At 45.4% G+C, this 144,179-nt stretch overlaps 1 protein-coding gene and 2 non-coding genes across 5 annotated transcripts; all 3 read right to left on the reverse strand.

Annotated features, from left to right (window-relative positions):
• Positions 1-41,102: 41,102 nt before the first annotated feature.
• Positions 41,103-100,854, reverse strand: LOC146859836 (zinc finger MYM-type protein 1-like). 3 transcript variants are annotated; one of them, XR_014978728.1, is made up of 5 exons: positions 100,708-100,854; positions 84,747-84,799; positions 83,749-83,814; positions 74,900-75,047; positions 41,103-41,499 (listed from the first exon to the last, which is right to left on the reverse strand). XR_014978728.1 is itself a non-coding variant. In XM_085643577.1 (5 exons), exon 5 carries the CDS (start codon positions 71,207-71,209, stop codon positions 68,723-68,725), a length of 2,487 nt encoding a protein of 828 aa, XP_085499703.1. In that variant the 5' UTR covers positions 71,210-71,219; positions 74,900-75,000; positions 83,749-83,814; positions 84,747-84,799; positions 100,708-100,852; the 3' UTR covers positions 68,550-68,722. The 3 variants fall into 3 exon arrangements, 2 of the variants coding, with proteins under 2 accessions (XP_085499703.1, XP_085499702.1); XM_085643577.1 differs by lacking the exon at positions 41,103-41,499 and adding an exon at positions 68,550-71,219 and having other exon boundaries at positions 74,900-75,000; positions 100,708-100,852; XM_085643576.1 differs by lacking the exon at positions 41,103-41,499 and adding an exon at positions 68,550-71,219 and having other exon boundaries at positions 100,708-100,852.
• Positions 84,551-84,622, reverse strand: LOC146859837 (small nucleolar RNA SNORD2). The gene has a single exon (XR_014979345.1). It is a non-coding gene; the product is annotated as a small nucleolar RNA SNORD2 (small nucleolar RNA).
• Positions 86,239-86,310, reverse strand: LOC146859838 (small nucleolar RNA SNORD2). Its single transcript, XR_014979346.1, has one exon. It is a non-coding gene; the product is annotated as a small nucleolar RNA SNORD2 (small nucleolar RNA).
• Positions 100,855-144,179: the final 43,325 nt, after the last annotated feature.

Genomic DNA, 144,179 nt, shown 5'->3' on the forward strand with positions numbered 1-144,179 from the left:
GCGAGCGCAAGTCTGATTGGTTGTTAGATGTCGGTAAACATTTGAATCGGTCGAAACCAGGATGTGTCGGCCGCCATTTTGTCTCTCGCAGTCTGAGGGGGTGAAAAAAAAAGGAAGAGAACGTGAAAAGGGGGCAGAGTGGACAGTTCCTGACCCCCTAGCCTTGGTCAGGGGGTCACAGAAGGACCCCCAAGGGAGAAAAAACATTTTTTTTTTTTGAAAAATCGTGAGGTGCGTGCACTGCGCGCGCACTGCGAACCACGAAGTGCACCGTGCGCGCAGGGTGCGCGCACCTTGCGATTTAAAAAAAAAAATTAATACATAACTTAGCTTTTAAAAAAACGTACAAATTCACTGAAAAAAACCATAGGTTTCACACACGTTATAGTTACAAATTAGCATTTAAAAAACCTTGCAAATTCACTTAAAAAAACCATAGGTTTCACACATGTTATAGTTAGCTGGATATTTCACTCGTAAAAAACCTATGAAATTCCCCCGTTATAGTTACTGTAGGCAACTATAACTCACGCGACCGCAATCCTCTGCTGATGACGTCAGATATTACATCACTGATGACATATGTGTCTTTATGAAAAATAAATATTTGTAATATATGTATATCTAAAGATTAATGGAAGAAGACAAGGGTAAATAAGTGTCTAAATACAGTGATGTAATATCTGACGTCATCAGCAGAGGATTGCGGTCGCGTGAGTTATAGTTGCCTACAGTAACTATAATGGGGGAATTTCATAGGTTTTTTACGAGAGAAATGTCCAGCTAACTATAACATGTGTGAAACCTATGGTTTTTTAAGTGAATTATATATATATATATACACACACATAAAAATGTGCTTTTTATAGTAGTAAATTTAAAGTTTAAACATTATTCTTAATAACTGTGTTACAATATTCATGTATATATATATATATACACATTTATATATATATTTATGTATATATATAAAAAAATAAAATATTCATATATTATATATATATATATATACACATAACTATGTAGATATATAAACATACTAACACACACATACACTCCATATAAATAGGTGTGTGTTTATATACGTATATATTTATATATAGTATTAAATAAGAGTGAGATTTATTTAATTAACATTACATTTATAGTACATATTGAAATATTTAGGATTTGCTTTAAACTATATATATTAAGAAATAATATTTATATGTTGTTTAACTATTTTAGTGTGAAAAGGTTTTTCTCCCATATTTTTGTACTTACCATTATAACGATAAGGACACAATATATTTGTAAATAATATTTTTGATAAAATATTTGTGTTACATGATATTGTTGAGTTTAATATGAGTCAGTGATCTCAACTATTTTTATTAGTCTAATTTGTAATGAATATTTAGGAAAGTGAATTTTAGAAAGTAAAGTTTTCCCTGCTGAAGTTCCTGAAGGTAAATTTGCATTTGCTGTCCCACCTCTGACAGCCAATAATTACAGTGAAATTCAGTTCCGTTTAAAAGAATACTTTCATTTACCTAACTGGGTAGTTTCTGTGCTACATGGTCACGAGGAAATGAGGGACAATTTAAACACGCAGTGCCTTGTTGAAACATTTTCTGCATTTGAAGCAGTTTTATTTGCAGTCTTTTTCTGCAATTAATTGACAAACGATGTTGGGAGCATTGACGCCATTCTTCTTTGAAATTACTTTAAAGCACCTCGGCCCGTCATTTTGACTGGCTTAAACTTAGACCTATGAGACATAATTATACATGCGCTGTGTTTATATAAGGAATTTAACTAAGCCTAACAGCTGACAATATCTGTACATTGGCGCCGGATGTAGTTTTCATATTTGTTAATGAAACTCTGTATACCTTGCTTTTGTGCACTTGTCAAAACCAGTGTATCTTATTAGCCTTATTTTCCGATTACACAGTCTGCTCTCTATGTCCATGGCAAGCCTGATGGAGGGAGGAGGGCTATACATTTCAAAAACATTCATGGCGCCAATTAGATTGACAAAGCCTGCTGGGCAGGCGAAACGCGTCTCTTTTTATGCAGGGGCTGTGGGAGACCTGAACTTAATAAAGAAGCCTTATTTCTACACACCTTGAGTACGTGCCTCTTCGTTCCGGAGTAGGATTGTTTACTTTGTATATATATATATATACACATTTATATATATATTTATGTATATATATAAAAAAATAAAATATTCATATATTATATATATATATATATATATACACATAACTATGTAGATATATAAACATACTAACACACACATACACTCCATATAAATAGGTGTGTGTTTATATACGTATATATTTATATATAGTATTATATAAGAGTGAGATTTATTTAATTAACATTACATTTATAGTACATATTGAAATATTTAGGATTTGCTTTAAACTATATATATTAAGAAATAATATTTATATGTTGTTTAACTATTTTAGTGTGAAAAGGTTTTTCTCCCATATTTTTGTACTTACCATTATAACGATAAGGACACGATATATTTGTAAATAATATTTTTGATAAAATATTTGTGTTACATGATATTGTTGAGTTTAATATGAGTCAGTGATCTCAACTATTTTTATTAGTCTAATTTGTAATGAATATTTAGGAAAGTGAATTTTAGAAAGTAAAGTTTTCCCTGCTGAAGTTCCTGAAGGTAAATTTGCATTTGCTGTCCCACCTCTGACAGCCAATAATTAAGAGGTGTGAAGAACTCCTGGAGCAGAGAACAAAGGCTGGGGTGTTGGTAGGCATTGTTTTTACAGTATGAGCAGTGAGTTTGGGCACCAGAACTAAATTAACTTCAAAGAGGCCTCCCCTGTCACGGGCAAATGTTAGCTGACACCTGAGCAGGACCCTTCCTTTGTCCCACTAGACATCTGTCTCTGGGATTTTACATATAACACCTGGGGGTGCACTTTATAGGAAGGGAAACAAGTCCCCAAAAAAATTCCTGTATATGCGCTGTCTGGATAATGGAAAATCCCGTTTTGTTCTACCAGACTTCTGTCTCTGGGTTTATTAGTGTTAAATATGGGAGGACACTAGAATTACCGTAGTACATCCCCCCTCACACACACACACCCCTCAGAGCCCACGTTTATTGTGGCCAAAGATTTCTACCATCTTAAAAAATCCCATAGTGGGTAGGTTTGGCCCCAGGGAACACTTTCCTCATTGGTTGGGATGTGGCTCAATGGTTAGAGCGGTAGACCCTGATGCAGAGTTCTGGCCCGAGACCAGTGTTCAAATCCCGCCTCGGCGGATCTTGGGCTTAATTTCCTCGGACCTGTTAATTCTCGCCTCGGTGCCTATTCTAATCATGGGTCCCACGCTGCAACTCTGGGCAATAGCTTGCTTAACCTCCACAACGGCCCCAACAGCGCTAGGATGCCTGGCCTCACCTTGGGGGTGCCCAGGAGTAGGCACTTCACAGGGAAAGACCAGGAAGGGTTCCACAGCGGTATGTGTACAGCGCCTTGATACCCCCTTGGGGGTGATACGTGCGCTATATAAGCACTACTACATTTACATTTACACACTACCTCGTGACAGGCATAAATGTGGATTTCCAGTCACCTATTTTAAAACACTCCTTCACCTGAGGAAGATCTGCTTGACCTGAGAAGAGGACTAAACCTGCTGTCTGCAACGGAGAAGAGCCCTGAGGGACAGAACCTCCTCTCTCTCGTACTAAAGACAAAGTAGTGGACTCCAAGGGTTATAAGGATGACCTCCTGTTAAAGCTACAGGGACAAAACACTCTACAAGAGGCCTTTTCCTGCAACTTCCCAACTGACCAGTGGCAACTGGACCTGGGATGGCCTCTGCCTGACACATGTGATTCTCTAAGTGCTTCCCCTTAGCTCCCTTGGGCTTTAGGAGTGTACTCCTTTGGTGGGTTGTAAATAATAGGATAAGTCAGAAGGTAAAATCTTTGATCACGATGAACCTAGTGGCTGTATCTGAGCTATGCAACACTGTGGTCAGCATCAAATTGCACCTTGGTCCCGGTATACCTCGACCATTAACTATTTAACATTTTATACTTCTTTGCGCTATACCTGCTTAAACTAAACAAACTCATTTCTCCAGTTCAGCTTATTAGATTTTTGTCATTTTTGTAGCATTTTGTCTGTTATATGTTACTCTATTTTTCTAATTTGTTTTGGGATTTTTATTGTTGTGCATTTCAACTATATTACTGTTTTGGTACAGCATAGATAATTTACACATTGCCCTAAGTTAAGTCTGTCTGCCCTGTACCATAGTTACGAGGGTGTTTAGCTCAGGTTAATTTAGTGACTTTTAGGGTTCACCCTGACAAGGATTCTGATTGTTCCTTGAGTTGGGTAGTCGCCCACCCCAAATAATATTCCAGTTTCTTGTATTGTTGTTCAGTGGTGGGATGAAGGACTTGTGTTTTGCAGTAACACTCAGTGATTTAACTTAAAATCAAAAATCCCTTTTTAAAGTGTCATCAGAAATCGACTTAGTATTTTTTTAATTCTCCTTACATTTTTAATTGATCACTTTTGATTCTTCCTAAATTCTCTCCTTCTCTCAACTTTTTGCACGTGTGACTTTTGAAAGAACGGAAGACGATCTGAATAGCCTGGAGAGCCTCAGCAAGGCAGATCGGAGGAGCATGTGCAAAGCAAGGTGGCTAAAGCTGGTGGAGGTATCAAAGAAGGAAGAGTACAAGATTGCCATTAGAGCCTAGGAGTAAGTATGCATTCTGAAGCCCATCCCACAGAAACAAGTGGGAGAGGAAGAAGAGAGGGGGGGAGGAAGGAAACTAAAGGGACTCTGTAGAGGCTCCAGAGCCAGAGGAGGTCACCTGCAATGTCTGGAGCAGGGAGCAGTGTGTCCTTTCCCAGCTTGACCCAACCAGAGATGGAGGACATCTGGATTGAGCAGGCTTTGAATTTGCAGTTAACTACCCTTGGCTTGGAGGAAAAGGAGCTTGCTATGGCTGTGAAGGAGAAAAATCTGGATATGGCTGTGGAGAAAAAAACCTGACTGCTGAGGAAAAGAAGGCAGCAGCATTGACTCTGGAGAAGAAGAAATTAACCCTGGCCTTTGTGAGAAAAAGGCCTTATTGACCCACAAGAGGTGTCAGCACATGATGGACTTGAGGTCCTGGAGGGCCTCTGGGTCCACTGTGGATTGTGGCAGTCACAACAAAGGGGGATATTCTCATGAACGTGTGATATACATCGCAAAATTAGTTTACCGCAACTCTTCACATCGCAGTCTATCGCGGGAAAATAAATCGGTGTCAACGTGGTATTCTCAAGCCGGAGGTACCATGCGATAGGCTCACGACAACGCGTCAAATGTCTGCAATAAAGTCAATGCGACGCCGCTTAAATGCGAAGCACTAACATCAAATAAGCTCTGTTGAGGCCAATCGCGATACAAAAATCCACGAAAAACAGCCACAGGCATGCAATTCCCACGCGTCATGCTAGAAAATGCACTATAAAAGCAACAATAAAAAGGGAGGAAAAAAGAAACTGCGTAGCACCATGGATACACCCGGACCGAGTGCAGAGGCCAACGCGAACCCCACAAGCCTCACAGACCACCAGCAAGGATCATCAGGGTTGGGGAAGGGCTAGGAGAAGAGGAAGACGGGGTGCAATCGCAGGAAAACCAGATCAGCGTCACGGAGGTGATAGAACACTACCATCAACTGAACGCCAATTTAACAAACGTGAATGTAGTCGGAGTGTTGAGGAGGTCAATGGAAGAGGCCAAGAGGCGCTGGCATTATGTGAAAAGCAAAACCAAGCACAAACCGCTGCCAACAGGAAGGCAACAATGGCGACAGGAGGTGGGAATCCTGCGACCAAGAAGGAGCTGGAGGAAATGGAGGCCACAGTCATTAGTGTGGAGACTGTGCAAGGAACCGGGAGTACAGACACAGCTCGATAGGACCTAACACAACATCAACAGGATGAGCAACAACCAGGGACTGAGAGGACGGGGGAGATGGCCACAATTGCACACATGCACAACGATGTGTAGCACACTGCACACCCACAAGGACCCTGGATCATGTCCCTGATCCCCGTGGCACACTGCAGCACCACACATAGCAAGAACATCACATCCCACGTCAATGTGGTACAAATTTCAACACCAACACTGCAGAATAAAGGACACAACTGGGTCCTCCCATGCGCAGAAACAGGCCAACCATATCTAACATAGCAGGAAACTGTGAGTCTGAAATGTACATGTACAAGCTCACATCCGTCATCTAGTCCAAATGTCCACTGTCCCGCTTCAAATATTCAGCGCCTCCCAAATAATCGCAATGTACATTGTCATACAGTCTGTATGTAAACAAGAACAATGTTATGTTATGTTATGTTACAGTGATTTATAACGCGCACGGCTACTCAAGAGTGTCCCGGCGTGAAGAGCCAGTAGTGGAAACAGTAAGGAACTGGGGGAAATTATTATTATGCAAACAGCAGGGATTTTAGTCTTTTCTTGAACATGGAGGGGTCGTGAATGCTGAGCAGTTCACGGGGGAGAAAATTCCAAGCTTTGGCCTCTTTGAAGGATAGAGAGCTGCCGCCAACTCTTATCCGTCAAAAGCGGGGGATCGAAGCTAGGCACTGTGAAGCGGAACGCAGATCCTTCGTGGAGTATAAAAACTAAACCGCTTCCTCAGATAGAGGGGCCCTAGACCATAATGGGCTGAGTGGGCCATCGTGAGGGCCTTAAATTTCACTCTTTGTGCCACTGGTAGCCAGTGCAGACCTTGCCAAATATGTTTGACGCTGGACCTGCCCAGGATACCCATCATAACTCTGGCTGCAGTGTTCTGTATTACATGGAGTTTCTTAAGCTGGTAAGCCCATATAAAGTGCATTGGCATAGTCAAGGCGGCTAAGGATCAGAGCGCAAACATACATGTCAACACAATGTCAACATGCATCTCCCCTTCACATTGCAGAGAGACAAACAACACCTCCAGCAGAGCAGACCAGACAACTCATCAGTGATGCTGGACAGGACCACCACACCTCCGACACCGGCGCCCTACAACAGCTCATGGACATCTTAGGCAACCCACCCCCAGGAGCAGGGCAGGCAAGGAACATAGAGGAGACCCCAGCCCCTGCACAGACCACACAGCAGGAAGCAACCGCCACCACAGCTGGCTCCCAACACCCCACCGGGGCATACATCGCATTCCAATGCCAGGTGTCAGAATTCCAAAAGGAGGTAGTCGAACAGGTGCGAGTGGGGTCTGTGCTCATGGAAGCCGAACTGGACCACATACGTGGGTGTCTAAGTCCCATCAGGGAACACCTACACCCCACACTGCGACTGAGACACAAGCATTTGCACATGTCCTGTAATGAACCACGCCCAGAGCCCAGGAATCATTATTCACACACCCACACCGGACCTCCGTACGACGGCCCAGTACACTCCTCTTACGTATTGAGTGGGTGACGAAAAAGCTACATGTCCAGGGTCTCACCCGCTGCCAGCAGGAACATGGTTGCATCCACTGTACACAGCACAATGTAATGTTGTAGGGGCCGGAGCCTTCATGCATACATCATGACCACACGGACACACGCAGATAGTTTGTGGGACTGGCTATGGGCACGTGCGCCCGGCCCCTTTATTGGCAGGTTCACATGTACAGTGACGCCTGTGCTGGATGGGGGTGGGGTGAGTGTAAGCCAGCCCGCAAGGAGTGGTTGGTGATGGCAACTACTACAACAAGAAAACACTAGCATTACAGAGACAACTGTGGAGCATCATGGTGGTAGCTGGAGCAAGTACAGAGGTCACCTAATGAGCAAACAGAAGTGTCTATGAGCTGTGGTGCACTGAGTTATTGGCACCTGTAGTGCTGAGCAGGGTATCAGGCAGATGATGGTAGCCATGGCAGATGTGAGCAACTCTGATAGTCTGGCAGTAATACAGTTCCGGCTCTGGCAGTTGGCCTTTCGAGGCGGTCCTGGCGGTGGTGGCGTGTGCCTCCTGCGGTGATGCGACGTCCGGGCAGCTCATGACTTGATTTGATGTGTGAGCCCTGGTGGTCCGCAGTTGAGGCCGGAGGCAGCAGACAGCGCAGGGCCACATACACATGGAGTGGATGATTCACAGTCCATCAAACCAGAGGCCATCCAATATTCAATCATACAGGGCCCATGACTTGAACTGCACAGAGTTAGTGGCTCCGGATGCACTGCGGCCGGCACAGGCACACTGCCACTGGACAGTGACTTGCGGTGCAGTGAGACTGAGCCACCCGAGTTGAGCGGGTCCTAATCGATGTCCGAGGTCAATGTGGCAGAGGGTTGGGTGAGACAGTGGAAGGCGTCCTCCAGGGCTTGATGCAGAGGGTAGAAGCCATCCGGAAGCAGCAAATGGAGGAGTGGAATGCTACTGCCTCTTTCTCGCCACAAAGTCAGTATCATCGACATGATGACGACGACACTCCCCAGTCCATAGACTCAGTTGCCACCAAACTTCAACCAGAAAGTGTCCATGGGTGTCGGGGATCAGACTTAGTGGCACAGGAGCTGGAAAGGGATGCAGTCTGCGATGAGGCCTGTACCATGATATCAAATCTGCCATAAATAAAACAAGACTGAGTCCTGGAAGTGTGACCTACTCGACCGCAGTGTATGCCCGAGGCAGCGGTCAGTGCGGGCCAACCACTGTTCAGCGAGCTCCTCCTGGAACTCTAACACACAACGTTGAAATTACATGTTGGAGTGACTTGTGGTTGACGGAGGTCAAAGCACCAGAGCTGAGCGGGTGTTCAGTGATGATGACGTGTCCTGCCTGGTACAGACTGGATTGGATTGCTGTGAGGACTGCTGGACCGTAGGCAGAAGGCATGGTCTTCAAGGGACCACAGACACGTGTGGTTGGGATGCTACGAAGGGAGTATAGTGATTTAAACTCTGCATTAATGTGTGTGCTCGGATATTGTATAATCAAGACTCAGTCCCAAATGTGTGACCTACTCGACCGCAGTGTAGGCCGAAGGCAGCGGTCACCAGTGGCCCACAAACACGTGTCGTAGGCACGCGATGCACACAGTTAGTGACACCAGGGCAGTTGTCGATAGTGTTCGATCACCTCCGTAACGATGATCCCTTTTCCCTCCAGACTGAAACGCATCATCCTCTTACACTTCTCTTTGCATGCAATGATATGTACTCTGCCATTGAAAAATCAAGACTCAGTTCCAAATGTATGACCTACTAGTCTGCTGTGTATGCTTGTGGAGTACGTCAACGAGAAAGGAGTACTGCAGGCCTGTGTCGCCGAGGCCGTGATGGTCTGAGGAGGCTGCCAGGGTTGCGGGCCTTGGGCTTGGAGCTTGCACCGGCATGTGGTAGGCCCTCTTCAACACACGCCCATGTCGGCGGGTGTGCACTTAGGCCTGGGTGCACAGGGCTGGGCAGGACAGGTTTGGGGATCAGCGGCCCGGGGTGCAGCAGGCACACAGGATGGCACACCGCTCACGGCGACGGCCTCATGGCGGGGTGAGGGGCACCACCCTGGCAGAGACATTGAGCATTCCGGAAGAGAACCGCGCCCAGAGCTAAGTGCTTTTTATTCACACCCCTACGCTGGCCTGGCATATGACGGGCAGCCTACTCTGCTCACGCTCACAGAGGGAGACGTAACAAGCTACTTTTCCTGGATCTTCCCCACTGGCTGGGGTGACATGGTAGCGTCCACTGTCCACTACATTCCAAACACCAGCGGTGTATGTCGACATGGATATGTATGAGGTCTGCATACTGCAGTCTGGCCTTCACATCCACGCCACACTTGTTATTGTGAACATCCTCATTCATCGGTCACTTGCCTCCTTCGCACATGTCTGGTCCCCCACCTCTTCCCACAAGCTGCTATCATGTGGCTGAGGTGCCATGCTGTTGATGGCTTATGTGCATGGCAGGCCCAGGTTGCCACAGTAAGTACTGCTGTCGTGTCTGGTGGGTGGGCATGTTGTTTGGCATGTTGTATGTGAGTTTGTGATATGTGCATTCCCAGTGTTGCGAGTTGCATGATTGTGGTGTGTGCATTTGGTACTTGCCAACGAGCAGTGCATTTCCATAGGTGCCAGCCTGGAAGCACTGGTTGATGATAGACTGTCGGAAGATGTGGTGGTTTGCGTCGACGTTGGTGGCGATTCCCCGGTGGTCCACTGTTGCCTGCACATTGATGGAATGCGTGTGCTTTCTGTTGCGGTAACTGTGTGCAGTGTCGGCAGGGGGGCACATGTAGGACATGTGTGCAGTCAATTGCCCCCAACATGTGGGGGAAGCCAGCTTGGTCTTCAGCTGTTCCTGCGCAGTGTGGGGGACGGATAGGTAGTGTGGTATCAGGCTAATGATAGCTAGGGGTGGGCGGAATTTGCGTAGTCGCAAAACTCAGCGAAATGGTAAAAATCTCCGCAAATACGCAGAAATTTCGCAGACACGCGGAATTGCTTGTTAGCGATGCTTTTTTCCTGTTCTCGATCGCTGTTTGCGTGCTCAGGAGAAATATCTCGCGAACACGCATTTTGAGTACGCGAACAAGCAAAAAATTCCGCGAAGATGCGGAACGCAGAATTTTGGGCAATTCCGCGTTCTCCGCGGATGCGAAATTACCCAAAATCTGCAAATTCCGCGAGCGGAACGGAATTTACGTCCCAGGCCTAATGATAGCATCCAAGACAGTTGTGGGGATAGGTAGAGTCCCGGCATTGTTATTTACCGACGACACTCTTTTAATTTCAAAATCACCCCAAGGATTGCAGCAACTTTTAAACGATTTTCTAAAGTTTTGTAAAGAAAGAGGCCTTAGCCTAAATGAGACCAAGACCACATTTATGATCTTTGATAAAGGCAAAAATGTAGCAAAGACCAGACCAATGTGGGCGGGTAGCACCAAACTGGAGAAGGTCGAAGCTTTTGACTACTTGGGGATCCGTCTCACCCCTTCAATTAGATGGACCCCACAGGTAGAAAAAGCAAAACTCCAACTAATTCAGCAATGTGTCCACATAACTAAGATACACAGGAGGACAGTATCCAGGCAAATAGCCCCCGCTCTCCACATTTACAATACTAAGGTTTTGGGCGGTGTACTTTATGGGGCGGAACTATGGGGTGCTAGTTCTTTGGCCTCTCTGTTCACAGTTGAAAATCGATTTTTAAGATCGGTTGTAGATCTCCCTGCCAGTTCCCCTTTGATCCCTTTTTACTTTGACATAGCCCACAAACAACTAAAGCATAAAGTAATTGACAAAATATTATCATTCTGGTTTAGACTATGGACAACAGCCGAGCTGGATCCCTATCGGGATGCCCTAAGGGATCTCTTAAGATTTCCTCAGGCAGCATCTATAAGGTGGTTTTCCCACTTGCGTGATCTATTAGGGAAACTGGGGATGGACAGCTTTTGGTCTAGCCCAGGAATCATGAGCAGTATCTCGGGAGACAAGCTGAAAAAGATGTACTGTGAAAAAATAGAACAATTGGAAATAACAGAACAAGCCACAGGTTTAACTAAAGCTTTTTTAACTTATAAACATGTTCCATGTTTTGAAATGGCATTAGATGAAATCACTCCTCCGTTGGCCCGCAAGCTCTTTTTGCAGTTTAGATATAAGACCCTACCAACTAACTCTTTCTGTTCGAGATGGTGCACGTATCCTCCTGTAGTTGACTTATGTCCTGCGTGTAAATCCTCATCAGAATCTATTGTTCATTTATTATTTTTTTGTCCCCATTATTTACTATTGAGAAAAAAATGGATAATACCACTATGTAGAGCTGTTGGTCCGGGCCATTATCTTGAAATCCTGAGGCTGCTGTCTACGGATACCCGTAGACTGATAGTCTTCGGTATCTCTTATTTTCTGTATGCTGTGTGGGTTAGGCGGAGGAAGTTATTACTCTGATTCTTGCCTTTTCATCTATGAATTGTATAATGAATTGCTGCAATGTTTACTGATAATCCTTTCTTAATGATTTTATCATATGCTTTTATTATCTTTTAAATGGAACCTGTGCTGTGATGTACTTTTTTGAATCTCTGAGATTGTAATAAATTTATGATGATGAGTTGTGGGGAACTTGGATTGGGCTAGCTGTGAGACTCCTTCGACTCTGGCAGTTGTTGGTTGGAAGGTACCAGGGGCCAACAAGTGCAGCACGGCCGGCAGCTTTGTCTGGGGTGGGATGTTGGTTGTCCGCTGTGTTGGTACCTTCAGCCTGTGGGTAATGGTTGTCAGCATGCATAGGATGGTTGTCCTTTTGAGCCTGTAGTGGGCAATGACATTGTCTGGTGTTAGGTCTGTGAGGCTGGTTCGTTTTCTGAAGGTCACTGTCTTTGTCTGTGCTGCCTCAGGGTAGGTGCAGGAGGGGGCGGTGGGGGTCGGTGGGGCTGGGGAGGGTGCTTGGGGTGGTGGCAGTGGATGTTGTGACCCTGTTGTGGCTCCGAGCTGCATGATCAGTGGCTCCATGGCATCTGTTGGTCTTCAGGTGTGGCTGTGGGCTGGGCTCCCTTTTCTGGTACAGATTGTAGTCCGACTTTACACCAAGTCAGAGCAGGTGTTAAATTCCTGCTGCTAACACGCCTTATCGCATGTTTTGTGTTCTTATCGCAGATCTGGCTGGTTGTTGAGAATGTTGAGGTGTGGTGTTGTTGTGGCTTTTTGCTCGGGAACGCCTACTCTGCATTTCATTAGCGATAGTTGCCGGGGTAATCCGTGGTGATGTTTTTTGAGGATGCTGTCACCGGAAAACTGGTGATATCGGCTGTTTGCAGCGTGTGAATGGGGCGATAATTTTATTGCGACTTTGGCTGCACTAAAGTGCTGATAACTCAGCGATAGATCCTTGAGAATATGCCCCAAAGTGTCTAGGAGAGTTAAGAGTCCACATGGGAAACAGCCTAAACCACATAGTCTGTACTACGCGTGGCTGAACCCCGCAGGCAAACCACGGACGTCTAAACAACGCATATGCCTTTACCTGGCATATGCGTGGTTCAGAGGTCCGTGGTAGTTAGCCCTCTAGTCTGCGAGTCTGAAGTGAACTCGGCGGAGGGTTGTAAGTGAGCTGGTGAGTACCTTTGTTTTTAGGGTAGGTCATTGGTAGTTATGTGAGCTCAGGTTGGGTCAGTGTAGTTTTCTGGGCTGGGTGTGGGTCATAGGTAGTTTTCTGGGCTTTGTTTTTAGGGCGGGGGCTGGGGGGGGTCGTGGGTAGTTTTCTGGGCTGGGGATGGGGTAGATTTGTGGGCTGTGGGTGGGTCGCGTAGTTTTTGGGCTGGGCGCTGGGCCAAGATGTTTTTCTTGGTTTTATTTTTAGGATGGAGGGCTGGGGGTGTTGGGGTAGTTTTGTGGGCTGGGTCTGGGGTAGTTTTCAGGGCTGGGTCGGGGGTAGTTTAGGGCTCGAAGGCGGGGGGCTGGGATGTTTTTTGAATATGGGGTCAAGGTTTTAGCGTTTAGGACATGGGGTTAGTTTTCTGGGCTGGTTGTGGGTCGGGGCTTAGTTTTCTGGGCTTTGTTTTTAGGGTGGGGGCTGGGGGGTGGGGGTAGTTTTCTGGGATTGTGGTGAGTAGGGTAGTTTTCTGGGCTGGTGGGTGGGTTGGGGGAAGTTTAGGGCTCAGGGCGGGGGGCTGGGGTGTTTTTAAAATATGGAGTCAAAGATTTAGGGCTCAGGGTAGGGGGTTTTAGGGCTCAGGGTGGGGGGGGTTAGGGCTCAGGGTGGGGTTTTAGGCCTCAGGACACAGGGGGGCTGGGATGTTTTTTGTGCTGGAGTGGGGGTTGTTTTTAGGGCTGGGGTACACTTTTAGAATTTAGGGCAGGGTGTTGGGCTATTTTTAGGGCTGGGGTCGGGGTAGGACTCGGGGCAGGTCACTGGGTTTTAGGACTCAGGGCAGGTGTTAGGGCATAATCTTAACCATGCATATGATTTTATCAATTATGCAATTACATCTAAATTTGTTATAAAGGCATGCGTGGGTAAAACACGGTCGTTATTAAGACCGCGTTGTTAAGGTAGGCGTGCTTAGGGAATTTGTGGATCTGACATACAACCGTCCACATCTCCAAAGACCCAGCACCTATTTATGTGGTGGGGGATGACATAAATAAGTGGTTTGCAAGATATGAGGTGGCCCTACATATGCACAGTCCCAGAGGGAGATTGGGGGGGCTTGTCGTCTGGAAGCACATGCATACTGCAGGGAAGGATACTTTATTGGCCCTTGGAGTAGCTGTCCAGAAGAAATATGCACCCATGAAGGAATCCCTAATCACATAGTTGGGTCTGATTCCTGAGAAGTATCTACTGAGGTTCAGAGATAGCCTGAAGCAGGCACATCAGTAAAGGGTATATGTTGTGGATTCTACCAGTAAGGTACTGAATGGATGGGTGAAGGTCAGCAAAGTAAATGATTATGATGGATTATACACTTTGGTAATGAAAAGACACATTTTAAGAAATGGCTTTACTAACTTGTGCCAACACCTGATAGACACTAGGCTCACTGTGCACACCCATCTTGGCAAAAAGGCTGACCTCTAGGTCAATACCAGAGTGTCAAAGCAGGTACCTGGGCAGAACCACAAGAAAGGTGTACCGGGTCCCCACCAGCAAAAGGAGGGGGAACAAAGAAAAACAAAAAGAGTTCTCTAAAGGACCCCAAAAGTGTTTCTAAGGAAATCCAATTCTTCTTCTGACTATAGGAGGGAATGGTTCAGTGTGAAGAAACACCTGGGGCCTTACCAGCCCATGTGCTATCACCTTCTCAGTCAGAGCACTAAATGGGAGATACGATCTGTCCCAAGAAGCAGCAGTCCCCCACCTCGGTATGCCCGCACCAGGTATTTCCTGTGTAGAGCTAGGTGAGAAGATAGTCCCAGTTTGCTTTGGGAATAATGCAGATATTACCCTAAAGTGCTTGGGTGGATAAGAGAAGATACCCAAAGCTCACGTGCCTGATACCACTTAAAGTGCATGCAGTGGCTTACCATCACAGGCAGGGAATGGAGGCTCGGAGAGACACAGGAGCCTGGATGATTACTGTGAGGTGTCATCTGGTATGTTCAGTGAAGGTGGTCCCTGATGTATTCCACCAGGAGGTGACAGCTGAAGGGGATGTAAGCCACCACTCGTGGCTTTGGTTCCCCTGTAGTGGGGTGAGGTCTTCCGTTCTCAGAGAATAGCTGTGAGCCAAGCTATGCCTGCAGACTGTCTACTAGGGAATGTCCTGAAGTATAGCATCTGGAAGGAGGTGGAGCTCAGATTCTCATCTTGAAATGTTGGGATTCCCTATGTGGGTACTCATGTCCACAATGTCCAAGGCAGCCAGCCAGGGGAGACAGAAGTATATGTACACTGAAAAGTGCTTGCCAGAAAGAGAAAGGCCATGGGGCATGGGAAACAATACCCAGACATTCCCACTGTCCACGAGGAGGCTGACCCTTGGTGCAGGGCCGATACCTACAAGGGAAGATTTGTCTGTTCAGGGAGAACTAACTGATTTAGGTGGATGGCAAACTACAGGAGGATCATGATATTCCCTTGATAGGGTAGCCACCGACTTATATTGATCACACTGAGGACTAAGTGGGATGAGTTGTGTTGGTCCTGTGTGACGCATCTCCCTAGATGTGTCACGTTGTAAATTGGCCGCATTGTTTACGTCGCTGCTGCGTCATAAAAGTGACACAACGGTGGCGCAAAAGTGTTACAAGGGGCTTGTAAATATGCCCCTTAGTGTCTTACCTTTGATTTCTATGCGCGAAAGGTGGGAAGCTAAATAGGAGGGTGAAACTGTCTCGAAGACTGCAGACAGATCTACTATAATAAGGGGCGCGTCCTCCCCACGGATCTCTACCACAGATCCTGTACTGACGCTACTAGCATCGACTCCATGCAAAGTCCACTGCCAAACCTGGTTTGGAAGGGATCAAGCAGCTCATGAGTATCACGGTCATTTATTGAGATTTTTCTAGTATCTTGGCAGTTGTAGGCAGCAGTGAAATAGGGCGATTGTTTATAAACGTCAAGATTAGGTTTACTGAGCAGAGGAATCACTATCGCTTCCTTCCACTGCTTGCTCTGACTCAATCACAGAGTTTGGCATAGGAGTCCGATGGCTGGCTTCACTATCTGGTGCCGGGTGTAGGATCTTAGACGGGCAGGTTTGAAGCGGGTTTCTAACTTGATATTACAAGTAAGAACCTCAACTTGAGATGTAGAAAGAAGAGGGTATGAAGGCAAGATGGAGTCGTTAGATTACCTTCAAAGAAGCTAAGAGTGGAGAGTAATGGGAACCAATCCTATCGCTGCATCTTCCAAGTAGTTCCAACAGACCTCGCATATTGTGATAAGGTATGATCGTGCTTTCTGTGGGAAGTCTTCTATCTCATGACGGTCTTGTTTTGATCAACCCACAGCCATCTCATGACTTGCAAATATCTACTGATTGTCCATGTACCTTTGTCTGTAGTATAGGCGGGTTGTAGCTTGGTGGGGGGGGGGGGGGGGGTTGGGTGTTACTTCCCCTCCCCCCCCTATAAATGCATTTTCTGGTGAATATTTGGGTACAAGTGCCTCTCAGTCGGGTATGGTGAGGTGTCTGTTGGATTTCACATGGTATTTTTGCATCAACACACTGATAAAGCACACACACTCTCTCTCATCTCTGTTTTAAAATCCATACCATTTTTAGATTATTTTACAAAATATTGTTTCTCTCACTCACTACTCCTACCAGTACACACACCTCTCCCTTTCCACTGCCTCTTAACCCCCTCTCATGCGCTCTGCTTGACGTATAATGTACTTTAATATAGGCCAGCGTGATTGTCAGGAAATTTGAAGCTCACCCCCCACCCCATTTTATTGACCAAGCTACGCCCCTGAGTGTAGGGAGGAGGTTGTTGGGTGCAGCACAAATCTCTTAAAATATATTAAACCCTGTCCACGAGGATTTCTCATCTCGCTCGTTGGCCAGCCTGTTTCTGAGTTTACTGGAACCCATCAAGGTCTCAAGCCTTCCCCAGGACTGAGGGAACTGTCATGGTCATGTCTCCATCATAAAGCTGCTAGATAAGGACATTTTGCTTTCCAAGCCCCTGTTGCAGAAGTTACACTCGAGAATCTGTCGATATATGTAATCGGTGATCAGGATTCAATCAAAGGCACATCTGGTCTGTGGTTTTGTAAACAATGTCGCTCCAGTCCTGAGGTTCTTCTTCGTCATGACTAACTTCACGGTAGAGGTATTGAAATCCCTGCAGCAGATGCCTAAAGTTAGATACTTGTTGATGTTTGCTGTTGCATCACAGCATTTATGGCAAGATGTCCTGTTAGGCTCGAGGAATGAAGCTGCCGGCCTGCTGATATCGAAAATATCTTTAACTGCGAGGGTTTGATCTGCCCTACGGGGGCCAGGATATATTGTCTGCCTGCATACATCGTCTTATTTTTATTCAGCTGTGTAAAATGTAGTTATTCATCATGCAAATAAAGAGAAATCTTTTACAAGTGGTAAGATGGCTCAGTGAGTTAAATGCTTCATATATGGCAACTCTTGAGCCCTGTAGGTCAAACAGGGAACCTCCAATTGAGAAATAGTGCTTCCTTTTAGAGGGCTTAGCAACAGAAGTTGCCCATCAAATCTGGAGTTTTAAGAGAGAGAGAGTGTGTGTGTCATGTTTAAAACTCAATAAACGTGTGTGTTCTTAAAACAGGCAGTTGCCTGAAAACACATCCACAAGGAATGGGAAATTCCCTTGTGCAGAAAGAAAAGGGAACCTTCGTCTTCTCATCCGTGATACACAAACACTCATTATCTCCTTCGGAAGGCGGTTTTGAAGTCAAGCAAGGATTCTTAAGGGGAGTGTTTGATCCTTATCCAACCCCTGCAGTTCAATCACTTGGTATGATCCAGGTATTGGCAAAGGAATGCAAAGAAAGGAGCCAAACTGAAGTCAATTCAGTTCAGACTTGGCTGATGAACCGCAGGTCTGCCTGGGTCTGGGGGGAGGGGGCTGCGAAGGGGGACACTGAAGCTCCTACAGCTGCTAGAGGAAGATGCAGAGTACCGACGTAACGTTAATGCAATTAAACATAGTTTGAAAATACTCAGGCGATGCAACCGAAGAAGCCAGCCTCTTCTTACTGAAACGCTTACATTTCACTTTTGATCCACAAATTACCAATTGATTTGGGAAAACGTAAAGAAGAAAATTGTTTTATTCTCTAGTAAGAGAATTATGATAGTTTGAGCTGGTTTTTGTTATTTTAAATTCCTTTTATCAAATCAATATTTTGTATCAAATTGATTTTAATTGTTTTTTCAAAATCAGTTTGATTTTTTTTAATGATGTTCTTTTTCACCCAATTTTGATTTTTTAATTGCTCTTCTAAACAATCATTTTCTAACAAAAAAAACTAGATTCGTCTCTTCTATATTATAGCAGATATGTTTAAATAAAATTTGCCCACTGTGATCAATATTGTGAAATCCAGTGATGCACAATAGTAGTGTACATGGGTTCATAGCGCACTGCAGCATATTCGATCTCAGTGATCCAGTCACCCAGAGTTAATACCTAATTATCGTATCGTGGTTGAATTACGTGCAGTAAATTCTGTACTCAGAGGTGTATGAGACAACCTACTCATTCACTCATTCATCCACCTGCTCCTATTTCCAATGCATTCTATTGATTTCATATTGTTTATTCTGTTGCACGTGTGTAGAGCAGTAGAAGTCGAAAGGAAAGTTGCACAACATTGGCTTCAGAGACATAAAAATTATCCAGGGACAGGTGAAGAAGTAACAGGGGCCCAGTGTGTCTAGCCTCTTACAGACCAAGGGACTAAAGAATACAATTGATACTGACAGATGTCACATGCATCCAGCAAGCAAATGTGTTCATGGAAATGTTTAAATTAATGTTAAACAGCGGGAAGTCTTCTGGGAAGGATTCCATTTCATTTATTTTCAGTTCAACTAGAGAAGGGACCCGACATATGCTGAACAGTCTTAGCCCCACCCCAAAAGGAGCCCCCATCATTGTGCCTGCACACTCACATCCTACTCTTTGTATCGGTGAGAGAGTGGGGCCCTGTCTGCAGGTGAGTGGGTGGGTTTTCCACAATGTGTCTCCTGTTCCCTCTTACAGTGGCACAAGCACAGTGACATCAGGGGTCAGTGAAACTGTGGAGGTGGGAATTACCACATGGTTTTCTCATGGAAGCAGGATATCTTGGCGGCATTTTCCTCCCTCCCCAATGTCCAGGTGACAAGCAAGAGGGAAAGAAAAGCCCTTGCAGCACTTTCTTTTCCCAAGGTTCTCCACATAAAACAGAAGGCCTTTGGAGGGACAAAGGTAAGGGCAAGCATTGAAAGTGCAATAGGTCTCGCTTTTGATTAAGTCAAAGCCAATTGCTTTGCTAATGGTATTGTATTGCAAACCAAATGGCTTTAACTTAATCAAAGGCGAGACCTATTGCATTTTAATGCTCGTTATAATGTGCTGCAGCCACTTGTAGGGCGACCAGGTGTCCCGGAATTGCTGTTTTTGTCACCAGATGTCCAGGCACATTTGGTAAACAGATTACATACCCCGGTTTTCAGAAAAGATCGTCAGAAGGGAGGCAAGTGTTCAAAGCAGAATTGGTTCTCAGCATATAGCAGAAATAGATGTAAATAACACATACGATACTGTGTGTATAAGTTGAATTTAGTTTCCCTGAATGCTTCACTTTCTGTGTTTTGTGTGTGGAGCGCTTTCATTTAAGTCATTCTGTGATAATTTGTCGATGCAGAATTGTAGCCTAGCAGTGGAATGTCCCGATTTTAGTATTCAAAATCTGGTCACCCCCTGAGATACATAAGAAGATGGTACATCTCTGTTGATATCAGGTGCTGAGTGACGGCAGACATAATATACAAGAGAAAGGAACGCTGAAGCAGAAGCCCTTGTGTGCTGCGAAATATTTGAATACGTCACATTGTATACAGTTTACGTTTACTAGCGGTGCACTTTTCGTAAAAATGACCCATATCAAAAAATACAATTCTCCAGTTCTCTGCTTGAAACTTGTACACAAAGCCATAGATCTAGACAAAAGGCAGGAAAGTTACTGGTAGGACATCGGTTCAGGCAGACAATTTGTGTCAAAATCAGTTTGACTGCATAATTGGGAGAGGAACAAAATTGCAAAATACAAGAAATATAGTAAAAAGAATTACACCAGATTTCACATGCAAGCAAAACGTTCACCGGGTCTTAACATCTACAATCAAGTAGAATCAAAGTGTAGCCATGAGAGCATGTATGCAGGAATAATGATGGCATTGATAAGTTTAGAGTAGGAGACCTACTCCAATACTTGGGTATGAATGTGTAACTATGGAAACCCTATGAGATTTACAATGTTGCATAAAAAAACACATAAAGAACAGGTCTGGGCGCCATACTATGTGTTGCAGCAGGGAAATGGCAAAATTACTTACTTTCCCTGTTTGTGCAACCTACCATGACTAATCAACACCTACTCAGGAGTAGTAGCATGATATTCAGTGAGAAAAACATGCAAACAAGTGAGACTAACCTTTCTGAGCTCATAAAGCACCCACCTTCAATGCGTGCTTTTGCCTGAATTTCTTATGTGCAAACCATGTAGTACTATGGCATGGCCATGGACCAGTGCGATGTGCAGTTCAACCCCCAAAGTAGTGAAACAAGGACCCACCAGGTGTCCTAAACATTCTACCTGGGTTGATAACCTTAAATGTGGTGACCATCAGCTCACATGCAGTGTCTAAACAGGAGACTTAGTGCTAGTGCCTCCTCTTCTGCACCACGCTCTTGTTGCAGATGGGCTACGGCATGGGAAGCCCTAGGAAATCGGTCCTCCACAGTCTCCGACTTGGCTTGGCCTTACAGCCCTTTCAGGTGTAAGGTCAGTGTGTAGAAGGAGAGGAGGCGGTTGAGGTATTCGGGCCCGGTGTTGTGCAGGGCTTTGTAGGCGTGCGTAAGGAGCGTGAAGGTGATTCTTTTGTTGATCGTGAGCTAGTTGAGGTCTCTCAGGTGACCGAAGATGTGGTACCACTGGGGGATGACCAGGATAAGTCTCGTGGGGCTTTCTGGATGCAATGGAATCTCTCTTGGAGTTTATGGATTGTGCTGGTGTAGAGTGCGTTGTCGTAGTCGAGCTTGCTGCTGACGAGCGCCTGGTCGACAGTATGCCTGGACTCAGTAGGAATCCATTTGAAGTTCTTTCAGAGTAGGCAGAGCATGTGGAAGCAGGAGGGTGATACAGCGTTGATTTGGTGGTTCATAGAGGTCGAGGATGATGCTGAGGTTATGTGTGGTTGGTGGGTGTGGGAGGGGTTCTGAGTGCTGCTGGTCACCGGGAGTCGTCCGAAGGGGCGGGGTGGAGCCCTAGGATGAGGAATTTGGTTTTGTTAGAGTTGAGTTTTAGGCAGCTGTCCTTCATCCAGGTGGCTACTGCCTTCACCTCGTCGTGGATGTTGCTCTGAGCAGTTGTGGGTTTGTCGGTGAGGGAGAGGAACAGCTGTGTGTTGTCGGTGTAGGAGACAATGTTGAGTCCGTGGTCTCTGCTGCGCTGCGAGCAGTGTTATGTAGATGTTGAAGAGGGTGGGGCTCAGGGAGGTGCCTTGAGGTACTCGGCAGCTGATCTCTGTAGCATTTGAGGAGAATGGTGGAAGACTGACTCTTTGGGTTCGGTCAGTGAGGAGGGAGTTGATCCACTTTTGCGCTTCGCTGTGGATGCTGATGTCATGGAGCCTTGTGCAGAGGGTGCTCTGGGAGATGGTGTCGAGGCAGTATAGAAGTCCAGAAGGATGAGGGCTGAGGTTTCGCCTCAGTTGAGTAGAGTGCGGATGTCATCAGTTGCGACAACGAGTGCAGTCTCGATGCTGTGGTTGCTTCTCAACCTAGATTGGGAGGGGTCCAGGGTGTGGTTTGTTTCAATAAAATCTGCAGTTGGGTGTTGATAGCCTTCTCGATGACGTTGACTGGGAAGGTGAGTAGTGAGATGGGTCCGTAGCTCTTGGGGTCCGTTGGGTCGGCCGAGGGGTTCTTCAACAGGGGGTTGATCTCTGCGGGTTTCCAGTCTTCAGAGAATGTGGCGGATTCGATGAAGCAGTTGATGGCGTGGCAGACTTCATGGGTGTGACATGGAGACATGGAGGCACCTGCTTCGTTGAAAATGTGTAGGTGCAGGGGTTCGAGGGCGCTCGAGAATGGATGGTTTTCATGATTCTTAAGGTGTTATCAGCGGTGAGGTTGGTCCAGTTGAGCAGTGTCAGCTGGTATCTGGAGCCTTAGGGTGCTGTGATTGTGGCTGGATTCTGGATTGCAAAGGGTTGTTTATACGTGTTATTATTTAGTTCCCAGTGGTATAAATTGAGGTAAGCATGCTTCTTTCTTGCACAAATTGGAGATGATGATTTCCATTCACTTGTGAAGTGGTAGTATAACTTGGTTGTGTTATTCTCTTGCATTACAAGTCTATAATTGCTTTCACTTCACTTATACACCTAGGAGTTGCTTAAATACAGAACTTTTCTGAGAAGGTTTTGCTTTGCTAACTGGAACAGGAGCGGCCTCTCCATTTGAGCAGAGAAGAGTAGCCCTACAAGCCCTGGGGCTGAAAATAAAATGGTAATTAAGTTTATTTATTGCCATTTGATTTTTCATCAACCAGTCTCGAACTAAGTGTCAGGGCTGGGCGGGGCCACTGCTGCCAAGTGGCGGCAGCAGGGAGCAGAGCACTTTAAAATGTGCATGTCTTATTGACCGGCCGTCTTGGGACGGCCAGACATGCGCTTTTCAAAGTTCTCTAACCTAGCTGTCTAAAACAGCTAGGTTAGAGAAAGCACAGGCCTCCAGTGCTCCTAGGAGCACTGGACGAGCCTGCTCTATCCAATCCTGGCACTGCTTTCATGCTGTGAGAGCAGCGCCAAGATTGGGTAGTGCAGTTTCCTGCATCAGCAGCTTCTAGAAGAAACCCAAGGGAGGAGGAAGTCGCGCTGCAAGAAATGTAGGTACGTTTCTTTCATGTATTTTATTTTTTTGTTGTGCTACCCCCCCACCTCGGTGCATGACTTCCACCACTGAACTGGAACACTGTCAATTACTTGCTTACGATTTGTTCCGATGCATCACTTATGAGGTTTTCGTAAAAGGTGAGAGGAATTAAACTTTCGCCACAAATTGAATAACTATAACTCAACTCATCCAATACGTAGTGAGTTAGCTGAGCACAACATAACACAATTCAACTCAACGCAAATTAACATCTCAGCTCACCACAACCACCTTCAATCATCTCACTACAATGCAGAACAATTCAGAACAAACTCAGCTAACTATAACATAACAGAACTCATTTCACCACAACAGAACATACAACTGACCACCACATGGCATAGCTCAACTCACCACTACATAGCATAATCCTACATATCACAATATCACATGACATAACTAACTACCTCATGACACACCTCAACTCACCACAACATAACATAATATGTTATGTAACGTTGATTTGTATAGCTCACTAATCACCCGAGAGGGTATCCAGGCGCTTAGACAAGGTGTGTGGTCCCAAGGTGCTTATATAAAAGGCCGGGTCTTCAGCTTCTAACGGAACTCAAGAAGTGAGGAGGAAGCTCTGGTGTGTTGAGGGAGGTTGTTCCATGTCTTGGGTGTGATGCAGGAGAATGAGTAACCTCCAGATTTGCTTTAGCAGAGGTGGGGAGTGTGTGTGAGTGAGAGTGAAGCAGAGCATATGTGTCTGTGGGTTGGTGAAAGTGTATGCGGCTGGTCAGGAATTTTGGAAATATGTTGTGTAGGGCTCTGTATATGTGGATGAGAAGTTTGAATTGGCTGCACCTGTGAATGGGGAGCTGCTGAAGCTTCCTGAGGTGCAATTTGATGTGGGCGCAGCCTGGATGGTCAAGTATGAGTCTTTCGGCTGCGTTCTGGAAGGTCTTATTTCTTATAAGAGAGTACTGCCTATAAGAACATAACATAACACAACGATCCACCACATGACATAACCAAACTCAACACATGAAAACTTAACAACATGCACTATTAAAAACAAAAAATTACCATTGCCTTTCATAAAACATACGCTTCTTGACCGTCCCCTCTAGAAACTTCGTATCTACCTTAGTTGTGGCGTGACATCACAATTTTTTGATTTTTGGATAATTATAATGGCTTTCTGTAATGTAATAATTTTAGTGCAATGTCTGTTATGGCTATTTTGGAATAGCTAAGTTTGGCAATTAAAGGTTTGGCACTTTCTTCACTGTGGTTGAAGTTGGAGTGGGAATAGTCCATTTGAACTCCCCAAAAGACCAACACTTTTCCAAATGTAGTCAAGTGTGGAGTAAGAATAGTAAGGGCCTTATTATGACTTTGGTGGTCCTACAGCGGACGGTGCAGTGCATCCTATGCTGTAGGACTGCCAAAGCTGTGGTGTTGCCGCCCGGCAGATTAAGAGTTGAATCCTGCTCTGGTGGATGGTGCTGCAGCGGTCTAAGGCGGCGCTCTGTCAGGGTTATTGAGGAGCCTGACCTGCAGGCTGCCTTCCTCAGAGCACCGACTGCACCTTCCTGCACGGTGCACTGCAACAACCCAAAGTCCAACACTTTCTCCAATGTAGTTACATTTAGCGTGTGAACAGTAATTCTGAGCCTGTAAGTGTACAACGCTTTCCACAATGTGTTTACATTTGGAATGGGAATAGTAAAAATGAAATCCTCCATGCCCAATACTTTTGCCAGTGTGGTTAAGCTCAGAGTGGGATTAGTAAGTCTAACCCCTCCAAAGTCAAACACTTTCCCCAGAGTAGTAAAGTATGAACTTGAAATAAAATGTTTGAACTCTGTAAATCTGAACTCCTACACAATGCTCATTTCCCTAATGTGGTAAAGTTTGCGGTGGGAGTAGTAAATTAGACATTTACCATGGTAGAACATTTGTAATGTCCATATTTGACTGAACAGTGGAAGGCACAAATGTTACAAAGTGTTGCATTGCGTACAGCTAGTAAATTGCCATTGACAGTATAAATTATGCAATTGTGTCGTTATTGAGGGTGGGTATGCTACGGAGATGGCCTGTTGCTTGTCCAGGAACGTTTGGTATAATATTTTTAATTATTGTCCCTGTTGGTTCTTGAGATTTCATACTGGCCTCTTTTAGGTCCCGTAAAATATTTGTGACTTTTATTTCAGTGATTTTAGAGGGATGGTTAAGTTCTCAAATGCTTTCAATAATTTCATTTTCCGTATTAGCCCAGCCAAATAATGCATCTGAATAATATTTGGAGCATTTCCTGTGAATTTTATCATTGGTGGCACTCTCATTATTACAAGTATATCCTGTATGATTTAATAACAGCTTACCCGATTTAATGCATTTTGCTGTTTCTGCCATTTTATTAATGGGTTTTGAAGTATGAAAAATATATTTATTTTTTTAAAGACAAATACATGATACAGTATTTATTTTTTACTATTTTTACATTGGTGGTGCACATTATTGTTAAGAATTATATTTTTACTTGGTTTTCTTTGTAGGTTTTGCTTTGCGGCCTGTTTGGTGTTATGGTTGGATTTGTTTTCTTTTGCTGTAGATTGTTGAGAGAAAGGGAGTTAGAAGTTAAATAGCTTTATTTTTTAATATAAAATTTAGTTAGATTTTATATTTTAATGTATATTTTAACATGTTAAAGCATTCTTTTTACTTTTATTTGTAGTGTTGTACTTTGGTAACAATACTAACTTTTGAGATAGTCTTTTTTGTATTTAGTATTTTTATATTTTTCGTAGAGGATGCACCTGTGTTTTGGAGAATTGTAGCACAGTTTTAATTATTTGTTTTCTCAGCATACTCTTGTTTATTTATTACTTTTGTGATCTTTAATTTTTATGTTAAACTTACTTTGTTTGTAGTATTTAGTGGCTCCTTGAAGTGTTCAAGTCTTCTTTTGTAGATTTGCAATCTAGCAGAGTGGCTGGACTTCAGGAAACATTTTATTGTGCATGTTTGTGGCATTACTATACTGCATTTGTAATTGGAACCGTTTTTTTATTTGTTAGTTGTTTTTCAGCTTAATTTAATAGGTTGCTTCGAAACTAGTTTGGATTTTCCTTTAAGCTCCATTTAGGACAGACGCTAATTAGTGTTTTTGTTATATATATTTAAAGTGTATACATTTTATGTTGACTTCTATTTTCTATTTATATAATTTCACATATTTAATGAAGTATTGCTTTACTTGTTTTTTAGAATCTAATAATTTCTAGTTTTCGATATTTTGGTTTTCATGACTTTCTTTTTCTCAATTTTAATGTTTAGGTAATATTTGTTATCAGTGTCTATTGTTCAGTTTCTGGGACTTTACAAGAACTTCACCGATTAGCAGTGAAGGAGAGAGTTAGATTCAAGGCCCTCTGTCTCGCCCACAAGGAACTGCCCCAGACTACTTTAAAAAAACCTCGCAAGGTATGATCCGAGCAGGTCACTAAGATCGACCAATTTCAGAACAATCAATGTAAGGAAAATCAGGAGATCCAACTGGTAGGTGGTGGGGCAGAAGCTACATTTACACCACAGCCCATCTCTGGAACAACCAACCAGAACAACTGAGAAGGTAATACAATTTTCTGACTTTCAGGAAATTGTCTCAAACTTGGCTGTTTTCCGGTCCTTAAACTGAGAGGCAAGACCGTCTGCAGGATTACATTAGTCAGTAGGTTACTCTAGTGCTTTACAAACATATCAATTTGTTTATTTTTGTTTCTGATATTGCTTTAGAGTTCAGATATTTTTTCACAATATTTTCGTCATTGATATTTGTGTCTTGATATATAACCACAATATTTATGTTTTTGATTTTTTAGCCCCTTCGATGCTCATGACGGAACGGTTCCGTCATGAGCATCGGTTGAGCTGTGCTCATGACGGAACCGCTCCGTCATGAGCACAGCCCCTGGGGGAAGCGCTGGCGCTCCCCCCCTGGGGCATCAATCGTGCCCCCACAGAGGGGGATGGCAGCGGAAGAGTTTCCGCTGCCACCCCCGAGCCCCCCCACGCTTCCTGATGATGTCAGCGCGCACAGCGTGCGCCGGCGTCATCAGGAAGCGTTGGACGCGCTGGAATTCATTTCTTCCAGCGAGTCCAACGGGAAGGGTAAGTGTTTTGGTGCTGTGTTGCGGGGGGGGCGGAATTCCAGGGCCTTGAGGCATCGGGGGAGAGGAAAGAGTATTTCCTCTCCCCTGATGTCTCAATGCTGGGCATTCCTGTCCCACGATCGCGCACAGCGTCGCGATCGTGGGATAGGAATGCCCCCACTAGACCCCCGGGATGTTGTTTTTGGCCATTTTGGAAGCGACCCCTTGGGCAAGGGTCGCTTCCCTGGGGGAGAATTTGTGGAAGACTTTTCTGCCCCCCCTGGGGGCAGATCGGTCCACTTTCGGTCCGTTTCTGCCCCCAGGGGGGGCAGAAAAGCCCACTAGACACCAGGGAATTTCGTAATATTGTTATGGGAAGCGACCCCTTGGGCAAGGGTCGCTTCCCTGGGGGATAATTACTCCACAGACTTTTCTGGCCCCAGGGGGGGGGCAGAAAACCCCTTTGTGTCGCTTCCAGGGGGCAATTTTTATAATATGTATTTGGCCCACCCGCCCTGGGACAGAGTAGCCTTTTTTTTCCCTTCTGTTTTTTCCCTGCTGTTTTCTGCCCCACCTGGAACATAACCCGATTGACCATTTGGGTAGTAATATAGAATGTTGTAATGTTTATTGTTTTATTTTCTGTGAATCGCAATAGTAATGTTTTTTTTTTTTTTACTGTTTTGTTCTAGGTGAAGGCTTTTGCTCTTTTCAGTTTGCCGTGTTGTTTCTGGCGGTTCTGCTGTTTGTGTAGTTTGGTAAGAGACTCTTTTTTGTACAATGTAAATGTGTTTGATTTCTCTGCATGAATTTTTTTTGCAAATGGTGTAATAATAGCAGTATGTTTGTTTTTTGAGTGTCAAAAACTTTTTGCATTGGTGCTCGATGTGTATTTTGTTGTCTTGTGAGTAATTTGTTTTTGTTTTCTTCTTTCTAGTTTGATATCGTTAGTTTTTGCTGTGTCACTGCTGAGTTGGTTTCTGGTGAGTGCAGCTGTCTCTTGTAATTGGATTGTATAGTTTTTGAGTACATTGATCTTTGTGATAAAGGTACACATTTCTTTACTTACTTGGTTTGCACATTGTTGGTTGTTGTTGACTTGATTGTGCAGTCTTCTATCTTAGTAAGTATAATGGCTAGCCGCAGGATGACTGCTCAGCAGGTTGTTGGTTTGCTGTTTGAGTCTTTCTCTGATATTGGTTCAGACACTGACTCTGCATCTGAGGGAGAGGAGGCAGGGGACGATTCTGGCAGTGAGTTGTCTCTCCGTATGGGGTCATCGGATGATGAAGATACTCTTAGTGCGGATGAAGTGCCTGTGTTAGAGGAGGAGACTGATGTGCCGATAGTGCGGCAAGAGGCATCTGGGCTGCAGCCTGGGGCTGCAAGGCTTCCCATTGGTGTAGTGCGGCAAGAGGCATCTGGGTTGCAGGCTGGGGCTGCAAGGCTTCCCGTTGGTGTAGTGCGGCAAGAGGCTTCTGGGCTGCAGGCTGGGGCTGCAAGGCTTCCCTTTGAAAGTGATGACCTCTGGGTTGCCCCTGGCATGGTGCAGCCGGCATTGCCAGAGTTTACTGGTGTTCCAGGGTCTAGAGTGAATACTGAAAACTTTTTGCCGGTCAATTTTTTTCAGTTGTTTATGGACGATGTGTTTTTTGCAGAGATTGTTGAGCAGACTAATTTGTATGCCGAACAGTTTTTGAGGGACAACTGTGCCAGTCTTAAGCCACACTCTAGAGCTACCCGGTGGACTCCCACAAATGTTGAAGAGATGAAGAAGTTCTTGGGTTTAACTTTTTTTGATGGGCTTGCTAAGGAAGCCATCAATGTCTTCATATTGGTCTAGCAGTCCCTTGATGGCAACGTCTATTTTTCCGGCAGTCATGAGTCGTGACAGGTATTTGCTACTGCTTCGGATGATGCATTTTGTTGATAATGGTTTAGCGTTGCCACGAGATCACCCTGACTGTGACCGTCTTTTTAAGATTAGGCCTGTCCTTGATCACTTTGTTGATCGATTTCCTGAGATCTATGCTCCTGGGAAACAAATTGCAGTGGATGAGTCTTTGGTGTTGTTCAAGGGCCGCTTTGTTTTTAGGCAATACATTCCTAGTAAGAGGGCACGCTATGGAATAAAGCTGTATATGCTGTGTGACAGTAGGACTGGATATGTCTCTAATTTCAGGGTGTACACCGGTAAGGAATCTAGGTTTAACCTCCCTGGTTGTCCGTCCACTTTTGGAGTGACTGAGAAAATTGTTTGGGAACTTGGAAGAAGATTTTTTAACAAAGGCCACCATTTATATGTAGATAACTTCTACACTGGTGTGCGGTTGTTCAGGGAATTGGCCAAAGTGGACACTCTTGCTTGTGGCACAATCCGCTCTAACCGTAAAGGTTTCCCGAAAGAACTTGTTTGTCAAAAGCTTGTGCGGGGACAGTGCAGTGCGTTGCGTTGCCAGGAGCTTCTTGCTGTGAAGTTTACAGACAGGAGAGATGTCTACATGCTGACTACCATCCATGATGAAAGCACTGCACCTGTGACTGTTTGGGGTCAGGTCGCTGAAGCGCGCAAACCTGTGTGCATTTGAGACTATAATAGGCACATGGGTGGTGTTGACAGAGTAGATCAGAGGCTGGAACCTTACACTGCTCTTCGTAAGGCTTACATTTGGTACAAGAAGTTGGCTATCCATCTTTTCCACATGGCAATGTTTAATGCTTTTGTTGTGTTCCAGGATTCTTGCCCTGAGTCAAAGATGACTTTTGCTAAGTTTCAGGAGTCTGTAATAGGCAGCCTTGTTGTAGTGGAACAGGCAAGTGTTCCTAGAGTTGGACTGGTGGAGGATGTTGCTAGATTGAAAGAACGCCACTTTCCAGATCACATTCCTCCCACACCCGCAAAAGATTTTCCCAGTAGGAGATGTAGAGTCTGTTGGCAAAAAGGTTTGCGGAAGGAGAGTCGTATGTACTGCCCCGACTGTCCTTCTCATCCTGCACTGTGTCTCTCTGCTTGTTTTAGAGCGTACCACACACGAAATAATTTTTGGGAGGATTCTTGAGTGGTAAAGTGAACTGCCTGGTCTGTATTCTTTGGATAATTTGATTCTGTTTCAAGGTTGGTGTTAGTGCAATGTATTTAGTTGCTGATTTTCTGGTAATAGATTTGTATCTATTTGCAATTTGTTTGTGTTTTTATTTTTATCTAAAAAAAATCCTAAATGTGATGGCGGTGTGTGTAGGCTTGCGCTTAGCTGTTGGTGTGTGTGGACTGGCACTTGGTTGGTGGTGTGCGTGGAATGGTGCTTGGCTGGCGGTGTGCATGGACTGGCGGTGTGCGTGGACTGGTGCGTGGCTGGTGGTGTGCGTGGACTGGAGCTTGGCTGGCAGTGTGCGTGGAATGGTGCTTGGCAGGCGGTGTGCGTGGACTGGTACTTGGCTGGCGGTGTGCGTGGACTGGTGGTGTGTGCGGACTGGTGCTTGGCTGGTGGTGTCCGTGGACTGGCGCTTGGCTAGCGGTGTGCGTGGACTGGTGTTTGGCTAGCGGTGTGTGTGGACTGGTGCTCTGCTGGCTGTGTGTGAGTAGTGACTTTCTGCTGGTCACTACACACACTGCTAGCTGAGTGCCACTCCACGCAATCCATCAGCCTGTGTAGTTGCTGTGTCTGGATTGTGGGCGTGTGAAAGTGATGGGCCCTTGAATGGCGCTGTGTGCTGGTGTGAGTTTTGTTATGTGATGGGCCCGCGGCTGGCGTTGTGAATGGTTTTGTATGTCTCACACGTATGAAAGGTGTATGAATGGCCTGTAAAGAGGTTGGTGCCTTGTCGTGGCTTTACAGCTCACGAGCTGTGAGTCAATGGTTCAGTTTCTCGCCCTTTCAATTATTACCAGTGCATTTCATTTCTGTGAAATCACTTGCTAATACAATTGTATCTACTGAACCATCACTCACCCTCGTGCCAAATCCAACCAGTATGTGTGTGTGCTTGCGGATTAGATGGCTGTGCAGTAATATTTGTCTTTCTGAAGCAGGGTGTACCTTGTCCCTTTTTGGTGAATTTTGTAATGTGTTGCTTTTGTGCCTGGTGGTGCGAATGGTCTTGTTTGTATCACGTATGAAAGGTGTGTGAATGGCCTGTAAAGTGGTTGGTGCCTTGACGTGGCTTTACAGCTCACGAGCTGCGAGTCATTGGTTTGGTTTTTTGTGAATTTAATTATTGACAGTGCATTTCATTTTTGTGAAATCTCTTGTTAATAAAATTTAATACACTGAACCATAACTCGCCCTCGTGCAAAATCCAACCAGTATGTGTGTGTGTTTGAGGAATAGATGGTTGTGCAGGAATCTTTGTCTTTAGTTTCTCTGCCAAGTTACACTTTCCATGCAAGAATAACCCACCAACTGTAGATATTGTCGGAAACCCATGGGAGTTCATGGTGATGTCTCTATTGTGAATTACAAAAAAATTTTTATCCCCAATGTCCTGCAAACCTCAAAATGTCTGCCACATTTTCTTTGCAATATTATTCCAAAATTCTCACGCTGTAGGAACAATAGATAATCTGGTTTTGCAAGGGGGGTCACTTTGGTTTTTGGCCCGGTGCTCGGCGGCCATCTAGGGAAACCTACCAAACCCACACATTTCTGAAAACTAGACACCTGGCAGCTTCCAAGGAAGTATGGCTTGCGTGGATCCCCCAACGTTTCCTTACCCAGAATCCCCTGCAAACCTCAATTTTTGCTGAAAAAATCACTTTTTTCACACATTTTGGGGTGAGAAAGTAGTGGCATCACCGGGCTCACACAAATTTACCACCACCCAGCGTTCCCCCAGGTCTCCCGGTAAAAATGGTGCCTCACTTGTGTGGGAGGCCCAAGTACCCGCGGCAGGCAAGGGCCCAAAACGTAGTGAGGCGACATCAAAATGGCCTATGGCAAAACCACCTGGTTTTGCAAGGGGGGTCACTTTGGTTTTTGGCCCGGTGCTCGGCGGCCATCTAGGGAAACCTACCAAACCCACGCATTTCTGAAAACTAGACACCCGGCGGCTTCCAGGGAGGTATGGCTTGCGTGGATCCCCCAACGTTTCCTTACCCAGAATCCCCTGCAAACCTCAATTTTTGCTGAAAAAATCACTTTTTTCACACATTTTGGGGTGGGAAAGTAGTGGCATCACCGGGCTCACACAAATTTACCACCACCCAGCGTTCCCCCAGGTCTCCCGGTAAAAATGGTGCCTCACTTGTGTGGGAGGCCCAAGTACCCGCGGCAGGCAAGGGCCCAAAACGTAGTGAGGCGACATCAACATTGCCTATCCCAAATGTCCCATCACTACGTTTTGGGCCCTTGCCTGCCGCGGGTACTTGGGCCTCCCACACAAGTGAGGCACCATTTTTACCGGGAGACCTGGGGGAACGCTGGGTGGTGGTAAATTTGTGTGAGCCCAGTGATGCCACTACTTTCCCACCCCAAAATGTGTGAAAAAAGTGATTTTTTTCAGCAAAAATTGAGGTTTGCAGGGGATTCTGGGTAAGGAAACGTTGGGGGATCCACGCAAGCCATACCTCCCTGGAAGCCGCCGGGTGTCTAGTTTTCAGAAATGCGCGGGTTTGGTAGGTTTCCCTAGATGGCCGCCGAGCACCGGGCCAAAAACCAAAGTGACCCCCCTTGCAAAACCAGGTGGTTTTGCCATAGGCCATTTTGATGTCGCCTCACTACGTTTTGGGCCCTTGCCTGCCGCGGGTACTTGGGCCTCCCACACAAGTGAGGCACCATTTTTACCGGTAGACCTGGGGGAACGCTGGGTGGTGGTAAATTTGTGTGAGCCCGGTGATGCCACTACTTTCCCACCCCAAAATGTGTGAAAAAAGTGATTTTTTCAGCAAAAATTGAGGTTTGCAGGGGATTCTGGGTAAGGAAACGTTGGGGGATCCACGCAAGCCATACCTCCCTGGAAGCCGCCGGCTGTCTAGTTTTCACAAATGTATAGGTTTGCTAGGTTTCGCTAAGTGCCGGCAGGGCTAGGGTTCAAAAACTACAGCTAGTCACTTTGCCAAAAAAGGGTCATTTTTCACTGCAAAATTGAGGTGTGACCACGTTGTGTTTTGCGCCGTTTCCTGTTGCGGGCACTAGGCCGACCCACACAAGTGAGGTACCATTTTTCTCGTAGGACTTTGGGGCACGCGGGGTGGGTGGAAATTTGTGGATCCACGCAGATTCCAGAACTTTCCATCCCAGAAATGTGGGGAAAATGTGTTTTTTTTGTCATTTTTTTACGTTTGCAAGGGATTCTGGGTAACAGACCATGGTGGGAGGCAGTCAAGTCACCCCATCCTGGATTCCCCTGGGTGTCTAGTTTTCAAAAATGTATAGGTTTGCTAGGTTTCCCTAGGTGCCGGCAGGGCTAGGGTTCAAAAACTACAGCTAGTCACTTTGCCAAAAAAGGGTCATTTTTCACTGCAAAATTGAGGTGTGACCACGTTGCGTTTTGCGCCGTTTCCTATCGCGGGCACTAGGCCGACCCGCACAAGTGAGGTACCATTTTTCTCGTAGGACTTTGGGGAACGCGGGGTGGGTGGAAATTTGTGGATCCACGCAGATTCCAGAACTTTCCATCCCAGAAATGTGGGGAAAATGTGTTTTTTTTGTCATTTTTTTACGTTTGCAAGGGATTCTGGGTAACAGACCATGGTGGGAGGCAGTCAAGTCACCCCATCCTGGATTCCCCTGGGTGTCTAGTTTTCAAAAATGTATAGGTTTGCTAGGTTTCCCTAGGTTCTGGCAGGGCTAGGGTTCAAAAACTACAGCTAGTCACTTTGCCAAAAAGAGGTCATTTTTCACTGCAAAATTGAGGTGTGACCACGTTGCGTTTTGCGCCGTTTCCTGTCGCGGGCACTAGGCCGACCCGCACAAGTGAGGTACCATTTTTCTCGTAGGACTTTGGGGAACGCGGGGTGGGTGGAAATTTGTGGATCCACGCAGATTCCAGAACTTTCCATCCCAGAAATGTGGGGAAAATGTGTTTTTTTGTTATTTTTTTACGTTTGCAAGGGATTCTGGGTAACAGACCATGGTGGGAGGCAGTCAAGTCACTCCATCCTGGATTCCCCTGGGTGTCTAATTTTCAAAAATGTATAGGTTTGCTAGGTTTCCCTAGGTGCCGGCAGGGCTAGGGTTCAAAAACTACAGCTAGTCACTTTGCCAAAAAAGGGTCATTTTTCACTGCAAAATTGAGGTGTGACCACGTTGCGTTTTGCGCCATTTCCTGTCGCGGGCACTAGGCCGACCCGCACAAGTGAGGTACCATTTTTCTCGTAGGACTTTGGGGAACGCGGGGTGGGTGGAAATTTGTGGATCCACACAGATTCCAGAACTTTCCATCCCAGAAATGTGGGGAAAATGTGTTTTTTTTGTCATTTTTTTACGTTTGCAAGGGATTCTGGGTAACAGACCATGGTGGGAGGCAGTCAAGTCACCCCATCCTGGATTCCCCTGGGTGTCTACTTTTCAAAAATGTATAGGTTTGCTAGGTTTCCCTAGGTGCTGGCAGGGCTAGGGTTCAAAAACTACAGCTAGACTCTTCGCAAAAAAGGGGTCATTTTTCACTGCAAAATTGAGGTGTGACCACGTTGCGTTTTGCGCCGTTTCCTGCCGCGGGCACTAGGCCGACCTGCACAAGTGAGGTACCATTTTTCTCGTAGGACTTTGGGGAACGCGGGGTGGGTGGAAATTTGTGGATCCACGCAGATTCCAGAACTTTCCATCCCAGAAATGTGGGGAAAATGTGTTTTTTTTGTCATTGTTTTACGTTTACAAGGGATTCTGGGTAACAGACCATGGTGGGAGGCAGTCAAGTCACTCCATCCTGGATTCCCCTGGGTGTCTAGTTTTCAAAAATGTATAGGTTTGCTAGGTTTCCCTAGGTGCCGGCAGGGCTAGGGTTCAAAAACTACAGCTAGACTCTTTGCAAAAAAAGTGTTAATTTTCAGTGTGAAAATGTGGTGTGTTCAGCTTAGGTTTTGAGCCACTTCCTGTCGTGGGCACTATGCCTACCCACACAAGTGAGGTACCATTTTTATCGGGAGACTTAGGGTAGTTCAGATTTGTATAGCAACTGTTATTACCTATTGATTTTGGATGCATTTCTCCCTTCCAAATGAAAGACATTGTGTAAAAAAAAAGTCATTTTGAAAAATGACCAATAATTGTCATGCAAGTATGAGTATTCCCAATTTCGAAAATGTGCAAATATGCACTGTTTCTAAACTCTGTAGTTTGTTCCCATTTCAGAAATACATAGGTGTCTTTCATACCGATTTTTCCATGTATACATTTTCCCACAATAATTGCTATAGACCCGGAACAAAAAAAAAAACCATTACAAAATGCTGCTCAGTTTTTTACTCTGGGTTCGTTGGCCTCTTGGTGAACCTACAAGTCCTATATATCCCCACAACTAGGAAGATCCAGTGGATGTAACGGTACATTGCTTTCTAAGAGATGTGATAATTAGAAGAAGTTACAGGTGAAAACGTTGACTCAAAAGGCTGCTTTTTTCAACTAATTTTTAATGTTTCCTATATTTAACTGTTAGTTTCTATAAAGAAACCTTGATGGATCTACACAAATGACCCCTTGCTGAATTCAGAATTTTGTCTACTTTTCAAAATTTATAGCTTTCCAGGGTCCATTATTGTTTCTGTACCCATTTCTACCATTAACTGGAAGGAGGTTGAAAGCACAAAAAATAGCAAAAAGAGGGTATGTCCCAGAAAAATGCCAAAACTGTGTAAAAAATGTTGGTTTTCTGACAAAATTCTGTCATTCCCTAAAAGCTGGAGAAATGGTGATTTCAGCCCCACAAACCCTTTTTTGATACCATTTGCAGAGAAAAACCCAGAAGCTTTCATTTACAGCCCGTTTTTCCCATTTTTCACAAAAAAAAACAAAATGTTGCTGTATTTTGACTAATTTCTGGGAACCCTCTAGGAGAATCCACAAACCCTGGGTACCTTTAGAATCCCCATGATGTTGGAAGAAAAGGACGCAAATTTGGCGTGGATACCTAATGTGGTCAAAAAGTTACAGGGGCCTAAGCGCGCACTACCCCAAATAGCCCAAAAAAGGCTTAGCACAGGAGGGGAAAAGGCCTAGCAGCGAAGGGGTTAAATGAAATTTCTGTATGTTGGTACTGTTTTTTGCGATACAGTATCATACAACCATACCAAGCTGGTCGGGATAACCTTGCTGAACTTGAGAAGCAAGTAGACTCAGTTTGTAGGTATCAGTGCGTAAAGGACGGCTATGGGGAAAATATATCATTTAGTACCTGTAACATAAACATTATGTTAAAATATAAATAACACTCTGGACATCTGATAGATTTTCAACAGCTTAATTAAGGCATAAAATTATAGAATGCTAATTTCATTTATGCATCGCTGAGTTCTTTTTCAGAAATTACGGATCTAAAGCTATATTATTCAGGTGCAGTGACAACCATGTGCTTTTTATTCATTTAAGTGTTTGCTCCTCCGATGGTCCGCTTGGTGCATAGCAGGTAATGGAGAACATGCAGCGCAGTCTGTTTGGGTGAACAGATTCAGAGCCTAATTTGTATGAGAAGCAAGAGCAGGGGCCCAAAGAATTTCTAAGAGGTCTCGCTCCAGCACTGCAGAGTACTTGCGTTACCCAATACCATGGCAGTCTAGTCTTGATTAGACCACATGCCACTTTCTTCCACCATAATAAACCTCCTTTCTCTTTATCTCACCTTTGTAGGTTTTATCCAACCTTGATTCCCCCCTTCGCGACTGGCACCCACATTTCTCTCTTATCTCATTTTCTCCCTTTTCTGCCTTTCTCTCTGGTGCTCTGGGCAGTGATGTAGCAAGGGTGCACTGTGCTTTACTGAAACCAAGGAACATGGCGCCCATAACCTTGCTTGAGATAAACAAGCACCCATAACTTGGGTGATCTGCACCTGCTGCACTACTGATCACAATTGAATTGATTCAAGACGAACTGAATTCATTCTCAATAACCAAAGGTGCAAGCAAAACGAGAAATGGGACTGATTGGAGCAAACATCACGTGACAATGGGTGCAGTGTGGAGTTTGGGATTTTTGATAACTTGCCCCTTCATACTCAAGGAGGTGCAGACAAGCACACATCTTCAGTTTAAAGTGTCTAACAGTATTTATTTTGAACAATTAAGCTCCCTTTTGAAAATTACCTAGTGGGATTCAATTTATATTTACTGTAGAGTTTAGTATTATGTGTCTGTGTGTTGCTGTTTACTATATCTGTGATGTTTCCTACCCCTTTGCGGCTTTTCCTAGTTTTTGCCCCTCTTACTTACCTTTTTTAACATGTACATAAATCCTAATAAACATTTGAGTACTAAAGACCAATCCAGGTCATGTTGTACGTAGCAAACACAGCTGGGAAGCCACCCCACTAAGGTGTTTTCCCCTTGCGTTTCCTTCGATAGACGATAGGTGTCGCTGCCTCGAACAGCTACAAAATGGCTGCCCATGAAAGTGGCGGTTGTCGGTGCGCCTTGGTGTGGTGTAACATCTTCCACTTATATAAATATAGGTTCTGGTGTGATCATCAATGGCGTTGCTGTGTGCTGTGTGATTGGGCTCGGGGGTTTCTGTTTACGGTGCATGATGAAACGCATTTGAGATGTATCTTTTGTATTCATTATATTGTTTTGAAAAAAAGTTGAACTGTTGAGAGCAGCAAAAGAAAAAAAATCACATCCTGCAGTAACACAACACGAATAGGCGCACTGGAGTAGTCTCCAGGGAGTAGCTGTGTTTACTGTTCCCTAAATTATAGGGTCTCTGCTGAGCAGCTCCTCGTCGCCTGGGGACAGAGGGCCCTTGCAATGAGCAGGGCAGAGCCCCTCTGCAGGCATCATTTACGAATGAGGGCCTGCGTGGGTGGTTTGTCAATGAATGTAATAAGTGGGATATTTAATGCCTGAGAGGGGCAGGTGGTAGGTGGGTGAAAACTGAAAGGAATTCCCCACCACCTGACTGCAGCTTTGTATTCTGCCCACCTTGGGGGAGGGTGGAAGGAAGGTGCACGCAGATAATCTCCAGATGACAGAAAACAACTGAGTGCAGTGTTTGAAGTGGGAAAGAATTCACCACACCTTGCTTTCGCTTTTCCTCTCAGAGGAGACAAGAGGTTTCTGGGGAGCGTACATTGGTAAGCCTTACAAAACCCAAGCAGGCTAGAGCCATTTTAATCACTGTATAATTAGATCCAACAAGCATAAGTCGTTCACTACAAACACTTTGACCTGATACGAGCTACCCTGGTTAGTAATCTTTATTAGCCATTAGAATAAGGATAGTAGCTAGAAAGTCCCTGTGTGAGGCCCTTGAGGAACAATGGGGGTGCTAAGGGGGTTACTCTGTAATGGAAGTTTAAAATGAGCTGTTTTCAACACAACCATTCTTAAAATCCCAACCTTGAATAATTAATAGTGCAGTAGAAGATGTAAGATATATTTGTGGTTTTGTTTTAAAAAACACACACATAATCCTGAACCCATGTGTAGATCTCTTGAGGCTCCAGGAAAAAAGGGGAAGGATGGTTTTCTTAGCACAACAAATGTCCACTTGTGTCAACAGTTTTCCCAGAAACAGTTTTTTTTGCCATGTGCTTGGGGTGAGCCTGCGTTTGAGTCATGCAGTCCTAAGGGGCCATGCTACTATATGATTTAAACATTGGCAGTCAGTGTCGCCAGGAATTACTGTACCCCGCGGTAACAGTAGCTCTGGATATGGTATTAAAAATGAGTTATTTCGGAACAACTTGTATTATGTACACTATCTCTTCTACTTTGACACAGTCCCTATGAAGAGAGAAACAGCTATTGACAGCTCACAAATACTCAACCATCCTCCATTTTTTGGGCCCCCTTTCGTTTCTTTTCCAGTTCCAGTTCGAAAAGGCAAATCCTTTTTTAACACAACCATTATCTTAGATAACTAATGCACAGTGTACCCACAAGCTGAAAAACGTAATTTAGATCTTACTGCAATTAAAACAAGCATTGGCAAAGCCAATTTGGCTTAGGTAAGGGGGTGCAATGATGACTCTTATTGTACTTTTGGATGCATGTAGTTAAAAAGACTTAGTTTACCAGTTCTGCCTTCCCTTGTGGCAGAGTCGTGTGGTATTGGTTCATGCTCCTTTGTAGACAACACAACTTGCAAGTGAACATACATTAGCAAAAATATGATTTGAGTTTAGCACCTGAAATAAATGACATTAACCAGTTTGACAATTTACAGTGCTTGCCCACAGTGAGCTGTAATATTCCACTTTTAAGATGTCTGTTTTCACAGCCCAGTGCAGCGTACATGTCAGATCTCATGCTGTTGTTTGTTTGGGTGTATCATTCAGCCTCCACTCGAGGGCTTGCAGTGAACTACATAAAGTACTAATTTACTACTAGAGCCCTCCCTGTCCACTGCTGACGGCACAGGGCTTAATTTGTAAAAATAAAACAAGTGCCGTGGTTCAAAGTTTTCCTCAGAAGCCTCCGGCTGATGCTATCAAATGTTGGGGAGCCAAATTCCAAGATTGCGTAGACTTGATTGCACCTCATACTTCTTTCATCCATCACCACATTCCCTCCCCCTTCATCTCACTCTTTAAGATTCTCTTGGATCCCTGATTTCTTTCTTTGTCACTTTTTTTATACCTTTGTTTCCTCCTTTTGTGTTTTTCTCTCTCTTGTATCAAAGTACGATCAAGTAACATAGGTTCGGTTCCTAAAAATGAGTGCTGGTGGGCTCCATCTGTAGCCAACGGTCCAAAGTAAGAACTTCCTGGTTCAAAGTAAGAACTTCCTGGTTTAAAGTAAGAACTTCCTGATTCAAAGTAAAAACTTCCTAGTTCAAAGTAAAAACTTCCTGGCTCCTTCTTGCGTTTCTCGTTCTAATGTGCTAACTCGACATATGTTAACACATTAAACCCATACCTATTGGCTTTGCCAATGCTTGTGATTGCAACCCTGTGTATTTAGCCTAACCAAAATTCAGCTTGTCATTCTTAACAGCACAAGATCAGAACGTCTTACACACGCCCGGTCCATCTCTAACATCCACTTATAAATTAGAAATGTTTATGGGTGTCCCTGTTCGTGCAGTGAATGGGGTTTCACTACTATTCACGCCTGCTGAGCACCTTGGCTCAAAGTTGCTTAAATAATAAATTCACAATATTTGTGTTTCTATCCCAATGTGAAGGAAGTCGCGAAATGTTAAAAGGGAGAGCAGTGAAACATATCCAAGCACTGAGAAGGCTGATGCAGAGCTGTGTAAAAGCACAGCCGGGAGGCCTGCCTGGCCCTACAGCTAATTAAGACGGAACACTGATAACTTAATTACACCGCTACGGCATCAGAGCTGAACAAAGAATTAAGTTAGAAGCATGGAGTTAAAATAGCCCTACAATTGTTGAACAAGGCTGTTTGATCGTACACTTATAAGGGCGATGCATACTGGCCCTTGCCTTTAGAAGGCGCTAAACATTTATGGCTGCGCTGAAAGGCAGCGCATGCGCAGCGAAAGACGTGTGCCTCTCCGGAGGCCTGGGAGGGGGCGGGGAGTTTCGTGATCTGATAGGCTTAGTTTGTGCGCTGTGTATTCTGGGACTGAAGTTTGGTTCACAAAAAGGAGTATGGTTGGGCAATGAATACAAAATTTTCTAGCTATCGCGACAAGAATTTTAGATTCTATTAAGGACACGGAGGCGAGGATTATGCTTTCTCTATTTCTTTACTGAACTCAGCAGCCAATGAGAAATAATCTACAATGAGTAAAAAACATCACACCCCATGAGGCTTTGAACCACGCCTCCTCGTAACCACCAATGGCAATCAGTCAAAGTATACAAAACAGAGAGACACTTCCTCGTCTTCCTCTTTCTTTGCAAAAAACAGTCTATAAGTCCGAACGAAAAAACAGCACAGGAACTTCAGCTCTCAACGGAGAGAAAAAACAGTCTTTAGCATTCTCAACAGAGAATATAGTCACCCAGTCCATAGAACACCATCTTCTCAAAGGGGAATCCACCTCCCATCGGAGCAAAGCTGCAGGTCTTGACAAAGCCCTTCCGCAGATCCGAGAGCCACTCCTCGCCCCCGGGAAAAAACATCTCCAGTCGGAGCACCCCTTCAATTCTTGTTAGAATCATTTCCTGGAAAAAGAAATAAGATTGAAAAAGGGGGAAATCCACAATCTAGTTCTTTAAGGGTGGGCAATAATCTGTTATGCATATAATAGCCATACAACTAAACATTAGTTACTACAGTCCCAACGGGTGGGATAATCCTCGCCTCCGTGTCCTTAATAGAATCTAAAATTCTTGTCGCGATAGCTAGAAAATGTTGTATTCTATGGCAGGACCGGAGGCTTCTGATTATGCTGGTTCAAAGCTCATCAATAACAACAGAAGAAACATGAGATATAGGCTTGTAATAAAACATTTTGAACATAGAATCTGTAGACCAATCAGCCGCTCTCAGGATATCCTCCAACCGAGAGCCCAACAAATACACTTTAGAGGCCATGGCTCCCCTAGTGGAATGAGCACCATAAACAGTGACATCAATGCCCGCTTCAGACATCACCCATCTAACCCACCTGGCCAAGGTGGCCGCTGATACAGGCTTATAAGGTTTTTGAATAGCAATTAACAACTGCCCCAAAGGATCAGATCTGTGGGCAAGCGTGCGTTCCTCATAAGTTTTCAAACAATGCAAAACACATAACTTATTTTTGTGAGGGAAAGCAGGATACTCTACCGAACGTGACATTGTCTTTGTCCGCCTCGTGATGACAAAAGAGATGCCCTATGGAGAAAACATTCTGCCCGCCAGATCCAGAGCTCGCACATCCGAGACTCGGCGGCAGGAAATCAGACATAATAGCATAGTGAGTTTGGCCGATAATTGTTTTAATGAAAGTTCTGGATTGTCCGGCCAAGATTCCAATAAAGAGAGTACCGTAGAAACATCCCATAGGGTCGAATACCTGGGTCTAGGGGGATTGGCCACTCTAATCCCTTTAAGAAGCTTACACACTAGGGGATGCATCCCCACCGGCTTACCGTCAATAGAATCATGACCGGCCGAGATCGCTGATCTGAAATTATTAACTGACCTGTAAGCCAACCCCGATTCCGCGCACTCCGACAGGAAATTCAAAATCTCCGTCACATCTGATCCCACGGGATCCACCTTCCATTGAAGGCACCAACCCACCCATCGTTTCCATGAAGCCGAATACCGTTTCCGGGTGGATGGAGCCCAAGCCTGTCGCATAAAGCCGGCAGCCGTCTGTGAAAGGCCTGCAATGCTCTTGTGTCTCCTGAGAGCGTCCACACCATGAGAGGAAGTTGGTTCTGCAGGATCAGCGGGTGGCACTCCCCCACTGGGTCCTGGAGAATTGTCGGGAAAATCGGGAGCTGAAATGGAAGATCCACAGACAACTCCAATAGTGTGGGAAACCACGACTGAGTCTTCCACAACGGCGTCACCAACACTACTGAAGCCGCCTGGCGACGGACAAAGGCCGCCACTCTCGGGATCAGGGCAAACGGAGGAAAGGCATAGTTCCTCTGCTGGCCCCAATGCTGAAGGAACGCGTCCGTTCCCAATGCCAGCGGGACCGGTCTCCAGCTGAAGAACAACGGAATCTGGGCGTTGAGGCGGGAGGCAAAAAGGTCTATTGTGCAGGGACCTCGCATACTCATGATCTCCGCAAACAGCGGGGGATGAAGCTTCCAGTCGCTGTAATCGCGCAGGAACCTGGAGTTCCAGTCCGCCACCTGGTTGAGCTTGCCCGGGAGATATTCCGCTATGACCGTGATCCTGTGATTGAGGCAGAAATGCCAGAACTCCTTGACGATGTTGACCAACATCTGGGACCTCGTCCCCCCTAACCGATTGATATATCTCACTGCTGACACATTGTCCATCCGGAGAAGGATGCAACAATTGCTCTTCAGGGGAGATATCGATCGTATCGCAAACGAACCCGCTAACAACTCGAGGCAGTTGATGTGCAGCCTTAACTCGTCGGCAGACCACCGTCCGCCTGTGGCAAAGTCTCCACACCGAGCACCCCAGCCCCATCGGCTGGCGTCGGATTCTATAATGACATCCGGAGCGGCGCCAAAAATCGCCTGTCCGTTCCAGGCCGACATGTGCTCCAGCCACCACTGAAGCTCCTCTCGAGCGTCTAGAGATAAGGGAACGAGGTGATCGTAGTGAAACCTCCTCTGGAGGTACTGTATCTTGAGCCGCTGAAGGGCCCGATAGTGTAGGGGACCCGGGAAAATGGCCTGAATGGAAGAGGCCAATAGGCCCACGATCCTTGCCAAAACTCGCAAGGAAATCATTTCTTTGGACAAGACGGATTTGATCTCCCGCTTGATAGACCTGATCTTGGGCAGAGGGAGAAGAAGTTGAGCAGAGACCGAATTTATTTGAAAGCCCAAGAATTCCATCTGTTGGTTCGGAACCATCATGGACTTCGAGTGATTGATGACGAACCCCAGATCCTGTAAAAGGGACACTGTCCACCCTAAGTGTGTGAGCAGTAGATCCCGGTTTTGGGCTAGGAGCAGCATGTCGTCGAGGTAGACAATCATGCGCACTCCCCATTCTCGCAGCCGAGAGACCACCGGTTTCAGGAGTTTCGTGAAAACCCACGGGGCCGACGATAGCCCGAAGGGAAGGGAAAGGTACCGGCACCATTGTCCCTTCCATTGAAACTGAAGGAATTTCTGATGAGAGGGACAACTGGGAACCGTAAGGTAAGCATCCTTCAAGTCCAACCGGACCATCCAATCCTTTTCCAGCAATAGGTCTCTGAGGAGATGGATGCCCACCATCTTGAAGTGCCGGTAGACTACAAAGGGATTGAAATCTCTGAGGTTCAACACTAACCTCTGACCTCCTCCCTTCTTTTGCACCAAAAAGACGTTGCTGCAAAACCCTCCGGGAACGAAAGGTCCTACGGCAATGGCCTGCTTGTCCAAAAGCTCTTGCAGTTCGGAGTCTATAAAATTCTGTTCTAGAAGGGAAAAATGGAGAGGTCGCGGAGGACACAGTTGACCTGGTGGGTCCAGCAGCTCTATCTGGTAACCCTGAACTGTCTGCAAAATCCAAACATCTGTGGTGAGGTGAGCCCAATTCACAACAAAATGTAACAATCTTCCCCCCAGGGGAATCGCAGGGTACACAGGACTTACCAGAAGACTGGGACTCAAAGTTTTTGTGGCCGCGGTTGACACCTCGATTGAAGCGGCCCCTGTATCCACGTGATCCGGATGGATAGAAACCAGCCTGCTCAGGCTCTTGGGTATAGCCTCGGCGTCTGGGCGCGAAACCTCGCTGAGGACTGGGGTTGGAGTAGCGGCCGGTCGAGCGTCCTCTACCACGCCCGGCCCTACCAGAGACCTGGTGAAAAACTTTCTTCAAGGATGATTGAGACTTGTTGAGAGAGGCAAAAGTGTTCACAAATTTAGCAATGTCCTTCACGAATTTGTCACCAAAAAGTTGACCCTCTGCCAATGGACCCGGCTCCGCCGTGACCAATTCCACCAGTTGTGGATCGATCCTTAAAAGGACCGACTTGCGCCGTTCGGAAGCCAAGGCGCAATTGGCATTGCCTAGCATACATATCGCTCTCTGAGCCCATCCTGCTAGCACCTCAGGGTGGATGGCCGCCCCCGAACCTTATCTTGACACGCCCGAAGGGCGCGATCGATTCCCTTCTTGGGGTCTTTCTTATATTTTTTAAGGAAAGTGGTCATGGAGGAGTCAATGTTCGGAGTAATAGCTACTTTATGGGGTAAGTCGGGACGCGGGCATTCAGACCTTAGGCGTGCCCTCACCTCTTTGTCAAAACTCTTCCTTAAATGAGTCTGCATGTAGTCAGCCACCGCCGATGGTGGGAGCCAGTCCGCAGAGCGAGGATGGACAATATCCGACGGATCGAAAAGGAAGGGAGAGGGTTGGGCCGGGGGAGAGGAAGAGTGTTTGCGCTTTTTTGTTCGTTTACGAGGCCGAGACTCCCTTGAAGAGTCTGTGTCAGTATCAGGACCGGAGGTGGTGTCTTTGACAGGGATGGGAGAGGGAGGCTTAGGCGGGAGGGCCGGGGCGTCAGCCAGGACCTGCTCGTTAGACTTGTAGAGTTTGGAATACGAGTGGGCGTGCGGCCAAGTAATACCAAAGGGCTCGGAAGGAGTGGGGGGGGGGGGAGGTATCGGAGCAGGACCAGTGCCAGCCGGGGAAGGGTTCGGGGCGACCAAACGATCCAACCTCTGAGCAATAGGCAACAAGGCGGAGGAGAGCGCCTTGTCTATCTTGGCCTCCAATTTTTTATCAATTAAATCCTCCATGGAATCGTCATAGTAATAATCGTCATCACCCTGGTCGTCACACGCAGCCACCTCCTCTTGGTAGAACTCACAGTCTGCCATGCCTCAGGTGAATATCTTGTATTCAATCACAAAATCCCCAGAGGGAAGCTCAGTAAGCCAACCCCAACCTCCACAGGTTAGGGTGTCAGGTGGGAACAATGCCGGAGCAAAAGGGAGCCCAGGAGTACAAACAATCCCAACAGGGGTTAGAAAAGTAGAGCTGCACCACTCAGAAGTAATGAGGGGGGACTGCCCCTCCAACCTGGGTGAGCCCAAAGTTCCAAAAATTACTTGTAAGGCCACCCGGCCAATATTGAAGGCACTAGTGGCCACACCACAGCCAAAAGACAAGCGCTGCACTAAAAATGCTAATTTACTGCACCGGCCCGTACTCCGCTCCCGTTTTGCCCGCTGCGTCAATCCCCCAATTCAGCCCGGGGCAGGGCGTCTTTACCGGCACAGTTAAAGGAGGCGCCAAGTCAGCGAGCGTGCGTGCTCCCGAGGCGCACGCCGGAAGCCGTTCTGGCCTCGGCGTGTGACTCGCTCCCAAGAGGGGTGGGCCAAATCCCTCCGATCGCTCACCGCGATCCAAATGCAGCGCGGGGACAAGGGCGAGAACAAAGGAACACTAAGTACACAGCGCAACACGCGCTGAACCCTACCGGAGAAAAAACCGACACAAATATCACCAACGCGCGCAGCGTGCAGTGCGCGACCGAAGCGACTAGCGGACACTTCGCTTCGAGAGCAAGCCTTCGCCAAGCATACAGGTACAAACCTGAAAACAGGAGCAATATGTGACGATTAAACAACAAAACAAATACCTGACAAAGCGGCACAGAGTCAAAGAATACAAAAGAGAGAGACACTTATCTTGACTGCGGAGCAGCAAAGAAAGAGGAAGACAAGGAAGTGTCTCTCTGTTTTGTATACTTTGCCTGATTGCCATTGGTGGTTACGAGGAGGCGTGGTTCAAAGCCTCATGGGTTGTGATGTTTTTTACTCATTGTAGTTTATTTCTCATTGGCTGCTGAGTTCAGTAAAGAAATAGAGAAAGCATAATCAGAAGCCTCCGGTCCTGCCATAGAATCCGACGATAATCTGGGAAGGGATGGGATAGACCAGAGGCAGAATCGTGAATGTCTTATAAAAGGATAGATAATATAATTGTTTTACATTAAAATTAGGGCTCCGGGTTTTGTGGTATTTATTTTTTTAACCTCTCTGGTTGTATTTATCCATATTTATTTTTGGCGCTTCTTTTTGGTATTTATCCATATTTATTTTGTATTTTAAGAATAAATTAAGTAAGAACTTGTATATTTTCACATTTATTTAACTGATAAATATGTCTGTATGCTTAGATGGCTGTGGATTTTAACACATTAAATAGACAAATATAATAAAACAAATCACCTATATGAAATTGTAGAATAATTCAACAAAGATATGTTGAGATCTGCATTGATTTAAGGAAATCTTATCCAGCTCTTTTGCTCCCTATGCCGTCCATCTACTCAGCTGTTTGCCTGGAATTCATAAACGAAAACATGGAGAGTCACTCAAAACATGCTCAATTTTATGTATTCTTCTGCTTTTAAAAATAAATTCAGAAAGGGAACATATTGCGTTCTGTCTATATTTAGCTGTAAAAATCATAAAAAAGGGAAAACTGGGAGCCTTAATTATAATACGATTTTGAACCATGTGTGGACTACACTGGTGATGTCACAGTCCCGTCTCTCCACATGGTCACTGGGACGAGAATGCAGGGTTTGATTATGAAAATGCAATAGATTTAAGGAAAGCAGAAATGCATGTTGACCATAATTAATGTGCTTTGAAAAATATTAGAAGAATATTCAGCTTAGGGTCCCTGATGCCCATCTTCCAATGTCATCTGTCACTTGGGTCATTTCACTGATATAATTTCCAGACCCAGGTGGCAAGCTATGCCATGCTCCATTTATTTATAGATTCTTATATAACACACTAGTCCTTTTGAATCAGCGCTCTCTACATGGAACGTAAGACCACAAACTTCAACTCACATCGACCTGGGTGGAAGAAAAACAATTCAACAAGAGCAAACATATCGCAGAGGTAGTTTGGTTGGCCCCAGAATAGTCCTATGATTAGACAAGAAGCTGAGAAAGAAGAACGTGAGGATAAATCAGGATTGAAGTAAGAACTAAGAATAGGAATGACGGGAATTAAGGACAGGAAAAATTGTAAGTCATTAGTGAAAGAGTGACGTAGCTGAATCAATGTTATTGAAGGTGAAAGTAAAACAGAAATGTGAAAGTTGAGGCAACTCAAAGAGAAGAAGTTAAGTGCAGATAATGTCATGTTTTAGTGAATGGGGATCATTAGCTTCAAAGAGGAAAGTTTTTAGTCTTTTGCGAAAAATGAGTATTGATTCCGACTGTTGATGGTTCACTGGAGACAAGTTAATAAGTCATGTAGAAACTCTCGTAGTGAATTGAGTGGACCCACTTCAAATGTTAAATTTCTTATTTCTGAGTGTGAAATTCTGTAGGCATCCTGATGACCATTACTGGGATGCCATCATTGGGAGTCAAAATGTTGCAAATTCACTTTGAAATCTCATTTTTAGGGTCTGCATCCACACTATTGAAGGGTGGCTTTCTAGGTTTCTCAAAACCAACTTCTCAGCACACCATTATGGCCCTAACATGTACACTATCGCCAAATTAATGTTAACTTTTCTTCCTAGTTAAATCATGGGCACAGATAAAATGCTGACATCTTTCTCCTTGTTCTCCTCAAGCCCCATCTGCTAAACAGACCACCCGAAATAGAGTGGGAATCACCTTTAAAACCAAGGTATCTATCTATCTATCTATCTATCTATCTATCTATCTATCTATCTATCTATCTGGATAGTTGTAGAGAGCGGATTACACTTTGAGTAAAAGTGTCATATACTGGAATACCTTTCAGAAAAGATTGGTAAAACCGAAGCGTGAAAACAACCCAGACAGACGCCATGTCAAATAGCCAGGTTTTGAGTTGATAATTAGTGTAAGTTAAAATCGGTTATTAGAGGTAATGTGGCGTGCGTTTCACCATTTTGTCACAATTACTCTGAAACATTTGGCTTTCTGAAATATGGGGACTGTCGGAAGATAATTATTGGTAGTAGACAGCTGCAGAGAAGAAAGGTACGCAGTAAATTCAGATGCAAGGCTAGAAGGCTGCGAGGTGTAACAGATCTTATGTATCAAGCAGAAAGCTTTGAAAATAATACCCTCGGTCAGGGGCAGCCAGTAGAGTACCTTAAAGGAACTGGACAGAGTCAAATTTTCTTAGGCTAAAGATCAAGTGTGCTGCAGTATTCTGGATGGGTTGAAGTCTGTTCAGGTTTTTCTGGCATATCCAGGAAGACTACATTGCAGTAGTCAATCCTGGAATAACTGGGTTGATCACTACACATTTGAAGTGGAATAGATTTGGTGACAGAGGACACCTAATGCAAGGCTAACTCTTGGTTGTCGAGAATACCCAGGTTTTTTTTACTAATGATAGTGGCTCATGGCAGCGGCCCATGGTAGTTGAACTTAAAATCTCCTCAAACAAATTGGCTGGATTCTAGGTTATTAGAATTTCTGTCTTAAAGAAAAGACTCATTTTGAGATAGTTATGATTAGGGCTCACAGTTATCTGTTTTTAAAGATTTGTACAGATAAATAAAGACCACAAATATTATGTTTTCTATCTGCATTTATTTTTAGAAGAGGAAAAATACAGAAAATCGAGTTTCTTGTGATTGACTCTCCATGCTATCCTTCATGAATTCCAGGCCAACAGCTAAACAGGTAGAAAGTATGGGGAGTTAAAAAACAGGATGAGAATTCCTTAAATACAGGCATTAGTTAACATATATTTGTATATAATGATATATTTACCAGTAGTGTAGTGTTGTTTTGTTTGGCAGCTTAATTTGCTAAAACTCGACTTACATCAAGGTATGAGTGCACATTTATCAGTTAAATAAATATGGAAACATACGACTCTTTATTCTCGCCGATTGCATGCTGTGTGAAGTGTAGGTCTATTTGGAACATGGAAGTGCAAAAGGGCCTCACCAAGAGATTATGCCAGAGCTAATTAGGGTGCTGGATGGAGAGTCAAGACTGTATGCGGGCCCCTAGAGTGGTGCGTGCTTCATGCATGCCAGGGTGCACCTTGAAAATGAAAGGTGCGCAGTGCGTGAGTGAGATTGTTGTGACCAGTTTGTATGGGGCTTCTCCAATCGGTGTTACTGCGACTCTTGATGAACAGCAGCTTGTAAGTTGCGGACTTTTGTCTCCGTTACTTGGGTTGTTCTTAAGATCCTTGCTGCTTCTCCATGAGCATTGCCATGAGCATTGCCGATTCTTGTGCGATTCTTGTGAAGGCCATTGGTTCTGTGATGGTGAAAATAAGCGTTATGACCTCTATGCATGTTCTCACGCCAATTTGCAAAAGCAGAGTTCTTAGATATAGTCGCCTTTGTCCCAGCACAACTGGGCAGCAGCAAATGATGTGCTGGGCTGATTCTGTGTGATATTGACACAAGCGGCATCCCTTATTTCCAGGCAATCTGTGTTTCCAATGGGTCCTGTAGGCCCAAATTGGCAGTCTGAGGAGCCTAGTTCTCATTAAATTCTGTAGGGCTGTCCTCCCCAGCCTTGCTTTCAGATATGGTTGACTTACTGTAGTTTCATGTAAGTAGGCGAGGCCCTAAGCAACAGGGATGTGCCGGATTCGTTCGAGGACCTGTAACCTTGAGATGTGTTTGCCCTGTGTTTTTTTAACAGGCTTGTCAGGCTGACCATTGTAGGAGGTGTGTCGATTATAGTCTCTGAGGGCCAGCCCAGTGTCTCATTTGCCTTAGAGAGGGACCTAGCCCAGTGGCTGTTGTTGTCCTGGAAAACTGTTTTTAATGCTTCCCTGAGTGTGTCAGGACCCCCCTTGGACACCCTGTAGGGCAGTTTAATGATATCTTTTCAGGTCTCGCCTGAGCCAGCGTGCATGCGCTGTTCTGCGAGGCATTTTGTATGGGCTTTTAAATTTCAAACACACACTCGTGCATGTGCTTGGAATTTATCACTAGCTATTGGGCTTTGCGTGCTGTCTTTCTAAGAAAGACAGCACGCAATTGGCCCAAGGGGGGTGCATGTCCCGCCTTCTCTGTTCTGTGGCCTAGGGTCTGCAGGAGCCAGCATGAGCGCCATATGTTTCCAATTATCGTCAGTCGCGTACTTGGAAACAGATGGGCAAATGCGTCACTTTCACTTTAGCGCACACCACTTCCGGGCTCATTTAAACTGCCAGCCCTGCACCTTGAGGCTGGCGAGGATAAGGGGCGACTTGCACAATTTATTATCGAGAACAAATGCTGGTTGCTCGTCTCCACTGCTTCAGAGACTGCTGCGTCCATCTGCTGCACGCGGCTCATTAGCGGCCAATCAATTCCACGAAGGAGCTATGGATGAGTCAGAAGAGTTCGCGCGTGCCAAGCCTCTGATGCCATCTTACCTAATGCACCCCTCCTTCAACATCAAGTCGGCTAATGGCACATATTTTGCAGCTCCTGCAGTATGGTCCGTCGGCCTTGCTTTGTGTGTGTTTCTGCGGCCCAGACGGAATCTGCAATGTCATGCATGGCTTCACCATCCTGTGGTTGGGTCTAGAGAAGCACCTCGGAAAAATCTAACTTTAAAATTCATGGCGCTGACCAGAGATGGAGCCAGTGTGGCTTATGATGACGTTTATCATAAGCAAACAATGCCACACTACTTTATAACCATGGCCAGTGTCTGTTTTAGTCATGGGAGATTAAAATATCTGTTTTTCTCACAACTTTGTCAGTGTCACCACGGGTCACATGTCCTTTGGCAATGCAGCTAGTATTTAAATTGTAGAATTAAAATCACAGGGTCACTGAATAAAGTGCATCCAAAGACATGGTCCTCTAAAACATCACACGCCATTATCAGCATACTAATGGCTCCACTTCCTTACTTATTTTACTTATTTTTCCCCACTACTCCCTTACTCCTCTTTAGTGATCTACTTCATTGATGGTCTGTTTTTAAAACTCCCTATGACTTCACATCTCGCACCTTATCTGATATTTCCTCTCCTTCCTCTTCACTTTTGCCATCAGCTTATCTTTCTTCTGCCTTATTTTTTAAAACATTCACGGCCTTGCTGATGCAGTCTTCTCTTCTGAAGCTTTGAGTTCCCTCTAGAGCTATATGTTCTGGTTCTCAAATCGGTATTGCCCAGACATCTCACCCTCCCCTCATACCTGCTGATCCAAAAAGCACTTTTGAAGTTCTCCACCACACTTCCCACCACACTTCCCATTTTTCATGTTTAACCAAATAACCCTTTTCTTTCCGTAGCTTTTCCAGGCACCTTTACATCTGTCTGAATTTTTGTTGCATTTGGTTGTAGCATTTATCTTGCTCATTTACTTCATGCCATTTATTGCTCTTTGTTGGGATCATTTTACGCTCTTTTGGAGTGTCCCAATACTCCCCCCCTCCCCCCCCCCAGGTTGTGTCGTGTTCACAAACATTACAAATGTTCTTTGTGAAACAGGGTCCACAGAGCTTAAAATGGCTGCCAGCAGGGCCGGACTGGGAACCACAACCGGTCCTGGCAAAGGGCTCGGCCGCCCCCTCCCCCCCCCCCGGGGGGTGGGGGTACCGCCGAGCTCTTTGCCAGGGCCGGTTTTCGGCAGATTATGTTACAGGGCCGAATCGGGCCTGTAACAAAAACGGCCCCCAGGGGCCCAAGACCGGCCCCCACCCGTGCGGCGCACCTGGGGATTGCCCAGTGCCTGCTACGGCCAGTCCAGCCCTGGCTGCCAGAGCAACAATCATCAGCTCTAACTTGATAGCCAATCAGAAGAGCAGCTGAGATTCAGACTCTGGATCCATAAAATGGTTGGCAGACAGAAACGTCAAAATATAGTTATTTCCTTTTAACAATAGTTTTATTTTTTGAAGTGGAAGTTTCAGACACTCAACATGAATTTTCACCAAATTGAAAAGGCTCACAGAATAAATTTTCCTTTTTTTCCATGCTAAATTTGGTGTGATTTGTTCAGCAGTTTTTAATGCAGTTGTGTCTAAATTTTCTCAGAAGGAATTTAAATGGCAAATGCATTTTTTAAGGCCAAACGTTTTTGCACGTACACTTTATGGAAACATTTGGTGCAAATTTTTCAAATGGCCTGAAGTTCTAAGCGATCCATAAATTGTTTTACTCTGTGAACAGGCCAGCTTAATCATGACCACAGCGTGGCCCTGGGAGCTTGGAGGTTTAAGTGTATGTGTAGAGGATGTACATTTAAATTTGAGGTACTACAGTGAATATTTTTTGCGTCAGCTGAGCTCTTCTGTTGTGGGAACAGCTGGAACGATGGAGGGCCAGTTTGCGGATTATCCGGTAATCCCTCTGCAGCTGTTTCATCTGTGCTGTGATGCATTTAGCAGTTCGGACTGGCAGGGAGTTGTCATGTGGGCTAGTTGACATTTCAGTAATTTTTAGGTCTCGCCTATGCAGCGCGCAAGCGCTGCTTTTGGAGTGACCTCTTGCAATCACTCCGTACTTTCTTGGAAACTCGTGTAAGTAGTGCACTGTTTCCAATGAGTACTTGTGCATGTACAGCGTTTACCTTGCGGGAGCGAGTAGCGGCGCCATCTGTTTGCAATTATCACGCCTGCCACTGCTCGCTCCCGCAAGGTAAACGCTGTACATGGACTTCCGGCCGCGCTTATCGTCTACAGGCATCCAGTATCCAGTTACTAATGACTTTACAGCTTTCGTAGCTTTTTTTCCTCACTCCTCCCTTGGAATATCTTTATAGCCAGTGAACCAATCTTCTGACTTGTTCACAGCAGCACGTGCATTATCCCCTTCCTTTGTCAAATTGTACCATTGATATCAAAAGCTTTGACATGCAGCATCCCGTTTGGTTTAAAAGATGCTGCTGGCGCAGCTTTCTGCTCCCTGGCAGAAGATGGCCGTAGAGAACCTGGAAGGCAGAGAGGTGCTTTTTAAATTTCAATTGTTAAGGTGTGTTACTGCCGCACCCCGCCCAGTCTCCAGCAGCATTTGCGGCGGTGGCATGGGAACTGTCCGCTTTTGGCTTGCTTCACTCGTCACTGAAAGGGAAACAAGTGCCCAACTCCGACGTCGGTAATGACAAAAGTTCCCCGTAAATGATTCCTGTCACGTAAACTTGGCACTTGGGCAATGTACGTGTTATGGGGTGCCTCTGCTTCAACACCAAGTTGAAGCTTACTTGTTTCAGGTTGCACACCCGTCAGAAGTACCTATAAAGTCAAGATCAATACAATAAACAATGAGCTATTTTTCTATGTCAGCGTTTTAAAGTTGATAACAGAAAAGTTTTAAGTAGTATACGTTTTCTCCTATGTTACGTTACACAATTTAAACTGCCCTCTTGAGCAATATGTCCTGCATTCACGCACGTTTCAGTGAAACTGTCAGCGTTTTTTCTGTAACACGAATCGGTTTAAAAGTAAACGTTGGATGTGCTTTTCAGTGTCTGGGCTACTACTACCCATTATAGGATAAAGTGCTGGTTATAACTGGCAGCAGTTTACATAAGGAGTGTACAATTTAAGGGATAATTTATAGAGGGGTACTTGCTTTTTCTCCCCCCCCCCCCCCAAACGCATAGAAAGCAATTTTCAATTTGAATAAATCCAGCTCGTAGTAAAACGAGTTGCGAAGACTGCTTGCTGACAAGGATATGGTGGATGAACACGATCACACTATCGGAATGAAATCGTGCTTTTATTATTACCTTTTGCAAGCCCTCCGGGCAGGCAAGGGTGAAGCAAATCGCGTACAAATGTCCCGGCCGTCCCACTTAAGGACCCTTCCTTATAGTTCTAAGCTGGTCCTTAACGCAAGGTATTTTCATCTGGTATGCTGACCAGGCTTCACGTTTACTGACATGGCTTCTGGTGTTAGGCAAAACTACTTATCGCTGTACACACTGGCAGAGGTAACCTCACATTCAAACACTTAGAACATTCCACTTCAGTCAGGGTCCTCGCTAACAACGAGAGGAATATTTGCCATTTCAAAAGGTTACCAGACCTGAAAGAGGTCACTTAAAACACCATACTGACCTCCAGTCTCAACTCTAATACGGAAGCAGCATATTCTGGAACAGAAACGATGCCCCTCCACAGATGCATGATCTAAAAGGCACTGTGTTGAAACCAACCAGGTTATTATTCCAAAATTGCTTGGGGTCCAATGCGGATAGAGGTACATTATGTTAATAAACAGGTGGAGATGGACATCACAAGCTAATATTCAGAGCTCTGGACTCATGCCATATGAGACCCATCTCCTAGTGAAATGAAGGAAACCAATTCAACTCACACTAGCTTGTATCATACCCTATTTATGTTGGGTGTCTTTTTTATCAAAAATCCAAACATTCGGATACCAAGGAATTATGAGTGTAATACTTTTGTCTTTTACATATTGCCAATCAGTACAACTAGAGCTAATGGGAAAACTGATCAAACTGAATAAGTGTGCGAGGGATTAGATATAAAATCTGGGGATTTCAGCCAACACTGCAGACGAGCAACAAGTTAACAACCAAGTATATTCTTCAGGCCTTAATCGCAAACACTATTACAATCCTTTGGAATCAAACTGATCCAGCTTGTGAGTGTTAGGCCCTATTACCCAAACCTTTCCTTGAGCGTGCTTACCTATGACCTGCCATCATAAAACAACTTCACTGACCTTCAAACGACCCTTGCTGTGCACCAAGCTTCCCCTAATCCATACGGCAAACTCGATTTGATAGAGTACAACAGTGGATTAAAATCATAGGCTTCTCTTTAAAACTTTACAAAACCTCCAAGGAAAAAGATAGACGAATAAATAAAGTCTACTCAGTGATAACTTATGACATACTCACCAAATTATTGCACAGAACATGCTTTTGACAACGAGCCAGTACTCGTGTTTTGTGCTTGAGAAAGGCTAGGTGCGTTATGCCTTTACATTGTTGGCAAAAAAAGCATTGGCATAGCCAATAGGTCTCGCTTTTTGGACTTTAGAAGTATTTAGTTATGCAGCATAATATCCTTGGTGCAACAACATCAACTGTTGCATGGCTAAAAACTTATAAGGTCCCAAAGGTGAGACCTATTGGCTATGGCAATGCTTGTTTACATTTGATGTCTATCGTTGAAATGTTAAACTCCAACAGAATCAGTGTGCGCCTAGTTGAGTAGGGAAGATTAAATACCTTTTGGTAGGCCGTTATGTGTAGTCGCTCCTGTTTTTCAGTGAGTTGCCCGGAAAGAGGAGGTGGCCGTTACTCAGTGTAGGAAACAGTTTTGCTTGCATGACCCGTCGGATACCCTTTACAGAATGGCACTGGAGCTCGTGATTTAATTTGCATAGCCCGTAAGGGACCTTGTCCGCCTTCGCTTTGAGTGCCTTGGCCAGCGAGTTCGGTTTACCATTGTCTATGAATTGTATTCCAAAGTAACTGTATTTGTTGTTAGTGGTGATCCTTAGCGGTCCAAGGTGCCATTCCAACAGGTACTTTTTAGGTTTGTGACCAAAGACCAGGACCTTTGATTTTGTGGCATTGGAGCAGAGTTTATTTTTCATATTGTACAGATGTAATTCCTCTAGTGCCGTTTTCATGCCAATTCTGGTGTGATCAAGTGATACCAGGTCATCCGTGTATTGCATGATGGGGAGTTTAAGATGGTCTAATTTGGGCGGAAAGATGTTGACTTTCAATAGCGCCTCGCCCAAGTCCACAGTGTATAGGTTAAACAAAGTGGGAGAGATCTCACAACCCTGTTTTAGCCCTTTGTTTGTATAGATCTTGGCCGTCATGTGAGTCTGCGTGAGCTTGGTACGAACCCATGTGCCCGTTTGGAGCGTCATAATAGCCACCAAAAGCTTCCTCCGAATACCACACTTTTCAAGCTTTGCTCAAAGAATGTTGCGATCGATTCCGTCAAAGGCTGCACTGTAAACGACAAAGCAGGCATAGAGCGGTGGGGAGGTGACCTTTGTGGCTCGTGTTGCCAGGTATGACAGGGCAATGGCATTGTCTAGCGTGGATGAATTGGACCGAAATGGTGTCTGGTATTGGGGTATAATATGATTTTTGTTTATCCAGACCTCTAGAACTTTCAGGAGCACTTTTGCAAACGCTTTCCCATCAATATCCAACAAGAATACTCTTAACGATCTGCACAGATATACATTTATTTACAATAAACCAATCACTTCTAACAAATTATAATAACCATATTGGTGATATGTCTCCCAGTGTCTTTCGACCGTGTGTCTGCCCCATGTGCCTTTGTTGGGGGATAGGAGTTAATCTAACTTGAAAGTCCTGGCGAATATATATATTATGTGCCGTGGGGTCACGCGGGGAGGGGGGATCCCACCCAGTACGAGGGGCTTTAACCCAGCCATGGTTCCCTCTCTACTCTCACTTTAATTCTGCTCGTCAGTTGATCTCGTTGACCCAGAACTAACTTCCTGTTGGTCTAGTGCCTCCTCCTCTCTTTCTTCTACTTCCGGTTCATGCCTTGTCTACCACTCTCTCGGGACCTCTGTCCAGAGCTCGCTCAGTGGGCATCTTCGGATCCCCCTTGCAGCTTCCTGAAGCAATGCTCTCTGTTCTGCTTTAGCCCAAGTGTCAACACTATTTTCCCACGTTTCTATTCATGGAGTCGTGTGATTTCCAGTGTTAGGCTATTAGTCTCCTCGCTAGGACAATGCAAGCTCAATAAATCTGTTACCTATCTTTTAGGCCTTCGGTCCAGGAAACACGCCCAGTAAGCCAATCTCTATTGTGTTTGCGAGAGTACGCACCAGAATTTTCTTAATCACATCTAGTACCTTTGTGGAAATCGGCAGAAATCTCGGTTAGCATGAGCTGATGCCATTTTGTTTTGGCATCCACTTTAGTTAGCCATGTGCTCGCCATGTGCTCTTTCCGTCTTCACTATCGCCGGCTTTGCTATTCTGCCTGAGTCATCAACTATAGTTAACTCCTTCAGTACTGAGCCAGACCACTCCGCATACTCAGAAAGGCATGTAGCTGCTAGAATGCACCTGTTCAGAGTATATCTGTCAGGCTATTCCAACTGATGTAAGCAGTTTAGTTTCCCCTCCCACTCTGTTGGCTAAGTGATTTCTATATGTCCATATATGTGAATAGCTATTCTTGTGTATACTTGTACCGCCTCTTTTTGAGTCTCCATGCTTACACTGTAACAAAAAGGTGTACAAAAGCACCCTGGTTTCTGTACTCCGTGTACTGCCTGAGGGTTCTGTATAGATGTAGTCCCACTCATGAGTGATAATAAACTATTGTTTTGATATTACAGCTTCTGTGCCAATCTCTATTTTGTTGGTCTGAGGACTAAAGGGCAAAGAAGGGCGAACCCTTGCACTGGTGGGCCCCTGAAAAGGCTCACTTCCACAAATTGGTGCCCGCCACGTGGAAAACAACGGAGACGCGGCCGCCCGACGGAGTGGTCTTGACAGAGGTTTGGAATCTCGCTAAGGACATACGCTGCACGAGGAGACCCTTGTCTTTGCAGACCAAAGTACTTTTTTCCTGATTTGAACCTCCAGGTGGTGACTGGTCCCTGACTGAGAGCCCTTTGGTGTTCGTCTTACAGTGACCATTAGGTCGAATTCAGAACTTGGCAGTTGGAGGCTGGAGACTTTTGTTTGGTAAGGTCACTACAGCGGCACTCTTGATTTCTGGTTTGGTTGGCCAAGATTCTGGTTTGGTTTGGGTAATATGTATGTTGCAACATGCATAGGTAGGCAATGAGGAGATTTTTCTCTAAGTTATGGATTTTGGAACGGTACTGTATTTGTGATTAGTACCATTTTGTTATAATATTATATTTACTATAATATTTCTGGCATGCCTGTTTCTAGCACGCTTCGCAAGATGTGTTGCTTTCTTGGAGGTACCAAAATGGATTTACAACGAAGTCAGCCGGCTCCCCCTGAAGGGACGCCGAATAGGTACATGTATGTTAAACACCGTATTTCTTCCAGAATGTATAGTGCATTGTAGAATAAATACACAAAAAAGAATCCTGATTTACAATGGCCACTGAATGGGTCATTTGATCTTAGAAAGATTCAGTATGTGGAACAATGTGTGTTCAAGCATAAAAGCAGACAAAATATGTTTGTGTACGTATGGTGAGAAAGAAGTGCAAAAATATCTATATGACAGCACTGGAACTGAAAAATAAAGAGATGAAAGAAATAAAAGAGAAAGAGGATAGGGAGCGTCATCTGGAGGTAAATGGCCAATACCCTGTCCGGCACCCCCGCCTCCATATACTTTTCCCTCTGCCCCTGAGGACGATTTAGATATCGGTACATCTTTCTCAGGTCAGAAAGGGACAGATGCAGAAGGTAGATGGCAGACTCGCTCTCTGTTGTCTGCAGAGCGTACGGTCGCTCTTACATCCACTGCTCGTAAAGCAGCTCGAGGTACCACCTCTGCTCCAGACCTTATAGCGATGGTTCAGCAATGGCCAGAATCTGAGCAGTTATATTTTGCAGAGTCATTTACAGGGGAAGTAATACTTAGTTTTAGGAAATATTCCGATGATCTAGAGCCTGCTGAAATAAATTCTGATCATAAACAATTGAATGATAGTCTTTTTCTCCCTTCCCAGTTGGCCGATTTAATTAGACGAGTGGTTAAACTACGAACTGATGCATTCCGTTTAAGAGAGGAGAAAAAGACAGCTGGTACAGTTCCAACTGAACAAACAGTTCAGACGCCCATGTCACATGATGAAGATCCAGGGACAGATAAGGAAACCAGTATTTCTGTAGTTCATGGGAAACCAATGCGCGAAGATGCGCCTTTCTTTGTTCCTCATAGGGGTGCGGGTACAACTGACAATAAAGATTCAACTGATGCGAAGGGATATTTTGTTTATAATTGGGTTTATACTCCTTGGAGTAGAGCGGATGTCATGGCTCTTAAACCTGCTTTACCTGACCCGCGGAAAAATCCGGCTGCTTTTTATGAGGAAGTTGAAGGAGCTATTAGTTCTTGCACTATGACTTTGCCTGATATTGACATATTTTTTGGGCTTACCTTACCCCCTGATATGTGGAGATTGATTCGGAAAGTAGAGGCTCGGACAGCTTTCGGAGAAAATTGGGTTGAATTAGAGAGACAAGACGCAGCACGAGAACCTGCACAGATATTAGACCTCCCAAAGGCTATAATAACTAAGTTGAAAACTCTTATACCTCCTAAAAATATAGATTGGACTATGTTAGCGTCTTGTAAGCAGAAAGTGGCAGAATCAGTTTCTGTTTTCTTTAAATGTTTTGAGGAGACATTCCATGACTTTAGTGGGAAGTCATTGACAGATGACACGGGCAAGCACCTGTTAGTTGACAAATTTGTCGCAAACATGTTGTCAGGAATAGCTAGTTGCCTAAACGCCAGCGAGAGTTCATGGACTACGTCTTCCCCAGTCTTTCTTTTGACTATGGCTCAGCCTTTTGAAGGGCAGGAATTGGAAACAAAGGGCAATGAGGATAAAAAGGCTAAAGACTTAAAGACGAAGGTTATGTTAGCTCAGGTTTATGGTCCATCTTATAGAGGTGGTGGTAGAGGCGGACGTGCGATGTATCGTCCTGATGCACCCCCTTTCCCGCGAACAACTTTGTCTTCTGATCAGTGTGCTTATTGTAATGAGCTGGGACATTGGCGTTTTGAGTGCCCTCTTTTGCATGGACAGCAGTATCAGCGTGGGAGAGGACATATGAGAAGCCGCCCAGGGAACTTAGGAAATAGGGGAGGTTTGGATGATCGTACTAGGTTTGAGGCAGTTGAGCATACTCAAAATTCCTCTAATACTTTTGACAGGCAAAATCAATATCAAATGTCCGATTATCCGACCAAGGATTTGAAGGGCTCTAATTATGCATAGGAATGCCTAGGATGGGGTAACGAACCAGTTGAAGTCTCAGTAGATCAGAAGGGTCCATATGTCGATGCAAACGTCTTGTGTTCTACTGATCAGTTTTTGGTTGAAACAGGAGCTACTCGTAGGCCCTGTCTAAACAATTGGTTCCTAGGCCTCTCCTGTCTGGCTTAACAATAACATCGATAGGATTCGAAGGGACACCTTCCCTTAGCCCACTGTCACAGCCACTTGCATTTCATGTTGATAAATTCACTGCTGCATGTCCTTTTCTGCTTTCCCCTAACACGCCGGACAACATTGTGGGTCTCGATATGCTGAAACATTTTCATGCTACCATGCGTTGTTCCCCAGAAGGTGCGCGTGTTATTTTGAATGATAACTATCCTATGGTTGAGAAGTCTTGTCCCATTAGAGAATATATTGCTTTGGCGTCACTACCTAGTACCTTGTGGGCTACATCAGATACCGATGTGGGACAAATGGTTATCCCGCCAGTCCATATTCAAGTAAAGGAGGGCGCTTCATTGCCTCGACTGCCTCAATAAAAAATATCTTGAGAAGGTGAAGTGACACTAATACATATTGTTCAAGATCTGATTAAAGTAGGGGTTGTGGAAGAATTACCTTACAATATTTGCAATAGTCCTATCCTTCCCAACTTGAAAAAAGACGCTGATACTAAAATATACAGGTTTAACATTGACTTATGAGAGGTTAATAAGATTGTAGTGCCCCAAAACCCAGTAGTCTCCGACATCACGATACTTCTTACTATGGTTCCTCCGACTGCAACTACATTCAGTGTGATCGACTTGAAGAATGCTTTCTTCTCGATACCTATTCATCCTGACAGCCGTTATTTGTTCGGCTTCACTTTGAATAATCGTTCCTTTAGATTTTGTAGAGCTCCACAGGGGTATACAGAGAGTTCAAGCATCTATAGCCGGGCATTGAAAAGACAGCTTGATTCTTTTCTTGTACCGAAAGGGGTGGCTCTCATACAATATGTTGATGATATCTTGTTGGCTGCTGATACCACTGAACAGTGTGAAGAGGGAATATTGTCATTGGTATCATTCCTTGCATATCATCATAAACTCTCTTGGAAGAAATTGCAATATTGTAGACAGCAGGTTACCTATTTAGGTCATCTCCTGTCTAAGGAGGGATGTGCACTCACATCAGACTGCATCCAAGCCATTTTAGACACACCAGTGCCCCGTGCTCAGAAGGATGTTCGTGCACTGATTGGTCTTACTTCCTTTTGTAGGCAGTGGATTCCTAGTTTTTCTTACATTGTCAAACCCTTGTTGGCCCTTTTGACTAAAGACACTCCAATGCCCCTCCCATGGACTACTGAATGTCAGGATGCTTTCCAGCAGGTACGTCAAGCTCTTTGTTCTGCACCAGTATTAGGAACACCAGACTAAACTAAGCCCTTCACACTTTATGTACACGAGAGGGACGGTTGCACTCTCTCAGTTTTAGTACAGACACACGGTGATGAGCAGAGTCCTTGTGCATATTTCTCAGTTGTCCTTGATGCAGCGCTGCCTGGGTGTTTGAGCGGTGGCGGCATCAGCTGTGTCCATACGTCAAAGTGAGGGAATAGTCTTATTTATCACACAGATTGCTTGTGTTAGTGCCTCATTCAGTTGATGCCCTGTTGAACCAGACGAAAACGCAGCATTTAACTATTGCTCGCTTGACAGGATATGAACTGACACTCTTGGCCTCTCATATCACACTGAAAAATTGTTCGACTTTAAATCCGGCTACACTATTGCCATTCCCAGCTACTCCGTCTCAGTCACAAGAGTCTCATGATTGTATATTCCTTACTGAGGAACAGACAAAGGGTTGGGTTGACCTACAAGATGTGCCTCTTTCTGAAGTTGATGGGGAATTGTGGGTTGACGGGTCTTGCTTGAAGTTGCCCGATGGCACGATATCAGCTGCTTATGCAATTACGACACTTCAGACGGTTGTCAAGACAGCTGGCATCCCACAGAAGTCAGCTCAGGCAGCTGAGTTGATAGCACTGACGAGGGCATGTGAGCTTAGCACAGACCTGCCTGTTAACATCTACACCGATAGCCGATATGCCCTTGGAGTGGCTCACTATTTTGGGCTACTCTGAAAGGAAAGAGGCTTCCTTACATCACACGGGACACAAATAGTGCAAGGAGAATTAGTACATAATCCCCTTACTGCCTTGACATACCCTATGAAAGTGTAGTGCGCATAAGAAAGTGACTGATAAAATAGGACAGGGCAATGCCTTCGCGGATCACACAGCTCGTGACACTGCAATGCAGCGAAGTACTACATCCATGTACGTGGTTAAGTCACAGGCTGAACGTTGGCATGATGCCAGGCAAGAAGTGCTGGACTTGCAGCGATCTGCCTCTGCTGATGAACTGCATAAATGGTCCAAGGAGGGAACAATGGATGATGAGGGCTGTTGGAGAAATAAAGACATGACCAGGTGGAAACTACCCACAGCCTATTTACACTTCATGATTCATATGGCACATGGGCCGGCACATGTTGGCGCATCCTCCATAGCGAAGTTGCTGACGCAAGTTTGGGATCATCCAGAGATTGCCGGCACGGCTAAAAAGATAGTCCATTCTTGTCTGAATTGTCTCCAGTATAATCCTGGAAAGGGAACACAAACTCCAACAGGAGGGTTTGCAATACCAACAGCACCTTTTGAGGTTCTGCAAATGGATTATATCCAGCTAGAACGCTGTAATAACTTGAAGTATGTTCTAGTAGTGTTCTGTGCGTTTAGTAAATAGATAGAGGCATACGCTACGAAAGATAATACAGCTCTTACTATAGCTTAGGTGCTTTTAAAGGAGTTTTTACACAGATTTGACATTTGTCGAGTTTTGTGGAGTGACAACGGACCCAATTTCATTGGGCAAGTTTTTGAGTACCTTATGAAAGGATTGGGAACTAAGCAGAAGTTCCATGCTGCTTTCCACCCACAGTCAGCAGGGCTAGTGGAATGATACAATTCTACCCTCAAGCTTAAGTTGTCTAAAATACAGGCTTCCACATATTTGAAATGGCCTGATGCACTGCCCTTGGCTTTGCTATCCATCAGATCGGTGCCACATACACGATCTGGCCTCACACCGTATGAGGTGGCCAAAGAATATTTGGGGGATTTCTAAGCCACGCCCTATACATGATGTACCTTGTGTATTGATGAGTAACTACCTGTCTGTCTCAGTTAACTGACAGCTTGTCTTCTATTTATCATCAGGTTCGAGAAGCTCTTCCTGACAAGTCAAAGGGTGAGGGCCATAATCTGCAGCCAGGTGACTTTGTCGTGACAAAGTCCTTCCAGAGAGCTAATTCCCTATCCCCGATGTGGCGCAGCCCCGAGCAGGTGTTCTTGGCGACCAGAACTGCAGTCCGAGTGACCAATCGGAAGAACTGGGTCCAATCCACCCACTGCAAGAAGGTACCGTCCACCTTGGTGGAACCTGCTGCGCTGAAGGACTATCGGGACATCCTGGATTCAGAGAGAGACCAAGCTACGTCACCTGAACAACCTGAGGAAGTCTTCCCAGACCACATGATCCCTGGTGCATCTCGATATCAGCTGCGACCCACGGAAAAGTTTGTTGCCGAAAGAGACTGGTTGTTTACTATGTGCGATCCTACTGTCATGCTGCTTATGCATACAATGTGGCCCGATGCTTTGTTCCCTTTGTATTTCGGCTGGTATACCCACCAGACACAACGTCAAGAATGTGAACGCCCAATATGTATTAGACCAAGAAGTTAGCGATATGATGAAAATTGATGTGCAAGATGTTTTCCTTGTTCCTTCAAAATCAAGAGATGTCTTCAGCTAATGCTAAAAGGATCGTCTGTGGAAATCGGCAGAAATCTCTGTTAGCATGAGCTGAAGCAATTTTGTTTTGGCATCCATTTTAATTAGCCATGTGCTCCCCATGTGCTCTTTCCGTCTTCACTGTCGCCTGCTTTGCTATTCTGCCTGAGTCATCAACTATAGTTAACTCCTTCAGTACTGAGCCAGAGCACTGCGCATGCTCAGAAAGGCCTGTAGCTGTTAGAATGCACCTGTTCAGAGTATAACTGTCAGGCTATTCCAACTGATGTAAGCAGTTTAGTTTACCCTCCCACTCTGTTGGCTAAGTGATTTCTATATGTCCATATATGTGAATAGCTATTCTTGTGTATACTTGTACCGCCTCTTTTTGAGTCTCCATGCTTACACTGAAACAAAAGGTGTACAAAAGCACCCTGGTTTCTGTAATCCGTGTACTGCCTGAGGGTTCTGTATAGATGTAGTCCCACTCATGAGTGATAATAAACTATTGTTTTGATATTACAGCTTCCGTGCCAATCTCTATTTTGTTGGTCTGAGGACTAAAGGACAAAGAAGGGCGAACCCTTGCACTGGTGGGCCCCTGAAAAGGCTCACTGTCACACCTTCTTCCAGAATTCTCTCAAATTCATGCATTCCCAGGTCATATGTGCAACCCCACATCCGCTACTCCGCATCTAGGGTAACACCGTGTCGCGTCGCCTCTTGTGATATTCAGTCTGTGGGGCGTCAGGATACCATGTGCATATAATTAAATTGTATCGCTTTAAAGTTAGAATTCCTGGATACTCGTCTGGGGTTTCTAACACCCTACTCCATTCTTTGTCCGTTAGTACTCTCCCAATAACCTCATCCCATTTCTTACGAGTACGGTCCAGTGGTTTCTTTACTATGTCTAATGGGGACCTATATAACCATTTAATCAAGTGTCTAGCTGCACCCAACATCAAGATTGTCTAAAGCACTCCGTGCATTTGCGGCTCCTGAAAGTTTTTGTGCCATAAGTCCCCAAATTTCTTAGTCAGAGAATGGTACATCAGAAATTGCCCATGTGGGAGATTAGTTTGAGACATAAGGTCATCTATGGGTATTAATGCCCCTAAATGAAAGCAATCTCCCACCGTGGTTATCCCTACTGTTGTCTATTCTGTGAGCTGAAGTCACGTGACTAAGGTGACAGGTCTCCATATGGGATCCCCACTAGTGGTATCTCAGGAGCATAGGGATGGTCCATGTTTATGTGTCAGTGACATCTCTTCCAAAAATATAGTGTCACTTGTAAAAGCACGTTGGATTTGGGAACGATAGCCGCTTGGTGCAACAGCTTGGCCTCCAGCTAATTTGGGATGTTTCTCCATCCATCTTTCAGCAATTCGAGATTTCTACCCTCCACCCACTGGGCTAGCCATTGCAGTTGGGACGATAAATAGTACAACTCGAAGTCTGGTGCACCTAATCCCCCTCCTCTGGTGCTGGTTGCAATATCTCCAAGGATAATTTGTTCCACCCTCCATCCCATATTGGTTCACCGAGTGTCTGGTTTAGCTCTGCGAACCACGTAGGCGTGACTGTCACAGGAAAGTTCACAAAGTTGTATAATAGTCTAGGACGCATGATCATTTTTCAGAGAGCTATACGAGCCATCAAAGGTAAGTTAAGGGCACGCCAAAACTGCACACAGGTTTTTAAGGACCTTAAAACCAGGTACAGATTGCCCACCCTCAGGTCTGCTAACATATGATATATTTGACCACTGTGGTATTTAAAGGAGCGAGGGGACTAAGTCAGGCCCACGGGGAGATCCGCTGGGAGCGTACCCTCACTATTTAATGGGAAGGCATATGTCTTGGTTTTGTTAAGCATAAGTCCCGCCAGTTTTGCATAAGTGTCCATTATATTTATTGCCTGTTCTGATATTCCCTCTTCATATTTCATTCAATTTCCTCTCTAATATCTCTCACCTTTTAAAAGTAAAAACAGCCACTGAGTCAGCTAAAAACAGCATCAGTATCACTCCCTTGGATTCCTTGACCTCTGAGACCAGGTCATGAACAATTTGCAATAAGGATTTCACACACGACGAGGCTGATTTTCCTTAGAGGAGTGCTATCTACTCTCGGCTTCCCTGCCGAGATGATTGTGCTTGTGCTTGTGCAGCTGGTGTAGATATGTTGTTTTAGCTTCATCATCATAAGATTTCTTGCAGCAGTGATCCAACTGGCATCAAATGACTTTTTCTCTGCCTTACTTGTGGGGTAAACAATTTCATTTTTATCTTTTAGCATTTTACTTTCTTTCGGTACTGGATCAACAAAAGAAGGACTCATAACTCCTTTACTGTGCTCTATGCACATTGAGCAGGATTGGATGGGACATTGACGGGGCAGGTTGCTTTTTACTTTTGCTCTCAAGGTAAAGTCAAGATGGAAGCTTTGGAGTTTGCTCTAGGATCTGAACCACTGCTTCCAAGGTGCAAGGGTTCAAGTGTGTGCTCTGGAGTTAACATATCCATGCATAAAGATTAGGATGAGGTGTTGATCTGACCATGTTAGAGCAGTGGCGTAGCTAGAGCTTGTGGCGCCCGGGGCTATCCCTCAGATTGGTGGGGGAAGGCATGCACTTCAAAGAGGTCCGAGAGACACGTAGTATCGCCGCTAATAGTTACCTTGATCATGCAACTTACATGCACATACATGACACGGTCCAAGGCTACACAGTTGAATACAGCGGTGACTGGCAGTACAAAAGAGAACACACAGACTGCATGATCTATCTGGGTACTCAGAAAAACCGCATGTGACATCCATCAGAGAGCTGCGTGAACAATTACCTGGTAATCCCCTCAACACAATGCAAACATGCACATACATGACACTGTTCATGTAACCTTCATCTACAGCTGACATTAAATGACCATACATCATGGTCGCCCTCATTAAAGCAGTGGGGACCTGCACAAACGTGATGTGCTCTGTGGACCCAAAACTAACTTAACAGTGTCGAAGCCTGTGATTCTTTATCTTTCAAAAACTGCAAATTAATTATTCACAGGGAATGCCTCACTGTGTGCCCTTAAAACTAGACGCAGCACAAAGGGGTCAGTCAGCTCCACCTTGCCAACACAGACCGGATACAAAGCCCACTCTGGTGGCCCAAAGGCAACAACCAGGGGTCGATCCCTGTCATTACTTCCAAGCAGCAGCAACCAACTCCCTGGGAATGAAAAGACATGTGCTCTTGGTACCCAAAACCAGCTTGTAATAGTGCATCTCTCCTTCACAGCAGCCTGAGCACACACATGATGCACAGCCTGCCTGGGGGCCCAAAGCTAAAATACAGGGAGGGGCGACACATTATGATCACTATCCTTAAACACAGTTGTGGGGGCCATGGGAACTTGTTCAACTCTATCCAAGACCCGGGACAAACTGTTCCGGCGCTGCGGCACTCCTTGAATATTCAGAAGAAACAAGAAATATTAAATTATTCTGCAATTTTGTTTTCACGTTACTTTCATGGTAACCAACAGTGTTAAAAGTCTACAAGAACAGTAAAATCATAATAATGTGTCAAGTACGGAATGGCAAGGCTTGCACACTGCCGGGTGGGGTTTACCTTCAGCCCCCTGCTGGTGTGTGAAGGGAGGGGAGTGGAGGGTCCATTGACCGGTTAACTGCGGAGGATTAGGACAGTCAATCAGATCTTTATCAATAACCTGTCGTTCGGTGCCAAAGACCGCTCTGGCCTCTTCCCAGATGAGAGGCCTGGGGTCCCGCATGCCCACCTCAGAATCTGTACCCCAAACATGGCGGGAGGGCCCACTGCACAAGAAGGGTGGGGGGGGGGGGGGGAGGAAGACAGACATGAATTCATTATAGTAAATTCACTGAAAACAACACTAAGGTTAATATGACTTTATTATTAGGTCTTTTAATAATATAAAAAAAATATTGTTTTAGTTAGCAGCCCCTCTTAATACACACCAAAAATACAACAAAAATTCTAAATGATGTATAGGAAAGTAAATGAAAACACTATGTTTATTTTTCAAGTAAAACTTAAATCCAACATTCTAAAATTTTATTTTTCTTGCTTTTCTATTGGCAAAATCATCAATGACATCGTCGAAGTCTACTTCATCACTCAGTTGCTGTTCTATAGACAGTATGGCAAGATTTCTTAAACGTAAGGCACTCATTGTAGATCTTAGGTAATTCCTAATCAATTTTAATTTAGAAAAACTCCTCTCACAACCAGTAACACCTACAGCAATTGTGAGGAAAATTCGCAGTAGTATTACAATATTTGGAACGGAGTTCTCAAGACTGTATTTTAGAATAAACTGCAAAAGTTCAAGGGGACTGTCCTTCCAGGTCTCTGTTTCGTGTTGCGTAGCAGCAACAGAAATAAAACTCTGAAGTCTTTTTCTCTCAACGAGGAACTCTTCCTCATTAATGTCATCATGATAATGATTTAGCTGACATTCGTATTTATCATTCAAAAGATTCGATGGAGTAAGGAAAGCATATTTTTCAGCAAGAACATGAAGTTGTAGAAATCTTGTGGTGATTTCTTGGATCACTCTGTCCAGTGAAGAAAACATTTCTCTCCTCAACTCAGTTTCGTATGACAATTCGGCATCTCGTGATTCTTCACCTGCCATTAGTTTCTTCTTTCTACACCGACGATCCATGACTATCCCAAGATCATCACAAATTTCTTTGGCGTAAGCTACTGAATTGTTAACTAATTCACACCTATTTTCAGTTAGAAATGCTTTTAAAGCATTGAGTTTTAGGTCACATTGTTGTATATTCAATCCTTTGGTTTGGAGGTAGACCTGAGTGTCGTTAATTTCTACAAGGACGGATTCCCACAGGCCAAGAAAGCACAGGAAGGAAAAAGATTGTAAAGCAACAAGCAGCACACCAGCATCTGACCTGGTAACTCTATTTTCTTCTTCACCAGTCAAACGTTCTACAGCACTTAAGATTTTTGAGTAATTATTTTTTACAACACTCACAGCATCTCCCCGTGCACTCCACCGAGTTTCTATTACACGCTTGACACTTTGGCCAGTGACTGAAGTCAGAATATCCCAGCGATGGGTCGAGGAAGAAAAAAACATGAACAAACGCTCCACAGTTCCAAAAAAGGTTACAGAATTCACAGCAACAGAAGCTGCATGTAAACCAGCCAAATTCAGCGAGTGATTTGTACATGCGACAAATTCTGCTTTTCCATTAATTTCCCTGATGTGTCTTTGAACGTCAGTATGTTGACCAGCCATCACAGCAGCATTATCATATGCTTGTCCTCTACAATTTTGAATATCAATTCCGTTGCTTTCTAAATTCTGCAAAATCATAGTTGAAATATTCTCAGCGGTTTTACCTTTTGTTTCAATGAAATCGACAAATGATTCCACAACCATCACTTTATTTCCATTGATCATAACATAGCGTAAAACTTGGCTCGTCTGATCCTTATGAGAAATATCAGGGGTGCTGTCGAATATCATAGAAAAATATTTTGCTTCTTTCACTTGCTCGATAACTTTGCTTCTTACTTTTTCTCCCAAAAGTTCTATAAACTCATTCTGGATAGTAGGCGACATATAGGATTTAGCATACTTTTTTCCCAGCTTAATTCTTACAGTATGCTCACGTAGCACTGGATCGTATTTCGCCAACAAATGAACTAATTCTAGAAAATGTCCTCTATTTCCTGTTGATTCAGGTTCATCATCAGTCTTGCAATGAATTCCTTCTCGGTGACCCCGTATAGCCAAATTTTGTTTAGCTATGAATCTAATGATATCCAACAATCTTGAAAGTATCTCCCTCCACTTCTTTACTTCGTTTTCAACTGGTTCTTGTGCCTTTTTGTCAATTGTTGCTCCACATCGGATTCTAATTTCCAACTCCTTCCATTGTGTGAAACATCGAACATGGGCCACACTAGATTCATGATCGAAAATTATAGGATTGAGTTTCCACCACGTGTTGAATCCATCTGTAGAATCAAAATTTGAATGACTTCTGTCTGCAAATAGTCTGCAACAAAAGCAGTAAAGAGCTTTCTTGGAAGGAGAGTACACCAACCACGATCTCAACATTTTTTTATTATTTGGCAGAGTTTGAAAAAACCACTCGCGTGTAAGTTTTCTGGTTCGTCCTTTGATTAAAGCACCCTCACAAATGACATCACCAAAATCAGAATCTAGATGTTGAACCACAGACGCCCCTTGTCCTACCAGTAAGAGACGCGTGTCATCTTTAATCCTACTTGGCCAAAGACCAACATCTTTTAAGTCAACAGCTGGAATTTCTTGTTGGTTACACCCCTGATCACTTGTTGAAGTTGAAGGATCACTTGACTTTGATGATGGTTTAAATTCAGAATCGGAAATTGCTTCAGTAACAGTAGTAGTAGTACTAGTAGTTTCTGTTTCGCGACTGAGGTATTTCAGTAGTGCACCTTCATACTTTTTTAATTGTTCCTCTCTGGCCTTTTTCTTTTTTCTAAAGGCTGCACCACTTGGTTTTATTCGCTTCATCTTAAGTAAGCTTGAAAGAATAAGAAAAAGAAAGATATTCATAATAAAAAGAATAACGGATAAATACATGCATTTTAAAATGTTAGCTTGTAGTCTGCTCTGTTTAAATTGCAATAAAATACAGTGAGCTAAGAAGGGCATGCGACTCCTAGACCTTGTAACCCCCACTGTCTTGTTATCTGACCATTCTGTACATTGATGACCATACGGAGGGGGCGTCACATCACGTCCCAGCTGTCATAGCGTGGCAACTCGCCGGCGAGGTACATTTTGTGAGCAGTGCAGTGCTTGCGGGCATAGATATAATTTAGCTCCTGCTGGGCCCCCAGAGTAAATACAACGGAGGGAAACAAAAGCACACAGCTGGTTATCTCTTCACAGGTACTTAAGAGAGGCATGCTTTTGACTTTGTTTGGCCCCTTTATGTAAGTGCATGAACTGTAAGTATCTCAGATGTGTTGGTCTGTCCCAGTATTTAAACACAATTTAAATAGCACTACTTTACTTTCTTTTATAACGCTACACATCCCAATGCAGGGTTTCAGAGCGATTTACATAACATCCAGATTGAAAATAAATCATGCAAGCGTGTCAATCAGTGTTCAAGATGTGTTGCATGAGTCAGTGAGGGTTAAAAGTTTTAGCAGTGACATATCCTACAAAGCTAACTGTGCTAGATTAAAAGGCTTACTATTTATGAACTGCAAGTACCAAAAGGGTCTGTGTTCAAAGCAGTAACCTTACCTAGCTACATTAAAACAAATCTGTCATGATCTGCATATTACATGATGTGCTTTGCAGGCACATTAACCTTCTATGCTACTTTGAGTCAGATCTGGGACTACACATAACAGAAATTTCTCCAAGAAATACTTTGACCTCCAGGGTTCTCACCAATTATTATTCCCTGATAGTTACTGGGCACCTCTGCAGAAGATGCCTTAACCCTATAAAAATATTAGAAAATGCAGACTTTGTAACCAATTAAGCATAAAAGATCCACTAACATGCTTCTCCTTGTTGCCAATTTCTTTGTGGCAGGGTTTTAAAAACAATGTAAAATTAATTGAGGCCCAGATTTTTCATTGGGATTGCGCCACTTTTTTAGCACAACCCCAAAGCAAAATCAAATTTGTTAAATCTCATAATGGGCTTAAATGCACTCATGATATACCTAATAAAAACAAATGTGTGTGATCATAATAGCTGACTGGCGGGCATTAAATTAACAAACAAGCACACAAGAGGCCACGAGAGCCTGCTACAGAAAGGCAACAAATCAAGAAGATGTCAGGAGATTAATATATAGGTCTTTCACAGCGATACTCGCACTACCTAAATCTGCTGGTCCAGAACAGCTCTGCCTGGTATTGTGCATATTCTTTCTCGCACAAGAAACACATTGTCCTATAATATGATACCAGACACAACTGGAGAGATGAGAAGAGAACAAAGAGAAAGCAATTAGAGGAGTGAAGAGGTACTAGGGACGAGAGGGTGTCTAGAAAACAACGAATGTGAGAAAAAAAGGTGGAAGCGAGAGGAAAACAGGAATGTGATAGAATGCAAGTTCTAGTTGCACTCAAGAGGTAAAACCAAAGGAGATGGAAGTGAGAAAATTAGACTCATAAAGATGCATTTGAGACATAGGCAAGAAGAGATTAAGAGTTTGACTTAATGTTGAATGGAGTAGAGCACTGTGAAGCATGAAGGTGACGGTAGAAGATAGGTAGGCGAGCATCTGACCTGTAACGGAGTGAAATTCTCTGAGAAAATGAAAGAGTGAGGTATAGGACACACCGGAATGGGAAACTGGTGCAAAGGGGAAGATTTTAAGGTGAAAGGAAACTCAAAAAGATAGATGTGAGGGAAAGAGTGGTGAATGTAAGATAAAAACAGAGGCTTGGGATTATGTGAAAAGGAAAATGGAACAGTAGGTAAGAGGTGCAGGTCAAAGAAAGACAATGAATTGTTGAGAGGAGAAACTGTATAGAAGTGAAAGAGGGTTGGGGTAGGGTACGATAGATGAAGTTCAGCAGGAGACTGTAAAGAAATGAAAATAAGGACCTTCAAATGGCTAAAAGGCTCCCTAACCGTAGCTCAACGGGGAATGTTTTGCGCTGGCAGAAAACTCAGTTGGTTGATTTGATCACTTCAGATGTCTAAGTCTGTAGCCAGAGGGTCACTGATTTGAATCCTTGTTGGCGCACAGAATAGTGACTTGTATTTATGCTGCTATGAGGGCACAGCCTGTGACAGAAAGCAGAGTATGCATGCAATTGATTTAAATATTGTATTACACACAGTATAAATTAGACTGCACGCAGCATAAGATAAGATAGTTTGTCGCCTGGAGGAGGCCAGTTAGATGATTGTTTGCAACACTCATGTGAGACACATTAACACACTTGCACAAAACACAGTTGCTGCATAATGTGTATGTAATGCAAAGTCATAAATACAGAGATTCGGCACAACGTTAAGTGTTAACCGTCACAAATGTAATTTGAAAATTAATTACAATAAAAGAAAGCAAACAATGCAATGGAATGTTGAAAGATGCTAACTGAGAATCAAGCCCTGTGCATTATTGGTTCGTAGGCCGTGAAGCATGTTCTACCACAGTGATGTCGGCCAAGAATGGTCAATGTTTCGAAATAAAGAAATGTGCAGGGCAAATAAATAGATACAAGACAAAGACGACATCAAGCATGTTAAGTGTGATTGTCAGCTGCTAAAATTTAAGTGAAATACATCTAGATTAAAGGAAGTAGATGTACATAGGTGAGTCTTGAGCATACCAGGTAGGCTGAATTATGTTAAACTTACATGAGATGCTGTTAGGTGTGTCTATTTAAATATATTGCCAAACTAATACCACACATACATTATGGCTAAATTAAAGAAGAAATAACAATCAAACTGAAAATTAAGGGATGTAAAGCCAGGGAATCGAACCCTGGGTGTACATGAGATAATCATGGAGATTATGGGATGGGCTGTATTGTGCTATACTACTGTGACCCCCTGTTAGATGTGCCCATTAAAATCTATTACCAACATAAGTTAAAATAATTTGAGTAAGCTACATCTGAATTATACATGAGAAGAAAATTGTGCAGTCTACGTGACTTATATGGGGGTAATGCCAAAGAGATTCAGCCCTTGATGTGCATGGACAAGTCACAGATGATACACAGTAAGAGTTCTACTGTACATTGTTGTTCTGAGTAGTTCCAACGTCAGTTGGTAAAGAGCAGCCTCAAAGTGCATAGCTGCCAAGCTTTCAGATTGCTAGGTGTGATATTTTTATAATTTTATTGCAATTATGAGTCCGCCGCCACAGATATTTGCACCAGTTTTAGTCTTCTTAGAGTTTCTCATTGCTCAAATGGGTGTAATTACGGAGATCTATATATATATATATGTTTCCCTCGTCTTCATTGCTTGAGTTTTGCTCGCAAAAAAGTGTCACTCATAGTCGTTGAAATGTCACTCATAATTACAATTTAATTATGAAAATGTCACACATAGCAATTTGAAATCATGGCAGCTATGCTCATAATCGTTGAAATGTCAATCATAATTACACTGAAGTTATGAGAAAATGTTACACATCTGAAACCTTGGCAGCTATGCTGCCACTCTGCCACTCACTAAATATCCCCTCTGAAAACGTTTAGCTCTTACCTCACTCAGTCTCCAGCAGCACTCCACAGTGGTGGCAGCCAGAGCCAGGGTCTCTATGGCAGAGGTTGGTTCACGTCTGGGGACGGAGGACACGAAAGAACCTGGGAGGGCAATGCACAGCAAGACACACTCCGGACAGGGAGGGGACCTCATGGAAGAGGACGCGATGCAGGAAGAAAAAAGAACATGCAATAACATGGTCAGGCTTGTGTCAGAGAGCAGCGGTAGGTAATGAAGGAGTAGAGGCAGGCAAATTGGTGGAGGGACTGTAGATGCACATACTTAGGGGGGCGACCAACTGGTGAGACAGGAAGAGAATGAGGAGGGCCAGTGTGAGGGAGAGAGGCCAGGGAGTGATGAAGAGAATGGGGAGTGTGTGAGGGAGAGAGGCCAGGGAGTGATAACGAGAATGAGGAGGGTTTCCAGAAAACGGCATTAGCTGTTCGGGCAACCGGAGAGAGGGCTTCATTTTCCTAATGGGCTGGAAGTGCAGCCAATGGTGGGAAGCTGAGAGCCGCCTGTCCTGTGGGCTGAGCCTGTAACCTACCCCCAAGTCTACCCAGGGCACGGGAAGGGAGCCACTGCCGAGAGAGACACGAGCTGGGAGGCAGTGCCAGGGCAGGGCTGCTCTGTGGAGAGCCATGCTTTCAGCTTCAAACCGTTTAGAGCTGTGCTCACCCATTCTTTGAATGTAAAGGGTTGAGGATCTTTAACACTGTGTGACCATTCAACCCTTACCATACATATCACTATCCCCATCGCACATAAATGTTCATTGTAAAATACTAGCATGCATCGTAGCCAGCAGGATAAACCCACTGAGGCCCAGTCTGATGCCTCCAGATGAGGCAGCTTAAAAACAGTCACCACCACAGAGCAATGCCACACAACAAACATGCACAAATATTCTTGCCACACATCAGGCCCGGCTCCAGGAATTTTTGTTTGGGTGGACCAAGGGTGCGTTTGGGAGGGCCACAGCGGGCTCGATTTGTCGCATATATGTCTGGGCAGGCCTGCTTCAGGGCCCTCCTTTATCTCTTCTTAGTCTTATAAGGACCAGTAAAACTCACTCGTTTCCAAATCTCTTTCCATGTAATGTTCCTTTGATGGGAAGAGGAGGTTTCTGAGGCGGGAGTATCAGGCAAGTGATACTACTCAGGCTCCATCTGTTCGAGCCTTCATGGAGGATCCCTCTTCATTACTACCTCCACCTGACACCGGACTCTGCAACGCACTCCCTTACAGGCTCCCTCTGTGCGAGCCTTCAGGGAGAATCCCTCTGCATTACTACCTCTACCTGACCCCGGACTCTGCAACGCACTCCCTTACAGGCTCCCTCTGTGCGAGCCTTCAGGGAGAATCCCTCTTCATTACTACCTCCACCTGAGCCCGGACTCGGCAACGCTCTCCCTTACAGGCTTGATTATCCACTACTCCTCTCTCCAGTGCACCTTATCTCACAGCTGCCCTTGGGCCCCAGCCCCATATCAGGCACCATCGGGCTCCACTTTGCTTTTTCCCAGTAAAAACATTAGTAAAATCACCTTCAAACTTAAAACATTGAATATAGCAGTAAATATAATTAGCATGCACTTTAAAGTATGTTCCACAGTAGCCCTTATGACCCGACTGCTAATGAAATAAACAAAAACAGAAAGGCCTCCTCAGATTGCCTCACGCCACAAGTGCCCCTCATCTCCCCATAGCCCCTCCCCCTCATGACCTCCTCCTTGGACTCCCTCACTGACACCATCCACCAGTGCCCCTCATCTCTCTGTAGCCTCTCCCCCTCATGACCTCCTCCTCAGACTCCCTCACTACCACCCTCCACAAGTGCTCCTCATCTCACCGTAGCTCCCCCTCCACACCATGACCTCTTCCTCGGATTCCCTCACTGTCACCCAGGGCACAAGTCCTAAAAAAAGAAGTGGGGTGACGCTGACGTCACAACAGCAAGTGATGTCACGAAAGGTGGCTTGCACCATCAGACTCATTGCCTCCCCTCGCTCACCCCTTAGATGCCATTGCATCAGAGAAGCCAGCGCGTGAGCAACGTTCTGAATGAGCTCCGATCTCGCCCCAGAGAGACCAAAGAGTAAATGTGTGGCTCCATTTGCTCCAGTGATCGAGCTCCCGTTAAAATAAGTGAGGGGACGCCATCCACCCGCCTGGTACCCCGACTCGAGCCCTGCAGTCACCCTCCACCAGCGCCCCTCATCGCTCCACAGCCCCTCCAACTACCTCCTCCTCAGATTCCCTCACTGCCACCCTCCACCAGTGCCACACATCGCTCCGTAGCCCCGCTCTCATATGCATTTGTTGTTTAGCGCTACTCATAGCATATCAGTGTAGTGTGTCAGCACTTTACACCACGAACACAATATACAGAGACAATGAATCATACAAGTATAAATCAGTCTACAGGGAATGTCACATAAGCCAATGAGGATTACAAGGTGTAGGAATCTGCTGTAAACTTAGAAAGAGGACACAACAACCATAAATAAAGATATTTCTCCCCGTTGTGCCTCTGGTGGGGAGGCGTACAATTCTGATACATTCCCAGGTCTACTAATGTTGGTGAATCTGGGAATGTGTCAGAATCCATGGTTAAATGTGCTGGAACACCTACACTCCACCTGAGGCATGCCTCCCTGCTGCAGATTAACGCAAGGCAGCGATTGCGCTGCCTTGTGTTACTCTAGATTCCTCAAACCAAGGTGGCCTTGCGTGACTAGATAAATCTCATTTAGGGTTTGTGACGCCGTTTTGTGCCCTTGCGACGATGCAAAACCTTGATAAATATGCCCCTGTTTGTCTTTTCTTGTCTCTGCAAAGCGCTCACATTTGAATTCATCCACACCCTCTTTCATCTTGTTTCATTGCTACAGATACAATGATTTTGTTGTAATGTTAGCAAAATGGAATTAAACATGCCGAGGAGGGAAGCAAAAGTGTGATTTGTTATGAAATGTCTCTAAAAACCTCCCCAATAAAAGATTATTCGCAGCAAAACACTCCAAGTGTTGCTTTATGTGTATGCTATTTCAACGGCATACACTCCTGCTTGCTGCAAAAACCTAATACCTTTTTTCTTTTTCAATAATTTATTTTGAAACCACATTTAATTATTAATTTGTTATCTTTAGATTCACTGCTAACTTCGCTACAATATTATAACACAGAAGGCCAACGTATTTCTACTTTCTATGTCTATTTTTATGACTTATAAAGTGCATGGTGATCCAAAGGTAACCAAGCACTGGGTAAGAGGAAACAACTTAACAGAACAGGAAAGCACCATTTAATCTGATATATTTAAAGAGTCGCATCTTGATTGATTTCCGAAAGCACAGCTCATTAGCTGTCAATCAATGGCCAAGGGAAGAGAATTCCAAAGTTTAGCTACATTAAAGCGAAAGGAACGCCCCCACCCTTCGAACTCTTGCTTGCTGGGGTAGAAGCCAGGTGAAGCTTCAGACAGAAGTAGTCTTTTAGGGGTATAGGGAGCAACAAATCGATGTAGGATGGGCAGGCCCAGACCTTGTAGAGCTCTATAGGCAATACATAGTGACTCAAACTCCACTCTTTGGACTATGGAAAGCCAGTGGCGGTCTCTCAATCCCTGTCTAACTGATTGTGATCTAGCAAGTCCCGGCAATAAGCGTGCAGCTGCGTTTTGTGGAATCTGCAATTTTTGGAGAAGTCATTTTGGGGATCCCCGATACAAGTAGTTGCCATAGTCCAAGTGCAAGAGAACCATGGCCTGGACTACCACGTGCCTTGAGGTCTGGGGGAGCAGAGGTAGCACTTTGCAAGCAACTGCAATACTCCAAAGCAACTGTCTTCCGTGGCCTGGGCTTCCATAGTCCGTGTGTCTTCTAGCCACATCCCTTAGCTTTTTATAGTAGCCTCGGAATTGGGATAGGCAACCTATAGGCCAATCCAAATTTAGTGGATGGTAGGGTTCGTCCCAAGAATCATTCATTCTGCTTTTGCTCCATTGAACTTCAGGCAGGACTTGTTCATCCAGCTGGCTGCTTTCTCCAAGACCAGATCACAGATTAGATGTTGAAATATCCACGTCTATGAGCAACGGAGAACACCAGCTGGGTGTCTTCGGCACAGGAGACTATAGAGATTACTAAGGGAGCCACAATGTCTGCCAGAGGTTGGAGAAATAAATTAAATAGTGTAGTGCTAAGTGAGGATCCCTACAGGACACCACGGGCAAGAGTTCTGATGAATAATCTCTCTCAGAGATTTGGAAAGTTCGCTCCTTAAGAAAGGACCCCACCCATTCCAGGGCTTTTCCCGTGACTCCGGCTCAGCTCTATCCTGCTGCATGTTTAAGTCTTTACAGTAGATTACCACCTTTTCTAAAATCTCGGTCTTATTTTATAACCTTATAATTGGGGGAATACCATCTGATAAACGGGCCCTACAGTCATCGACCTACCTAGCCCGCTATCTACTAGAGCATGTCAGTTTACCACTGACTTGAAGCAACAGAAATGGATAATGTTAAAGCATTTAGGGTAAGCTTCCACTTGAAATGAGAAAGTATGGGCCCGATGTACTAATGTTTTGTTATATTAGCCACATTTAATATAATGCAATGAATCATCCCCGAAGGAATATCTCAACTAAGGAACAGGTTAGAAAATCTAGCTGCAGATTGTGCATCGCCTTTCTGAAACCTGACTCCGATTTTGTGATGTGACCAATGTACTAATGTGGCACAGAAATATCTCCAATCACGTGTGGTTGCAAAACAGCTTGCCTAATGGATATTAGCCATTATAGCCTTCCCCCCCAAAAAAGAGTGAAGAAGGGCTTAAGCTGAATAGGAAACAAGAGGGCCTATCTAAATATAAAGAGAGCTGTGCCGCTACAGTGTGGTGAAGTGGTATGTAAGTTGTGTATCTTCATTCCTCTTGTGTCTAGGAGAAACATAAAGAGCACAGTGCCTCTAGATTGTCTGCACCATAAACTAAAAAGAATAGATCCCTCTGAGTGAGTAAGGAAGCATATTCACCCGTCTCCTCTTTTGGGACTAGTCCCGCCGGACCATATGATCTGATTAGCTAGCCGCAACCCACAGATAATTGATGCCACTGCTTTACAGCCAAACCCCCGCAGTGCACAGCACTTGACTCTCTCAGGGTACCGAAGCAGAGAAGTCCAAGTACTACTCAGGGGAGGTGGTGCCGGCTAGTACCCCCAGCTCAGTGGTACGGAACAACAACTCTAAATCACTGTCCAGGCAGTGCTTTTTCATAAAAAGGAAAAGTACTATTATTACAGGCATACTTCTAAATACTTTGCACTAATTACAAATATATACAATGAGGGTGATGGAACAACCTTTGGTGACACTCTCAGAACTGTTTACATCTCCAGCAAACTCTGAACACATAATCACCCCCCCCCTTTACTAGATACAATTTCTCAATATAAGGCGAGTCAGAATCATTAAGGCAGGCCTATTAACTTTGTTAGTATGTCACCACTTAGGTAAAAGCAGAAACCATGCTATAATCCACCATTGCAACACAATTTAAACCAACTGGAAAATTACCAACACCCACAATACTATTCATTATAATGTAAACCTTGCATTGTCACTATCAGTATTATCAATAAAGCACTGTGTTGAAAAACATGATCACCAGTCTTATTTCTAACTTTACGAGGCTCCTCTTGTAGCTTTATAATAAACCAATCAACAAGAGTCCCCTAACACCACAGCACATACACAAACCTACAGGCTGCTCACTTGATAAGCCTCTCCCAGCGTCGGGGAAGTAATCACTGGGAGACTTTTGGGGAAACATTTCTGAGGGGCTGCACTCCTTTCAGCAGCCCCCAAACACCATTTAAACAAGCATTTACAATGCAATGGTCTCGGCAATATTATAGGTAGAGCTATTGGTATTGCTCATTATTTTTTTTATCATTTTTGTATCCCTAAATAAATGGCATTGTCATTTCTATTGGCATTAGCTTTTTTTTGCATATGTGATACCTATTGCATTAGCAGAGAGAGAGTGAGGTAGTGAGATAGAGAGAGAGAGTGAGGTATTGAAATAGAGAGTAAGGTAGTGAGATAGAGAGTGAGGTAGATAGAGAGTGAGGTAGTGAGATAGAGAGTGAGGTAGATAGAGAGTGAGGTAGTGAGATAGAGAGAGTGAGGTAGTGAAAGAGTGAGGTAGTGAGGGAGAGGGATGTTGTGAGGTAGTGATATATAAGCATAGAGTGATGTTGTGATGTAGTGAGATAGAGAGAGAGGTAGTGAAAGAGAGAGTGAAAGTGAGTTAGTGAGATAGAAGGAGTGAGGTAGTGAGATAGAGAGTGATTGAGGTAGTGAGTGAGAGAGTGAAGTTGTGAGGTTGTGAGCTAGAGAGTGAGGTAGTGATGTTTTGAGAGAGAGAAGTTGTGAGATAGGGAGGTAGTGAGGTAGAGAGAGTTATGTAGTGAGAGAGAGTGAGGTAGTGAAACAGTGATGTAGTGAGGGAGAGGGATGTTGTGAGGTAGTGAGATATAGGAAACATTACAACACCCTAAAGACCAAGAGATGTAAACATTAGGAAGACGTTAAGGGGATGTGGCGTTATGGCCAGTGCCGTCGAATTTGAAACTGAGGAACCGGTTTCGAATCTCGGCGTCTGCTCAACCACTTGTGATTCGAGACAAATTACTTAATCTCCTCGTGGCTACAAAAACGAATAAACCATGTGTAATGGAACTGGTGAACAGTAATGCCCTCCAATAGCTCCGGTCGACGTAGCGCTACATAAAACTGCAAAAAATTTACAAAATTCTGGCGAAAGGGCAACAGACCCCCGAAAACACTAGACCTTTTCACCGGGATTTAAAAAAAAGTTTTACTGCCTGCAGCACACACATCAACACATTTTAACTCAATTTCAAATGTGATTTCTAAGCCTTTTTATCTCAGAAGTATGTAAAACTCTGTGATGGCCAATTAGAATTTTCGAAAACATTATGAAATCTGAAATATAATATGACGTGTGCCCACAAACTTTTTAAATTCGATTACGCTGACGGTGGGCTTCCGAATAGTAAATTGCTAGGATATTGGGGACTGCTTGGGTGCCAAGGACTGTTTCTGCTGTTTTTTGGGGCGGGGTGAGTATTGGGGCTATATTCACTAACTCATATTTATTATGAAGGCAGTAAATACACCCGGCTGTGAATATTAACCATTGATGGGGTGGCAGGCTGAAATTCATGTTGTCGGGGTGTGATTTATATTTGCATAATGGCATGTTCACATTGTGCATGGTGTTACTGTGCTGCTTCCCATCCCCACAAACGCACACACCTGCAGTGGCGTGATGCAGTCTCCTTGCCTAGTTCCAACCAAGGCTTCAGGAGTGGATGGGAGGGTGGCCTCACACAAGGGAGGCGCAGGTTCGCCTGGGAGAGAGGGGTTAATGCCCCGCCCGTGCCTTCAGTGCGACGCTGTGCTGACGGCGCGGGCTCTGAAGTCCAGGGCGCTCCCAGCTGTAAAAGGGAGTCTGCAGGGGGGGCGCAGAGCTGAGGGCGCTCCTGGAGCAGAGAGCCAGTTCTGTAGTGGCCTTCCGTGGGGCTGTGGTGTGCCCCCATCCCTCGATCTGACCGGTTCCTTGTTTGTGCGAAGGCACCTTCGGGCCGTGTCCCTGCACTGCATGCGGTGTGAGTGCACAGCTGTACATGAACCTCCAGTGTAAAGGGGGTTCTTTCCACCCAGACCTACGGCTCTAACAGCCCCCACCAATAAACACTCAATACGTGGCTGTGTTCGATGATAGTAATCGTTTGTAGACTGGCAAGCTGCGGACCGACCTCTCACCCCAAAAAGATACGCACAACCCCAATAATCATTTTTGGGGAAAGTATGGGTCATAGTCATTTACAGTAACATTTGTCAACTTTCAAAGCCACTATATGGGACACAACCGGGAGCACACGGGGCTCCCGGTTGTGCACGATCCCAGAGCTGTTTGCTACTGGTGCCGCGGCGCGGACGGCACTGGAAGATAGCGGCCGGGCTGAGGGTGGAGCGCAGCCACCGGGATCCTCGGGAGGAGGCTGTCGGTCTGTGATGCGCACAGGGCAGCCGGGCATGGAGCAGGCTGCACCTGGGAGCTGTGCACAGGATTCCCGAGCCTGGCGCCGCCTGCTACGCCCTCGGAGCTTCGCGTGATTGCTAAAAAATGGCGGATGGAAGCTTTGAAACTTTTTCGGATTTGAGGGCGTGTTCCTGCTGTTCGAAAATGGGCGTGGCTAAAAAGTGGAAAGAACAGCACGGAACACGCCCCCGAATCTGAAAAAGACGAGCCTATTTGGAGGGACGGTTCTCTCCTCCAATGGCTGGCCTACGTTTAGGAAGCCAGCCAATGGAGGAGAGGCAAAAAGAGAGGCGGGCTAAATAGCCACTCTCAGAAACATTAAATCTCCAGACTTCCGGTTCTGCCTTCGGCAGACAGGGTGGTCCCTCGCCTAAAAAGGAACCAATGAAAACGATGGGTGTGCACAAAGGAGACACCGCATGTCTCAAAAACAGCGCACTGCCTAGGCTCGACCGAAAAAGGAAATTAAATGCTTCCACCGTGTGGAACTGAGCGCAAGTCATAGCAGTGATTTAAGCAAGCACGGTAGTTTTAATCAATTAAAATGATATCTGAACAGCATGTTGGCCACAAAGTAGTGATGAACTACAACTGTGTAGTCCTCGTGGAGTGAGGCCTTTAATATACCCCCGCAAGAGTCTGCAAAGTTTAAGGAACGTTACAGAAATTTAGTCTTTTAGGGGAGGTCCGAGGTGGTCTGATATTTACCCGCAATTGTGCTGTGAAGATAGTCTCTCTCTAGAACGAACTGCGCATCCTTCGGACATCGGAATGCTGTTAAACACAGAAATAAAGATTAGTGCAAAACCAACAATCAATGTGAATTTCGTTCCGCTAAAGGAGGTAGCAACAGCAGATGGAAGTATCTAGGAAAAAATGTCGTTCGAGTGAGGCTGCGATACTTTATGAATTATTAACGCCCAATACTAGCAACGATGAAATTACCTAAGAGTATTACTTAGTGCACATACCTCCACGATTAGACACATTCCCTCCAAACCGAACAAGAAACTTCTTAATTATAAGTTATTTAGTATGAAAACTACTCGGGCGTGGAGAAGGCCCGTTATTTAGTCGCTACCACCGAATTACCATAAACACGAAGCTCGTTTAGAGGATATATCGAGGCGCTAAAAAGCAAATTATAAATTGTGTTGCTACACACAGTTTATATGAAAAACATGCCAATCCTGGGACTGGCCTCAAAATTCATCAAATGTCTATTCTCGGTGAAGGAGCTACATAGAGACGCTAAACACTGCCCCCACCACTGTTTGTTTCAAGGGGAAATTACGACAGTACAGCTAATTTCTTCGCTGAAGTATTCAGTGTGCAGACTGACGGCGTGCTCAGAAAATACGGAATAGAAAAGCCACTGCCGTTGACACCAAAATATTCACTCAGTATGCATTGCTCACGTGACATGCCCTAGAAAGACCGACTTAACCACCAATCATAATTACGACACGCTCGGTATGATGGGTTACCTGGACCGGAGGGGGGGGGCACAAAGTGATCAGCATTACGTTTTATCACCATTTGGTTGTCTGTCCCGAAAGATGTTTAAGCCCTCATTTCACTTTGTCCACACGTGATGTACCACCCTTCACTGCCCCGGGTCACAGGCCACGTTTTGGCATCAGTGGACAAGCTTTGCTTTAGGGCCGGCAATCCGCTCACCCCCAAAATAAAGAGCGAGGAATTACCTGAATTTCAGCTTTCACTGATCTTGGGTTCCACTTCGTCCGAAAGTCTACCCCTGTAGGAGACAAAAAGCCGCCATTAAATCTGTCTTAAACAGAGACGAGCAACACAAGTCAGTTTTAAGCGATAAGCGTAAGGTTTTATCATCGCGCAAGAACTACACTCCACGCTGTTACTTGAAGCGTAAAAGGCCATTTTATTAGGACATGGTTGCAATCATTTAGACTTTATTCGACAGTACATAACTGCAATAAATATACTTTCCCCATCCCATACCGACTCATTCTCCTTTCATCCATTCTCAAACCATCTCACCTGTTAGACTCTTCCCCCATTCACTCGGTGACCTCCTTCCTCTCCCCATTCTCACCTTCACTTGCCCTCCAAGCATCCTCTGTGTAATTTCCTTCATTGGTCATTGCTTCCCGCGCCCGCTATCAGTCACCTGTGTACCGTTCTCCCCCCCCCCCCCCCCCCGAGGGGTGAATCCGCCCGTATGTGACTACCCACCCCTCCAAAGTACCGTGACGTCTCTACTCTGCAACCTGCCCTAAACTGGCTCGCTTAGCCCAAAAATGTATCCCAACCCTTCGCTTAACGTCTGTAGGGTGGGTGGGCGGACAAACTTTTTTCTCCCTCCCGGTGGTGCTCAGGTGTCAGGAAGAGGCCGGATACTCCTCTCCTGACACCTATATACCCTCCCAACTCCCGCCCCCTTCCTTCCTATAATCCCACCCCCACCATGTCCTTCCGGTCGTTGCACGAATACCCCGGGGGAAGACTGGTCTGCGACCTTCACTTCCCCAGGGGCCCGCATTTGGTTGCAGTCCCGAATCAACGTGAATTTTGTGGCAGAAAGTGTCCAATGTTTGAAAACAAGCGTTCTGCTAAAGGGAAGTAGCAACAGCAGATTGAAGTGCAGAGGGACAAATGTCGTTCAAGTGAGGCTGCAGAGCTGCGATACTTTATGAATTATTAACGCCCAGTACAGTACATACCTCCACAATCAGACACCTGACTTCTAAACTACCACAAATTACTAAAAACAAAGCTCGATTAAACGATATTCCGAGGCGCTAAAGAGCCAATTATAAATTGTGTTGCTATACACAGTACGAAGAACATGCCAATTCTGGGGCTGGCATCCAAATTCTTCAAGTGTCTGGTCTAGGTGAAGGTGCTATCTAGCGAGACGCTAAACACTGCCCCTTTATTTAGTCTAGGTGTAAAAACTACGGATGGGATTCAGTTTAATAATCCAAGTTTATGGCGGCTGCAGATCTGGGATCAAGTTAGTCTGCACTGGCATCATTAAGCAACTACTCTTCTGCTCCGAAAATACAGAATAGCAAAGCCACTGCAGTTCACACCAAAATAAATATTCACTCAGAATGCATTGCCCACGTGAAATGCCCTAGAAATACCTACTTCACCACCAATGTTAATTACGACACGCTCGGTATGATTGGTTACCTGGACGGGGGGGGGGGCGCAAAGTGATCAGCATTAAGTTTTATCATCATTTGGTTGTCTGTCCCGAAAGCTGTTTAAGCCATCATTTCACTTTGCCCTGCTTACACACGCGTTGTACCACCCTTCACTGCCCCGGGTCACAGGCCATGTTTTGGCATCAGGGGACAAGCTTTGCGTCAGGGCCGGCAATCCGCTCACCCCCACAATAAAGAGCTAGGAATTACCTGACATTTCAGCCTTCCCTGATCTTGTGTTCCACTTCGTCCGAAAGTCTACCCCTGTAGGAGACAAACGCCTGCAACGCCCTCGGAGCTTCTGGTGAGTCCTAAAAAATGGCGGATGGAAGCTTCGAAACTTTTTCGGATTCGAGGGCGTGTTCCTGCTGTTCGAAAAAGGGAGTGGCTAAAAAGTGGAAAGAACAGCACGGAACACGCCCCCGAATCTGAAAAAGACGGAGCCTATTTGGAGGGACGGCTCTCTCCTCCAATGGCTGGCCTCCGTTTAGGAAGCCAGACAATGGAGGAGAGGCAAAAAGAGAGGCGGGCTAAATAGCCACTCTCAGAAACATTAAATCTCCGGACTTCCGGTTCTGCCTTCGGCAGACCGGATGGTCCCTCGACCTAAAAAGCTGGTATTGCCCTGGCGCACTCTTGGGTCAACACAAAAGAACCAATATACAAATTTCGAAACTCTTGCAAGGGCTACTTGTGTGGCCCCTGTGTGTCATGGGAGTCAAAGGCCAGTCCACAGAAGATTCAGGGGAACCTGCCAGTATCCCCCAGGCAGGTCCATTCGCCCACCTGCTCCTCAGCAGGGCATAATAGGGCCCAGCGCTTCCGGCCCTGGAGAGGCCATCTTAGCCGTAGGTGCCAGCAGAAGGGTTTTAAATGGTGGTGGAAAGTTCTGGAAGATGGACACCTCTGCCCATTTTGAGGGTTCCACATCATCACACCACCTCTACCCCCAAAATTCCTATAGATAATGCGAAGTCATTTTAAATAGCAAATTCAAATGGTCTATGGAACGACCTTCTATGGGAGCATCAGCACCGCCCCCCCCCCCCCACTGATACAGCTGCCCGATCACTTTCTACTAAAAAATTCCAAGGGAAACTCCACCTATGCTTGCTCCAGAAATCTGGCCTTCATCCTTTGTTTCTGGGGGCTTGCCCAGACCAGGTGCAGTGTCAAGAGTTGATTATCAAATGCAGATTTCTTCTCCACTCCTTTACCAGAAACTTAGCAGGGCACTGTTAATGGCTCTGTTGTGTGGGAAAGCCTTTGATCCTCCTGCTGACCAATAAAGTAAATAACTTGGCCCGGTAACGAGGACAAAGGTCTGCAATCTGATATGTCACGGGGCAAGGAAATATGACAACTCATAAAGTGCAATAAGAAGTACAGTCATCACAAACGTGACAATAGATCTACACTCGGTGTACATGTTTGCCCTAAAAATGATACCGGATTTGTATCTATTGGCCTAAGTATGGTGAAACGATGTGGTCACCCATAAAGTATAATGCAGTGAGCACACAACCTTTCCGTAAACACTACACACCTACACTATGAATGCCCATCGACATTATAAGGCCTACACCAGGTCAGCAACAATCTCTGAAGGGTCCCTTCTGCGACAGGCTACCTGTGCTTAGCTACTGGTCTGGATGGTAGTCTTGCATGCTAAGCCTACACAGTTCTGCACAACCATGTGTGCATATGCTTCTGTGTAACCAGCCCACAGTCTCTTCCCACAGCAACAGCCTTATCTTAGAGGCGGACACTAGCAGTTAGCACTCTCAGTCCATTTCCACAAAACTTTCCAGTGGAAAGATTCAGGTAGCGAGACTCACGCAGAGTAAATTTCCAAAAGCCAGGTAGTCAAAAACAAAAAAATCCAGGCAGACTAAATGGGTGGAACCCATTTGCTACAGTCACATTTTCATCAGTTTTTTCAGTGAATAAATATATATATATAAAATATATCTATTATTTATAGTTGGTCCAGCTGAAGGTGTAAATGCAGAAACGCGTTGGCTGCCTTTCGTTACTTGCACGAAATAGTGATTCTTGTGGTGCTAACACAAAATAAATAAGTTACCACTACGTTGGTTGCATGCCACTTTCTTATCTGCCCGAGGTTTTGGGGAAGAGTTTGTTGACATTATATATGGCCGAGACATGGATTGAGGTATCGGGGAGAGAGCAGCAAATCGTTGTTGAACGGGACACCTCCAGGCAAACATTATCGCCATCAACGACCCCGCAATGAAGAGTGGGCAGCCTTACATTACTTAATGCGCGAACCGGTTACTCAACCTACGTTCGCTGAACGGAACTGCCTACAAACCTCGTTGCAAAGGGAGTTTTCAGATGTCACTTGACAACAGGGGCTTCAAGATCGTCAGCGCAATTGACTACCATACTGAAAATAGAGACTTCACCAGCAAGCTCTCTGATTGGTTGCATGAGGACCAATAGGATGACACCATACAGTATGAAAAAGCCCCATTCAAATTAACTTTGTGAAATACAATGCAGGCAATGAGGAAGGCATTCGCCGAAACGCGTCTGCCAGGTGTTTTATTTTGTGACTTTGTACCTTTCTGAGTGGTGAATAAAGCCTACCTGGAGAGGTCCCGAGCATGTGTCAGACCCGTTTCTATGGCGGAGGCGGGAATAGTCTTGGATATATATATATATATATATATATATATATATACCTGAATTTGCAGTACTCCCCAAAAAGTTTACGGGAGGGGCGCACGGAGTACTGCGAGTCCGCAGAGGCAAACATCTTTTTTTTAGCCTTTTGATCTGGGGGCAGGGAGGTCTCTTTAGGACCCCTCACAAGGGCCAGCGATCAGGGTACCTATACTCAGCCCTCAAATCTGTTGTTTAATTTTAATTTTCAGGATACGGAGACTGATTCCTGGAGTCCTAAAATGGGGGCTCAACTTTCTCTTCATGCTGTTGGCACCCAATCACAGCACTTGGTCTCACTGGACTGGTCCCAGTCCCATGGCACCAGCCAATCAGATAATGATGGAACAAGGAGGAGGAGGAGATTCTTATAGCTAGGTTGTGAATCGGTGGGTCTTCAGATTTGCTCATAATAATACTTTGTGGTTGAGTAGTCTTAATCTTAGGACCTCAGGCAGATTGCACCAGTCTTGGGCCAGGTAGAAACAGACCTGGTTCGGAGTCTTAGTCTTCTTTACTTCTGTGATTTTCGTATGAGATGTGGTTTGTCTCTGGGGCTTCTTCTCTGGTGATTATGATTTTCCTTTTAATTAAAAGAGAGGTCCTAGGTGCATTGCTTTTGTGTGCGATGCAGGCAAATGTAAAGCTGACTCAGGCATCTAGGAGTCGCAAGGGTCCGGCTCTCTTGATGGGGTTGGTGTGGTTTGATTTATTGGCCTCTCTGACAACAGAGGATGGTTCCATGATGAAAAGGTACAGTTTAGTGGAGGCCCGTGAGTATCGGATTTCCACCACCAAGGTACACTGTGGGTCTGATGTCCTCAGCTGGAATGGAGGGTTTGAGCATTTTTTTATGAATGTGGAGCTGAAATATGGCGGGTTTCGCTAGTTTGAGAAGATTGAAATCATGGATAAATAATTGTTGATGGTGAATCTTTGGGAGTTCACTGTAGGGATCAGATTAGAAGTGATGCCAGGGTCAGTTAAGTTAGAAAGCTAGTTGTGGACTGGGAAGTGGGTGGATTTGCGAGTGGAAGAGGAGGAATTTCGTTTTAGCAGAATTTAGTTTGAGGGAAACTGTATTCATCCATTTAGAAAGGTTTTCCATGAAGGATTTTAGAAAAGAAATGGCAGATGGATTTCAAATGTCATGATAGTTGTGTGTTTCATCAGTGTATATTGTTATCCCTTCTGAAGTTACCATTGGTCCTAGAGCTCCATATACATTTTATATGGGAGAGAGTAGAGTGATATGGTCCACCTCAGGATAATGTTTTGGTTGTGATCTGACATTGGCCATTGTTGGTTTTTTTTTAAACACATTTTATTGGGTTTTTTAATTTCTTACATCCATTAGGAAATAAACCTGTATCAATAGTACATTGGGTTATACAGTACAATCAGAATTAAAATACAATTATGTATTTCAAATTGTTCCACTGACCATGAAAAGAGGGGAAGGAAAAGAACTAAATAACTTGACCCACCACTCCCGCCCATACCCCAACTCAGCTGGCCCTACTTCATCACACTATCGTGCCAACAATGCCCGGCTAATGCCCACATCAGCCTACATATAGGCAGGACTCGTCTATTTGGTAACCTTATATTGCATAGCTATGTACAGGGTTACTGTATATACGTGGGGGGCTGGTCAATTAAGCACATCTACACATCCTGTGCTGCAGGGACAGGTGCCGGTACAAGTGTCTTAAAAGCGGTCATGATCATGTCCCAGTCCATTGAGTTTACTGTTTTGCGCAGTCCACGGGCTTCCTCACGCCGGATAGCAGCACTCTCCGCACTACCCCATCTCACCACCTCCCTGAGCCATGTGTGAACTGGAGGAGATTTGGCTGACTTCCACCTCATTGTTATGGAGCATTTAGCCATGAGCAGTGCTAGATCGATAAAGCGAAGTTGCACTTTGTGTGTTTTGGATTGCCTGGTCATACCCAGTAGGCAGCTGCCAACTGTTTTCAGTATTGGGAAACCTAACCGTGCGTTAACGTATGTGATTACTGCGGTCCAGAATTCAGCGAGCTTTGGGCATAGCCATAGCATGTGTAACATATCAGCCTCTCCTGCCTTACATTTTGGGGCAGTGGTGAGGCGTGGCTGGTAAAATGTGCTGTAGGCGGTGAGGTATGCCCTGTGTAATATCATATATTTGATGAATTTAAATTTGGCATTCTGGGGGATTTTTTGGGGTATTATATTATCATATTCCATTCTGTGTCAGATCTTTCTCAAGGACCGTGGCCCACTTAGTGCGTATATCGGTAAGGGAGGTCCAAGCGTGTGCTCGAATGCCTTTATGCAGCCATTTTGTGAGGTGGCGGCCTTCCCCCATAAGGTATGTTGCATGTAACAGTTCGTGTTGTGTGGGTTCCACCCTGAGTGGGGCCCAGTATTTTTTGATGTAATGAAGGATTGCGGCATGTGTTAGGTATAGGGTTTCTGATACCCCATTTTAGCTGGTAAAATTACCGTGAACCATTAGGGCACAGTTATCAAACAGTGCTCCCACTGTAGTGACCCCCTCCCCTCAGACCAAGCAAGGATTTTACGTTTAGTGATTAGGCCGGCAGTATACCCAAGAGTGGTGTGTTATCTGCGTATGGAGGGCAGCGGCGTGTATAAAGTAGGGACTTCTTCCAGTAGGCAAGTGCAGTTTGTAGTAGTGTCGGGGCACCCGGGGGTATTGTAGCCCGCGGTAGCAGTAGCGTGTGTAAAACACCACGGTCGATGTCAAGGGGCTTGAATCCAATTTCATGTAAGTTACGTCCCGCAAGCCAGTACGCCAGCCATTGAAGTTGGCTCGTATAGCAATAAGCACGTAGATCTGCTGCACCCAGGCTACACTTGTCTGTGTCTGATTGTAATTTAGGCAGTCCCACCCTACGGCGGCCATTACCCCGTATCAAATCTGATAGTAACGTATCCAGCGATTTAAGTATAGGAGTAGGGATGACTACCGGTAGGTTTGTAAAGAAGTATAGCAGCCGCGAGAGGGCCACCATTTTCGAGATCGCCATTCAACCCATCACTGATAGTGGTAGTGAGGTCCAGAATATTATCTGTGAACGGAGTGCCCTTATAGCTTTGTTTAAGTTACCCTCTATGAGGTCCTGTGAGCTTCTGTAAATTTGGATGCCCAGGTATTTGAAGATGTGCGGAGCTATCGATAGGGAAAGCTGCTGCCCAAACCGGATCTCAGTTGGTCATTCCCCTGGATGGAAGAAAGAAGCTTGAGATTTAGTCTCGTTTTTGGTGAGACCTGAAAGTTGTGCAAAATATGAAAAGATCTCTAATGTCGGTGTTAGGCCTTTGGTAAAGTCGCTAGCATATAGAATTATATTGTCTGCATAAGCAGACAGCACATGCCTGTAATTACCCCGACGAATGCCCATGTGCTCTGCTGACGCTCGTAGCTAAATGGCCTTGGGTTCTAGGGCAAGCACGGATAGTACGGGAGATAAGGGACAACCCTGTCGGGTGCCTCTGCCAACCGGATATGCGCGCGACATGTGACAGCCAGTGCGGGCCCTTGCCGTAGAAGCTGAGTATAAGACTTTTACCCATTTCAAGTGACATTGCCCATTGTTAACATACTGTGATATGTAATGACAAAGAGCTGGAACCATTTAAGGGAAGCTCCTTTCAATCCCATTACTGTAGGAAGTAATTCCCTGAGGTCTTTATGATCTGTGATGTTGAATGCTGAAAATAACTCTAATACTACCAGAAGGCAAGGTTTGCCTTCATTCATCATCCTTAGGGCATTGTTGATGTTTTGTAGGGATGCAGCTTCATGTACTTTATTTAGGGTAGAATCCAGATTTGAAGGAGTAGGAGGCTGTTCTTTCATATGTAGGAGAGAGGTTGAGTCAAGGTGTATTTTTCTAATTTTTTCCTAGGAATAGTAGTTTGGAAATCGGTGTTATATTTTTGGAGTTCTGGGTCCATGCAAGGATTTTTTTTTTATGGAGGAAAGGAAAAATGTATTCTCTGAGGAGCTGAGGATGTTGAGAAAAAAGGTGGCAATGCCTTGTGTGAAGATGTTTTAATACATTGACTTGAATTGGGTCATCTCCATAGGTGGAGTAAGGTATGATGCCTTGATAGTTTGGTTAGAGTCGGTGTCAATTTGATCAAAAATATGAGAAGCCTAAGTCCTGGAGGTTTGTTTAAATTCCTTGTGGAGTTCAGGGATGTTTTCGTGGAGTTCAGGGATGTTTTCGTTAGCAATGGTATTTGCAATTTTAGTAAAATTTAAAATGCTCTTTCAATTAGAGGGGCTCATGCATTGTTCAATTTTCTGGAAATACATTTAGGGATGGTTTAAGGCCGCAATTATCTGATTTTTTTAAGAATTTGGTGTAGGTGTGAGGGTCTGGTCTCTTGGGGCTTGAAGATATTCTGCTTTTTCTGGTTGTTCATCTGCTGAGGTTTGTAGTACGAAGGTGTGGAAGGTTTAACTTTAATGGATTTGGATATTGAAAGGCGAGGGTAAGTGATTGGTGTTAATTAACTATGCTTGTATATAACAGTTAGAAAACTATTCTGTGGAGCTGCATTTAATCGATGCAGAAGATATTTATTTATAAAGACTATTATACATGTCTAGAACACATTATATTTTATGTCTCCACCAATTGAGGGTGAAAAAAGAAACAGACTATTTCCAATTCTTTTATTAAATCAGAAGCATGCTTCAACGTAGAGTTTTCTAAACATAGAGTTGGCTGTGATCAAAAGGCTGACATTGCATTCTCTCTGATATCATCAATAGGTTAAAAGGCATGTGAGATCACTTCTGCAACAGCTATAAATTCATACTCAAAAGGAGCCAGTAATCTTAGTGAAAAAGGAAAGACGTGTCGGACACCAAGTAGGAAACAAAAATGGGTGCACATTTTCAGAGAAAATTGCCTGGGGAAACATCCTCAAAATGAGGGGAAAACCTGGCAAAACTGGTGTGCAAACACCGATTTATTTAGTTACTGTCATTCCAAAGACCAAAAACGCCATTAACTATCAACTGCATTTTTCTTCGAAAAGTCCTACATGAGGCTTTAGGCAGAATACATTTATGCTGGGCTTTACTTGGGCCAGGTGCCAACGGGTCTCAGGCCCGGCATTAATTAAAAATTGCAATTGAATTGATCCCTATGTTCATCTTCTTCGCTTTACTAGAAAAACTGCTCAATTTCTGAACAATGACTGTAAAAAGTTAAAGTATTCGATGTTGGAGATGTACTACCTGTTTCCATTCGACATGTTTTATTCAATCTTGTATTCCTTAAGAGTGTTTGCTTTTTCCCGGATATTCTGTTTCTGTAGTTTTTCATTTGTACATCATTTTACTCCTGTAAAGTGCGTACTTTGAACTAAGTCGCCTCCAAATGTCTTGGTGAGTTCAAGTAGTAGTAGGTGTTTATGACTGCCCCAACTGAGAGTCTGAAGTTAGGCCAAAAACAATGGTAGTTTCTCGGGGCCTGTCAGAGATCCTTAAAAGTGTTTGGAATAAATGCTCTTCCAGCTTATGATTATCACATATGTGTCAAATGTAATTGCAGGAAAGTGCGTGAAGGAGGTGCACAGCTGCTGCAATACTGTCAGGGCGAAAGTAAAAGAAAATTTAAGGCTTGCAGGTGAATGGGTGGATTATGTAGCGGTGGGTGAGCCTCTGAAAGCTCGATTCAGGCTCAAGCCAGATGTTCGACTCTGGCTCCGCTCAAGGTCCTCTTGGAACCTCGAACCCATTATGAGCCGAGCCAGATGTCATGTGGACTAGTGGCTACAACTGATGACCTGTATCAGCTGAAACTTGGTTCGAATCCCAGTCTTGGCTCAGTGTTCTATGAATACCGACTAATCTCCATCTGACGCAAATTAGAGGTGGGCGAGCCAACAAATTTACAGGAAGAGCAGAGCCGAGGCAAGAGTCTAGCTCGGATCTTAGAGCCGAGCCCTGAACATATTTGCTATGCAAATCATACAACAAACATCACATAAAATATGGTAAAGTCTCTTTAAAAAAGTGTATTTCTTTAACATGTGGGAGCTTTAACATTAATAAGTCACATTATAGCACTGCACTTTTTATTAAAAGTGATCATTTTGTACAACTCGTATTCTTTACTCACATATTTGAAAGTGCTTTCATACACGATAATGAAGAAAAAAGTTTTAGTGAAATAAAGTATTTGCTTAAGATCACACAATTTAAGCAGGGAAACAGCGATTAATCAAGGTTTTCTGGTTTTACTTTGTTCAAATCAGCCAGTAAATGGGACTCTATTTGTCTGTCCTTATATGAAGGCTTTATTTTCACATCTTAGTTAATTACCTGCAGGTTTTACATACAGCACAAGCTTAACCCAAAGCTGAGCGATTTGCAGGTGAGCGATTTGTAGGAGCACATTATAACAGGGATGTGGAATTCCTATAGCCCGACGCCCAGGACATATTGTTTGGGGTCAAGGGCAACAGTTTTCATGTGTATTTTGTCCCTGGGACAAGTAGGCCCAACCCCGAGCCGCACAAACTCTTTGGCCAGTTTACAGTACCACATTATGGATCAGGGAAGGGCACTGTCTGCAGTTAAGGTAATGTTTTGTCCATATGTTAATGCTGTTCAAACTTGTATTTATGGTTTATTAATTGAAAGCCTTTATTATTAGGGTAAAAGCCACTAGTAAATGTTGTAAGCTCTGACTACACTACTGACAGTGGTACCAGTATAAAAATGTGTACATACATTTTCAAAGTTAAGCAATATGAGGCTAAGTATAATGCTCTCTGATTTGATGCAAATATTTGCAGAAGCTTAAAAGCAAGATTGATGATTCTTTGCTTTCAAAATAAAATGTTCATAAAAATTTGAACCAACAAAGAAAGGGAGGTACCCCTTAATGTTTTTTTAATTCTTAGTATTAGATTGTAAACTTTAGTGGGAGGAAGGCTACATATAGTATTTTATTGAGTATACAAAATGTTTTTTAATAAAAAAATTTTAACTATGATTGTATTGAATAGTATGTCTTTTGAAACCACATGTTGCATTGTGTTTATGTTATAAGTTTTTATATTGTGACTCTCAATGAAATAGTGACTTTTCAAAATGCGATCAATTAACGAGTAGGCCAGGGATAAGCCTCTACTTGCATATACGCTTTTTCCTTTGTGAACGTTTGTTTTTTGTGTCCCATAAAAAAATGAAAGCAGGAAAAAAAAAAAACAATTAGCTAAACTATTATAAAATTTCAGGTACCATTTCTTTGCGGCACCATTTAGTAACATGTGTTGATACATGCTAGTATTCCCCACAAATATTCATAATGGAAATTCAGTGAAACCCGTTTCAATAATATTATGGGAAAGAAAAATAAACAAGAATTGGCAAAGCCAGTAGGTCTGAAATTCGTGGTCAGCTTTGTAGTTTTGTCAATGTGTGACTTGGCATGGATTTTGTAAAACCTTATTGGTGTGGTCGCTGCCGGGCTCTCACCATTATAACAAATGTTAGCAAAGCAAAAACTGTTTTTGGTCTCAAAAAGCACACACTGCCACAGTAGTTACTGGAACTGAACAAAACTACTTTGTGTGCCGATATGCTCCTTGTGAAAGAGCAGTATGCTGTTACTCACAGTGATGCCAGCCGAGAGAGAGAGACAGAGAGACAGAATTTTAATAAACACAAAAAAGGTAATGGTCAACACCAGACAAAATTAGGGGCCCAGTTATTAAAGAGTCTCAAAAGTGCACCCATGTTATATGTCCTTGCATTAAGTGCAGCTATGTGGCTCTCGTGAATTCCCAAGAATTTACAGAAGTAGGACAAAAAAAAAAAGTACTCCTAGAAAATATTTAGTAAGAGCAAATATGCATGTGTAGATTTGCTCATGCGAAAATCTAAGTGTTTGCAAGTTCTCTTTCCCATCAACCACTTTTTTTCCAACTCTGGAAGAAGGTCTACGTCTGTCATTGTCAGGAGTAAATTTCCAACATTTCTCAGTATGGTAAAAGATTGAAGAAGAGTGGTTAAAAATCCTTAACACATGCAAGTTAGTAAGTTTGCACAGACTCCAAAGTGCATTCTAACCCTGGAACTATTGTTTGCAACTACTTTCAGCCCGAGTATGTAGATCTGCGGAAATATGGCAACATAAAGGGGATTGCAAGTATTCAAACACTACTATGGTAAGAGCCGTGGCATAATCAGAGAGGCTATATTAGAGCTCTTGTTTGTATAATGAGATTGCAGCCATAATTTGTCGCCGCACTACATGACACCGAAGGGACAAGTGGATTTTGTTACAGGACCAGTAGATTTATGAGGCTACCTGCCCCATGGACAAGTAGATATTTTAATAAATTCCACATCCCTGTACAAGATCACATGCATTGTTCATTCACACAGGAAAATTAAGTGCTGTGCCCTGAATTACAGGATTTGAGCTGATGCTGAGACCCGAACCTGGTTCCCTTGTTCCACAATCAGCAGCTCTGACAGTAATATGACTTCCTGGGTACAGAAAAAGAAGGAGGCAGGCAGTAGCCACATGCAAGCTCGGCTTGTTATGGGCTCGAGGTTCCAACAGGACCTCGAGCTGAGCCAGGCTTCAGGCTCGAGCCTGTCTCGAGCTTTTAGAGGCTTGTCCACTATTACTGAAATAAAGTGTAAAACTTAGCCTATGCCTGAGGTAAAGCACTCTTATGTTATTGGGCCAAGCTTGCGCTATGTAGAACTGCTCAAAACAAAATGTGGATTTTAGCTGTAATGTATGCCATAATCTAAACCTTCAAAATTAAATACAAAGACTTACCTTTGGAGAGATACCCATCTAATAGCTAAATTGCACAGGGCGGAAATAGAAAATACATTTTCTAGCATCTTGAAGACATGTTATACTCTACTGTGATGTTTGTTGAATGACTGATTGACCTGCCAATATATTCAAGTGGCAGATCGTGCAAGGGCTCTAAGAGCCAGACCAAACTTGTGGCTCGGCTCTTACTGTTAAATTGCTAGTTTGCCTACCTCTAGTGTTATTGTGTATTAGCAAAGCCAATAGTTCTGGCGTGTTTTAGACATATGTCCGTTTCTGCGTTATATGCAGGGCCACTGGAATTAAGCGATTGTGTGGATGTGGCGATTTTGGCATAATTATAGATTTGCAGCACCTGCCACATAATCTGCCATCTGTTGCATAATCTGCAGATTTTAACAAAAAAAATTTTGTTTCTGGCTCAAACGGGTCAAAAGTGACTAAAAACACTGCAACTTGTGATAATGTACAGTGGAAGGTCCTTTGCCACCTTTCTATTGCTTATTGCCATATTTGGGGGTAAAACTGGTACTAATGGTGCAACGAATGCCCAGTTAACAGTTTAAAACTTACAAAATAATGAAGCAATACTACTACAAAATGTGCAGCGGAATATAACGTTTCTGGACACATAATTAACTGACCCCTGCAACATGTTTTGGCCCTCCACTGCCGCATAATTCCAGTGGCCCTGGGTATGTCTCAATTCACTAACAGAAAGATCATGGACAGGCCCCAAAATAATGGCTGGGTGCCCTGCTAAAAGAAGTACGGAATTTAAGTATATATGTTTTAAACTTCGCCCTTAGTTACACATTACGCCTTAGTTACACTTCTTTGACCACACCCGTTTTGTGGACCCCCTAATTTTTTAATCTCACTTACATACATGCCAACCCTCACGATTTAGTCAGGAGCCTACCGATTTCAAGTCGGCGGGCTTCAGATAGCAGGGGCTGGTCTTGTGTGCCTCAAATTATGCACTAATGGTTACAGTTGTCGACCTCGAAGCTGGGGAACTGGTTTCGAATGTCAGCAGGGACGTTCAATATCTTGTGATTTTGGGCAAATCACTTAGGGGCATATCAACAACAACCGGCGATAATGATCACAAAGCGCACTTAGCGCTAGGATAATTATCGCCGGCTAGCGTGGATTTTTATCGCTGAGATAGCGTGCTATTAGCAACGCTCATCTCAATAGCGATAATAATCCTCACGCTAACTGGCTAACGTGAGATTATCGCTGGAAACCCAGCGATAATCTCACGTTACCTTGTTGATAGGGACTCACAAACTTATCCATGATATCCTCCTTCCATAGGATATCATGTCTAAGTCAGTCCTGAAGCAGGTGTTAGGGAAGTAGCGATAACAGGTGTTATCGCTACTTTTCCTGACGCTATGCTTCATAGCGTGGGGCTTGATGATAGGAGAAATGTCGCTTTGTGACATTTCTCCAGTCATGTCAGGTCAGGAACGCCCACTTTGCATCTCATTAGAGATGCAAAGCTGGGCGTTAGAAATCCCCACGCTAAAGCAAGGTTTCACGCGTTAGCGTGACCTTGCTAATATAGCGATAAAATTATCGCCGCTTTTCAGCCGAAAACGGCCGCTACTGCGGCGATAATTTTTTATCGCCTCGTTATAAATATGCGCATTAATGTGTCCGCCTGTAACGCAACTGGTGCTTATGTAAAGTGCTGTGATACCTTTGGGTCGAGTGTGCGCTATATAAAACTCAAAAATAAAAAAACCCTGCTCTTGCAGGCAATAAGTGCACAACGCTCTCTCTGCATGCCATGGCGATGGGGAAAAAAAGCGATGGAATTTTTTATTTTTTTGCAGAGGTTTATATAGCGCGAACTTGACCCAATTCGGGTATCAGAGTGCTTTACATAGCACCAGTAACGTTACATGAGGACACACATTCATTTTGGTTAGGCACGGGGAGATAAAGTGATTTGCCCCCCAGAATCACAGGATGTCCAGCATCATTGCCGGAACTCGAACCCAGTTCCCCAGTTTCGAGGTCGAGCACCCTAGCAGTTAGGCCAACTCCTCTCTTATGGAAAATAATTTTTGATTTCCGATCCTGCAGCAGCATTCTTGCACAGCCCTACACGCCGATAGACCAGTTATGCAAGTCAATGGGAGAAATACATTCTCCCGATAATTATTTTTTAAATCTCTCACTTTCCTCTTCCAAAATGTTGGCAGGCAGGCACTTAAAACCCTGCAAATGCTCAGCAAGCAGTGTGGGTCTGTGTGCAGTGCAAACACTGGGCGCTTCCGGTCGGTCGGCGTTGTCAGCTGCTGTGAGCTGGCTGCACCGCCAGGCGTGTCTCACAGTGCAGCGCTGTGCAGTGCATACACTGGGCGGTTCTGGTCGGCGTTGTCAGCTGTTGTGAGCTGCACCGCCAGGCGTGTCTCAGAGTGCAGTTCAAACACTGGGTGCTTCCGGTCGGTGTTGTCAGCTGCTGTGAGCTGCACCGCCAGGCGTGTCTCAGATGCAGTGCGGGTCTGTGTGCAGTGCAAACACTGGGCGCTTCCGGTCGGCGTTGTCAGCTGCTGTGAGCTGGCTGCACGGCCGGGGGTGTCTCACAGTGCAGCGCTGTGCAGTGCATACATTGGGCGGTTCTGGTCGGCGTTGTCAGCTGTTGTGAGCTGCACCGCCAGGCGCGTCTCAGAGTGCAGTGCAAACACTGGGTACTTCCGGTCGGCGTTGTCAGCTGCTGTGAGCTGCACCGCCAGGCGTGTCTCAGAGTGCAGTGCGGGTCTGTGTGCAGGGCAAACACTGGGCGCTTCCGGTCGGCGTTGTCAGCTGCTGTGATCTGCCGGGCGTGCTCTCGGAGTGCGGTGGGGTGCTGTCGAGACGGATGGGCCGTGCTGCGCCCCTCGGGTTCCCCAGCCCGTCATTTGCACGCTGCGCGCTGCCTGCGCTATATTTACCTTTGCTGTATGTTAACGGAAGGCCAGGCTCCAATTCATTGCATCCTGTCCCCAGAGACGGCCCTTTCAGATGTTTCCGATTCACTTCACACACGGGGCTGACATCCCTCCTGCTCCTCGCAGCTCGGCGTCTTCCTGTGGCCTTCGCTTGGCTCTAGTGAGACCCAATGGCGCCATCTACAGGACACAACGTGTATTTAACACAGAACCACACTCCTCGAATGCGTTGGAGGAAGTACATTTTAAGGGCCGCGTAACACTACTTACTATATGTGTAGTCCCCAAGCAGACTGTCAAGATAATACGTCTCTATTAAAGGAAGCGTTCTCTTTGATTTACAGGATGACCCATCACAAGCAATCTTCACTGCGAAATATAAAATGACAGTCACCAATATTATTTCCTGTACTTCACTACAGAATCAATACATAACCAAAGGTGTGAGTTTGACAGTAACGCCCCTGCCCCCGTTTGTTTCCTTCAGTGGTTTTCGACTAAGAAGTCACACAAACAACCCAATTTGCAGGTACTGTCAATTTAAAATTACATCTGGCAGACATAGTTTCTCTCAAAGATATTCAGAAATCACAGACCATTTTCGACCTGTTTCTAACTCCACCGTGGGCTGCAATTGTGCACCACAGAAGGAATTTCCTAGGGTGCGTAAATGATAGGTGCAATAAAAAAAATAAACTGGTTCTCATTTTGTTATGGAAGGTGAGTTCGCGAGAACTGCATTTGAGGTTAAAGTTTTGGTTGGCATGATGGCATTGCAAGTTAGTAGCTTTTCGCTATGAGTGGCCAAATTCAGAGGGGGTTATGGAGTGAGAACTACTAAATTCACATTGTGTTTTAACGGAATTTCTGAGGGTTTTTCAAAATATAAATTATATCATAGGAGCAGAAAGGACATACTCTACATTTAAATATGTTTTCACTCAATATAGATTTATGAATAAATTAGTCGTTTTACAGTAGTTATTAATGGAAATTATTGTTTATAAACTTACAGGAATGTCATATCACATCACTGAAGGATGGAGTTATCCAGCCGAACGCCTAAATAAGGAGATTGATCAACAGTCGCTGTTACACCAAATAGTTAGGGCCCAGTTTAGAGTTTGGCGGTTATAGTATTCCATCGCAAATGTGATGGAGCACCATGCCCGCCGTACCCTCGGTCCATTTGACCCAATTACAAATGAGGTGACCCTAAGTATTCTGGGCCTCATTTACAATGTAGGCAGGGCCGGACAGACCTTACCGGCCATCGGGCGTTTCCCCAGGAGACTGGCGGGGTGGTGGACGATTTTGAGCTGTTGGGGGCCGTTTTTTAGGTCTCGCCTGACCCAGCGCATGCGCTGGTCTGGCAAGACTTATTGTGAGGGCTCCAAAAAGTGCTACCAGGCCAGCCTAGAGCTACAGTGCATGAGCGCGGGCGCCGCACTTTACCATGATTACTTTCACTTTCGCTTTGATTTTTTATTGTGATCGCGATCACTTTCACTTTTGCGGCCGCACGGCCGCTCGGCATAGCCAATAGGTCTCGCTTTTGGGACCTTATAAGTATTTAGTTATGCAACTGTTGCATGGCTAAACACTTATAAGGTCCCAAAGGCGAGACCTATTGGCTATGCCAATGCTTGTATTCTTTTACTGGGAGCCGGTTTTGCAGTGGTGCTGCAATATCGGCCCCCAGTAACAAACGCAGCAGACACTTCACACTTGCAGCCACCCCCGGGGGCTGATCTGTAGATTTGCGAGGGCTGCTCACTGTTCCCAGTCCGGTCCTGAATATAGGGCCTCGTTTACAATATTTTGCCGTAGGGCAGCGCCGCAGGCCTTCATGCTGTGCTCCCCTGCGGCAAAAGAAAATGGCAGGAATGCGCCTATCTATGAGAAACAGCTCATTCCTGTAAAGATTAAATAGGTTTATAAAGCGCTCGGCGTCTTGGCCACGGAGTCTTGGCGCTGGGAAGTGTGAAGGAGTGCTGCTCCATTAGATCCTGCAACTTAGTTGGAAGGGAACACCCAGGATTTAAGCGATTTTCTAAAATGCTACCTATTTGGCTGCAGCCTCATAGCAATTGGCATCTTGTTCCACAGTGTAGCTGCACAATAGGATAGACTCCTGCCTCCCCATCTTGCTCTGCGGATTTTGGAGATTTGTACGGGACCCGGTAGACATCTAAGATTTCTCTTGGGCGAATACCATAAGAACAGTTTTTGAATGTCATTAGCACCTCCTCCGTATAGTGCCTTGTGAACCAGACAGAGGGCCTTGAATTCCACTCGTTGCTGGATAGGGAGCCAATGTAATAACCTTATACTAGCAGAGGTGGGACGGCCTTTAGGAACGTTTAATAGCAGTCGTACAGCTGCATTTTTTAAGGATTGTAATTTAGTCATCTGGGCCTTGTCAATACCCAGGAAGAGTGCATTGCCGTAGTCTATTTTAGAGAGGACAAGAGCTACTACCACAGTTTTCCTGAGCTCCTGAGGAATAAAGGGGAAAATCTTGCATAAGATCTCCAATAAAATGAAACAGGAGGACGTTAGGCGGGTTATCTTGCCTGCGAAATTTAGTTGGTTGTCAAAGATCACTCCTAGATTCCTGGACTTAGTTGTCGGACAGGGACACTTACCCGCCTCTATTGGCCACCATGTTTGATTCCACAGGGTAAGGCCCTTACCAAACTCCATAACCTTAGTTTTATCTGTGTTAATTTTAAGAAAGTTTTGGCTCATCCAGCTCATGATTTCGGTCAGACAGGTATGGAAGCTGATGGCAGTGGTCTCCGGATGTTTATATACGAATATGACAAGTTGAGAGTCATCCGCATATGAGACCAATGTGAAACCATGCTCTCTGATGAGTCTGGCCAGCGGAGTGAGATAGATATTAAATAGAGTGGATGATAAGGCTGATCCCTGCGGCACCCCGCATGGGAGATGGAAAATGACAGATTGTCCCAGTGTATGCTCTGCTCCCTAAAAGCTAGAAAGGTGATGAGGAGGGCCAGGGCCGTCCCCCCAATCCCCACAGCTTTCAGCCGCTGCACTAACACCGTGTGATTCACGGTGTCAAATGCCGCTGATAGGTCTAGTAGGATAAGGATGGCCCTGCTCCCCCATCCACCTGTCTGCGAATCTCCTCTGTGGCCATTATCAGAGCCGACTCTGTGGAACGACATGATCGAAAGCCATGCTAACTGGAGTCTAACAAGTTATTGGAGTCAAGATACTGAGTTAACTTCCTGTTCGCCGATTTTTCGAGAATTTTGTCTGCTATTGGTAAGCATGATATCAGTCGATACTTTTTAACCTCAGTCGGGCCCAGGGTAGGCTTTTTTAGGATGCTTTTTTCCAGGCACAGGGAAAAATCCCTGACTCAACTACTTTGTTTAGGAGGGGAGTTAAATGGAAGCTAATCTTTCCTGAGACCAGGTGTAAAATGGCAGGTGGACAGGGATCTTTGGGTGATCCTTCTCGCTAGCAGAGACAGCAAAGAAACTATTATGACCCTCACACCCTGCCAGAAAACTCTGAGTGTGGGTGGGCTTTGTTTTTTGTAAAACAGAAGCAAACATAACCGATGGCAGCCAGTGGCGTAGCTAGGAGGGGCAGTGGGGGCGGTCCGCCCCAGGCAGCACTATTTTGGGGGCGTACAAAGGTATTCAGATAAGGCTCGGCTTGCTTTCGGGGAAGTTCGGGGACGGGCAGAGAAGGAATAGGACTCGGGCAATGTCCTCTTCTTTTTGTGCTGGCAGCTGTCCCCCCATCTCTTCCGATTATTCCCTCTCTTTCTGTCTTGCTCCTCACTTACTGAAAACCGTAACTTGAAGAAACGGTTCACAACCTCTCTTTCCTTCTTTCATTTAGTTGCTTCCCTGTGAAATGGATCCAAAAAAGAAAAACACTCTTGCGGGAAATGTCCTTTTTCTGACATTTTTCTATTCCAAAGTCCAGTGGGATGGAGAGAAATAGAAGGTTTTAAATATGAAAAATAAATACATAACTAAATAAAGCAAGACAGAGTGGTTGCAAAGTGGCCAGATCGGTTTTATTTACATCCAAATACATCAGCCTCACTTTACAGAGTTTGCCAGTGAAGTGCTACTTTTGTATTCTCGTCTTTCTTTGAACAGCATTGTTGTCCCCAGGTGGGGAAGTGCACCATTCCTGGAGGGACTGCAATACCTGGTTGATGGGTGGATTGGAAAACATAATGTGTACCGTGGCTCTGTGTTTATGGATGTGGTCTTTTTAAACCATGCTGCTTACGTTTTGGAAGGATATAAGCAATGGACATTGAAACTGTTCCCTTCAGGGCCCTGTAGTCATGTCCTTAACTTTTCAGGTAAAAAACCACTCGCTGATTTCTGAATAGTGAGTGAGAGATCGTTAAGGTAACCATGTTGTTTCTGCTTACATTTCACATGCTTTACTTAATCTTGCATTCCCTATGAGTGTTTGCTTTTACTTTTTTTTTAGGCAGCATATTACTCTTATCAAATGCACATTTGAATTGAGCCACATCCAAGTGTTTATAGCGGGCACAATTAGGTTGTAGCTGAAGGCAGTGAGAGTTTCTCTCAGTGGGGCAGTATGGTGTTCAGTGGGGGAGAGGATGTGGCACTATGGCCAGAGCTGTCGAATTTGGAACTGGGGATCCGGGTTCAGCCTTCATGACTGACCAGTACACCAGACCACTCTACTGAGGGAGCATATTCCCATGCTAGACCTTAGAAGGCCCCACTAGACCTTAGAGGGCTTGATGTCTTAATACAAGCAGGTGTACCCTAGTGGTGTCAATTGTGAGTTAACCTTGAAGGCCTGTCCATCACAATCCATACTGAAGTTCAGCTCCAGTCTTGCGGGCAGGCCTACGAAGCAGCAGACCCTGGAGCAACAGTGATCCAGTCACCGTGACTCTGTCACTGAGGTCACATGAACCTTGAGCAGGTTAGGGCGGTGCGAACGGTGTGACAGCACTGGGTACCTATTTCAGGTGGGTGCATAGTGTTTGCAAGTATATTATGGTTTAAAAAAAAACTTGCTGCCTCCTTCCTGGCCTCCAGCAATTTTCTGACACAATAAAAATGTCATGATAACTTCGGTGATTAATGTTCTTCCTAGAGAGAGATCCCAGTTTTGTCTAGTGGAAGGGTTGACTCCTGGAAAGGTAGCACAGAGGGTTAATGTGCCTGCTGCAAAGAACATTTCCCATGCAGATCACAAAGTGCACTGCTTTAATGGAGGGACCATGATGAATGGTCATTAAATGTCAGCTGTAGATGATGGAACCCTAAACAATGTCATGTATGTGCATGTTTGCATTGTGCTGAGGGGATTACCAGGTAATTGTTCATGCTGCTCTCTGATGGATGTCACATGCGGTTTTTCTGTGTCCCCAGATAGATCATGCAGTCTGTGTGTTCTCTTTTGTACTGCCAGTCACTGCCAGTCACCGGTGTAGCCTTGGACCGCGTCATGTATGTGCATGTAACTTGCATGATTGAGGTAACTATTAGCGGCAATACCACGTGTCTCTCGGTCCTCTTTCAAGTGCTTGCCGTCCTTTTTCCCCAGCAAACCATCCCCCCTCTCCCAGGGGCGGCAATCTGAGGGATAGCCCCGGGCGCCACAAGCTCTAGCTACGCCTCTGATGGCAGCCGCCCACCAAACTTAAAGTACATTGGAAAGAACCAACATGATGGCGCAGGTAATGTCTTCTGCCATCCTGTCGGGCACTACTCCGTCCATCAAACCCTGAATCAGGCCCTTAGAAGCCATACGTGAAGGATTTTGCAGCTGCGCTCCACAATGTTCAGTGCAATCGACCACAAAGATTAAGGCTCTAATGTAGAGTTTGGCAGATGAGCACTCCGTCACAAACTTGAGAGAAATCTGTTGGTATTGGTGCAAGTGCATTATGTAATGAGAATGATAGGATCTCCGTCACGTTTGAGACAAAGTATAAATCAGGACCGAAAAATGATTCTTAAATAGGAGCCTTGTAGTGAAAGCCCACATTAAAATAAGAGGCCATGTTTTCTATTATGTCATCACAGACCATAGTACAGGATAATGTTTAGTTGACTGGTTTAATAAGCATGTTCTTGCTTGAAAAGTGACATCTTGATTATGTCAACTGAACCATGCTAAGCAAGCAAAGTAAAAGTACTTCTAAGCCAACACAGGATTCTGCTGACAATAACCAACCATTCAGCCTTTGGCTCGGTGGTTTGTTATAATGTCACAAGTATACCTCAGGTGGTGTTGTAATACACAGCAGCATGTCTAGTGACAGTATCAGGTTTGGTGAAAGGGAATTAATCTTGTGCATGCAGATCACAACCAGGAATTATTGTTGCTTTTTTGTTGATATTATTAATAGTGTTATTATTGTCTTCATTATGATCTGTGGAGTGTGCAGTCTCCTTATCAGTGTCATAGAATATATTCTTATCACGGTTGCACCTGACATCAGAACATACGTGGGGCTGTATTACACAAAGCGCCCCAGGGGCACTTTAGTATTACAGAGGGGGCCACAGACGCTTGTGCGACCGCTTCTGGAATACCGATGGAGCTAGCGCACTTAAAGCGCCAGCGCTGTCTTCAGGGAGCATTCCCTCATTTGCATTGGGGTGTGCCCCATGCAAATGGGGGAATCCCTGTACCTGCAAGGGGATCTCTAAACCCCTTTAAAGTGCAGGTGGTTTACAGCCTGCATTGTAAAACACAAAGCGGATGCTTTAATGTCACTCTGTATTTCACTTGAATGCGCTACCCCCAGGGCGGCACGAGTCAGCGGCTGGCCTGGAGGCAGCACATTCTATACAATAGGGTGCCATTTCTCTGTTTGCGCCCACCGCACCAGTTCTAGGGTGCACCGGGCGCAGACAGGGAAAGTGCACCCTGATACATAATATGGCCCCTGTACTGTAATAGGAAAATTATGTAAGTAGTGATATGTGACCTCATCCTTCCATAACATAGATGTTTAGAAAACTGAGTCTATTTTCACAGGGAAGCAGAGTAGCTTAGGCAAAAGAAAGGGAGAACATTCTTGTGTTGGGGAAGGCATCTGCTGCTTGTTGTGAGTATCCGCTAGGCTCAGCCTCTCAGGACAGAGCTCCCTTCCCTCAGCCGTTTTCTGTGTTCCCATCTTTGTAGATAGAGAGGGTGGAGACTATGTAGAGGTAGTTGAGTGAAGGCTTTAGAGCCACACAAAGTGCATCTTCTGAGAATGAAGCACATGTTTACTACAGGTCAACTGATACAATATCCAACAAACATTGGCAAAGTCAGTAGTTCTTGCAGATGCAAAGCATTAGCTTTGTCAATGTGTTTTAGCTGTGGTGTACAGCAGCCTGACTGCTTTGCAGCATGGCTGAGAGTAAAAAAAAGTGCCATTAGGTATCCTACACTGGCAACATCTTAATGTTTTTAGGTCTCGCCTGACCTAGCGCATGTGCTGGTCTGGCGAGACTTTTTGAGAGGGCTCCAAAAAGTGCTACCAGGCCAGCCTAGAGCTACAGTGCATGTGCGCGGGCGCGCGCGCCACGCTTGACCGCGATTACTTTCACTTTTGCGGCCGCTTTGATGTGTGATCGCGATCGCAATCACTTTTGCGGCCGCACGGCCTCTAGGTGTAGCCAATAGGTCTCGCTTTTGGGACCTTATAAGTATTTAGTTATGCAACTGTTGCATGGCTAAACACTTATAAGGTCCCAAAGGCAAGACCTATTGGCTATGCCAATGTTTGTTTATTATAATTATTACTGGCAAAAGAGTGGAAGGGAGGCAACATGGAAGGACCAAATCCAGAGGGTGTGGGAAATAAGTGCTTAAAGGCAGTCAGGTGTATTCATGTAATAGCCTTTTTTTGTTACAGCGGGTGGGTGGATGGGCCAACACAGACAACAGAGTGAGGGGCATTGCACCATAGAAAACAGAAGGGGATGGCACGTGGGGGTGGGGCAAGCCAACACAGTAAAAGAGCGGATGGAGGGAGTGTGTGGGCAAGCCAGCATGGACAATGAAGGAAGGGAGCGCTAGGGGAAACACAGCGGTGCGCCGTATTTGTGTAGATACGGCACATCCCTGCATTTAAGAAATGTCGGAGCACGGCATTACCAATTTTGGCATAACACCGCACTCCGACATTTTTTTTTGTGTGCAGAGTTTTATATAGCGCGAACTTGACCCAAATTGGGTGTAAGTGCGTTTTACATAGCACCCGTTGGATCACATGAGGACACATTCATTTTTGTTAGGCACGAGGAGATTAAGGGGCATATGTATCAACATCTCCATTTGCGATTCTCAAATAGCGATTTTTTGAGAATCGCTATTTGAGAATTGCAATACGGGATGTATCTAAAAATTCGCACAAATTTTGCGAATTCTTAAAATTCCTTAATTGCGATTAGCAAATTGCAAAATCGCAATTAAGGAATACCTTCCCATTCATTCCTATGGGCCAGGAGGCCCATAGCAATGAATGGGAAGTCTTTCTCAATTTGCGAATCGCTATTTGCTAATCGCAAATTGAGAATATTTTCAAAGGTGCAAGGGTGTCATGATGACACCCTGATGCACCCCTGAAATCAGCATATGTGCTCATATGGCGCACATACATGCCCTAAGGGCATGTATGTGCGCCACTTGGCACTTTGAAAAATGCCAAAAAGTGCATTTTTCAAAGAAATCGCAAATTACCACCAACTTGAAGTTGGTGGTAATTTGCGATTTCTTAAGGAGAAATCGCACAACTTGGGTGTGTGTTACATAGCATTTAAGGAATCGCAATTTGCGATATCTTAAATGCTTACGCAAACTTAAGAGATCGCAAAATTAGCGATTCCTTAAGAATGCGCTGCTGAAATGCCTCATACATCTCATTTTGCGATTTTGTATTCGCAAACGCTGTTTTTTTTGCAATTCGCAGCGTTTGCGAATACAAAATCGTTTGATACATATGCCCCTAAGTGATTTGCCAAGAATCACAGGATGTTGAGCGTCGTTGCCAAGACTCAAACACAGTTTACCAGATTCGGGGTCAACCGCCCTAGCCGTTAGGCCAACTCCTCTCCTCTTTGTTGAAAATGTCCCCAAAACATCTCATTCTAGGTGAGACCTAAAAATGGGATACTACGCCTCAAACTGGGTACGTTATAAAGATATAACACGTTCCCTCAAAGTTCAATGCCTTTATTTAGGCAGGTGTCTGTGGCCGCTGGTCTGTATATGATTATGGAATTCCTTGGGAACTTATAATGTCATTAGATTTATAATGTACAGTTCGGGATACTATTGTATATTTTATCATCACCATTAGCATATTTAATAAAAAATACTAATACATTTGGCTTTTTGATGATTTTATTCATATAGTCGTTTATTCCGGTTTAGCAATTATTATTGGCGTCCTGTTTCATTTTTAATCGTGCCATGTTCCCACTGCTATTGATAATAGATCATATCTCCGCGATTATTAATTTATTATCAGAATTAATATCGCTGTTGTTTCCATGGAATTATTAACTTTCATGTTGTTATAGTTCCTGTTTTTTGTATTTGTATCACCATAGTAAGCTACATTTAAAATGTCGCCTTCCTGTGCCACAGAGGCGCACACAATAGGGTGCCCCACCAGCGCCCCCCCCCCCACCTCCCCCGAGACCTGCAGCTCCAGACAGCACTGTGCACTAATCTTTAACACCCTCTACAGGGCACTTATCGCCTGCTCGCAGGCCTCCTCTTCCCCTCCTTGTCCGTCTGGCCCTCTGCGGGTGCGAACCGCACTCCTTCCTGCCTCAGTCGGTGTCACTTCTCAAGAAGGAATGGCCTGTGTGTCGTGTCTTGTGTGCGTCAGATTAAACCACGCCCCCCATGGACCACGCCTCTCCCAAGGCAAGCAAGTGGCAAAGCGCACTCTGCAAAGCGAATCACCTCTCGGCACTATGAATTCAGTTCTCGTGAAAGCTGCTGGAAGGCCCTAGCACCAAACAGCATCCCTCACACAGCCCGAAATGAATCCCTTTCGATATAGGCCGGCTTGACACAGCCTCATAAACGTGTAAATGTACAATTTCTAAACAAGGGGTATCCATGGAGGGCAGGGATAGCTGGATATCAGGATTTACACACAAAATAAATGTAGGAACTATGAGTATAATTGGCACGTATTCTCATAGTCTTTGGTTATCGTTAAAACTTGACATGGATCTGGCTATTCCGGGTCTATGTTGGACACCCCTTTTATATAGATTCATTAATTATGGCGCAACACTTACATAATGAAAGATAAAAAGAAACTGAGACACAGCCGGATAAAATGATTTTCCAAAGTTCCATTCTGTTGAAGCGAGCAATGGAACGTACGTCTGCTAGTTTCATAAGGAGCAGCTTAGCCAATAGAAAACAGCTCTTTAAACTGAAATGCAGGTAAGTACCTGTTTACTCTGGTGGAGTTTCCAGTTTACCAGTTACAAATGGTTTCTACCTGGTCAAGCCGAGTGCTTTTCCGTTTACAGACCTCGGCTCATCTGCCATTGAGGGAATCCTAGCGCTGGCAACGGGTGACTAGTGGTGTCTGGTGGTTTCACTTTTTTTTCACATGTAAGCAGGAGGACCCCAGAATATTTTTTCACTAGACTAGGACAGCGCAATGTACTAAAACCCTGCAAAGTGCAGCTGGACCCAGCACATTCCATTTGAAACTGGTCAATTCGAATCTCCCTGAGGCAAGCCACATGACCGCCCCGTCCAGGTGGATATCAAGTTGTGAAGCTCAGATGGAAACGTGGACCCCAGGGCATCAGGGCGGCCCGGAACCCCGCCAGTGCATTGCCGGGGTCTTGGCTCGTGGCCTTGGTGCTGTTCACGCGTTGAAAGCCAAGGTTGGCAGCCGTGCACGGTTTCCTCCGTCTGTGCACACCCACGCATGAACCTGAATGCGCTGCTTCCCGCCACTTCATTACCACTTTACTTACCATGCGTTTTCCATACATTTTTATGAGATGCTTCTATTTCTGCATTAAAAAAAGAAAGTCATCGATGTACTTGCACGTAAAGAGCCCCACCCAAACGTACCTGATCATGAATTGTTCCTTCTAATTTGCATAAATCCTGAGCACTCCAGCTGGGGTGACTGACGGAAGTTCCAATGCATGCATGCAGCACGTGCAGGCACAGCACTCACTAGGTCAGGGCAGGAGGCACAGTGGACTATTTTGTCTGCAACATTCACGACGGTCAATAGAAACCCTCCCAACTTCACTTACTTTGCCAAGGATTTCACTTCAGGACATTGGAAGGTGGTACATTGATTGTTTTCTAAAATATATATATATATGTTGCATGGATCCTTCTTTAGTAAAAAAAAGAGTTTTACGGCAGTACTTCACAGAAAGCCAGGAGTCCCTTGTTTCCGCTCTTGCGGTAATATCATGCATTGGGCTGCTGTCTCCAATACAATTGTCTGACTCGATTACAAGCCCAGAGGTGATTACCCGCATGCGCTATGGTGGCGCGCACCATCTCTCATGCTGTGAACCTGCATACAGAGTGTCTGCAGAAGGTAACACTGTCCCCCGCTGGACTGGCGACAAACAGTGCAACCGGTGAAAATAACCCAGAAAAACACCCTTCAGTCAAATTCAGGTGGTAAGTGATTTCAATCATGGGATCCCCTCCCCAAAACAATCCCAAGAGTTAGCAAAGTGGAAGCTACACAAACTCTCAAAATAACGTATCAATAATGCGTAGACTACAGTCCCAAAGTGCATGAATGTGCATCATTAGCAAAATGGCTGCAGTAAGTAGCACCTTGAACACTGCCTACCAAAAGGAGGCTCTAATGAGCGACACAGGCCAATAAATGCAGTTCTCACAATGTCACACACCTGCAAGCATCAGTATGAATACAGCTCTCACAATCTCCTACACCTGCATCAGCATGAAAGCAGCTCTCACAATCTCCCACACCTACAAGCATCAGCATGAATGCAGCTCTCACAATCTCCCACACCTACAAGCATCAGCATGAATGCAGCCCTCACAATCTCCCTTACCTACAAGCATCAGCACAAATGCAGCCCTCACAATCTCCCAGACCTACAAGCATCAGCATGAATGCAGCTCTCACAATCTCCCACACCTACAAGCATCAGCATGAATGCAGCCCTCACAATCTCCCACACCTACGAGCATCAGCATGAAAGCAGCTCTCACAATCTCCCACACCTACAAGCATCAGCATGAATGCAGCTCTCACAATCTCCCACACCTACAAGCATCAGCATGAATGCAGCCCTCACAATCTCCCTTACCTACAAGCATCAGCACAAATGCAGCCCTCACAATCTCCCAGACCTACAAGCATCAGCATGAATGCAGCTCTCACAATCTCCCACACCTACAAGCATCAGCATGAATGCAGCCCTCACAATCTCCCAAACCTACAAGCATCAGCATGAATGCAGCCCTCACAATCTCCCAAACCTACAAGCATCAGCATGAATGCAGCCCTCACAATCTCCCACACCTACAACCATCAGCATGAATGCAGCTCTCACGATCTCTGACACCTACAAGCATCAGCATGAATGCAGCTCTCACAATCTCCTACACCTACAAGCATCAGCATGAATGCAGCTCTCACAATCTCCCACACCTACAAGCATCAGCATGAATGCAGCTCTCACAATCTCCCACACTACAAGCATCAGCATGAATGCAGCCCTCACAATCTCCCAAACCTACAAGCATCAGCATGAATGCAGCCCTCACAATCTCCCAAACCTACAAGCATCAGCATGAATGCAGCCCTCACAATCTCCCAAACCTACAAGCATCAGCATGAATGCAGCCCTCACAATCTCCCACACCTACAAGCATCAGCATGAATGCAGCTCTCACGATCTCTGACACCTACAAGCATCAGCATGAATGCAGCTCTCACAATCTCCCACACCTACAAGCATCAGCATGAATGCAGCTCTCACAATCTCCCACACCTACAAGCATCAGCATGAATGCAGCTCTCACAATCTCCCACACCTACAAGCATCAGCATGAATGCAGCCCTCACAATCTCCCAAACCTACAAGCATCAGCATGAATGCAGCCCTCACAATCTCCCACACCTACAAGCATCAGCATGAATGCAGCTCTCAAAATCTCCCACACCAGTGCAAGCATCAGCATGAATGCAGCTCTCACAATTTCCCCCACCTACAAGCATCAGCATGAATGCAACCATCACAATCTCCCTCACCTACAAGCATCAGCATGAATGCAGCTCTCACAATCTCCCACACCTACAAGCATCAGCATGAATGCAGCTCTCACAATCTCCCACACCTACAAGCATCAGCATGAATGCAGCTCTCACAATCTCCCACACCTACAAGCATCAGCATGAATGCAGCCCTCACAATCTCCCAAACCTACAAGCATCAGCATGAATGCAGCCCTCACAATCTCCCACACCTACAAGCATCAGCATGAATGCATCCCTCACAATCTCCCACACCTACAAGCATCAGCATGAATGCAACCATCACAATCTCCCTCACCTACAAGCATCAGCATGAATGCAGCTCTCACAATCTCCCACACCAGTGCAAGCATCAGCATGAATGCAGCTCTCACAATCTCCCACACCTACAAGCATCAGCATGAATGCATCCCTCACAATCTCCCACACCTACAAGCATCAGCATGAATGCAACCATCACAATCTCCCTCACCTACAAGCATCAGCATGAATGCAGCTCTCACAATCTCCCACACCTACAAGCATCAGCATGAATGCAGCCCTCACAATCTCCCACACCTACGAGCATCAGCATGAATGCAGCCCTCACAATCTCCCTCACCTACAAGCATCAGCATGAATGCAGCTCTCACAATCTCCCACACCTACAAGCATCAGCATGAATGCATCCCTCACAATCTCCCACACCTACAAGCATCAGCATGAATGCAGCCCTCACAATCTCCCACACCTACAAGCATCAGCACAAATGCAGCTCTCACATTCTCCCACACCTACAAGCATCAGCATGAATGCAGCTCTCACAATCTCACACACCTACAAGCATCAGCATAAATGCAGCTCTCACAATCTCCCACACCTACAAGCATCAGCACAAATGCAGCTCTCACATTCTCCCACACCTACAAGCATCAGCATGAATGCAGCTCTCACAATCTCCCACACCTAGAAGCATCAGCATAAATGCAGCTCTCACAATCTCCCACACCTACAAGCATCAGCATGAATGCAGCTCTCACAATCTCCCACACCTACAAGCATCAGCGTGAAAGCAGCTCTCACAATCTCCCACACCTACAAGCATCAGCACGAATGCAGCCCTCACAATCTCCAACACATACAAGCACCAGCACAAATGCAGCCCTCACGATCTCTGACACCTACAAGCATCAGCATGAATGCAGCTCTCACAATCTCCCACACCAGTGCAAGCATCAGCATGAATGCAGCTCTCACAATCTCCCACACCTACAAGCATCAGCACGAATGCAGCCCTCACAAATCTCCCAGACCTACAAGCATCAGCACAAATGCAGCCCTCACAATCTCCCAGACCTACAAGCATCAGCATGAATGCAGCCTTCACAATCTCCCACACCTACAAGCATCAGCACGAATGCAGCCCTCACAATCTCCCACACCTACAAGCATCAGCACAAATGCAGCCCTCACGATCTCTGACACCTACAAGCATCAGCATGAATGCAGCCCTCACAATCTCCCACACCAGTGCAAGCATCAGCATGAATGCAGCTCTCACAATCTCCCACACCTGCGAGCATCCGCATGAAAGCAGCTCTCACAATCTCCCACACCTGCAATCATCCGCATGAATGCAGCACGCACAATCTCCCACACCAGTGCAAGCATCAGCTTGAATGCAGCCCTCACAATCTCCCACACCTACAAGCATCAGCACAAATGCAGCCCTCACAATCCCACACCTACAAGCATCAGCACAAATGCAGCCCTCACGATCTCTGACACCTACAAACATCAGCACAAATGCAGCCCTCACGATCTCTGACACCTACAAGAATCAGCACGAATGCAGCCCTCACAATCTCCCACACCAGTGCAAGCATCAGCATGAATGCAGCCCTCACAATCACGCACACCTACAAGCATCAGCATGAATGCAGCCCTCACAATCTCCCACACCAGTGCAAGCATCAGCATGAAGGCAGCCCTCACGATCTCCCACACCTACAAGCATCAGCACGAATGCATCTATCACAATCTCCCACACTTACAAGCATCCACATGAATGCAGCCCTCACAATCTCCCACACCAGTGCAAGCATTAGCATGAATGCAGCCCTCATAATCTCTCACACCTACTAGCATCAGCACAAATGCAGCCCTCACAATACCACACCTACAAGCATCAGCACAAATGCAGCCCTCACAATCTCCCACACCTACAAGAATCAGCACGAATGCTGACCTCACAATCTCCCACACCAGTGCAAGCATCAGCATGAAGGCAGCCCTCACAATCTCCCACACCAGTGCAAGAATCAGCATGAATGCAGCCCTCACAATCTCCCTTACCTACAAGCATCAGTACAATTGCAGCCCTCACAATCTCCCACACCACTGCAAGCATCAGCATGAATGCATCTCTCACAATCTCCCACACCTACAAGCATCAGCATGAATGCAGCTCTCACAATCTCCCACACCTACAAGCATCAGCATGAATGCATCTCTCACAATCTCTCACACCTACAAGCATCAGCATGAATGCATCTCTCACAATCTCTCACACCTACAAGCATCAGCATGAATGCAGCTCTCACAATCTCCCAAACCTACAAGCATCAGCATGAATGCATCTCTCACAATCTCCCACACCTACAAGCATCAGCATGAATGCATCTCTCACAATCTCTCACACCTACAAGCATCAGCATGAATGCATCTCTCACAATCTCTCACACCTACAAGCATCAACATGAATGCATCTCTCACAATCTCCCACACCTACAAGCATCAGCATGAATGCATCTCTCACAATCTCTCACACCTACAAGCATCAGCATGAATGGATCTCTCACAATCTCTCACACCTACAAGCATCAGCAAGCATGCAACTCTTCTTGGGCATTTGAATGCACCTGCCCAGATCCTTTTGATGATCCAGTTGGTCATTCGAGGATGTGGAGCCGGCTGCAGGGCAATGAAGGTCAGCGGTGATCACTGGATAGAGTGGAGGGTTCGGGATCCACATCTTCACAACCTAGCACCTTGAGAGGAACCCATAGACCACATTCTACATCCCACAGGAGATACCTTGGACACACAGTCCCATCAGTCATCAAATAACTTGCAGCATCTGACTCTTCCCGGACTATACCCCGAATGAGGACAGAGAACAATGTAACGCTTTTGTCCACCAGCAAAACATCTTCCCACTGCATGAAGACCGGGAATGCTCTGTAGACATGCGTCTAAGTGCTAGTGGGTCTTCCTCACATGCGAGTGGTTGATGATTACTATTACTGTCACATACCACTAGTGAATCCCAGAGACAGGCAGCACCTGTACTACAATGGCCGTCACCATTAATGTACACTGGTATGAAAAATTTCAGGATTCCCCCTACGACTCAATGATCCAGAGCTGCATCCCTTACCCCATGGAGATGCGTCACCTGTCCAGGGCTAGGCTTCTGTATAGGAGCATCAAGACCCCTACAGCCCATGGAAGTGCCATGGTCCATTGAAGGAGATATGCAATGATGCATATCTGCACCAGGAGTTCACGAGTACCAGGGTACCATCTCAAGTGTGGAATGGCTGTGCCAACCCTTCATGAATTTAGACGCGTCCGCCCATGTAGGAAGACGTGCACCTTAGTGTGTGGATGCATGTTGTCAGCATTGCTGCTTATCGATCTATGCATCCTGCAAATAATGGTGTATTCTCAATAGCAAAAGGCTCTTTGCAGCACCTGCACTGTACCGGAGGAGGGTTAATGTACGACCAACTAAGGTGTGTCGCACATCAATTATATGCGCTGATATGTACAACGTTGCAGTGAGTCGATATTTGGAGTAGAAGGAGGCGCATAAAACAAGTGACAATGAGGCTGTAGTGGGACATGTTCAACAGAATGCAGATGTCACTGACACTGTATACAGAACACTGTAACACTTTACTTATAAATAGCACACTGCCAGGATTAGGAAGCAATAAGTTATCTTTAAGCATGCCCACCACCCTCAGCAATAGCAGCTCCGACTTGCCACTGATCTCTCCACTATTGACAGATCCCTTGACTGCACTGTCAAATCACCCACCCTAACTTCAACACCTCCTGTGCCACTCCACCCACCTTGACCCCAGTAAGACTATCTTCTGAATGGAATATACTAACAATAACCCGAAAACCTCCTGTCACCAGAGAGCTTAATTCCTACACCCACTCTTTTCCCAACTGTTCAATCCTCTGGATGCACATGCCGCCACCCACCTAAAAGTCCACAGCGCCATGTCTTAGAGCTTCATTCCTCCACCCACAACCTGCCCAAAGCTCATACTGTACTATCCTACCACCCACACTAACGCCAACACTCCTGTGCCCTGGAAGCGCCATCTTGCAACCCACCCTAACTGCTTGTGTAAAAGCTGCCTCCCAGAGTCCATAACTGAGTCAAATATGCATGAAGGAGGGATGCTGTGTGTGGACTGTACAGCTACCTGCCTGCTGCGCGGTTCCTCCTTCACTCCCTCTCTGGTGACACCTTCCAGGCTTGCCACGTTGAGGATGAGGAGACCTTTCTCCTTCTTGGTTTGATAGTTTATCCACGGAGAGATACCACCAATGGCGGCCAAGGCCCCACACTGATGCAGAGAGGCGATGTCCCTCACCAGCTCTTGTGGTCATTCCTTCCCTTCTTTAACTTGTCCACTTCTTGGGATAGAGAGACATTGTTCCAAGTATTAATTGCCCCTTTGACCGATGAGGAGGTCTGCTCTACTAGTACCTCTACTCTTGTTAATGGAAGGATGAGTTGTTTACTGCACTTCTCAAGACATATAGATTCTTCATACTATGACCTTTGTGAAAAAAAAGCTTCCTGACTTTGCATGTTTCACAGATGCAAATTAAGTGAGCAACAAATGATGACTTCCTGCCCCAAGAAGGTCTCTGGTTGGCCCATCCGGAAACAGTAAATTGTCACCTGATGGTTAGCCCTTGCTGGATGTCCAATGGGTGGCCTGGTGTCTGTGGTGGGGCCAGGGTGTTGGTGGGCGGTGGTACCTTTGCTCGTGTTTTGGGGTGGCGAGAAGCTGGGAATGAGTCTTTGCCTGCTGAGTGGTTTGTGGAGAAGACTTTGAGGCAGATTTACAAGCCCCTTGAGTGACTTTTGCACTGCAGTTGCGTCACTTTTTTGACGCAACAGCGGCGCAACCAATGCGGCCTATTTACAACGTGACGCATCTAGGGAGATGCGTCACGTTGTAAAGCCCTGCGTCACATTATACCTGCGTCAGGTATAATGAATTCAGGGTGGGCGTTCCCACGCAGGAAGGCCTCGTAAAAGTGACTCAGTGAAATCTACAAGATTTCACTGCGCCCTTTTAGGATGCCACTGCGTCAGAACCTTACGCCTGCTTCAAGCAGACGTAAGTAGTGACGCAGTGTAGTGGGAATAGGCCTCAACATGCATTGCTGGAGTTGCGTCGTGCTTGCGACACGACTCCAGCAATGCGTGACTTTTCCACCAACAGATGCGTCAGAATTTCTGATGCATCTGTCAATCCTTGCGCCATAGTGCGCTGTATTGTAAATACGGCGCATCTATGATGGCGCAAGTGTTACTAAGGGTGGCGCAAGGAAAGTGATGCATCTCTATAAATGCGTCACTTTCTTGTAAATCTGCCCCTCTGCCTTTTAGAGGTGAGGAGAGGTACCGGAAGCAGTACTGTGCGTGGGAGGGTGCCGGCAGTAGAACTATTTGTTGGGTTGTAGGTGGGCTAGGGGAAGTTGAACCTTTTCCCCCCCTTTGTAGAACTTCCTGTTCAAGTTCTGCTCCTAAAACCATCATTGTGTCTGTCTTCTGGTTCTGGCAGATGTGGCGGTAAAATGCTCATAACCCACCGTGGGGGGCGCTGTGCAAAGGTAGCAATGCACGTGGCTCGGATGTTGTATTATAATTCCTACAGCAAAATCACCTGTGGGGTGTTCAGAAGGGCTCGTCTCTCACGGTTGTAGCAAAAAACACTCATTCCTGGCTCCGTGAGGTTTGGTAGTGTCCTTTCTGGATGTTCGCGCATGGGCAGGTAATCCGCAAGTAATTTTACTAAATGAGATATTAGGGCTGCAAAATTAGCTTTTGTACTAATTTTACACTCGGTTAACCTCCATGCAGTAAATCTGAGTGCAGAAACACCAATATAACCAGATGTGATTTTCCACATAATAATGTTTTCACAAGCAGTTTTACCACATAGTAATGGTATTTCCACATTGTAATTTTTCTGCTCCATCACTGCAAGACGTGGAATTTAGGCCAGAGCATTCTTTTCCTGTTCAATGCACTGTGAATAGAAAATGCAAACTTGCAGAAAAAAACCATTTATGAACATTTTCTAGCACAGAGTTAAGATGCAAATAGGCAGAGCAACGCGCGAAAAGGGCGAACGTTATGAAACATGTGAGCGAAAAAAAGATCTGACCCCACCCAATTAAAAAAAACCTTCTGCAAAAATGGATGAACAGTATTTCTTTTCTTGATTTATTTGGGTTTATTATAACTGTTTAGCGCTGTGTACGGAAGTGTAGCTGTGTGTGTAGCCTGATAGCATGACCACCCCTAGACAAAAATAATATATTAAATATAGCTTACTCAGCGCACATTTAAATGCATCGTGAAAAAAGTAGCAGCAAACTGAAATGATTAATTTTCAACTTCAGCCCAAAATACAAGTGTTCAGTGCAAAGTGCACGCGTGGCAAGGTTAACAAAACACCACCACCCGTGCCAAGGAAAAGCTTTTATTTCATTAGGTAAGTGTTACAAGACACGTCAGGCCCCTGTCTGTCACCCACAAGGTGAGATCAAATTCATGACGAATAAAATGTGCACAGCACGACGCTCTGGGTAGGAGGGGGGCGCCTGAGTGGTTAAAGGGCCGCAGTGGGACGTTCTGAGCGTGAAGGGTCCGGGGGCACCCCAGCACCAGCGTGCAACACAAACATGCCACCTTCACCTGTGCAAATATTCTAGTGTTAACGTCTTTAATCTTGGAGTCGGTACATAAAACCCAGTAATTCTCTGTGAAATATCTGTAGAGTTAGCTGCTGCATGTTATGTTACATATAACACATGGAGTCTTTCTGTAAACACATTATATTAACAGAGTGTATTGTATAAGTAAGCTTGCAAGGGCCTGGCAGTGATGTAATATATACTTTTATAGCGCACATCTGTCATTAGTATGGCATCTTAGCACTATTCGCTGAATCCGGGTATGATATTCCAAACATTTCCTTTGCAGACCGGAGCCATTGGTGGACGTGAGTGTAGGGTGACCAACTGGCATTGGTGCAAATTCAGGACGGTGAGTGTAAAAATTCAGGACAAAGGGTCAAAATTCAGGACACAAATTCAGGACAGGAGGTCAAAATTCAGGACAAAACTTTAGGACACCAGGTAAGTTTTACAGACACATCAGAGGAGGCCGCGCAATAGTATATAAGTAGGCCCAGCCATATCCAAACATATTCAACCATTTGCAAACCTATCCATCATGTATACTTTCATCTATCATTTGACTCATCCATCCCTTCATCCATCCTTTCACTCATTCATCCATCCTTTCACCCTATCCATCTGTACACTCATCCATCCACTCTTCCACCCATCCATCCATTCACTGATCCATCCAGCCATTTACCCTTTCACCCATCCAGCCATCCTTTCACTTAGCCATCCTTCGTTCCATCCACCCACCCATCCATCTATTCATCCACTGATGAATCCATCCATTGACCCTATCACTCATCCATCCTTTCTCTCATCCATCTATCCTTTCACTCCTTCACTCATCTATTCATCCTTTTGTCGATCTACCCTCCCTTTCACTCACTCATCCATCCTTACATCCACCCTTTTACTCATCCATCCATCCATTCACCCTTGCACTTATCAATTCTTCAATCCATCCATCATTTCACTCATCCATCCACCCACTCACTCACTCATCATCCACCTTTTCACTCATCCATCCTTTCACTCATCCATCCACCCTTTTACTCATCCAGCTACCCTTCCACCCATACATCCAGCTATTTACCTTTTCTTTAATCCATCCTTCCACTCACTCACCAATCCATCCATCCTCTCTCATTATCCATCTCTTCAATCGTTCATTCATCCATTCACCCTTTCACTAATTCATCCAGCCATCCACCCCTCCCTTCACTTACTCACTCGCCCACCTTTTAATATTCATTTTGAGCTAAGCCTTTTTGAGAAGAGGCCCATCAAGAACTTCACCCTCACTGCAGGAGCCATTCCAGGACTGGGACAGAAGCCACCCTGGGCGGAGACAGGATCCACCACAGGGGGGGGGGGGGAGCCATCACAGGGGGGGGACAGGAGCCACCACATGGGGGGGCAGGAGCCATCACTGGGGGAGGGGCAGGAGCCATCACAGGAGAGGGAACAGGATCCACCAGGGTGGGCACAGGGGTGGGCATGCAGCAGCCGTGGCCCGTGGAGGGAGTTCCGTGGGGCGGAAGGGTGGGGGAGGGGCAGGGGTGGGGATTACTAAAAACCGGAATATGGATAATTGGAGGTAAGTAAACAATTAAATAAATAAAACGAATTTCGTAGCGCGCGCTGCATCGTTTACGCTCCTTTTATACATGCCCATATTCTCCATGGAAAAGGATTCCGGGGCAGGCAGGACTCCGGAGCATGACACTGGCAAAGAGCTCTGTCGCACCCCCAACGGGAGGGTGGGGGGCGGCCGAGCACTTTGCCAGGGCCGGTTTTGGTTCCCAGTCCGGCCCTGGGGAACAGGATCCACCAGGGTGGGCACAGGGGTGGGCATGCAGTATTCTAGTATCATCTTTGTCTCTTCCGGGAGGGGTAGGGCTCCTCACCCCCTCCTGGACAAGACAATGAGAAGAATGTTCCAAAATGTTAGTTTTGCCATCCCTCACTGTGATGTACAGTACTTAAAGGAGCTACTCCAAGAGAACTGATTTAACTGATTGTTCTCCATACTTTGTTAATCAGTGTGGGTGCGATTGTGCCATTTCTTTATTTTATTACATTGTAGACCGCATGTTTGAAGAACCGAGGTTTGCTTATAATTTAGTGACAGTAATTAAGCTCTGTGAAGAGAACCACGTGCTGCCTGGTGTAATCAGGGCCGGTTCTAGGGTGTTTGGGGCCCTGGGCAGAAAGGGAATGTGTGAAGTCCTGCTAAATTGCAGAGACATGACGCATTCAGGGCTGTTTGCATCTGAATAGATGCCCCTGCTCCTGAAGCTCCCTCTCAGTCACCTTCAAACACCTCTTAACAGCTCATGAAGGGCGGAAGGTGTGAGGGTGGCCCTCCCGCTGTGCCTTTCCAATGCTGCTGGGGATTTGAGCTTTGGTACTGCATCGGAGTCAAGCAGGGAGGTGGGTGGAAGCTGTGCCGGCTTTAGGCTGGTGCGACCGGTGCCCTGTTAAAATTACGGACAAATAGTGTCCGTTAAAGAATCCTTAACGGACAACGGACAGACGGCCGAAATTACGGACTGTCCGTGAAATTTACGGACGGTTGGTCACCCTACGTGAGTGGTCAGTACTGAAGCTGCCCCCATGACGTACATTGATTGTATCCGGGGCATCGGGGTTATAGCCCAGAAGGAACAGATTCTTGCATGGGGCCGGATGTTATATGCATGTAGGGAATCACGCCCTGAAATACACCACCCCTACAAATTGTCTTCATTTTTTATCATGCATTTGTGGCACCTGCTATTTGCATGTATAATTTTTTGTGGTTGTTTGAATTTAGTGGTAAAACTTGAGCTGGTTTAGGGGATGTAAGTGCATTGGGTCTCTTACCGGGTGTAAACTATGATTGACCAATTAGAAATGTTTTCTACTGAATATAATTAAAACAAACAGGTTTTTTTTATACTGGAATATGCAACTCAGCAGTGAAAAACAAGGGAAATTCTACTGGCTTATTCAAAATACTAATGTTCAAAACAACTGCTCATGGCAAGTAATTCACCAAACTATAGATATACTTTTATACAACAATCATACCATACCGCTTCATCAATCTAAGGAAAAAGAAACCAAAGAATGTGTATATGTGTAACACATTTTATTTAAAATTACATAAAAGACATCATCGATTTCATCAGTAATAGAAGTTAATTAAAAAAAACAAAATACTATAATTTTGGGTTAAAAAACCTCAAAGAGAGATAAAAAATAACAGACATAATTTTTTTGTCATTTACAGTGGTCATTTCGAGAGAATCAGAAATACTACTGGCAACATTTGATTTTTTAGACAATACTGTGTTCCTCGAATGTAACCCCAGACAGGTAAGCGTCAAAGCGTTTCGGTGGTGTGAAAGATGAATAAAACCACCTTCTTCAGGACAATACATAAACTACCCCTCTTTTTTTACAACATGTTAAAAACATAAATCAAATGTCAATTTAAAATATCATGATTGTGCATTTCCTTTAAAAAAAACAATTAACTACAGGCTTTTTTAGACTCTATATAACAAATCAGTACAGTGGCCCTATTGGTATACATAACCACATGCCCCGTGTCATCTCATTCCAGACTGTGAAGTGGAAACCCATATCATTCATTCATCCACTCGACTTTCGGTCCTCCAATCTTTCAATACTATCTAACTCACCTATAAAATTTATGATGACTCTCACTAAAACGGGCTGTTCATGTTTGATGAATAGGACCTTTTTTCCCTTCAAACCTAAGGAATAAATGGAATCGAAATGTAGGTTTTTGGGGACCATCCCATATTTGGATGTTAGTCTCATCCTAAGAAATGTAGATAAACCTACCTGTGAGAGTGTAACTCCAAGTCTGATATTTCTGCCTCCCTTTCAAACAATTAGGGAATGGACAGGCAATCCTTCATTACAACCTAAATAAACACAGAGAATATAAAAGTTGTAAAATTCACCTATTCACTCAAAATACCACCACCTTGGTTTTCACTATGGTCCCTATGGGTTCAACCCACCCCTGTTTCTTAGAACTGTGGAAGCTGGAATTATCCAAACTTCACCTCCTCCGGCGTAGAGCAATTAAAATCTGGTCATTAGGTACTGCTGTATAGTCAGTCCAACAGATGATTGCTACCCTATGATTCAAAACAAGGAAAGGGACACATTAAGAATTCTCTCCCCTTGCTAGAAAATATAGAAAAAGCTCAAGGTATACATCTTATAGATGTCCTGAGTAAGTAAGACCCACCTTTTGTTTGGGTGCGGGATGCACAGGCGTAATCTTCGTTAAAAATGCATAAAGAAGTTCGAAATAGAACATGAGGCTCGATGCATACCCTATACGAAAGAAACCACATTTATATGAAACTAATGTTGCACTATCTGCCTACATTCTGATATATATATATATATTATTTTGCTTGATAGTCCTAAATCCCTTATGCACTAATGCGCCAGGCTTGCTAGACATCCAGTATATTTTGGCTAATGTCCCCCACATTACAGGGCCCCCCTACCTCCGGTGATTCCATAACAATTGTGGTTCCCCATTTTGGCTAATCAGAGTCCCTGAGAGGTTGGAGTCCTTCGTCTGGCAGGGATTCTACCGAAATTGTAGGCCTCCCAAAGATTCCGTTACGATCCATAACTATAGCAATAATTGAAATCCAATCTAACTAATAGGGATTCTAAAACAGTTAAGCTTCCCCATCCCACGGGGATTCTACCAAGATTGTGGGTTCCCCACCTTGCGGTGATTTTATAACAATGGCGGGATTCCTCCTTACCTAGAAATGATGTACTGTGGCGCCAGCAGTCTCCGCGTGTAAATAAACGCTACGAGATTGGGAGCCCCTATGCTGTCTCCTGCAATACGTATGCAAACAAAACTACACATCCCATGATGCTCTGGGTATACATCACTTCCTGCATGACCCTATAAGAGCCACCATATCCATTATGTGAGCCTCTTTCTTTGCTCGAACGTTTTTAGTCCCAATAGAATAATTCAAGTCCAACAACATCCTCCAACGTGGAAGAAACCAAACTGGAACGTTAACATCTTCTTAACCAGAAGTACTGCTACTCCATCTTCTTCTCAGAGCCTGGAAGGAAGGAGATACAAGTCCGTAATTTCTGCTTAATAAAGAATAATCAATACATACGGGTGGGTAAGCATTACAAATTTTGTAATATAACCGGGTGGGATAATCCTCGCCTCCGTGTCCTTAACAGAATTGAAAATTCTTGGTGCGAATGCTAGCTAATTTTTTATTCTATTACGGGACCGGAGGCTTCGGATTATGCCAGTTTAACGCTTATCAAATACAACTGAAGCTATATCACCCACCTGTTTATAATAAAACTGTTTAAAGGTAGATTCAGAAGACCAGTCAGCAGATCACATGATATCCTGAACAGCAGAACCCAACATAAAGGTTTTGGAGGCCATGGCTCCACACACAGAATGCGCTCCATACACTTGGGTATCAATACCCGCCTCTTGCATGACTGACTTTAATCATCTGCTATAGTAGCTGCAGACACTGGTGTATAGGGTTTCTGCAGTGCAATTAACAATTGAGCCACACCATCACATCGTATAAATCTTGTACATTCCTCATAAACCTTTAGACATTGAACCACACATAGCTTTGCATTACCAGGAAAAGCATGGAACTCAACACTTCTCGATAAAGTCCTAGTTCTGGCAATAATGTTAAAGGAAACTCCTTCCGGAGTAAATACTCTACCTGTATTATTCAGGGCTATCACATCGGAAGACCGCCGACAGGCAGATAGGTATAAAAGCATAGCTAACTTACACACACGATAGTTGTTTCCTCGTCGACATGTTATTATGTGGCCATTTGTCAAATAAGGAAAGAACTAAAGACACATCCCACAGAGAGGAATACTTTGGTTTAGGAGAGTTCGCTACCCTAATACCTTTTAATAACTTACAAATTACCGGATCCATACCTACCGGCGTGCCTTCTATCGGAGAATGACCAGCTGAAATGACCGAACGACAATTGTTAACCAAGTGGTATGCCACACCTTCTGACACTTTTTCAGACAAAAAATGTACAACATGGGGTAGGTCAGCCCCCACGGGATCCACATGTTGTTCCACGCAGCAAGGAACCCAGCCCTTCCAGGCCGAAGAATATTGTTTCATGGTGGAGGGAGCCCAGGCATGAGGCCAAGACTTAGACTGGGGCCCACTAGTTGTTGTATCCTTTGCTGGTTCAGCTGGGGGGTTAAAGCCGTGACATATGGCAAATCGCTCTAGCTGTTTCGTTTTCAGCTTCAACGCAGCAGCCAGTGCTTGCTACACAGTCCCAGTGACTGCCTTTTCAACTGCCTTGTTCATTGACTCCTGGACGGAAGCGTCCAGGGCTTCCACAATATTATCCTCCAAGGAAGGGCTAGACACCTCCTTTTCATATAAGTTGTCATCCTCATAACTGATCCAATCTTCCATTTTAAAGGCAGAATTATAATTATATTGGGCAGAAAAAAGGAGTAGCAGGGGGAGCCAAATAAGAGTACCTAGCTCCTCAGCAAAGCTGTATAAATGTTCTTACAGCCCACAGGCCGTAGGGAGAGCCAAGAGACTAGATTTTTAAGGAGTTTGTGCACACTCCAAGGCTAGATCACTCTTTCAGCCAGCTCAGGCGTAAAACAGGGTCTCTTCACTGAAAAAGCTCTGAGTTAATGAGCTCCGGAGCAGTTTAGGGACGAATACGACATGCGTAGCCCAATCCTACTAAAATATAGCCCAATTGGGCTACGCTCATCGAATCTGTAAAGCTCTCTTAGAAGAAACGCACCGGCAAATGGGGCAAGCCTGTAGCATTAATTTGAGGGGCTGATCACTGCCGACGGCAGCGCGGTACTCCAGAGCCTAGCTTGGAATCAGTCTTAAGCCCGACCGGGCCGCCCGCATTCTCAATAGTTACCGCTGTCCTAGCGGGAGTTCGGCAAGGCGCCCGGGGCCTGAAAAGCTCCAGAGCGATGTTCGAGCTAACTTTTGACAGGAGTAAAGCTCTCAGCGCGAAACGCGCGTTACATTAAGTGAAGCTTTTAACATTTACATTGTACAAACAATACATTGATATTATGAACGGCAGCGCGATGCACGCGCGTACAAGAATAACCAACGTTAAGCCATTTCAATGTCAGAGCATTTATTAATTAAGCATTGCAAACATATCAATAGTGAATAAAAACATTGAGCACTTAACTTCCTGCGTGAGCAGCAAAGAAAGAGGCTCACGTAATGGATATGGTGGCTCTTATAGGGTCCTGCAGGAAGTGATGTATACCCAGAGCATCATGGGATGTGTAGTTTTGTTTGCATACAAAAACGTTTTGATTGGCTGCTGTGAGTGGCAATAAAATAAAAAGAGAAGCATAATCCGAAGCCTCCGGTCCTGTAATAGAATTCGATGTCACTTCCTACGCCTTAAAGTTGCAAATACGGCGCTATTTTAAAAGGGTCCTATTCCATCGTTCCATTTTAAATAGTCCTTTTGTTGTTAATAAATAGAGACCCAAATTTAAATAAAACTTCCGATTCTTTTTTTTTTTGATAGACAGGGACCCGGTTTAAGTAAAAAAAGGGGATCCATACATTTTATCGCAACAATGTGGCTACAGATCAAGGTCCATGTTTATGCATCATTATGAAACAAGAAAACTTCCACTTCTTTCTTTCTCTTTTTTTTTTGTTTAGCGTGGCCAAATGTTACATACATGTAGGGAATCACGCCCTGAATTTCACCACCCCTTCAAATTGTCTTCATTTTTTAATCATGCATGTGGGGCACAAGCTATTTGCATGTTTCATTTTTTGTGGTTGTTTGAATTTAGTGATACAACTTGAGTTGGTTTAGGGGATGTAAGTGCATTGGGTCTGTGTCCGGGTGTAAACTGTGATTGACCAATTAGAAATGTTTTCTCTGAATATAATTAAAACATATAGGATTTTTGGATACTGGAATATGCAACTCAGCAGTGAAAAACAAGTGAAATTCTACTGGCTTATCAAAATACCACCTCGAACAAAAGACGCCACGGGAAACCAGGACCAAGAGGCACCTAGAATCAACTGAAACTGTCAAGATTGAGCCTCAACACTCACATGTTGCACAGTGTACCAATAAGACAACATCTGTAACTGGCAATTAGACTTTCCACCAGGTGCATGTGTGCCACGCCACCAAGTCTGGCAATGATAAACACATTACATGGAACTAAGGACAGGGACAAAGGCACCTCTGGGGCTTAAAGTACATTGAACCATTTCAGAGAGAGACCAACAATGTTGCTGACAGTCTCCTTGTCTAATGATTGGCGACTTGTGAATGTTTTTGCAATGTTCTTTCCCCTACAATTTCTCCAGTTGCAAGTTTTCTCTCCAACACTGAACTTAATGTTTCGTGTTAAATATTAGAATGCAACAGTAGGAGAGAGGACGTGGCCTAACGGCTAGAGTGGTCTACCTCGGAGCTGGGGAACCGGGCTCGAGTCTCGGCATTGACAGTCAACATCCTGTGAATTTGGGCAAATCACGTAATCTCCCCGTTCATAAGCAAAAAAAAATGAATATGTCCGTCTGTAAGTCAACTGGCGCTCATGTAAAGTGCTCTGATACCTTCGGGTCTAGTTAGTGCTATATATAACTAAATAAAAGTGTTATAATGGTCATTAGGACAGTACTGGACAGCACACTGTATGGCTTCTTTCTACATATTTGCAGCAGCGGTCCGTGGAGGGAGTTCCGTGGGGCGGAAAGGCGGGGCGGGGGAGGGGCAGGGTGGGGGGTACTAAACACCGGAATATGGATAATTGGAGGTAAGTAAACAATTAAATAAATAAAATGAATTTCGTAGCGCGCCCTGCATCACAAAATGCGGTGCAGCACGCGCTACGAAATTCGTTTTATTTATTTAATTGTTTACTTACCTCCAATTATCCATATTCCGGTGTTTAGTACACCCCACCCTGCCCCTCCACCGCCCCGCCTTTCCGCCCAACCGAACTCCCTCCACGGACCGCTGATGCATATTTGCATTGTACATATTCGCCAAGTGAGGCAGAGCACAATAAAGTGATTCACCCAGACGCAGATGATGTTTTGGACATGTGTGGACGCAGTTTAAGAATCCTTGTGTCCGAGTCCCTAGACCAGCTTGTTAGACAGCAGTTTACATCTCCTGCCTGGCCTCATCCCACTTGTCATCCCAAATGTGCGTCCTTTCCTTTCTCTAGCCAAGGCCTTAGTTGTCTAGACCCACCGCGACAGCCTAAGGAGTTTGGCAATGGTTTAGAGTTGGGTTGTAATTACAAACCTGATGATTTTGGAGAGCCATTATAAAGCTGCTGCAGGGTCCAAGGGCAGAATTTGTTCCACGCTGACATAGTCTGGTGGAGCAAATTCCGCCTCTTATCCTGGATCTTTCTCCACAGATCAGATGATTTTCTGTTAACACCTTCATCTCTTACTTCTACCATGTGTGATCTACACAGCACAGTTCTAAATATTGGCACAGATGACCCAGCCACTTGTCCTTCTAAGTTTGATAAAATGAGGATTCATTTCAATTGTGCGCTTGTAATTATATATAAAATCTACATATGAAAAGGGTATATCGATAATGGATCTATTATTAATTAATTTCAATAGCATTGAATGATGTAAGGCCAATGATTTTATGGATTCTACAGGCATGTGTGCATAGGTGTGCATGAGACTATGCCTTGACTGGTGACAGTTGGTGATGATTGGATTGTCTGACCTGTATCCGTGTTAGATGCAGCTATTAATTTCATTTGTGCACTCCCTTACATGCATTGTTCATTTCTGTATTATATTAAAAAGGGAGTCCTTATACTCTGAAGAAGACCGTAGACCTTTTAGGCTGGTGTATAGGTTGAAACATGTTGGTAATTTATGCATTCAAGATGGCCAGGTGAACCATTGTACTTTATTTATGGTATTTGTAAAGCGCAACACTCAACCCAAGGGATATCACGGCGCTGAGACCAGGTGAGAACAGCGGATGGCTAGAATAGAATTTTTTTTTTGTTTGTTATGAAAGGGAAAAAGGTAAGTCTTAAGCTTTTTTCGAAACAGCAGATAGTTGGTTGTGTGTCTAAGATCATCGGGAAGCTCGTTCCATCTCTTGGCCGCTAGATAGGAGAAAGAGCGGCCGCCAGTTCTCGCTTTATATATGCGTTTAGTCCTAGCCAATGCTGAGTGAGTGGAGCGTAGGTTCCTGGTGGGAACATAGAATTCCATTCTGTCCTGGAGCATGGTAGGACCCGTCCTATGCAGGGCTCTATGGGCGTGGCAGAGAAGCTTGAAGGCAGCCCTCTGACGCACAGGGAGCCAGTGCAGGGTCCTCAGGCATTTCGATGCCGAGTCTAGCTTGCCCTTGTCACAGATCAATTTGGCGGCTGCATTTTGCAGTACTTGTAGGCGAGAAAAAAGGTGTTCCATCATCCCCACAAATAATGCATTCCCGTAGTCGAGACGGCTGACCAATAGGGCTTGGGTAACTGAACGTCTACAGTTCAACGGTATCCATGGGAATAGTCTCGCTAGGAGCTTCAAGATGGCGAAGCCCTTGCCGCAGAGAGATTGTACATGGTCTTTCATGGATAGCTCATCATCAAAGGAAACCTTTGAGTATACCCTAGGTATTTTAACTATGTTTGCTTCAAACAGGACCTGAGTCTTTGTCCTGAAATAAGATTCATAAGAACTCCCAGGGCATTTTCCCCTCAGTCGTGTCTGCTGGAGTGGAATTGCTCCTACCCCAGTGTGAGAGATCATCAATGATCTGACTCCCCGTCAACAAAAGGATCACCTTCAAACTCCTCATCCACGCACACAAAGCACTACACAACACCGGACCCACCTACCTCAACTCAGCTTCCACACCCCCACCCGAAGCCTCCACTCAGCCAACCTCGCCCTCGCCACGGTCCCCCGCATCCGGAAAACCACCCAGCCGGCGGCAGATCCTTCTCCTAACTCGCCGCCAAGACCTTGAACACTCTCCCCACCATCATACGACAGACCCAGGACCTGCTGGCCTTCAGAAGACTCCTCAAGACCTGGCTCTTCGATCAGTAGCGGACTCCCCCTCCCCAGCGCCTTGAGACCCTCTCGGGTATGTAGCTCGCTTTACAAATGCAATGATTGATTGATTGATTGATGATGAAGCATGCAATGATACGTTAAGGATGAGACGACCTCTCAAATATCTGTTGATGACACTATCTTCCTGAGTCTGAACTGTAAATTACAGCGGTGACTATAAATTCCTTGAGTATTTTTTGTGTTGACCTTTCAGCTAGGAGGACATACTGGAGGATTCTCGTCCAATGCTCTCTCACGGGGATCGATTGGGGGAAGCACAATGAAGAGCCTATCCATGACTGATATTAAGTCAACAAGTAAGTCTTTTGCCTTGGACTCCTTGCAAACTGTGGTGACGTAAAGCCAAGGGACACGGACTGCCATTGCCTCTGGTTTTGCAGTGCTTGAGAGACCATGGGTCTGTCTCAGCACAGCAGCTGCTAGGTGGTTGCTTTCATCCTGCCTGCACTGTACGACTTTTAGCTATCTGGATGAGATGACTAAGAATGAGATGTCTACGTTACCCTGTAGATACAGCTGGACACCACAGCAATCAAGGGAAGGTTGCATTTATATAGAGGTCAACAGCAAGCAGCAAGACCAGGTTAACATGGGCACAACAGGGAGTCCATGATGCTTTTCTGTAGGCTGCACCAAATGGTGAAGTATAGCTGGACCATGCAGCAGACACTGGTTAACTTAGGCTCAACAGGAAGTCCAGCAATGTCTGCCGCAGTTGCACTTGACGAGGCTGTATAGCTGAACTTTGCAGCAGGCACAGTTTGACATGAGCTCAACTGTGAGATCAGCAAGCTATGCTATACATTCCATAAAGCAGAGGCTAGCATGGGCTCAAGAGGGAGTCCAGCAAGCTCTAGCTTAGGAAATGCTTGACAATGAAGTATAGCTAGACATCACAACTGCTACAGGTTAGCAGCATGGGCACCAACCTTTACATTGTGGATTTTACACCGCGATACATTCACAACGCGGTCGTTACAACGACCGCGTTGTTACAATGCAGTGCTATTACAATGCAAGTCGTTACAACGACTTGGGCTAGATGGTGCTCTAGACTAAGTAATAGACTAAGGAATAGTATGATTTTCTACTCCAACACCTTCCCTACTGTTGCAAACACTGGAGTTGGAATAGTAAATCATACTATTCCCAAGTCCAGCGCGCCATCTAGCGCAAGTCGTTGTAACGACTTGCGTTGTAATGGCACTGTGTTGTAACAACCTGGTCGTTGTAACTGCGTCGTGAATGTATCGCGGTGTAAGATCTGCATTGTAAAGTGCTATAGTCTAGCAGCATGGGCTCAACTTGAGTCCAGTATGAGTCATGGGCTCAGCTTGAGTCCAGTATGAGTCATGGGCTCAACTTGAGTCCAGCATGAGTCATGGGCTCAACTTGAGTCCAGCTGAGTCATGAGCTCAACCTGAGCCTGTAGTTGGTGTTTGATGACGATGTATAGCTAGTCACTGCAGCTGACGGATAGATTGTGCTTAACGATGATGTATGACCAGACAGTGTATCAATCACAGTTTAGCGCAACAGGGGTTAGTCACAGGTAGCTCTCGATGATGATGTAGAGCAGTACTTTGCAGAAAGCTCATGTGAACATGGCCTCAAAAGGGAGTCCAGCAAGCTCTCCTATAGGCAGCACTAAACCATATATAGCAGGATTTTGCAGCAGGTACATGTTAACAGGAGCTCAACAGAGAGTCCAGCAAGATCTGCCATCATTAGCACTTGATATTAATGTATAGCTGGACACTGCAGCAGACACAGGTAGGTTGCACTTGACGATGATGTATAGTCGGACATTGCAGCAGGCAGGGCTTAACATGGCCTGAACCGGGAGTCCATAAGCCCTGTCTTAGGTTGTGTTTAACATATGTGTATAGCTGGACTTTGCAGCAGGCACATGTTAACATGGACTTTAAAGGGAGCCCAGCAATGACTCCCATAGGTTATGCTTGATGATGATGTTTATATAGCTAGTCACTGCAGCTGACAAAGGTAGGTTGCACTTTATGATGATGATGTATGGCCATACATTACACAAGGCACAGGTTAGCATGGGCTCAACAGGGAGTCCAGCACGTTCTGCCATAGGTAGCGCTCGATGATGATGTATACCTGAACATTGCAGCAGGCTCAGGTAGATAGCGCTCATTGATGTTATATATTTGGAGATTACAGCAGCACAGGTATGTTGTGCTTCATGATGATGTATATCTGGACACTACAGAACGCACAGGTAGCAACTGCTTGAGGCTGATGTATATCTGGACGCTACAGCAGGCACAGGTAGGTAGCGCTTGAAAATAATGTATACCTGGACATTGCAGCAGGCCTAAGTAGGTAGTGCTTTATGATTATGTATATCTGTACATTACAGCAGACACAGGTTCCGCTTGATGATGAATCATATCTGAACATTAAAGCAGACACCGGTTGCACTTGAGGATGATGTATATCGGAATATTACTGCAGGCACAGGTTGCGTTTGACGATGATGTATATCTGAACATTACTGCAGACACAGGTTGCGCTTGATGATTATGTATATCTGGACATTGCAGCAGACACAGGTTGCGCTTGATGATGATGTATTTCTGGACATTGCAGCAAACAAGTTGCACTTCATGATGATGTCTATGTGAACACTAGAGCAAGCACAGGTAGGTAGCACTTGATGGTGATGTATATCTGAACATTACAGCAGACACAGGTTGCGCTTGATGATAATTAGGGCTCCCGGTTTTATGGTATTTATTTTTTTAACATTTCCGTCTGTATTTATCCATATTTATTTTTAGGCAATTTTATCTGTATTTATCCATATTTATTTTGTGTTCTGTGTATAAAAGAAGTTGTAAAACTGTACATTTCCATATTTATTTAACTGATAGATGGGCATTCAGACTTTGATGTCTGTCGTATTTTAGCTATTTATGCGGTCAAATATTACATAATACACCCACTGGTAAATACTAGCATTATACTACACATGTATATTGACAAGTCATTACTTAAAGAAATTGCATCCTGTTTTTTAGTTTCCCATGCTGTCCATCTGCTGAGCTGTTGGCTATAACTCATGAAAGATAGCACGGAGAGTCACTTAAAAGAAGTACAATTTTCTGTATTTATCCACCTTTAAAAATAAATGCAGACAGAAAACACATTGATTTCTGTCTGTATTTATATGTAAAAATCCGTAAAAACGGAAAACAGGGAGCCTTAATGATAATGTATATCTGGACATCGCAGCAGACACAAGTCGTGCTTGATGATGATGTATACATAGAAACAGGTTGCACTTGATGATGTATTTCTGAACATTACAGCAGACATAGGTTGCGCTTGATGATGATGCATATCTGAACATTGCAGCAGACGCATGTTGCGCTTGCGCTTGATGATAATGTATATCTGGAGATTGCAGCAGACACATGTAGTGCTTGATTATGATGTATATATGGACATTGCAGCAGACACAGGTGGTGTTGATGATGATGTATATCTGAACATTACAGCAGACACAGGTTGCGCTTGATGATGAATCATATCTGGACATTGCAGCAGACACTGGTTGCTCTTGATGGTGATGTATATCTCGACATTGCAGCAGACACAGGTTGTGCTTGATGGTGATGTATATCTGAACATTACAGCAGACACAGGTTGCGCTTGATGATGAATCATATCTGGAGATTGCAGCAGACACAGGTTGCGCTTGATGATGATGTATATCTGACCATTACAGTAGACACAGGTTGCGCTTGATGATGATGTATATCTGAACATTACAGCAGACACAGGTTGCGCTTGATTATGATGCATAACTGAACATTACAGCAGACACAGGTTGCTCTTGATGGTGATGCATAACCGAACATTACAGCAGACACAGGTTGCTCTTGATGGTGATGTATATCTGGACATTGCAGCAGACACAGGTTGCCCTTGATGATGATGTATATCTGAACATTACAGCAGACACAGGTTGCACTTGATTATGATGCATAACTGAACATTACAGCAGACACAGGTTGCTCTTGATGGTGATGTATATCTGGACACTGCAGCAGACACAGGTTGTGCTTGATGATGATGTATATCTGGACATCACAGCAGACACAGGTTGCGCTTGATAATGATGTATATCTGGACACTGCAGCAGACACAGGTTGCGCTTGATGATGATGTATATTTGCAGATTGCAGCAGACACCGGTAAACCTTGATGGTGATATATATCTGGACACTGCAGCAGACACAGGTTGCACTTGATGATGATGTATATTTGCAGATTGCAGCAGACACAGGTAGAGCTTGATGGTGATATATATCTGGACACTGCAGCAGACACAGGTTGCGCTTGATGATGCATAACTGAACATTACAGCAGACGCAGGTTGCGCTTGATGATGATGTATATCTGGAGATTGCATCAGGCCCAGGGAAGTTGCACGTGCATACAATGTCCAGCCAGAGCTAACAGCAGGCATGGGTTAACACCAGGGCCCAGGAAGCTTTGCTGTAGGTTGCGCTTGGCGACGATCAAAGAGGGCCAGCGAGCACGAGGCACGCGGGCTCGGTGGCGCGCGGGGCGGGGGGCATTGTCAGGCCGATGCCCAGGGACTGGAAGTGACAGCCCTCTGAAAGCGCTGTTTGTTGTGCCCGTGAATCGGGAGGTGGCAGGGGCCCGCGCTGGCGCTCCGGTGGCATGGGCGCCCTGCTCTGCGCAGTAAATCTTCGCCCTCGCCACAATGGCATGAGATCATTGGGGCCTGCTGGTTCCAGCGAGCCCTGAATCCACACTGCAAACAGTGTGCCCATGACAAAGGCCCCGGGTGGCAGCTGCCCCTGCAGGCCACGGTCTCTACTCGCGTATTCCACTCGCCTCCCTGACGACATCCTTCCAGGTGACAAGAAATGCAACGCCGATTCCGACGCTGGAAAGAAACACACACAAGCACTTGAATGAGCGCGCGGCCTTAAATTACAAGCTGAAAGGCTGCACTTACATTTAAATGCACGAGATTACCATATATTTCGCTCAGATGCACCGCAGATCGGTTCCTTTGTGGCTTTCATCGAATTAGCATCTGCTGAGTGGTCTATGCGCCGCGTTATCATGTAGTAATTGTGTTTTATGAGGGCATTCTTGTTATTAAAGTGCATTGCTGGCAGAAGAAGAAAAGCGCTGGCCCGGCTGCGGGGGCGCGCGCGCGCTTTATCTTTATGATTACGGGACTTCGACATTATCTGCAAAATTTTATTGCAGCCAGGTTAAGGTCCCGGGTCTATGGGGCTCGGCCTTTGAAAATCTTTCCGTGAAAGCGCGCCTTTACGCAGAGGACGGGGTCGCTATGGCCCTCGTTACTAGCTGTGTTATTCCACAGGTGAAATATCAACGCAGGTCGAAATTACAAGTGTGTCGGGAAGGCCCGGCTTCAGCAATTTTTATTTGGGTGGGCCAAGGGTACGATTGGGTGGGCCACTGCGGGTCTAATTTCTCGCTGCTGGAGGTAGCCTACAGGCCCTCCCCAGGCCCATATCAGCCACCATCCAGCTCCACTTTCATTATTCCCGGTACAAAACAGTAGTAAAATCACTTTCAAACTTAAAATATTGAATAGAGCAGTAAATATAAGTAGCAGACGCTTTTAAATATGTTCCACAGTTACCCTAATAACCTGACTGCTAATTAAATAAACAGAAACAGAAAGGCCATGACATGGCCGGTTTTAGCGAAAGGGCGAAACCCTTTTTTGGTGCCCCACCGATGACTTTTACCTCCGCAGATTCCATTCCTACCCCCCTCCATCAGTGCCCTTCATCTTTACGTAGCCCCCATCTCGTATGCATTCCATTAGTTGTATAGTGATACTCATATCAGTGTAGGGTGTCAGGGTACTTTACATTACGCACACATTATACAGAGACAATGAATCATACAAGTGAGTACATCAGTCTATAGGGAATGTCATATAAACCAATGAGGATTATAAGGTGTAGGAATCACATGTTATCCATACAGGTGGGCAGTATATTTAAGGGATTTTGTCTAGAGAAGCACAAACTCAGGATTTAAAGCATACCCCAGGGGTTGGATGGCTGGCTTTGCTAATAAAAAAGTATATCTGCCCAAATGAACTCTTTTTAGCAACATTAGAATAATGAAAGACTGGGGATGCTCTATGTTGCAATACAAAAAACAAAAAAGTGAAGCTCTAACTATACCATTCACCTTTGTATGCAGCTCTTTGATGACAGTTCATAGGTCCCTGTCCTATGATAGGATTGTAACTTCTGTACTGCAAGTAATACAAGAATCTCTGTGACAAAGGCAGTTACCCACTGAGCTATCCACATAAACTACAGTTTATCAACATTTTAAAACTACCAACAGAGGAATGATTGCTCACCAGCAGAATTATTATTCACCATTTATCTTGACATTTTTATTGTTTTCTTTCTTGCTACTATGGCCATGATAATGATAAAAACTATTTAAATGTAGCATACACACAGTATACAAATTGCTGTTCCTGTGCCGATTTTAGAAATAATAACAAATAATTCCCACATTTCCTTTCCTACTCTGTTCATCGAACTCAGCCCCACAGCCCGATCTGATAAGCAGCTGCAGGGGTCAGGAAAGGGAATCAGGAGAAATAAACTTCTTTTCTCCAGCACTGCAAAGAAAAGGACATATCTATGCAGCTGGTGCTAAAGAAAAAATGTGTTTGCAATGCCCCACTGTACCTGCACAACACAGCCCACTTTTCTAAAAGGAGATGGAGGAGCGACCCTTGACCTCCTGGTAGGCCGCCCCCCCCCCTCCGCTGCAGCTCCGCCTGCACCCCCGCTGTCGCTGATCGCTGCTGTTGCCACCGCCGGTGAATTCGAGGCCCTCCTGCACCCGCAGGCTTCCACCTGCGCCTCATCCCTGGTGGCCAGTGGTGGCCTTTAGGTTCGTTTCTCACTGTTCGTTTGTGCACTGTATCCTTTTGCTGCTGTTGCCTTGTCCCCGCATCTGTCTGTGCCCCCTGCCCTCGCTCGCCGCTCTGCTTTGTACCCCCTGTATTTTATATCCTGACCGCCGCTTTGCTCTGTGCCCCCTGCCCCCCGCTCGCCGCTCTGCTTTGCGCCCCCTGTATTTTATATCCTGATCACCGCTTTGCTCTGTGACCCTGCCCCCCGCTCGCCGCTCTGTTTTGTGCCCCTTGTACTTTGCATTCTGTATCCTGATCGCCGCTCTGCTTTGTGCCCCTGTATTCTGTATTCTGTAATCTGATCGCCGCCTGATCTGTGCCCCTTTGCTTTTTGTTCACCGTTCGCTCCTCTGTGCCCCGCGCCGGTCTCCCGTCCTCTGTCCCCGCCTCCCCTGCGGCCCGCCCCCTCCGCGCCCATTCGCCACACCCGTCTCTCGCCTCCTGCCTCCCAGCTGCTCCTCCCTCCCCACCTCCCCATATATGGCGGCCGCTGCGCGGTGAGGAGAGCGACCCTTGACCTCCTGGTAGGTCGCTCCCCCCCACTGCAGCTCCGCCTGCACCCCCGCTGTCGCTGCTCGCTGATCGCTGCTGTTGCCAACGCCGGTGAATTCGAGGCCCTCCTCCACCCGCAGGCTTCCACCCGCGCCTCATCCCTGGTGGCCAGTGGTGGCCTTTAGGTTCATTTCTCACTGTTCGTTTGTGCACTGTTTCCTTTTGCTGCCGTTGCCTTGTCCCCGCATCTGTCTGTGCCCCCTGCCCCCGCTCGCCGCTCTGCTTTGTGCCCCCTGTTTTTATATGGTGATCGCCGCTTTGCTCTGTGCTCCTTGCCCCCGCTCGCCGCTCTATTTTGTGCCCCCTGTATTTTATATCCTGATCGCCGCTTTGCTCTGTGCCCCTGTATTCTGTAATCTGATCTCCGCCTGCACTGTGCCCCTTTGCTTTTTGTGCACCTTCGTTTCCTCTGTGCCCCGTGCCGGTCTCCCGTTCTCCGTCCCTGCCGCTGCCTCCCCTGCAGCCCCGCCCCCTCTGCGCCCATTTGCCACACCCGTCCCTCGCCTCCCACCTCCCAGCTGCTCCTCGCTCCCCACCTCCCCATATATGGCGGCCGCGTGGAGCGGGCGCGCCGCCGGCGCGCCGAAGGCGAGCCTAAGGCAAGCCCATCTGCGTCCGTCCGCGCCTGGACCGTGCCCAGTGCCAGAACCCCTGGCCCTCGCACCTGCCAGGTCGACCACCTCTGCTACGACGCCAAGACCCCCATCGCTCTCAACCCAGGAAGATATCACACCTGCTGCAAGGCCGCTCTGAGGCGTACCCACGGCCCCTTCACCTGCCGGAACTGCAGCTTCTCCTGCCACGAAAGCACCAAAACACCAAAACACCCACCAAAACGGAAGCCAACCAGCTTAGATGCATCCTGATCAACACCTGCTCTGCACATAAACATGACGTCGAACTCTGGGACCTACTCGACACCACATCACCGGACGTCGCCTTCCTGACCGAGACCTGGATGAACAAAAGCTCCTCGCCAGACATCGCCATAGCCATCCCAGAAGGGTACAAGATCACCCGCAGAGACCGCACCAACAGGGCCGGAGGAGGAATCGCCATCATCCACAAAAACACCATCAAGATCTCAACAAACACCAATGACACCCTCAGCACCGCTGAACACATGCACTTCCAGATTCACACGAACCCAAAAACCACCCTAAGAGGCACCCTCATCTATAGACCTCCAGGACCCCGGCCTCAATTCTGCGACTCCATCGCTGACCTCATCAGCACACACGCGCTGACCTCCACCGACTACATCCTCCTCGAAGACCTGCACTTTCACCTGGAAAACAACAACGACAGCAACTCCTCCACCCTGATCGCCAACCTTGGACTGAAACAGCTTGTCACGACGCAGACACACAACGCCGGCCACAAGCTAGATGTCATCTTCTCCTCAAGCCCCCATGTCACCTTCAGCCACGCCTCCGAACTCACCTAGACAGACCACAACTGCATCCACTTCTCCTTCCGTAAACTGCCCACTGCCTACAGACCCCCCTTCGCCGCTGGGGCAAAATCACTGGAGATCAACTACAAACAAATCTCGCACTCAACCCCCCGACGACCCCAACCGACCCGTATGAAGGGGCACTCGCCCTCGAACGCTGGATAAACGACTGCGCCAACACCGTCGCTCCACTGAAAAACCCCACCAACACAGACACCAGCAGAAGAGTCAGTTGGTTCACCCCAGAACTCCTCAACTCCAAACGCACCTGCCGGAAACTGGAAAACATATGGCACAACGACAAGACGCCAGACAGCCGCGCTGCCCACAAAGACGCCATCCGCAACCACCACCACCTCACCAGGATCGCCAAAAGAACCTCCTTCACAGACCGCCTTGACAACAACGCACACAACAGCAAAGAGCTCTTCACCATCATGAAGGAACTCTCCAACCCCAGCTCCAACGCCAACGACATCCCACCATCACAAGCCCTGTGCGACTCCCTCCCCACCTTCTTTCACCGGAAAATCACCGACATCCATGACAGCTTCAGACCTCGGACGACCCCTGCCGACCACACCGCACCGAACTCACCGCACCCCACCGCCCACGACACCCTGACAACCTGGGCCAACGTAAGCATCGAGTACACAATCAAGACCATGGGAACAATCCACTCCGGATCCCCATCCGACCCTCTCCCGCACCACATCTTCAACAAAGCCAGCAAGTCCACCGCTCCCCACCTGCACAAAATCATCAACCTGTCCTTCGAGACCGCCACCTTCCCTGAGATCTGGAAGCATGCAGAGATCAACGCCCTACTGAAGAAACCCGAGCGACCTCAAGAACTTCAGGCCCATCTCCTTGCTTCCGTTCCCAGCTAAGGTCATCGAGAAGATAGTAAACACCCAGCTCACCCGGCACCTCGAAGACAACAACATCCTAGACCAGTCCCAATCAGGATTCTGCAGCAACCACAGCACCGAGACCACCCTCATCGCTGCCACAGACGACATCAAGATCCTGCTAGACAATGGCGAGACGGTGGCCCTGATCCTCATGGACCTCTCCACCGCCTTCGACACCGTCTGCCACCTCACACTACGCACGCGCCTCCACGACGCAGGGATCTGTAACAATGCCCTGGACTGGACCACCTCCTTCCTCTCCGGCAGAACGCAGAGAGTCCGCCTCCCCCCGTTCCGAGGCCTCCAAGATCATCTGTGGCGTCCCTCTAGGATCCTCCCTCAGCCCGACACTGTTCAACGTCTACATGGCACCACTAGCACGCATCGCCAGACAGCACAACCTCAACATAATCTCCTACGCCGACGACACTCAGCTGATCCTCTCCCTCACAAAGTACCCCCTCACCGCCAAATCCAACCTCCACCAGGGCATGAAGGCCGTCGCCGACTGGATGGAGGACAGCCGCCTCAAACTGAACACAGACAAGACGGAAATCCTCATCCTCGGAGCCAACCCCTCCGCATGGGACGACTCTTGGTGGCCCACTTCACCGTGGTCCCCCCGGGGCCCCACCGACCACGCACGCAACCTGGGAGTTATCCTCGACTCGAAACTCTCCATGACCAAACAAGTCAACACAGTTTCCTCCACCTGTTTCAACACCCACCGCATGCTCCGCAAGATCTACAGATGGATTCCGGCCAACACGAGGAAAACAGTCACCGAGGCCCTAGTCAGCAGCAGACTTGACTACGGAAACGCCCTCTACGCCGGAACCCCGTCCAAGCTCATCAGCAGACTACAGAGAATCCAGAATGCCTCCGCACGCCTGATCCTCGACGTCCCGCACCGCGACCACATCACCCCCACCTGAGGAACCTGCACTGGCTACCCGTCGACAAAAGAATCTCCTTCAAACTCCTGGTCCACACACACAAAGCACTCCACAATACCGGCTCTGCCTATCTCAACAGTCGACTCTCCTTCTACGTACTCAACAGGAACCTCCGCTCCGCTGACCACGCCCTGGCCACGGTCCCACGCATCCAGAAGACCACTTCCGGAGGCAGGTCCTTCTCCCACCCTCCCCCTCGACCTGCGACAAACCGAAGACCTGCTGTCTTTCAGGAGACAACTCAAGACCTGGCTCTTCGACCAGTAACAGCACCTCCCCCCACCCAGCGCCTTGAAACCCTACCGGGTATGTAGTGCGCTTTACAAATTATGTGATTGATTGATTGATTGATTGATTGATTGGGGGTGCCTGTGAGAAAGAGCCCAGGCCCAATCACTCATCTCCCAGAACAGGAATGAAAATAACGATCGGAGGAACGTTTTAAATTAAAGTGGCCATTTTCTATTGGTCCTTAAGCCATCACTGCTAGAGCCAAGTCTCATGTCTGGGTGGGCCAGGCTCATGTTTCGGTGGGCCTGGCCTACCCGACTGACCCGCTAGCACCAGGCTTGGTGTCAGGGGCCAGAAACCTCGAGTCCGAAAACTTCGGACCTGATAACCAGACCTGCAAGAATTGATGCAGGCAGGGGCCTAACACAGGCTCCTGCAGCCCATGCGGCGGAAGGGGACTCCCAACCTTTTCATGGGGCCCCCATTGAGCAAATTAAAAAAAAATATTACCCAGCGCAAGCACCTAGTGCAAGCATGGGATACGCTGCTGGAGGACTTTAGCGAAGTTACTAAAATGGCGAACGCCCACCGTAGAATACCCCTGGCAAAATCATTTTTCATTTGTTTTTCCATTTCTTTCGGTTTTGTATGTGGAGGAATATGCATTCTTGTCCACTTATCATACTTGAGTGGACATTGACAGACCTCCACATCTTTTCCAGAGTTCCGAAAGTTCCTGAAGAACTGGCGAATCAACTGGACCCTGCCAGCGCCTGGATACCCACACGGCTGACAAGTAGCACTCTACAAATCATTGATTAATTGACGGGGACGTGTGGTGGTGTTAGTATCTCTGCTAAGGTATATTCGAACCCTATGGAGGAT

The sequence above is a fragment of the Triturus cristatus genome, chromosome 3_1 (genome assembly GCF_964204655.1).
Source record: "Triturus cristatus chromosome 3_1, aTriCri1.1, whole genome shotgun sequence".
Classification (NCBI taxonomy): domain Eukaryota; kingdom Metazoa; phylum Chordata; class Amphibia; order Caudata; family Salamandridae; genus Triturus; species Triturus cristatus.

What these genes read in the sequence shown, in the direction of transcription:
- LOC146859836 (XM_085643577.1), bottom strand. Translation starts at nt 71,209, where the DNA reads ATGAAGCGAATAAAACCAAGTGGTGCAGCCTTTAGAAAAAAGAAAAAG.